A 144179-nucleotide genomic window follows, 5' to 3' on the forward strand; every position below is an offset into this window, starting at 1 on the left:
TTTTCATTCCCTGCCTCGCTGTCACCCAGCGGTACAGTAAAAGAGGGTGCCAATGGAGTATTTTCCTTTCTGGGATATCATTGGAATAGGCTTCTTTTGTATTCCTCACTTTCTTAGTCAATAAATTCTGAAGACAAAATGTTATCTGTGTGACTCTTCCTTTCTTTTTTCCCCACACACAACAGCTGTAGGGGAATTAACCTGGCTACTAGAGTGCTTCTTGTGTAGCCTTTTTAAGTGAAAAGGAAGAGGTCTATGAAAGCTGTTCTACATTGGGACCTTTTAGTGGAAAGACCATCATCAATTACAAAAGAAAAATGTGACTTCTAAAAAGATTCTTGGCCTTATCATCCCAATAGCAGAGAGCTTACATGGCCTAATTTTCACAGGTGCTGGATTTCCAGAGGTAGCTTCCACAGGCTTTCACTTAAATCTGGTGTGTTCAATGCCTCTGAAAATCAGGCTCCAAATTGTTCTTAGCGTAGAGAATTCCCAGACATGGCTGAATATCAGGATGTGTGACCCTTACAACATCATCTCCTGGTTCCATTGACCATATATTGAATTCTTTGTCCAGGAGCTGCTTTGTGATGAGACCCTTTTCCATCACCTCTCCTGAAAGGAAACTATCTCATACATTGACATTGTAACAGGAGCATTACTCTGTCAATACAATTGCCCTTGGGATGCCAACGGGAAGAATTAAAAAAAAAATCGTAAGAAGCTGTTACAATGTCAAGAGAAGACCATAATGCAGTTGCACTGACATCATCTATGCTTTGAATGAGCCATCACAATGTCAATCAAGTGTCTAATACCAAGAAAGCTTACAGTGTCAATGCAAGTGTTGTGCGAAAGTCAATGGAAGAGTTTCTATTAGTTTGGAATTTCTCTTTTTTTTGGATCCTTAAAGCTATTTTCACTTTATTTATTGATTTATTGATTTATTTATTGATTGATTGATTTTGCATATTCAGTAATGCACGTAAGAAATAGTGCTGCTGTTTGGTAATCTTCCTGTTTTCTGCATTAGAAGTGGTGTGAAAGTGAAAGACTTTTCTAAATCTACTTGCTGGTTCCTTTGGGAATAAGGACATTGTGAAGAGAGCTCTGATCTCTAAGTACACTAAGGCCCCTTTACACCACTCCGGCCATGTAAAGTATGAGGAAATGCCCCCCTAAGAATACACTCTGTGCAGGTCCCTACACTCCAGCTGGTACAAGGTTTCTATGCCAGCACTGCTCCTTCACATAGGGAGAAGACTACATGCAATGCACTATTCTCTGTTTTTCTGGACCCACAGGAAGCAGTGTGTAAGTTAAAGCACCCCCAAGGCTGCTCCAATTTACAACGAAGATCTGGAATGGTGCCAGATTGAAGTCACATTGGAATCACCTTTGTTCCCCAGTGTATTCCAACCCCAAACACATGGAAAGAATAACTTAGAATCAGACTCTAGGTCTCTTTTTTTCTTAAGGAGATGGAGTCATATTACTGTGTTTCTGAGCCTCTCTTAGCATGCTGCACCCAGTTCATAAATGTATTAGTGTGGAACTATCCAACTTCTCCTGTAATTTTGTAAACTACAGGAGGACATGTCAACAGATTTAAACCATCATCCACTGCTCCATTAAATCCCTCTACAGTTGAGTTATAATCCAGGGAATAAGATGTGGCAAGCATGGAATATCATTCCTCTCCCTGGTATAGCCACCGACTGTACCGAAAGAGAAGGAGGCAAAGCAAGATCGGGTTTTTGAAGATAATGCCAGCACATCAGGGCTAAGCAATAATGGAGACTGTATTCCTCATCCTTCTTCTCTTTAAGACGGCCTTAGGTGATACATCTTTTGGCACTGTCAGCCTAATCTAGGTCATTCCTATTGTCAGGCTCCTCAAATAGTACCTGTCCAATATTAAAATTTATGTCGGAAAAGCATTAATGTAAGCTTTTAATAAGATGAAGAATTTAGCAGTATGCTGTGATCTGGAGATGATATATTTTATACACAGCAGACATATTTAATTAGCTTTGCAATAGTCAAATTGGCTTGTGCGGTAGCTGAGACAGCCTGCCCCCCTTTCGTTTCCTCTCTCGTAATTATACACTGCAAATCGAGAGTACATATCAACTTTTCAGGGAGCTGAGCTGCCTTGCACAGACCTATGTATACATTACTGCTCAAATATAATTTAGTTTCTGGAAATTATGCTTGTTAAGTAAATAAAAGAGGGCTTGTGCTTTCCTAAAGTTTTTCTGTTGTTAAGTGACAATACATTGGGAAAGAGAGGGCCATGTATACTCATGTCCTTTTGCACAGCACAGTGGGGACAAGGAAGAATCTAATTGTACACAGATAGGGCTGTGAAGAGAGAAAGTGCCTGGCATGTAGTCCTGGGCCTTGCAGTCACCCATGGCTATTACATTGGAATTGAGCTCCGCATAGCAAAGAGGTTTTACTAGAGGAGTAGCCACAGGATCCACCTAATACTGTAGGAGCAATTTGGTTGCTCCACCTAACCTTGTGTGGTATTTGCATTGTAAGTAGCTTCCACTTTGAACACCGCTAACTCCTCCTTTGCAGCTTGCCCATACAATGGAGGGGAATGGATGTGAGCCAAGCAGGAGGGAGACAGACAGTGGCAGCATTGCTTATGGAGGTACATTACTGGGGAAGCCAAGGACAGCAATGAGGGAAGTCCCTGTGGAGCTTGAGGTTCAAAAGGCTTTCTCTGGGCTCTGTCCTGTACCCTTTGTATGCACAAAACTTTCACTGGTATCGATGGGAGTTTTGGATGTGGAAGAAGTCCAGGGTCAGCCCACCTATGTGATCTAAGCTACTTAAGAAGACCTGCCCATGTCTTTCTCCTGCTCATCAGAGTGGCCAGCCAGTCTCCTGGCGATTATGGACAGACCAGTGGCCTTTCAAAAGCTATGCACTTGCTTTCCCCTCCTGTTCATATGTATGTGGGAATGGGTAATTAAAGCAAAGAGAGACACTTAAATGACAAAACTTAAATTACACTTAAATAAAAAACATACAATTTGGAGCCACCGTTCTTAATTACCTGATAGTATTTGTGATGCTGGCAGATCAGGTGCCAGCTCATGCCTAGGCCTCACTGGACACTGACAAATTTGCAGAGCTGGAAACCAGTCTGGCTCACCTGTGTGTTAGTATTGTTAAAATAGGTATTAGATTTATAAAAATGGGTTTAGGCTTTATGAAATGCTTGTGAGCTGCTTCCTGCATTAATCTCACTTATGATATCTGTATCCCAGGTTATAAGGCAATATTTAAGTGTTTGCTCTGTAACTATGAAAGTGTTTGCTCTAAAACTGTAAACACCCACAGTCAGGAGAGAAGCATTATCAAGTGTGAAATGCTAGTTGACCACAAAAGGTGTCAACTCCTCTCCATCAAAAGAAGGCCCAGAGATACCAGACAAGCCAATGTGGAACATCAGTGGCCAACATACTTTGTTGATTGATCTCCCCACACCCATGAAGATGAGAGGTGCACAAACATTCATCCCATCAGCTTGAGCTCTGGGGGAAGGGAATAAAAATCCATGTCAAGAAGAAATGTTATCTCTGTGCTGCTTGGACTTCAGAAATAGGACAAGACTTCTAAGCATACACAAGGCATCCCTGGCTGTTTAGCTTGGGTTAGCTCTAAAGGACACATAGAGCTTGCACGTTAGCAGCTTCTATTACTTTTGGAAGCCTAAGACCGTAACTCGTGTGTGTATGTTTACCTCCTTTAACCTTGTAAATAACTCATTCTTTTTCCTTGTTCATAAACCTTTAGTTAATTTATTATAGGATTTACTACAAGTGTTGTCTGGTGAGAGATCAGGGTGTATTGGACCTGGGGTAAGTGACTGGTTCTTTGGGACTGGGAATAACCTGAATATTGTTGTGATTTTTGGTATAAGGGACCATCTATCACAAAGGCAAACTTGCCTAGGTGGTGAGATAGATTGTCCAAGGGGACTGCCTGTGACTCCATGTTAAGGCTGCTATAGTGCTTGAGGAGTTCACACTTGATATTTGGTTGGTGAAATCTAATTATAGAATACACAGACAATTTGGGGGTTGTGCCCTGTTTCTTAACAGTCTGCCCTGAGGTTGGCACTCGCAGGCGTGAGCCGCGCCAGACATCTTGACACTATGTCTGTCATTTTAAAATCCTGCATTGTCTAATCGTTCTCCATCAACCTTCATCTTTTTCTTTCTTTCTGTGACCAGAGTCTGTCACCAGCACCCACATTAAGTACTTCCCTACTCCCCAAACGCAGTGGGATCAAAGCCTTCATCCAGAAAAGCACTTAAGAACAAGGTTAACTTAATTCAATGGGAGCATTCACATGCTTAAAGTTAAGCTTGGGCTTTAGTATTTTTCTTGAGTAAGTCCCAGCCATAGACCAAATTGTAACTCAAGATTAAGAGGACTGCAGTGGGAGGGTTAGACTCTGATGCTCTAGTACCTGCTGCAACCTGGTTATAACCCTTCACTTCATTTGTCAGCTAATAGAAACACCTTGCCAATACCAGCACACCTCCTTGTGTTAGTGGATTATACTTCAAAGACTTACAGTATTCTGTGGGGTTGGGGGTGGGGAGTGCATTTACCATTTTTTATATGCCAGCACTGTTTAACTACCAATAATAAATAGAGAGCGGTATTTTTTATTGCCTAAAAATCAAACATTGGTAAAAAGAAGACATGCAATTGCTTTAGTTCTCCCATAATAATGATATATATGAGGTTAAATAGGTAAACAGGTTTTATAAATATAGCCTTTTGTGCCATTAACAATGTCTTTCCTGGCTAAAAGAATATAGGGAATCATCATAAACTGACTACGTTTAAATATCTTCTTTCCAAAAAACAATTCACTATTAATACGTTGTTGAGCAACAGGCATTTAAAGAAAGACATAACTATGGGATTAAACTGATAAATGTAAAATACTCTGTGTGCATTTAGATATGAAGATCGCATCAGGGGTAGAAAATTACAAAAATTTAAATACAGTAGGAGGTTGTTATGTAGGTAGTCTATAAAAAACAGGCAATTTGGAATTCCTCTAATGACCATAAACCCTAGATAGAGCTGCTAGTTCCTTTGATAAGACAGGTCTGTGGCTGAAAGTTTGATGTTTTAAACCCCCCAAAGGTGTCGGAGCTTTCTTTTCTAAAGGATTATATAAGATAAAAGCTTGCACTGTAACTCCCTATTTTAAGAAACAGAGTTGCTATGAAGTTGCTAATATGAAAGGCTAATATTGAGCATGCAGCACAAGTATCATTCCATTCACAAAACTAAGCACTAACATTTTTATACGGATTGAACAATTTCAGCTTTGTAGCAACCTCCAGATATATTTCACCTGGAGACCTTCCTAGCATTCACCTCTAAACTGGGGTGGCCAATACTATTCTGGTTATTATTCCATGTACCTTCTACTACAATCATCTCTACAACTGATGTTTCAACTCTTAGCAATAGGGATGGTCTAACGCTGTGACATTCTTAGATGTACCACCTTTCAGAGATGATTCACATCTTCATATCCCTCACCTATTCCTGGTGTAGTTGCCTATTTATTGTATTCAATAGAGTGCCTTCAATCCTGACATTTATGTGTTTCAGTAACAAAAGGTAAAACACATCAGTACATAGCCACTTGCAACAGGATGCATCAATGAAACTAAAACTGCTACCGGTGGCAAGATTACTCTGAAGGGCAGGCTGCTGAGCTGTTAGGAAGAAAACATGACTTGGACCATAACCAGAAACAAACATACACATAAACAAAACCAGTGAACTAAATGCTAAGCTAAACTTAAAAAAAAAAAAAAAAAAAAAAAGAGCCAGACCGTGTTGCTTGCTACTTTTCTTTGGCCTCGTTGGACCTCCGAAGGGTGAGCTCTCCAACGTGAAAGCTCTCCCATCAACCCTGGGAAGATCAGCCCCAGGACACAAAACATCTCAGCCAATCTTAAGTGTCCCAGCAGATCATAGATGATCTCTCAGATCATTCCTTCCCAGAGCATGAGTTACCTTGAATTGTACCCGGAAGCCAGTGCAGAATCTTGAACTCAGATTAGTAGTGTTGTGCTCCAGCTGGAACTTCAAGGTGGATTTCAAGGCTAGCCCTAAGAAGATGGTCTTAGAGTACTGTAACCGAAAATGCATGTGGCCAGAAATATGAAGGGACACTGTGTCATCTGAGAGTGGAGGAGCAGTAATGGATCCAATGGGACCCTGAGACTGTGGGCATGCATCTTCAGTAGATGGTGAGAATGCAATCCTGCCAACAGGCTTCAGTGCCAATGAATCTGTGTTGAACTGCAGTTAGTTTGCTTTCATCGAGATACTTGCCTCATTCAGACACTGGGGAGTCAAATCTACAGCTGGTGTAAATTAGTGTCGCTCCACAGGCTTCAATAAATCTTTGCCAATTTACACCAGCTGCAGACTTGGCTTTGGGAGAGTGAAGAGACTGTGGAATCTGAGATGGAGGAAAAAGAGAATGAGAACTGAGCATCATCTGGAAAATGATCACCTTACAGATTCTTCTAGCAGGAAGGGTGGCCAGCCATTTTACCTGGATACTTTCATCCTTATGGGATAATGGAAACACCACAGTGGACTCCATATAGTAGATTCTTCTCATAGATGGAGTGCTGAGGGTTTTTTTTCCCAATGTTTGTGTCACTGATATTTGTTTCCTGAGACGACTTTTGTCTGTATCTACAGGAACTTGCATAACAATTATGGTTAAGAGCTTCTGCTGTTGTACATCAGCGCAGCTTCATTGATATCTGGGCCCCAGTGGCATCAATAGTGCTATGTTGATTTACACCGGCTGAGAATCTGGTCCTAAAGCTCAAGCTTTGTTTTACTAAAGCATACTTGAGCTGTAAAATGAAGTAGAGACTAAGGAGATGATGACAGAAGGGGATAGCCTGCTCTGTAGTACCCTGTTCACCAAGATTATAAATGATATGGAAATGCAGTTGATGTTTTGCCTTTAAAATATTAGTTAAATCATTCTGTCAACACATATTTTTAATACATATTCTTCCTGTCAGATTTCACACTTAATCTTGGAATCTGTAGACAGCTCGAGCAATGCTTTCTGTGGATGCTTCTGCATCAGTGTCTCCTTTTCTGTTATGTGCCGCTTGCATCCTTTTAACCACAAGACGCTTGATAAATGATAGTGTCAAGCTTAAAACATTCATAATCAGGATTCTGATTTGAGACCAAGGAAACTACAGGCCAGGTGGTGCAGCACAAAAATCAAATGTTACAGTTTGTCATGCAAAACTCTGGTCCACTCTTCTAGAAATGGACTTTCCGGCACATTTGGTTGACCATCTCTCTGATAACAAAAAAGCAACAGCCAAAACAAGAGATGTCACAAAAGAAGTAAGAAAAGGCTGCATTCCCATTCTGCAGCTGTTCAAGATTTCAAAGATGGGCATTGCCTTGTATAGCTACAGTGATGGATTTCATTCTGGAAGAAGCACATTTCAGGTGCTGTTAATCCTGTCATTATCTCTGGGTCTGAAGAATTACTTTAAGTTAATAAGAGTCACTGAAACTATTCAGTTTGGAGAACAGGATCAGGAACATTACAATAGTGATGGTGCTTGGGTATCAACATATTCAAAGAACTATGTTCTTGGGAAACACATGACAGATCAAGCAAGAAAAGGTGGTCTGTCTCCTAGAGTCTGTGATGGTTAGTACAGAGGGGAGATGTGTCTGCTGTCTGAAAAAGACAAGACCCTGGCTATATTTATGGGAGTGAATTGAAAGGTGAAAGATACATCAAACAAAAATAAGCATAGCTTTGGTTGAAGTCTTCGGTCTCACTTTATATTTGTCAGTTTAATGGACTGCAGAATTTGGCTTACTATATGTACTGTATTTTCTCTACCAGATGGTTCTGAGATCATAGTTTAAAGAGATGATATGACTCTCCCATAAATGAAAGTCCCTATGTTTCTCTATGCTCATTAGTAATCTTAATATAAATATTCTGGGCTCGATTCACCACTACAATGCCCTATTGTAACTCCATGTTGGTGTAACTCCACTGAAACGTGATAGTGATACTTCAAGTTCCTTCAAAAGCTATTTTTGCACTTCCATGTACAAGTAGAGGGGCTGTTAATCCAGTTTTACATCAGGGTAACTCTTGGAGCTACACCACTGTGAAGCAATGGTAAATCAAGCCCTCTATTGTTAAAGGCAGGTGAGGAAATAGCACATAGAGCTATTTGAAGGAAATTGGAGCATCAAATACGTTGCAAAAGCACCAAATTTAGAGTGCTGTTCCCAGTTATCAAAAGAGTAAATGATGCACTATTCAAGGCAGGTTTGTTTGTTAAACTCTGTAGACTGAAGAAAAAAATGTTTACACAGCATATATGCTGATTTAGCAAAATAGGTTTTCATAGTAACACATCTCCATGTATATTTCACTTCATGCTAGAAAAGAAAATTTCTGAATGTTCATAAAATACTGTATTTAACTGTGTGTGATTATTTTTTGTCAAGCTGTGACTGGAATGTAGATGGGATTTCAAAGTAAAATCAGGTAACATTGTGATATTTATCCTGGGTCTGATTCCACCATCTTTACAATGGTTGAAATTCACTCCTGTGCAAATGGCCAGTATGAGACCTATGTACTGCTAAATCCTATGTACATTTACCAGATAAATCCAATTTAAACCTTCAAAAATGGAGCCTAAGTGAGATGTAAGTGGTACACAGGACTAGGGCTTGCTCTCTGCACAAGGATCTATTTCACCCTGTATGAGCAGCCCCATTGAAATTAATGGGACTACTTGCATAGTCATGTCATACTCAGTGTGAATAAGGACTGTAGACTAGGGCCCGGAATAAAAAACATAGCATGATTGATTTTTGTTCTTTGCTTTGATAAGAAGGGGAGACAATTTTTTCCCTAAAAAAGTTTGTTTTTTGGCAGTACACATTGATTATCCAGTAATCTTGTTGGAACAGGGCAATAAATTCAGAACTAGACTATTTTGGAAGTGTAGATTTAGGCTGAAATGCATTTTATGGGTGCACAACACCGGGAGCCTGTTGTTGCTTTACGGACCTTTGATTCGATAGGTTATTGATTTTTGGCTCCAGGGTATAAAGTTCATGTTCAAAAAATATCATGCTCACACTGAATGAAATATGGTCCAAAGCTTTAAAAATAGTAGGGGGCCACTGCTCGTAGCTCTGGTACTTCAAATGGAGTGGGGAGATATGCCTTATTGCCTTAGACCTCTGAAAGCAGTTATGTGTACTAAATACTGGAATAACTTGATACTTTAAAAGCCTATATGCTCATCCAAGTAAAATGGGTTTAGAAGGCTTCTGGGAGTTTCATTATTTTATGACCAAATCAATACCCAGATTTATGCCTTTTGGACACAGAAACTTGAATTTAATTGAGAAAATGGATCTAATGAGGATGGACATATTTTGTGCAGCAATACATTTTTTGAAAAAATTTACCATTTGAAAAATAAACCATTTAGTTTTGATAGTCAAATGGATTTAACTTTGGAAAAGAATGACCAATGTTAGAGAAAAAGAAAGACAGGGCTATGGGTCCTGATGGGAGTCTGAGATCCAAGAGAATTGTTGCTGCATTATTTTTATTCGTGAATCAAAGTTCCATTAATTATATAGAAAAGCATGTTATATTTCAGTGTATACAGCTCAGTCAATGGCATTAGTCTGAGTGTTACAACTAGTAAGCACAGAAAGAAATGCTGATTCAAATACAGCTTAAGTTTCTCTTACTTGCATGTACTATGAGGAATAGGAGGTATTGTGAGTTTGTTACAATCTTCTTACAATGGGCAATTGGTTATGTTGGTACAAAACAGACTCACAGGGCAACTATAAGAATTCATTTGAATAGATTTTACGCCCTCTGTGGAATAAAAAAAATTAACTCCCAGTTCAGCAAAGCAATTAGGCATGTGCTTAAGTTTATGCATGTGCTCAAGTCCCATGCTAAGCCTATAGGCAGAAACTCTTCATAATACATATGTCCTGTTCTTCTCCAGGCTCAATTTTAGCATATTGAAAGGCAGAGGAGAGCTGGGAGGAAAAGCTAACAAGTGTAGAAATGTAGATGGAGGGAAGGTATTTACAGTTCATTTCTTTCAAAAAATATTACTCCACTAGGGACATACACTTTTGCAGAAGGAAAATAATGGACTTCAAGAAGGCAGACTTTAGCAAATTCAGAGAATCCGTAGATAAGAGGCCATGGGAAGCAAGTCTAAGGGAAAAAAGTTAAGGAGAGCTGGCAGTTTTTAAAGAGACATTATTAAGGGCACAAGATCAGACTATCCCAATGCACAGGAAAGATCGGAAGTACAGTAAAAGACCACCCTGGCTTCACCAGGAGATCTTCAGTGACCTGAAACTCCAAAAAGAGACTTGCAAAAAGTGAAAACTAGTTAAAATCATGAAGGATGGACATAAAAAAAGCAACATAAGCATGGAGGGAAAAAATTAGAAAGGCCAAAGCCCAAAATGTCCCAAATAGCTAGGGACAGAAAGAACAACAAGAAGACATTTTACAAATACATTAGAAGCAAAAGGAAGACTGGGGGGGGGGGGGGCATGGTAGGCCTGTTACTCAATGAGAAGGGAAAGACAATAACAGAAAATGCAGCAATGGCCAAAGTGTTAAATACCCTTTTTGTTTCAGTTTTCCCCAAAAAGGTTAGCAGTGATCAGATAACTAACGGAATGTAAATGGGGTAGGACGTGAGGCTAAAATAGCGAAAGGATAAGTTAAGAATTACTTAGACAAGTTAGCAAAAAGAAAAGGAGTACTTGTGGCACCTTAGAGACTAACAAATTTATTTGAGCATAAGCTTTTGTGAGCTACAGCTCACTTCATTGGATGCTCAAATAAATTTGTTAGTCTCTAAGGTGCCACAAGTACTCCTTTTCTTTTTGCGAATACAGACTAACATGGCTGCAACTCTGAAATTAGACAAGTTAGATGTCTTCAAGTTGGCAGGGGCTTACGAAATACATCCTGGAATACTTAAGGATCTGTCTGAAGGGAATCTCTGAGCCACTAGCAATTATCTTTGAAAACTCGTGGAGGGCAGGAGAAATCCCATAGGACTGGAAAAGGGCAAATATAGTACCTATCTATAAAAAGGGGAATAAGGACAACCGGAAGGGAGGGGTGAGAGGAGGGGGACAATCAGCTTAACGTGCATTAAGATAATGAATCAAACAATCAATTTGTAAGCATTTAGCTAATATAGTGATAAGTAACAAGTCACATGGATTTGTCAAATCAAATCATGTCAAACCAACCTAATATCCTTCTTTGATAGGGTAACAACCGTTGTGGATAGGGAGAAAGCAGTAGAGTGATATAGCTCAACTTTAGTCAGGCTTTTGACATGGTCTCACATGACCTTCTCATAAACAAACTAGGGAAATATAGCCTAGATGAACCTATAGTACTATAAGACGGGTGCACAACTGGTTGGAAAACTGTACTCAGAGGGTAGTTTTGAATGGTTCACACTCAAGCATATTGGGTGGAGGTCCCACAGAGATCTGTTCTGGGTCTGTTCTATTAGATATCTTCATAAATGATTTGGATAATGGCATAGAGAATACACACAAAATTTATGGACAATATTAAGCTGGGAGGGGTTGCTAGCACTTTGGAGGACAGAATTAGAATTCAAAACAATCTTGACAAACTAGAGAAAAGGTTTGAAATAAATAGGATGAAATTCAATAGGGACAAATGCCATGTATTACACTTAGGATGGAATAATCAACTGTACAAATACAAAATGGGAAATAACTACCTAAGAAGGAGTACTGAAAAAAAGGGATATGGATATTATAGTGGATTACAAATTAAATATGAATCGACAATGTAATGCTGTTGCAAAAAAAGTGAACATTGTTTTAGGATATATTAGCAGGAGTAAGCAAGACATGAGAAGTAATTATTCCACTCCGCTCAGCATTAATAAGTAAGGCTAAGATTTAGTCATGGGTATTTTCAGTAAAAGTCATGGACAGGTTATGGGCAATAAACAAAAATTCATGGCCCATGACCTGCCCATGACTTTTACTATAAATATCCCTGACTAAATCTTAGCTGCTCCGGGCGTTCCAGGGTGCCACTGCTCTGGAGGGCCCTCGGGGCTGACGGCCGGCCCCTGCTCCAGAGGCAGGAGCTGACTGCCCCAGCCTCCTGCTGCTCTAAGGCTCCCGGGGGCCGCTGCTCTGACGGCCTCTTGGGCAGCTCCCGGGACTGCTGCTGCTCTCAGACTGTTGCTCCAGGGCCACCCCCGAGACCACTGCTTCACTGGCAGCCCCCTGGACCAGCCACACGGGGCCACCCGACCAGTAGCTGGTGCAGCTGGCCCCGAGGCTGCTCCAGCAGCAGCTGACCCAGGGCCACCCCAGCAGCTGTGGATGACACGGGAGGCAGTGGCTGTAGCTGTGGAAGTCATGCGCCTCCCCAAACAGCCAGGCGTGGCCCCGCCCCCTGCTTACCACCCCTTCCTGCATGTGGCTCCAGTCCTCCAGCCCCCAGTGCTCCTGCTGGGAAAGCTGGGGCTGTGTCTCTCCCGCCCTCTGGGGCTGGGGGCCGCCTTCCCAGAGCTCCAGGGCTGGGGGGCTGGGGCCATGCACCACCCGCCTTCCCAGTGCTCTGGGGCTGTGCACCCTCCCGGCACTCCTTTGGGGCTGGGGGACTAGCCTGGGGTGGGACTGGGTCGGGGGGGGGCGCTCTGGGCTCTGGCCGGGGTGGTGGTAGAAGGGGCAGGGCCTCAGGCAGAAGGGGCAGGGCTAGGGACTAGCCTCCCCCAGCCGGCGATTTACTCGCTGCCCATGAGTTTGTGGAATTTCTGTCATTTGGAAGTTTTTAAGAACAAGTTAGATAAACACCTTTGAGGGATGGTCTAGATAATATTTAGTCCTGCCTCAGTGCAGGGGACTGGACTAGATGACCTATTGAGATCCCTTCCAGCCCTAGGCTTCTATGATTTAGTGAGAATTCTTCAGGTATATAGTTGTCAAGAAATTATCATTTACTAAGATTATCGTATAGAGAGACAACATTATGACGGTATTTTACCCACTGAAATCAATGGGAGTTGTGTGTGAGGAAAAAAGGTAGGAGTTGTCCCTTTAACTACTGCAGATGATAACCATAAACAATAGTGATAGTCAATGATTTTTTATCTGTAGTTACACAGTGACAATAAACAATATCTGTGTCCGTATTATTCTCTAGCCACAGTCAATAGATTTTTATTTTCTCCTATTACCTTGAGCAGGAAACTTCTGCAAATAAAATCTCACATACCCTCCTTATTAAATGTAATTTAAATGAGAAATTTAGAAACACATGATGCCTTCTGTTACAGGAGGTAGGAAGGATGAGCCCATGGTTAAGGCACTGGGCTGGGAATCAGGAGATGTGGGTTTGCCACAGCCTTCCTGGGTAAGTCACTTGATTTCTCTGTGCTTCAGTCCCCCTCTGTATAATAATACTGCCCTTCTTCATGAGGGTGTTGGGAGAGTAAATTCAACAATGTGTGTGAGGGGCTCAGAATGTTTTGTTGATGGGGCCATATAAGTTCCAGACATGAGCCACTGAGCCAATGGTCTTGCCCAGCTGTAACTGAAAACCAAATGTAGTCCATGGAATATAGAGAGACACTTCATAAATAGGAGTCACATATTTCTCACTCACTATGAACTCTCTTGCACCCCGGTCAATTATTTCCCTTACAATGTGTGCCTGGAATGCTAATGAGCATTAATGGGATTTATGTATGTGCATGAAGACCCTATAATATTGGACAGAATGTGCTCCACCCCATATTAGCCCTGTGCTTGCATTCACTGTACGCTTGCATCTCCCGCTGAAGTTACTGGAAGCTTTAGATGCATGGGGAGTGCACAGTCCTCCCATAACAATAACATACAGTGCACAGGCTGCAGCGTGTAAAAATGGGGAGCACATCATGCCTGCTCTTGGGTTCATGCTTGGGGAAGCGTTGTGTAGGTTAAGCTGGCCATAGAGACAGTCCCAAATGTTCAGCTGCAGATACTTCTGTAAATAGCGGTCAATAAAAATAAATCTTGGGAATGAATAACTTCAGGCTGTGCGCTTTGTATCCATTGTCGCTTATCTGGGATGACAGAAATTCTGGAGCAAGTCCTGCTTGTTTTATTCACATAAGTGGAGTCCTATTGAAGTTAATGGGATGACCCTTAGGTAAAGTGAGCAGAGTTTCTGCATAATTTTGGCTGAAATATTTTTATAGGAACGGACCACTTTGTTCATCTAGTTTGACCTCCTGCATAACATAGGCTGCAGAACGGCACCCAGTGATCCTTGCATCAAGCTTCACATCTACTCCTGACTAATACCAGACGTGTAGGGTGCTTTACTGGGGAGTTAGTTGTATTTGATAAATAGATTGTTTTCTGTCAAATTATTGGTGCTTTTGTCCCACGAATCTTTGTAGTGTCTCGCTGTTCCTAATATTTCTTAGGATTCTGCTGCTTATAAACAATGGATATGATACAAATTGGTGGCTAATCTCTAAGAAAATTGCCAAATGTCCATAAAACAATTTGAAGTGCTGAAAATGGGAGCATTTTTGCATGTTGTTGTGACTTCAAAACTGATCTTATTTTTCTGGAATGTTTGCACTCAAATGTGCAGAGGAGGACAGACCAAAGTAGAGCCTAGATGTGGACCTTCACACCTCCTATGCATTGCAGAGTTTTGCTCTACAGGCACTCCATCCCTGGAAACATCGAGGAATGTTGTAGGAGGGAGCAGGAATGTAGCCAGTAGATCTGCAGTAACCCTCACATTAACATTTGTACACAGGACCTTTAGTTCAAAAGCCCAGGCTAAAGGAGCAATTCCATTAGGTGACAGTAGTAGCAGGCTGTTACCCTCTATTTTTGACTATCCGTTAGAAGGAAATGTGGCACACACTTCATAAGCTTGTTACCAGTACAGCCAACTCCGTGCATTCTCAAATCATGAGTCAAGCCCCTCCAGAAATCCTGGGATTAATTTAAAAATCCTGAGATTTTAAATAATAGTAAATTTGGAGTTCTGGGTTTGGAGCCTTTAGGGTTTACATTTTTAAGCTTTTCTCTTCAACCTTGAGGGCTGGAAATATATATTCTTTAAAAGAAAATATGAAAGCTAACATTCTCATGTAATAACATGACTCCAGGAGCTGAGGCTTTAGGAAAAACACCAAATACCACAATCATGAGACTTGCCAACACTGCAATGGATGAGCAGAGTGGCCACAAATCAGCCTGAGCTCTGCAGAGAACAGCTCTACAAAGTCTATTCATTTGACCTTTCCTCAGAGATGCAATCACTTAGAGCTAAATCCTCCTCCTATCTAGACTCGATTTAAAAAAATAATACTGCACTTTTATGCCAGGGCAGTCTGAGTTAGACTTTTGCCAAGTGAATTTTTGCAAGCATGTTTTTTTCTTTATTTTGTATATGAATGGGATCCACGTAAAATATTTTTTAATTCACTTCAGGCTAGATTAGTTACTGGGGGGAGGGCTGGGGGGAAGCTATTTTATTCTCCTTGTTGCTAGTTTATTTAATTAGTGTTCTGTTTTTAAAGTGGCAGGCTTAGCTTTGCCAAGTCTGGTTCTCTGACTCATGCTAGAATGGTTTTATGGTCCCCCCTGGAAGTAGGGAAGTTTTAAAAAAACCAACTAGCCCCTCAAAGCTTTATTTTTAAGTCCATGGACATATGTAGTCCATTCCATTAAATGAGTACAACTGCCAGATCCTACTGTTTATATACTCCTGTTCTATGAGGACCCTATTCAAAACCCATAGACGTCAATAGGCTTTGGATCAGACTTCTGTAGAGGGGGAAAATGTTCACTGAAGCACTTGGCTTGTTCATAAATATGTGCTCTTTTCTTTTTATCAGGGGCTTTTTATAGGAGCTACCTCTACTCATCCCTACTGCTAGAATGCCCTTTCTATAGATCAGAGAGCTGTCAGTAATAAGTGAGACAAATAAGCAGCCAAACCCTGTTTTTCTTACTCACAACAGTTGTCCTGTTGAACTTAATGGGTTGAGTTCAGATTTATCTCCAAGAGGGATACAAGGTTTTACTCACCTTGTAATTCTCTGCCCTTTTTCTTTCCTCTTCCCCATTCATTACACCCCTGGGAGCAACCTGGGAGACTACTGCTACATCTTTGATACACCTGAAATGAACACTGACCTCCATGGAGGACTGGGCTCTAAGCGGGTGCACAAACACTTGATATCATATGATGGCAACACCGACAACAACGTACAGCCGCCAGGATTGGTTAGCTCCCCTTGTATTTTTATCTGCATTAACTGCTCTTCGCTGGACCCTTCCTGTACCTGCATAAACGTGAGCAGATGACTGAAACTCATGGAGCCTGCCCTAACTACTGTTCAACATGAAACGGAGTAGAGGGCTTTGCACCTGAAACACACGTGTGCCCCAAGATTTATGCAGAAAGCTTGGGAGATTCATGGAGGCACCAAGTTGTGGCTTGGAGACCCTGGGACTCTATGCTGCCTGCCTTTGCAGATACCTCGCAGTTCACAGGACTTCCCCTGCCAGCAGTTGCCCCCCAAGCCTCCTTGTAAAGGAGATTAGGGGTTTCTGCCTGTGCCAAGCGTCTCCCTGTGGAAGTGAACAGTCAGTATAGCCCTTGTAAACAACCCACTGGTTTTTTTGGGAAGGGTCATGGAGGAATTATTATTATTTAATCTTTTATATGGTGACTGGAGACCCCAATTTTGATTGAGCTAGGTGCTCTGCAAATACTGAGGAAGACATGGCCCCTGCCTCAAAGTGCTTGTTAGAAATGGAGACCATGCACCCATCTTCCTTCCTGTGCATAGGTCCCCAGCCCTAGATAAGGCTCTCTGGAGCACCAAGGAACGGGGAGGATGGTGCCTTTACCCCCACTTTTCCATGCAGTCTGGGCAATCTGTGCATGGTGGGTGGGAAAGGAGTGAGCCCCTTCTCTGCTTTGGGATGACATGGCTGTTCTCACTCACTTTTTAATATAATTTTTTCTCATTTTGGTTATATCTGACTGTGGGTGGGTTTTTAAATACAAATGTGTATCGAAACATTAATAGTAATCTTGCATAGCTCCAATACCCCTGATAGGGACCCAGTCCTGTTCTTATCTCTGTCGGTAGTCAAATCTCCCTTTGGCTTTGGACAGAGTGGGCCTTTATGTGCTGATTTTCCTGTAAACCAGTTACTTGGACATCACGGTGTCAAATGTTACCAAATGCCCTTTTTGTTTGTAATTTAATTGTGGGCACAAAACGCTGGGTTCAGCAACCAAAGGTTTCTGGAGAATGTATCATTAGTAAATTCAATCAGCTTGTCTTCCTGGTACAGATGGCTTCAATTATGATGCCACCAAGGACGCTACATTTAGGAAGGGACCATGAAAGAACTTGGGCCCTCCAAGGCAGGTTGGGTGACTCTAGGCAGGTTGGTGCGTCACCTTTGCTCATCATGTTCTGGGATCAGGAAAGTAGTTTTTCCTAAACAGGCTGGGATGGGCAGTTCCCTTATGAAATTCTCCATCTGAGACCACAAATAAAGCGAGGGTTTGTCCTGCTTCCTGGAACTGTCTTACTGCATGAGCAAATCAGCATTTCTTCAGCTGTAACTTCATTCCTGGCAATATTGTTACATGACGTGCCCTGGCTGCCTGTCTCAGGGAGAATGAGAACACAGTCACCCTCATGTTTTCCATTGTTGAAATACTAGCATAAATCTTTCACTAATGCACTGCTGTCTTTTATTATAACAGTCACTGCAGCATAGAAAAATACGTCAAATCCCTCCTTGTTGGTACAGTCAGTTGTTGGCATAGCTCTGACATGTTGTTTCTTTCCTTAAAATGGCTTTGTACAGGGACAAAAAATGAATTACTAATCCTCTGGCAGCACCTATCCTGTTTTGACAAATCTGAGTCTTAACTGTTGTACATAGGAAGGTTCAAAATAGTGGGTCGAACAAAGTCGTTTTGACAAAATTCAGTCCACTAACAATCTCAGATCACTCTACTGGGACAAATTCTGCTCTCACTTCTGCCTGTGCTACTCCATTAGCAGCAAAGAGGTTGCACAGGAAGAAGTGAGCGATGTTGCACAGGAAGGAGTGAAGGAAGACAGAACTTGGACTGGGAGAAGTAAGCTCTCTTCAACCTGCACTGGTAACTCTGCCTGCCTTGAGACGCCACAGACCTAAATTATAGAACTGGGACCCTGTGACTCTTATCAAATCTATCTTTTGGGTAGGAGCAAGGGGATGTACTTATTGGTCAATGCTTCTCTCACCCCGGCACAGTGCCTTACGCCCACAGGGCTTTCACAAGGTGGCATATATTTAAAGGAGTCCGGAGGTTGTTCTAACTTGCGTCTGGAGCCAAAGCAGTCCCCAGCTTTCCCAGCACTTAGGTAAGCGCAAAGGGCCAGGTCCTCAATTGATGTAAATCAGCAGAGCTCCACTGATTTCAGTGAAGTTGCGCCAATTTGCCCCCAGTGAGGATCTGGCCCGCTGTGTTTAAATCAAAATTGGATGTCTTTCTACAAGACATACTCTAGCTGAATCCCGAGTCTTTGGGCTTCATGCAAGAAACACTGAGTGATATTCTATGGCCTGTGTAATGTAGGTCAGACTAGACCATCATGATGATTCCTTCTGCTCTTAAAATCAGTCACCTTTGCCCATCTTTCCTCCCTGTCCGATCCTGTGCTGAGCAGATCTTGCCCAGATCTGATGGTCAGAGCCACAGTTACTATTAAGCTTTGCGTTCTTAATTTTCTGCTTTCATTAGCATCACTTTCAAAAACTGAATGTTTACACTGTAAATTAAAAAAAAAAACTAAAAAAAAGAACTAAGTGACTAGGGTGAAGGGCAGTTAGGAAGAATTAAATGAATTTTAATACAAACAAATACCAAACAACCCAAAATATGGAACTAACAACTCATTTGCCCATCATCACCTTGACCACTGCACTTGAATCTTGCATCTCTTTCCCTGCCATATCATCTTTTTTTTTTGTCTTTCTGTGTTTTAAGATCCTCCGGATAGGGCCTATGTCTTTCTAGATGTCTGTATGGTACCTAGCAAAGTGTGGGTGCTCCTGTAATATAAATAATTTTTCTTTTGTTTCAAATATTCTTTGTCTCAACTCTCGGCAACATCAGCAACTCAGCCTGTCTCATTGCAATATAAAGTATGGCTGTCACAAAAGCACAAACTGCTTGAATGTGTGTTGCCAAGAACAACCTACAGAGAGAGGAAAATTGCAAATAAAACACACACACGTGAAAAAAAGAAGGATGACGGCCAAAGAGGTGCTGAGTTAAAATGTTCCTTTTTCATGTCAGGACAGGGCACATTTGTTTTTAGACCCTTAGGAATAGCTGGGATCACAGCAAAGGCGACCACTCAAACCTTCAGCCTCTTGTTTCTTCCACATTCAAGCTGCTTGCCCTCACCTTTCTACACAGCTCAGCCTCCGACTGGATCTCGGCTTGTTACCGTCTCTTTCTTATGTGCTGCGCGTGTCACTCCTCTAGTCTTCTTCTCCCAGTTATGACACCAGCCTTTTTATCATGCTGCCATCAGTGCCTAAAGCTGCCTCCCTCACCCCTCTTCACAAGCAATCTCACTCACCTCCTTTAAATCTCTTTAAAACTCACTCCTTCCAGCCAGCTTAGCATGTAAAGACAGGGCCACCCTTGGTGGCCACGCCCCAGGCTGCTGATGTTACCTACCACTGTGCAGAGGTCTGGAGAGGCAGGACGGTTGCTCCTTGGCCCCCTGGTCTGAGTTTTTCATCAGCCCTCTGCTTGTCTGGGGAGCAAAGACGAGTTTTCCCCCAGCCATCATCTGTGCTTCCTCTTACCTGGCTTCTGTTGTTCTCCAGCTCTGCATAGGTGTCCCAGGAAAAGACTCTGTTCTAGACACACAGTGAGAAACAGCAGCTGTTCTGCAACTGTAGCTGGCACAAAACCTTATGCTAGGCCTGGGGAAGAGCTTGCACACGAGCTCCCTCCAGAGCCGCGTATAAAGGCGATGTCATCACACCACTGCGAGATACAGGAAGTGCCAATAACCAGAATCAAAACAAGAATGCTGACTCTTCACAAAGTACTGCCCAAAGCACAGAGCAAACAAACTAAAATGCCAGCCATTTTTAATCCCTGATAGCTGCTTTCAAGTCACAGTCCCCGTAGCTGTTAGGGTTGCAACAACAGGAGAGACGAATATTTCAGAGAGAAGTGTGGCTGTCTTTTAAGTTGACAATGTTCCTTCAATGAATCCTCAGGACAGTTTTGCAAGGTAGGTATTAGTGCTATTTGCCAGAAAGGGAAACCGAGGCAGGGCTGTTAAGTGACTCGTCCTAGGCCGCAGATGGATTTGACGTCGGAGCCAGGATGAGGATCTTGGAGTCCCTGTTTCTTAGACTGATAGAGAGACTAAAACTTTAACTGAGCTTCAACCTGCCGAAGTTGTGTGCACGTAACCCAGAATTAACCAAGTCATAGGGACAGGGCAGCTCTGTTTTGGTCCTGACTCGTAGAGAGCTGACATCGGAGAAGGTGATAGCTGGCTTTGACTTCCAGGGTATATTCAGGGTAACATTCTGGTGCCCCTTGAAAGAGGTTGCCAATCATTTGGCATGGGTGCAAATAAGTATAAAATGTCCTATAAAGCAGAGCTCTCAGGCATTTCTTTCCCTTCCCACCCCGCCCCCCGCACCAAATATTTTATAGTCTTTGTGAGCCTATATAGATCCTGGGGTCTGGCAAGTGAGGCTGCAGATTGTAACAGCAGCCACAGGAGTGCAGCTGGCCTTTAAACTCTGCTTTATAGGAGGGAAACTCTCTGGTTCCATAAGGGGGGAGGGTATGATCTTTTGGTGCTTAATGGAACTAGAACAGGTTTGGTGTGGTGGGAGGGGAAGAATTCCAAGGCCATATTGGTCTATTAATTGTTTTCCAAATGCAAGTTAAGTCTTAAAGTTTTTGGCTGAATCACCTAGCTTTTCACAAGGTAATTAGTGAGGAGGGCACAAGATACAGATGCAGGGCAATCTAGTTCAACTTAAAAAATAAACTTAACATCAATCTGAGGCGTACTGGAGCACGGAGAGCCGTAAACATTGTTCTCAGCTATGTAGCGATCTCTTATTAAGGCTGCAGATGGATTTGGTGTTAGAACCACGATGAGAGGGGTCCCTGTTTCTTAGCCTACCCTCGGCTGCTGGGGCTTGACTCCAGACTTAACTGAAGTCCATATTGAATAACGCCTGTGGATCTAACCCTGCCCTAAGAAGCAAATGGTTCAGATCTGCAGAATGCAAGGGGCAAGGTCTAAAAACTTACCATATATCAAAAAGAATTAGAACCGAGATACCTTTTGAATGATTGCAAGGATGTTTTAAAATGATTTGTGTCTCCTGCTGTTCCTTCTCTCTCCTTTCTATAGACATGTCCATCCGGAATTCTGCCATGTCTTGCAATTAAGGCCCTGGGCTGGGACTCAGCAGCTTGGGGCTCAGTTCCTGGCTTATCCCAGATTCCTTTCTGATTTTGGGCAAGTACCTTAGAGCAGAGTTCTGAATCTCTCTGGGCACGTCTACACTTATCGGGGATTGAAGCTGCGGTGATCGATGCACCCGGGGTTGATTTAGCGGGTCTAGTGAAGACCTGCTAAATTGACCGCAGATCGACTCCACCGGAACAAGAAGCATAAGGTAAGTCAACGGGAGAGACACCCAACATGGTGCAGACACCGCAGTAAGTCGACCTGAGCTATATCGACTCCAGCTACTTGAATAACACAGCTGGAGTTGCGTAACTTTGGTCAATTTACCCCCATAGTGTAGACAAGGCCTTAGTCTCAGATTTTCATCTGTAATCTGAGAATAATAATACAGCCTTTGTCTATTTAGATGGTAAGTTCTTCAGGGCCGGGACAGTCTCTTCCTAGGTGTATGTACGCTGCCTAGCACAATAGGGCCCTGATCTCAGTTGGAGCCTCCAGATACTACTGCAATACCAATAATTAATAATAATAAAGCGGCTTCTTAAGGTTATCAAATGACCCTGATCTTGGCTCTGCCTGATTTCCACAGTTTCCTCATGCATAATTTTTATATGTGCCTTGGCCTCCAGTCATTTCTTACTCAAAAGGAAAAATATTTAGCTCTTTAGTAAGAAAATACATTTTTCTGGCCCGACTAGGCAATCAAGGTGAAGCATCAAAGGTTAATTTCTTTCCACCTGGAATATGTAAGGAGCAAGTTATATTTGACTTTACTGTGCCATGATAAACTTTGTGTAGGAAAACTTTTATAAAGGTAAAATACATTTTCCATGACTTAAACCTTTGTGGATCGGTGCTATGCTATGGGCAATTAGATTTAACATCTCTGGAAGCTCTGAAGGCATTTTAAAGGAATCAGTCTTTTGTTCCAACTCTAGCTCTCAAAGAGACTGAGACGTTTTTGGAATGAGTTTTGATGGACTTGTAGGAAAATGTATATAACTAAGAATTGGATTTATTCCTCTGGAATATTATGGATTATTTTTGATGTTGGAATTACACAAGTGTGCAGAGCTGCATACAATTGGCTTGATGTAGCTAAAAATATACCTTCTGCTTTCCAACTGGATGTTTCCAGTTTTCTCTCTCATATAATGACTTTATGGGTATTATGGGTTATAAACTATACAAAACTCTGAATTTTGTATTAAAAATGAGGGTTTGGAAATGGATTAATTGTTGGTTATTATATTTTTGAAAAGATTAATCTTGATGCGTGTCCCTGATTTTAAGCTCTACCGAAATGAAATATTTAGAAAACTTCTTTTAAAAACCGTAGCTAGATGTAAACTAGGAAATGATTGAGCAGGTCATAAAATAAGATAGTGAGAGAAGAAATTGAAAACTACAAGGGTTAGTGAATAGCACATATCGACAGAATAAGACGTGGCTTTGCAAATTCTTCTCCAGCATATAGCATTACATATTTGCCTCCAGTATAGCAGAAAACGGTGGATATTATACCACCAAGAGAATTCCTGGAAAATTAAAGATCACTTGCCATTTTTGTTACTGGCTAATAACAATTGATTTACATATGATATTACATACATTTACACATGTAAACACTCCTATCTATCGATCTACCTAAATGTGTTTGTGTGTGTGTATATATTTAGTAGAGCTGGCCAAAACTTGTTTAACTATTTTTTTTTTTGTCGAAATGTGGTGTTTTGGCAAAGGTGAAATATTGTGCAGAGGCATGTTGATTTTGACAAAGTTTTTGACAAGAAAGTTCCTGAGGTTCAGGGTGGACTGTCCAGTCACTTCCAGAGAGGGGGAGAGCAGAAGAGAAAACCTGACATTTTAAATCTGAAAAACAGATATTTTGATACAAGTGCATTTTGTGAAAACATTGGAAAGGTTTTGTTTCCATTCTAGTGCAGAAATAAAACAAATTTCAAAACCTGTAATTGTCATTCTCCAGCCAGCTATAATATTTAGAGGGAGTGAGTGTGTGTGTGTGTGTATAATTACTTTATTAACTGATAAGGAATACTAAAACTTTGGGGAGATAGATGATACCCATTTACTGGAATAAAGATGAACAAAGGATGTTCCTGTAAGTTAGCTGTGCACTTATTACATAGCTACAGCAGATACAGTATAAAATAGAAGCATTAGCAGTACATTTAAGCCAGGGAGTTGTAAATACTGTGCCAGATGAAACATATATTTTAACACTATAAAACTAAATTCTCAGCTGTCTTCTTACTCCTTTCTCTGTGCTCTGTCTTTTCTAAACAGGACATGTCACTTCAGTTGTATAATTTTATCATATTTATATTAGACTTAAATCTTGTCCTTTCTCAACTGTGCTGTGCTAATGGAAGCCATTCATGCTTTTTATATAGTTGATCTCATAAAATCTTCTCTCTTCTTTGCTGTTATTTTTATTTCATAGAAAAACATGGCAAAGCTGGCAATATACATTGTGTATACAGTTTAATGACACTGATGATCATTTTCTTGTGCACTCATATGATTCTTTTTCCTTTTGTGCCATGTTCGTTTTAGTATAATGCTGTCTGGGAATGAACATAACTATGTTTCAGTTGCAAGATTGTCTAAGACAGAAGCATAGTTTTTCAATATTATTTTGTCATTTACCACATTCTGTTCTGGCATGCCTTCCCTACAATGTCTGTGAACATCTTTTTTTTCTCCTTTCAGTTTTAGAAGGAGGCAGCATGATCCAGTGGGTAGTGAACTGGACTGGAAGTCAAAAGAAAAGGGTTCTATTCCCAGGCCTGGTGCCTCTGCAAATCACAATGACATCTGTGCCTCAGTTTCCCCATCTATAAAATTGGGATAATAATGGATGCTCAAACATTTTGAGACTGAGATGAATTCTGATGCATACATCCTAAATTATGTCCCCATTTCCCCCCAATCTATCCCATTGACTTTAGAGGGGAGGCAGAATTTGATCCCTAGATTTCGGAATTATTATTACCCTCATTTTAAAGTGGATATCAGACACCAACTGATGTTTCTGGAGAACAAAGCCCTTTATTAAGGGAGCTGATGCACCACAGGCATTGCTCTTTACATTATGCCTTGACCCAGGGCATAGAGGAGCTACCATAAGGGCCAGGAAGGGCTCTGTGTACACTCAATCCTTGGCATCATTGCTCGAGTTGCATGTTATATTGATGGAGCTTAAGATGTAGGCACATGCCCATTAGGAGTTGGCCTCGGTCCACAACTCATTTTATATAGGCCATGGAACACAGATCAGATGCCAATGTTTCTTACTCACACACAATATTTAGAAAATCCAGGTCAATATGGGGTTCGTTATTTTTTGCCTGTACTTGTTAGGCTGTACAATTTATATGCTGTATGCTAAAAGAGTGTGCAGTTTCTCAGTAGAAACCTTATTTTAAAACAACAAAACAGGAACGATATAATAATAATTAATAGTAATTTATCTATATTACAGCAGTGCCTAAGGATCCTAATCAGAGTCACACCACCAATTTACAGTTTGAAAGACATTGGTCATCCTGGTTAACCTGAGATAGTGTCAAAAGGTAAAAATCAGCCCCGGAGCTCTCAGAAGCTGGAGGATAATGAAGAGGGCTAATGCAGCCTGCTCTCCTCTTTATACCTGGCCATCTTCTTGGGTTGAGGACACTGGGTCCAGGGTTCCTCTCCTGCACATCTTGAGGGATTCAAATTGCCATGGAGAAGCAGACACCAGGCCTGTGGTCTGTGGGAACAGAACTTAGTTGCAGTGCAAAGCCTGGATTTCCATTATCGTTATTATTTATTTTATTGTTTAACGTTTATATTGCAGCAGCAGTGAGAGACCACACTGTTCTAGGACCTGTAAAAACATACAGTGAATGGCAATCTCTGCCTTTAAAGTGATTACAGCCTCATCCATGTTGTGCCCTATGAGCCTTCTGTGAAGTGCAAGGCCATTTTCTCTGGGGTGGGGGGGGGAGAGGAGGATGCAGAGGAATCTTCATGAGGAGACTCTCGGAAAGTTTGCAGTGGACGTTATCCTTTTCTGTAGGAGGGGAACAAGTGGCTTGTTGTGATTGGCTCTCTTCTCCACCCAATCTGTCAGTGTTTTGTGGATTAAAAATAAAGTTGCTGAAGAAAGGCAGAGTATCAGGGAGATGTTCCCATTTACAAAATGGTGATATTTTATTCCTTGTCTTAAAGAGTTGAGGTTTCACACATTGCAGAGCTGACATTCACTTTGGCAGCACAGCTGATTCTGACAGCATGGACCAATGATGCAGCCCAAATGCCTCCCACTTGAGTGAGTAGGCCTTTCTCTGAGGTAAACCAAAAATGCAGCTCGGAATTGCTTTGAGTACCTGTGCTTAACCTGTCTGAACACTGTCTGTCTAAGTCTGAATCTGATGAATGGATTTTGTCTGACTTGTGAAAGTCAGGTATGTGTGGGAATAAGATGGATCTCTAAATAGAAAAGCTAATTTCTGGAATATTTCAGGGGGAAAATTATTCTAGCCCACTTGCTCTGCTGTCTGATCTCAATGTGCTAAATAGTTCCTCTGTGTCATGAAAATGCAGTATGCTGTATTTTGCAATTAACCGTTTTATGAGGGAAGACATGAGCTGTTAGTCCTTTCGGTCATTAAGGTAATATAAGGATGAAGAACATTTTCCAGGGTGTCTTAGTTCATGCTGTAGGGCACAAAAATATCCATCTGCATTATAAAACAAGAAACCAAATAGCATGCACCCATAACCATTAGGTGAGGAGACACTTCTGTACTATTTAAAAGATCATCATCGATTGCTGCAGTGGTTCTCAACCTTTTCCATGTGGTGAACCCATGTAACAGTCGAAAGAAGTGCTGGGAGACCTGTCCCATCTAGTCATTGTTGTGGTTGTGACTCTCCTGGTCCTGTTCTTGCCATTTCTCCACTCCCCCTATGGATTCCGATATGAAGAAAAGCTGGCTTTGAAAGGTAATAGGAAAAATTCTACAAAGCCTTAGTCAAATAAACCCTGATCTTGCTAGGTGATGCACATGGACAGACCTCTTTGCTCCTGATGAATCTGACTGAGGCCAACTGTGCGAAGGTCCTCCTCTATGCATCACATTGCAGTGTCAGGGTCATGAGTAGCCTTCCTTACCTTTTCACATATGTGCATTGAAATCAATGAAACTATTTGCACGAATAAGGAAAGGACAACTAATGTGAATAAGGGTTTGACAGATGCAGACCTCTGTGTCCTGTTCTCCACACTGAAAATTTACTCCCCAGTAGGACATCTGGCACAGGCTAGACAATTTGGAAACACACATTTTAATCCTTAAACTGGCTAAAGTTGAGAAAAGCTTGACATTGTATGGCACGTAATACAACAAAGTGTAAACAGGCCTCTTCTACTCCAGCCCCCCAGCTCAACAAGAAGCACAGAAATCAGGTACAGTTGAGTCTAATGCACCTGTTCCCAAATGCAGTCTATTTTTATTATAATAAAAAGTGCTGAATTTGCAAAGGAGACTATATGGCCTTAAAATATTTATAAGAAGAGTATTACAGTCTAACATTTTTACTGTACAGTCTTTTTTACTAGAAAAGAAATACACCAGTAGTTGTTACATCTTTTTAAATCTCTTGTAAATTTCTGGGTTTCCGTGGTATAAATCAGGGTATGTCTATATTGTAATCCCAGGTGGTATCTGTACTGCCATGGGGTGTGATTGCAGCTCGAGTCGACATACCCAAGTTAGCTTTTGCTGGAGTGGAACCATGGGTAATTATTTTTGGAACTAGCCCAAGCTGAAGCATGTGCTACCAGAGTGTCACTGCTCTGGGATCTGAGCTAGCTAGATTAAAGCTAGCTAGGATATGTCTATTTGAGCTGCAGTTACGCCCCCTGTAGCACAAACGTACTGTCCATTATAGCTGCACTGCTTTCAATGGAATTATGTTGATTTGTACCCGATGAGGATCTGATCTTGTACACTTTCCATGAGGATGCCTCTTTTGGCCCCTATAGGCACTATATTTCTTCCGTACTGAAATCAGTGAGCTTGCTTGGAAATCTGTGAATGCACAAAGAAGGCAAATGCTGCCACAGAGCAGGCCAGCTTCAGTATGTAAACCTCCCACATGAACGAGCAACTTTTGTATTTTCCTTTTTGCTCAATGTGCAGATTCTCCGCCCCTTGGTAGCTGAATTTCCATCCTTTTGTTGTCACACGTGTAATGTACAATGTTCATTTCATTTTTATTAATCAGACCCATTATCAGAAAAGAAAAATACAGAGAGTGTTACAGATTGTAGTAAGTGCCTTCAAGTTGGATACTGTCATTTTTTATCTTTTGTGCATTTTTTAATCTTTTGTGCACTCATGTCTGTTTTCCCACACTGTTATTGCTTACAATATTCTGCTCTTTACAAAAAATCAGACAAACAAAAATTGGGAAAAAGCATTACTGGCTATCCGTAGGAAAATTCTCCTCTAGAAGTGTACATTCAATTTCTATTAATGCTAATTAGAATTAAGGAGCTCTTTCCTATAACTAATGAACAATAGGCATAACCTGATATTACATAATGGTAGGCACACATATTAATACACTGTTGAATTGCAGTACCCTGTTAAAATGCATCCTCTTCAAAATTCACTGGAGATTTTTTAGAGACCTTTATTGTAATTACATCTAGCATGGTTTCTAACTCACTTAATTTTCTTTCCTACCTAAACTGAGCATATAAGTGTATTTTAAGAGATTGTATAAATACATTTTTAATTATAAAATGATGTTATCGCATACATTATTAATAATACCCAACAATGTGTAATACATATTTTTGTATGAATCCATTAGGAAGATGACTTAATATATATCATTCCTAAAAGAATATCCTAATTTGTCTTATGTCTGTGGAGGGAGGGAAATCCATGTTGAATGCAATGGAGAGCTTTATAAAAGAGTGAGACTGACCCTGAGCAAAGCAATTAGCACAGCTGGTATTTAGGAATTTTGTTTTCATCTGTTGCAAAGTAGGAAACAGGGCTTCATTCTTTATTGGCTTCAGTGATTTGTGAAATCATACAAACAAAATTTTCATTGGTAATGCTATACAGTTCTTCCAAAGGGACATCAGAGAAAACACACAGCCCTGGTTAGCAAACACTCCAATTATTTTAAAAAATTGTATATCCTTTTTACTGTGTCAGTTTCCATTCAGATAGTTTATGGGAATTCTGTCAATTGTTTCCTATTAGCGATAACAGACTTCAGAAATCTCCAAGGCAAGTTCCAGACATTCACTGGTTTCGTGACAGGATTCAAAAATGCTGCAATCAATGTCACACTCACAGTTGCAGTCATTGTTGGAGTGGTTTTCACTGGAGGTATGGTGATATCTATAGGATGGACAGCACATATTTATCAACCAATTTTCACAGGTATTAGGCAGCATTATAAGAAAGTCCCAAAATTGGCAGAACAAGCAGGCCAGGATAAGTGATGCACATTCATCTAAGAAAAAAGAAAAAGAGTGAGATACAGGAAAGAGAGAGGGCTTGATTTACTATCGTAGTACTCCAAATTTAGGCAGCTGTGGAGACACAGAAGTCATTTAAATGAGACACAGAAGTCAGAGATCCCTGCAGACTACAAGCTAAGCTTAAAATATAATTTTGAAAAATTACAGCAGTAAAACATATTACATAAAATGATGTCCTGTGTTGTTTGGTCTGGACAGAAAACCCCCTCACCATGCTTTGGATGAAAGTATTCCATATGAGTGAAACTCACTTTTGTACAGAGGATGTAAGTAGTGCTGATGCCCTGGGCTGGCCCTCTGCATAGGCGTCAATTACACTCAGTGAGGATACTCTCCATTGTACTACATTATTACATAAACGTATCTCTAGTGTGATGCCAGTAATTCCACTCAAACACAGCATCTGCCATAGGCTATAGAATAGATTTTATTTTTCAGATAGGAATTTGTAATTCAATGTAGAAATCCTCAGTCCCAATCTTGCACCCCTTATGCAGGCAAAACTTCCAGTGGGGATTTTGGCTGCATGTAAAGATTTGAGGATTGGGCTCTTGCTGTTGAAATAATATTTTTATGGGCTGTCAGCCCATCAGAGCATTTTAGGGCCTGATCTGATGCTCACTAAAGCCAACAGGAAGAGTGCCACTGATTTCAGTGAGAGTTGGATCAAGCCCTTAAAGTCTGCTAAAAGCTTAGTTAATTAGTTGTTCAGCTGGAAAGGGTCAGTTAGGATGCATATGATGCTGTATAGCCGAATCACAGAATTAGACTTGGCAGATGGATGAGGATTTAGATGAATTTATGGGTGAGAGCAGAACTCACTTGTGGAGTGGTGTAAAACAGCACAGATTAATCACATGCTTCTAGTCTGATTTTTATAAGGAGTCTGATTTAATAGGTTCACAGATTCTAACAGCAGAAGGGACCATTGTGATCACCTAGTCTTACCTCCTGTATAAAACAGACCATAGAACTTCCCCAGAATAACTCCTAGAGCAGATCTTTTGGAAAAACATACAGTTTTGAGTTAACAATTGTCAGTGATGCAGACTCCAGTACAACCCTTGGCAAGTTGTTCCAATGGCTAATTACGCTTACCGTAAACAAAGTATGTCTTATTTCCAGTCTGAGTTTGTCTAGCTTCAACTTCCAGTGAAGTTCAGTGAATACTAGCTTGCAACACTTACCAAAAAGGGGGCGGAAAAGGAACAGTTCAGAGTAGAGTTAACACATTGCAGTTTGGTATTCTACGCTCTGCCCAGGGTCACAGTTCACCCTCTCTCTTAAATAGGCTTTTCACCTTCTAATTCACATGCTTGTTAATTTTTAAAAGGGGAAAAAATGTGGAAAAAGAGTATCAACTTGGAAAGGTACATTTTAAAGGGAAGTCGTTTTCTTTCCAGCATTGTGTAAGGGAGTCACTCTTACATATCAGCAAGCATCAGCCCCAGAAGGACCAGTTCATGACTAGAGTAATTGTCCTGTAATGTTGCAGGTGCTTTGGCAGCCACTTCATACTTACAGTATATATAACATGCCCCAGAAGGTTGTCTTAATGTGCTCACCCAGGCTTTGATTTCCCCGTGCTCGGCCCCTACAATTAGAGCCAGATTTTCCAAACAGCTCAGCTCCCATTTGTTAGTGTTGAAGCAAGATAAGGTGTTCAGAGGCAAATCTGAACTATTTGGAAATTGGCAGGAGATGCAGTTTGAAGTGTGGTGGATTCTGACAATGATTTGCCCTTCCTGTGCATTCACTTATTTCAGAAACCATAACATGACCTTTTCCCTTGGTCGTTCAGCTTTTTGTTTCTCTTTCTCTGTTGGTTGTTATCCCTAAGCTATACTTGTGGTGATATCATGTCAGAAGCCACACTTTACTGCACCTTGTAATGCCTATCAACAAAGGTTTTTGTCTTCCTTTTTTTCCCCCAGAAGGATCAACACCATTAATTATCAGGGCCCAAATCTTTTCAACTGTTGTTTTTTTTTTTCTTAAGGAAAATATGTTTCAATAGTGAGAATTGTTTTCACCGGTACTTTCAGGAAAAATATTGGATATTATCACATTTCTTGCTCTAGTATGACAAACTATCAGGTATCTTATTCAGCTGCATTTGTTCAGTTGTGGCATGAGATATATCATGTAACATAATGCAACATGACCAATGAAGTTAACTGAGAAGTTCATAGCCAGAAACTTTCCAGAAGAATTTTTTTAAAACTTCCTTGATGATAAAAAAAAAAAAATCACTCCAACTTCTTTATTTTTTTAAAAAAGTCTATTCAGCAGGTAGAATAAAGAATAAATAGCATGTGATTGAAATTCTTTCCGTAAGTAGCATAGCATTGGCAATGTTATCAATTTTAATACTTATTTCAATATGTCAAGATCTATTTAAGTTCAGACAAGCACAACTAACTTCCCAGTCAGTTCTGTAGAATGAGAATGACTAGATTTTGGTAATACTTAGTAAATTCATGCTTATATTTTTTTCTGAGTAAATGAACTGAAATAATTAGAAAATTGAAACATTTTATAAGGTAACACTGCTGCATTTAATTGTATGAAATTTACAGTGTAGAAAATGTAATCATTTTATCCAGTAGTCCATGGTGTAATTAAGACTATTCTTTTTAGGTGTCTTATATTTATGAAATTTCCCCCTTGCACCTTGATAAGATATATCAAATTCAAAATAATACAGCAATTAGGGATCTTTTCAGCTTTTTCTAAAATAAAAAAAATAAGATCCGTTTTCTAATAACACAGATTTTCCTGAATTTATTAACCTTAGTGGTGCTCACATAATCTTATGAGAAGAGATAATAGTTCTTAAGGGTCTACCCAGGAAAGGGACCACACAAAAAGCACTAGACTTTAATAATAAAGTAATGTTTCAGCACAAAGTCTGTGATGTGCAGTAAAGATGCTTTTAAATTCCCATCAGAGCACACACCATGAACTGTGCTAATGGATGTAACACATCTTGCAAAATCTGCATGTGTGAGGCTTTTTTGTCCTGTGTTAAGTGGTAATGTATATAAATAATAGATATTAGCAATTAAGCATCCATTCCTATGCATTCATTCATATATTTGAAAATAAATTAGCCACAAACTGCACAAAAGAAGATGCAATCTCCTGTTTTCTCTTCTGTTTTTCCTGCTCCTTTTGAAAGGCATTATTGCATTTATCTCAGTGAGAACAATGACCTCAGCTCTCAATTTCTACATTATTAGATTAATTACCACAAAATAACTATTTTTCATAGTGTTCCGGGTCTGCCTTTGCTCTACATTTTCTTGCTCTTCGTGGCTTGTGGGTGTCAATCCATCTTTAATTCATACTGCTGAGTCTCGGTATGGGCCTGATCCAAATCTCATTGAAGTCATGGGTGTCTTCTCCATTGACATCAGTGGACTATGGATCAGACTCTCCTAGAGCAGTTTCTGCAAAGTGAGCCAAATTCTTCTCTCAGTTATAGCCAGGTAACACAGCTGGCTTCACTGGCTTTAGCGTTTTTCCATGGCTGTATCAGAGAATAGGATTTGGCCATATGTGTGCCTAATAATCAGCTACAATAACTAGTCAGAATAGATTGAACGAAGTGTTCAGTGACAAACACAAATCTTGAGTTTCCTTGATTTTCTTGGCTTACATCCAATTCTTAACATTCTTAATTGAGCACAGATTGTTTTCGTTAATTTCCTTTGCTTTTCGTTTTTTAACTGTGTGAAATCTGTTATTTACTTCACATATGTACCACTCCTGTGTACCAGTAACAATTTATGAGACCAATCCTGTAATCACTACACAGGTAAAACACCCATTTGTGTTGGAACTGCTGGATCAGTCCCCCTTAATGGAATAACTACTTCACCTCTTTAAAGAAGATTGAATGCACTCTGATATCGCTAGAAGTATATGAAGCACTACAATTATTACAGAATCAGTGATACAATATATCATAATGGCTCCTTTGGAGCATTGTGGTTTATTGTGTTGATCTGTACTTAGTAGTTCTTAATTCAAGGATCATTAACATGATATAGCTGACATGTTTCAGCTATATTGAATAAAATCCTCTCCAATACTTTATTATAAAATGCCCACATAAGGAAATTTAGTCTATGGAACAAGAGCATCACAGATATTGCATTGGGATGTATCATGTCTATGAGAATATTTAGGGCTAGAACCTCAGCTGCTGTAAATCAGCGTAACTTCGTTGGCTTCAGTGTAGTTATGCTGGTTCACACAAGATGTAGTCTGTACTAAGTTACAGAACCTGGGTGTTCTGCTTTGGTGCATGGATACATGATGGATAGTGAAATTCTTATGAAAACCAAAGATTGTGTCAGCACATTAATGACTTGTGTAATAATGAATGAGAAGGAAATAACTTGTTTTGTTTATGTAAAAGAAAAACAACCCCAAATAATAGCCACATGCAAATTTTGGATTAGCAGCCAAATACATTTCCTTTTAGAAAGTGCAAACATTTCTTTGGGTCAGGGGTGTTCTCACAAAGTATGGAAAAGCCATGCAAGTTCTGTATTTTAACAGCCTTATACAGCATTTTGCTTTCAGGTTGGTAGAAAACAAATTTTTAAAAACCCTAGTCATGTGATGTACTGATATAACATTAGTATTTTGCATATATGGGGTCATATTGGCTAGCAGAGGCAGGCCAGAATCAAAAGCCTCAAGGCCATGCTTCACCTAGGTTCAGTAGCACATGCCTAAATTTAAGCACCTTGAAGTCAGTGGTGCTACTACCATGCTTAAAGTTAGGCAAATGTTTAAGTACCTTGTCGTATCAGGGCTTAAAAGCAGCATAAGCAGGATGCTGTATTCTGCATAAGTAGGGGCAGAATACGAAAAGGCCTCTTCAGTGTGGTCCTCTGTGAGTCTTTGCAGCAGGCTCACAGAGGCAGGATTAGGACTGGGTGGGGTAAAGGTAGATTTGTGGGTAATGGACCCACAACTATATGGATCCAGCAGGCAAGCCACTGTGCATAAGGGGTCGTCCGTGCTCATAGGTGCTGCTGTAGTAGCAATAACAATGCCATTCTGCTGCCTTGGAAGAAGGAGTCTGTTCCTCCAATGCCTACTAACCATCCTTATGCAAAGACTATTTCCTAAGATCCATGCACAGGTAGGTGACCAGACAGCAAATGTGAAAAATCGGGACGGGGGTGGGGTGTAATAGGAGCCTATATAAGAAAAAGACCCCAAAATCAGGACATCTGGTCACCCTATGCACAAGCACAGACATGTCCCCACTGGACTTAAATTCTCGTATTGTGGCCCACCAATAAGAACCCTCATGTCGTGGCCACTTTAAAGCAATCTTCTTTAGATTCCCAACTCCAGCGTAAACCATCTCTAGGACATCTCATGATTGCTTAGTTTAGATTCTTGAACTTCCTGTCCAATGTTTAAGCAGGTGTTTCAACTGAAATAGGGCATTCTTTAAACAGATATTATTTAGAAATCTGCTTACACTTAATCTGTTTTACAAAACATACCATCACTGTCTCTCTGATGAACTGATGCATCATTTTCGATGTAGGTGAATTGTGTCCTGCACTTCTCAAGGGAAGATAATGATGATGTACTAGAGTCTGACAATTTCTTCTCATTTTTGGTGTCCTTGGATGGAGCGTCTGTGATGCTGAATTCCGACACTGAACTCATAATACCTTTCATAGGTTTCTTGTCTTTATGTTTTTCACTTGTAAGCTGGTTATCTGGGGGAAGGAAATAAAAGGTCTACATGTAGTACTAAGCCAGTGGACCAAAGGAACGACATTTGCAGAATTTCCCAACCTGTGGGCCCAATCCTATAAACCCTTACTCCCCAGCCGTGGCCTTACTCATCATAGTTGTCCCAATGACTTAAATGGGACTATTTGCCTGAGATAAGTGTATTCAAAAAGTAAGGGTTTGCAGGCTTACAGTTAAAGGTATTCTCCTACACCCAGAGAATTCAGTGGAAAAACTACCATCGACTTCAATGGGGCATGATCAAACGAGGCTATACAGCAGAGACTTTAATTCAAATGGAACCAAATTGGAGTGGCATGCTAGCCATTGCTACTATAATTCTTGGTAGTAGACTAGGAGGCAAAAAAGTTATCTTACTATTTTTCAGTTGCATCACTGTTTTTTTAGATTGGCAGCCAGCTACATGATGTACAACTGCATGTAGGTGGTACCTGTGTGCAGGTGGGACAGCATGGATCACAATCCAGGGTTGTGAGTTCAATCCTTGAGGGGGCCATTTAGGGATCTGGGGCAAAAATTGGGGATTGGTCCTGCTTTGAGCAGTGGGTTGGACTAGATGATCTCCTGAGGTCCTTCCAACCCTGATATTCTATGATTCTATGATTGTTCTTTCGCAATGGCTCACAATTTTGTTGCAAAGAGAGCCAGATGGTCTCTGATTAGAACCCTTACACCTTGTTTCAGGACTTCATTTTCATTTGCGCTGTTGGCCTGGATGTCCTAGTTATAGTGACTAAAAGATAGTTTGATTCACATGCTATAGTAATGTGAGAGATGCAGCTTAAAAACCAGGGGGGAAATTATGACTTTCCAAATAGATCTTAATTTTAAGGACCAATTAGGGAATGGTTTAAGAGAATTTTGAGCTCAGTCTAACCTTGAGGAATCTCTCAAGCACTAGTAAACGTGCTCTCCAAAGTGACCGAGAGGCCAAGAAACATAACTAATAGCCAGTCTCACTGGTACTGGGATGATATAACCTCATCAACTCTTATCTCCAGTTGATTAACACTGGCACCTCACATCACACAGAGCCTTACTTTTTATCTAACCTAAATCTCATGATATGCTTCCTCTTAAGCTATATACAGAAAATCAATCTTTACAAACAGCTCAGTTTTGCAAACATTTAATTCTAAGAAGAGCCGTAAAGGTTTTCAAGAAGCGGGGCTGCCTTCTGTGGCAAGGACCCAGAAAGAGATCATGCATATCATTTCCCCCCCACATACTTTTGCTCCATACTGTATAATAAAGAGCAGCTAAGAAAAGGGTTGATAGCTAGAGAAACCTTGATGATTATAGAGATTGCAGTAGCTATTTACTTACAGAATTAATTAACAATCAGTTTAAATTATCACACATAGTCAGACTGCATGTAATTTAAATTGCCTGTACACAAAGTAATTTGCAGAGACCAAAAAGTTGGCTAGAGGTTAGTGAAGTATAAGAACATGGGGAGAATATAAAGTTGAAGTACGGGGCTGTATATTTTACTTTTTAACTTTGAGCCATTTTTTAAAGAGTTCTTTTTTTAAAAGAAGACAAGGGATGCTACGAAGAAATGCTGGAGTGAAAAATCCCTCCTGTGTCCACGTAGGCTTCTAAGGGAACAGAGCTATTGTTAGTAAAACTATTTTTATTATTCCTAGGGGGTGCACACTCCACAGCTTCTGTAGCTCCTGGCTTCCCTTCATTCCCCCCCCTCAAGTTTCCCGTATGCCACCCTCCCATCCCCCTCCATTTCAGGAACTTCCTGCAACTCCCTCCCATCGCCTCCCTGCCAGAGTTTCCATGTGCCCCTCATTGCCCCCTCCTGACATACCCAGGATCCCCTATTCTTCCCCCCATACCAGCTGCTCTGTGTGTACCCCATTCCCACTTCCCTCCATGCCATGGGCTCTATGTGCCCCCCTTTCCCCATGCCATGTTCCCCCAATCTCCCTCCCCTGAGAGGTTCTTTGTTCCCCTCATTCTCTCCTTCACCCGTTCCCGCGTCCCCCATTTTCCCCCATGACTTCATGTTAACCCCCATTCCCCTCTTTTCTGCTGTGCACCCCATTTCATCATGCTAGGCATCATAGAAACACAGAACAAAAAGACGCTCTCTGCTCCAAAGGGCTTACAATTCAAGCAAAAAACAAGAGACAACAGGTGAATACAGCCAGACAAAGGAGCAGAAGGAAACAATAAGGTAGTATTGATCAGCACACTAGAGAGTGCTCACAGCACACCCGCTGCTTAGCTGTTGTCAAGTTTTTTGTAGGCACCAGGACAAAAGAAAACTTTAAGGAGGGATTTGAGAAAGGACAATGAGATAGCTTTGCAGGTGTTTAGGGGGAGCTCCTCCCGAAGTGTGAGGGGCAGCACAGGGGAGGTCTTGTTTGAAAATGTAACAAGTGGGCAATGAAAGCTGCATCGTTGGCAGAGCAGAAGTGGGATTTTGCTAGTTTAATAATATATCCTTTCTGAAGGTAACTATCTCTTTCACATCAGCTGCATAAAATCAAACATATATTGATTCATTGTCCAGCCCGGCCAGCCCAGAATGCAATAAAATTGTCAATCTTGGAGTGTATTTACAAGTGCACGAACTGGCATTTTCCACCTTACATAGATGAGGGACTAATCACAAATTTCTCTGCCATTTGTATTTGATGACACTGTACTATGTAGCATCTCCAAGTAAGATAGGCTTAAGAAAAAAGAGGATGCACAAATAGAGGTATCAGATCTCTGGAAGAAGCAATTTACTTCGAACGTATTGGTAAACTTTTCTCTGGTACAGATTTTATTGCATAGTCCACACCATAGTTACCTGACAAAGCAAATAAAAGACGTTCACCTCAATATTAGATGATAAGTACCATACTAAGTACTCTCTGGTGTCCAGTGTGTTGACTTAAACTGGAGTTGCATGGGTGTATCTGAGGGCAGAATTTAGCTTTCTGTGAGTTAGACATGTTCTGAAATGTTAGAACATTTTTCAGGAAAGTGGAAATGTTACAGGCAAATATGGAAGTCTCTACATCAGCAGCCTGATTGTGCTTCCACAAAAGTTAAAGGCAACACTCCCATTGATTTGAATCAAACTTAGAATCAGTGACTTTTTCCCTCAGGTCATATTTTGTTTCAACTGATCTGTTAATCCCAGTTACAAGTAGTTCAAGAAGCAGGTTGGTTTACTACCATATACATCTTGTTCAAACTATAATGTAGGTATGCAGATATAGATATAGATTTGAAAATGTGGATGTAGGTACATATGCTTGTGTAGCTAGCTAGCTAGCTATCATTACATTATATTTGTATGAGTTGCTGATGATAGACCCACCTACAACTGAACAAATATTGACTCTCTTACATTAAAGTACATTTTGTTTCATTTGAATCTATGGCATCTTCTAAAACAAATTCTCACTTGAAATCCCAGTTTTCAAAAGAAGGCCTGTAATCAGACACCATCAATTTTTCCCCCCCAGTTGATGGGCATGACCAACTGCAGGCACAAGGGATAGAATTTAGATAACGACCTGATTTGTGGGTGTAAAAGACATTCACTGTCACAGGTCCCTCAGTCCCCAACCCTGCAAACAGATCCATATGGGCAGACCCCTCCATACCCACTCTGAGACCCAATGATTTCAGAATGTGCAGACCCAGGAGTCCATCCTATGCAGAGCTGCTTGCAAGACTGAGCCTAGTTAGAATTTTGATTTCTATCATTTGCACCAGCATTTGTTGGTGATCACAAACTAGTGTTTGACTGCAAATATAGAGGACAGGTTGAGGATTGGACCCTTTCAAAATTTGCTCCTAAAAACTGAGCAGGGTTTTACTTTTAATAACTAAACAAATATGTCAAGTGCTCACTTTGCCATGTTATGTAACAATGCAGTCACCCTCACAATACACTTATTCCTTCAATGGAACTAGACTGAAAAATCAGATGGAAATAGTCAATAAGTGCCAGTTTAACATTTATTGTATCCACTAGACGGCTAGTATTCATGCTTCAAGTCAAGTTTTATCCTTGAAGTGCTGTTGAAGAGAAATCAAAACTAGAAATATAAAGGCATAGATGCAACCTGAATTTCTCAGTACAACACTGTCAAACAAAAGAGTAACAAAAGATACCATGCAAGGACTCCTCTGTTTTTTGAAAAATAGTACATCTTTGAAAATACAGTACATTTTTGGGGTCAGACTCTTAGTTTGAAAATCTCCCCCTAAGTAATGTTATACTTGTCTTGTAAAGCTAGATCGAGTCATGGCACAATCACTGTAGCAAGCAACTTGCTATGACAAGCAGGATCCTTGCTTCCAGAAAACAGTGCAATAGGGGAGAATGCAGTGTACCGTTATAGGTCTCCATTTCATTTTTATGTAATTACCTTAAGTTCAGCTATGGGTCTATCTGCATTATGTCTTTTATCAATTTAATGTTTGCACAAAGTGTCTAAAGAAATAAAGATTATGCTAGACCAGCATAAAAAAGGTGTTAGCGTTTTTTTAATAGTTTGATACTATAATGGTCAGTAATAGGGTTAGTGCTTGGAAAAATAAATGAAGCCAAATAATCTTTAAAATATATTACGTACAGTGGATATTATTTATTATCAATTTGAAATGTGAATATAAAAAACCCCTTACAATTAGAGATTGGCAGGAGGTTCAAACCCCATTGTTACCTTCTAAATATGTGTGTAGCATAGCTATCATATACTCATATATGCCTGTGTTTTTAACAGTCAGATCGACTTCAACAAACTATCCACTGAAAAAAATCAAGGGGGAGAGGGGGAGAAATGCACCCTAATGAAGAAATCTCTGTCTACTCATATACCTCATCAGGTCAGTCTGTGCAGCCATATACTGTACCAGAAGCTTCAGAGGAAGGTGTTAACTGCCCCCACCACCAATGTACAATCTTGCAATAACATCCCTATGGAGCAAATTTCTTCCTAAGCCCAGGAAGTTAGTGGTTGGCCTAAGTCCTGACGCATAAGGGTTGAAATCTCTCATACATTTTTAATATTAAAGCTTATGTTATTTTTAATATCCCTATGAATGTCCAGTCCTTTTTAGAATCAGACTAAGATCTTTGCCTTAATATCATGTGGCAAAGAGTTCCACTGGTTAATTATGTATTATATGAAAAACTTTCCATCAATTTAAAAAATATTGCTTTTTAATTTTATCGAGAGTCACCATGTTCTTGTATCAGGAGAAAAGGTAAAAAGGGAATGCCTGGCTGATCTTCTTTATCCCATTATTTCATATACCTCTGTCATTCTGTCTGTCTAATTTATCATGCACCCATCACTGTAATAGCTATGTGCCATGTCCATTCAATCCCTTGATGAAGTAGGCAGGACTACATTGGACCGGAAGGAAAATACCTCTTGTATTTTTAATGTTTTGAACTCAGCTCATTTGGCTTGAATAGAATCACAGCAAAAGTAAAACCAAAAGCCAAGTTTTGTGTTGCCGTGTGAAAAGGTGGAACTTTCTAGCTCTTTTAACTGACTTCAGATGGGTCAGTTTTCCCACCAGCCTAACACACATGGTTTGTGTTGTGATGAAAGTGGGAGGTGAAATTTAGGCAGTAATTTTGTTCAGTGTCATACTGTTTTGAGGGCTGAATCTTACCTGGATGGTCAGCAGGGTTCAGAATTACAATGGGAAGAGCTTAGAGAGGGAGGGAACTTGTGCAGCTGTCTTGGTCGCGGAAAAAACGCAACACAGCACAGAGAGACACCATAATAAAATGTGGTTCCGCACATGAATCAGTCAAGTTGCTTAATGCCAATAGTTTATTCTGAAGGTTGTTATGTCAAGGTGGGAGGAAGCAAGTGTGGTTGTTGTGGGATTTTTAAAAGGAAAGTGCATCCTGTTTTGTTATCCTATTTTTCTGCTTTTCTTATTTGGAAAGGAAGCAAAACCAACCCCATAATAATAAGGAAAAGAATTCAAAATGAAGAGTGGGTACAGAGGATTGTAGGAAGCAGGCACGCCACTGCCTTACAGAGGTACAGGGAATTTGAAGACTGGGAAAGGAGGAGAGTCCACAGGATTACAATGAGAATATGGGAAGGCTATGGAGTCTTACCAAGAATCTAAACATCACACATCTCCAGTACCAAACGCTAGTGAACTTCATTTGAGGTTCTGAAACGTTCAGCAAAGAAGCCTTTAAGGGGAGATGGGGGAAGTCCTGAAATTCTGTCACCAAGCCCCCTGCCTCCATATCTTACCTGCTGTGGCAGGTCTTCTGGGGGTCTAGAGGAGCAGGCCCATTATCTCTGAAGTCTTTCAGGGGCCAGTCACTGCAGGGGCAGTTGTATGGAACTCCTCCCCTTCTGTGCTGGATGGGCATCATCTCCCCCAGTGCAGTCTAAAGGCTGGCTAGCAAGCAAACTCCCCCTCAGCAACAAGACCTTAGGTAAGGAGGTCCTGTTGTTATGGTCCTTTAAATCTCACAGTATTTTGGTGCATTAAGAACTCTGAAATTCCATATCTTGCACAAGATCATTCCCTGTTTACTCATTGCCACTGTGAATACTTTGAGGGAACACACCTTAACAGAACTGTTCTGATTAATTTCAAAGAAGGTGGGAGAGAGAGCTGCAACTGTTCTAAACCCATCTATTAGAGAAGAGTATATTCATGGCCATTTTTAGTGTCTCATGCCGACCATATTTTACTGGGCTCAGGCTTTAGGATACAAGGGATTTAGAAATGGCTTATTTTTGCAGCATGGAAGCAAGGCTGTAAATACATGTTGGGCTTCTCATGGCATCATGAAATTGTGCAAGCTCCTCTCTTCTGATTTATGATGATGGATTAGTAATTCACAGAAGCTTTCGGTTTACTGTTTTTTGCTGTTGGAAGGGCAAAGCTAATGGTGTGATCTCTGTAGGGGGGATTTTTGACCCCATCACATAAATTCTTAGTTCATGAATCAGTGACCCGATAGACTGTAAAGTCCTCTATTGACTCATTATAAGTCTATCACAGGGCTGGCCAAACATTTTGGCCCAGATCCTAAAGTCTGACAGGAATGCGTTGATTGACCACATCCCATCCAGTTCCATTAATACTACTTACAAATTATACCAGATATTATAAAAATTAATTAAGCCAATATATGGATGTAACTTTAACTGGTTTTGAAATAAGAAAAATATGCCCCCCCCACCAACATTTTTCCACCTTCAACATTTTTTATTCATTTTGAATTTTAATGTGATGAATGAAATTGAGGGTTTGGGATTTTTTTTTAATATTGAAATCTGTTCAATCAAAGGTTTAATTTACTTCCCTTGACCAACGTAGATTCAGGAAGCGAGAACAGCTGGGCATAGAAACAGGAGGGAGGCAAATGCAGAATGCAAAAAATGTGTGAGGAATAGATGGATATAGACAGAAAATAAAGAGGAAAGTCAACTGGGTTAGTACCAAAATACTTGTGCACCATGGGTCAGATGGATCGCTCTTTATAATATATCCTTTCCCCCTCTCCCTGGCCCTTATCTAGCAGAGGCTTATTATGCATGTGCTTAATTTTATGCAGTGTGATTTGATGACAAGGTCTTTGCAGGATCAGGCCTACCCCACTGCAAGGCAGAGGTCCCGAGCTTCTCCCCCGTCTGGTAGGTGGAGAATGGGGGTGGGGAGAAGGCTCTGTGAGCCACACTTCAATGGTAAAAGAGCCAAATATGGCTTGCGAGCCACAGTTTGGCCACCCCTGTCATATACCTTCATGGCTATCCATGCTATATGAATATTTATTCTGCTATCCTTACACTAATATTGACTTACTGCTATCCTGAAGTCAATGGGACTAATCAAGGAATAATGTACAATTCTCGGTGAGAAAAGGTGGCAGAATCTGGTCCAAAGAGTGAAATTCACCAATTGGCACACGATACTATGCAGGAGTCACAATGAGAGCTACGATACAACAGGGGGCTACTGCACTGTACTCCACACTAGCTCTGCCTATGCTGGCACGGTGGCATATACAGTTCCAGTGGGCAGAAGGAGCCAGTTAATAGGGGGTTTGGCAGGGCTGCCAAGCCAGTCCAGAGATTGGAACTAATAGTCTGGAAGGGGTTTCCTTGCACCTTGCTCTTGTATTGGGAATAGATTCTATGTCCCAGATTTTCAAAGTGATTCGTGATTTTGCGTGTCCAAAATGATACATCAAAGGGGTCTGATTTTCAGAAAGTGCTGTGCACCCATCCGCTGAGATTTCTCCAGCTAAGCACCCAAAATCACTACTCACTTCGAAAATCCTGGCCTATGTCCCTAACTCCATTAAATTGCCTGCACTTAGCCTATTTACTCTGGCTCTGTGCAGGCTTAAAGATGGAAGAGGTGAAGGTCAAATTCTGGTCATGTGTGCAACTCCCTTTGATGTAAATGGGAGCCATGTGCATATATCTAACCATAAAATTAGGCCCAAACTATCATTTTACAGCTGGCTCCCAGCTTCATGAATGCCAAGACAGTAAAAGGCTCCATCCGAGTGATCTGATCAACACTATATTTTTATTCTTAATTTAAGGCACACATGCAGTGGGAGCAGACTTTGTTTTCCTCACTCTCAAAATCACCCTCCTCCCCAGAGTTGATAACATCAGTATAAAATGTTGCTCTCATCCCACAAACGAGAGAGACAGCTGAAAATATATGTCAAATAAAATACACAACCTTATGTCTTTCTGACGCTTCAGTGGCTGTTTTTTAAAAATAGATTTGTTAATTTTGACTGAATAAAAGGTTCCTTTTAGGGATTTCAGTAGGTGACATGAAAAATGTTAATGCAAGTGATCAAGACAATGGAGGTTAAAACTGTTTTGAAAATATGTTTCTTTTATAGATCTCAGCTGTTGGAAGAGTTACAGAATAAATATATGGTAGTGCTGACATTCAGTGCTGTGCTGTTTCATCTTAGCAAAAGAGTTTTTTCATAAAGCAATTTCTTTTCAAGGAACATATTCTGCAACCAGTCTTAAAAAAAAAAAGAGAGAGAGAGAGAGAGAGTTTTCCCCCCTCCTAGTTTAATAAAATTAAAGTAATTTATGTCATATTGATATGTCGATATGTTTTTCAATAAACTTTTTCACAGCGTTTTTTTTAATTCTCTTCACTTTAAAAATTATAATTATACATCTTCCTCCCACTTTGAAAATGGCATAAGGTGCTCATTTGCAGAGTTCTACTGTTCAAATCTTCACTGAGAATAGAAATGTCATGACTCAGTTAACAATGCTTTATTATTCACATTGATCTCTTTTTGTAGTGTTCTTTATCTCAAAAACATTGTAAATTAGATATCTTCCTCCCACTCTTTTGTTCATTTGCAAATTTTTATTATTCTAGGTTAAGAAAGCAATGGAGTGTCAAGAGTCAGTGTATATTGTTTATGTTCCTTTTTTTGCTTTAAAATTACTTTTAACTATAAAAAGTAAGGCTGCTCAGCCTGAAAAAAAAGAAGCTGAATTTAAAGATGCTTTGAACCATGCTTGGAAGGAACAGTGTGTGTCTATTTTGTTTTCTTACACAAAAGAGAAATGTAGTTGTAACGGACCATGAAAGAAGTTTGACCAAGTTTTTTATAGAATATTTTTGGATGTGTTAATCCCAAAACACCCCTATTACATATACCTAGCTTATACAGTTCAGTTTTGAGGTGTAATTTGTCTTCAGAATAAAGATCTGGGCAAAACAGTCAAATGCATTTGCAGTGTGTGACTCTGACTACGTGCATGTGTGTATTCAGAGGGCCACATTTTGAAATGCTCAGCACTCACAATATGGGTCAGATTTTCAAAGTATTTAGTTCCCAGGCTTGCACCAAAATAAGTGATTTTGACCAGATATTCATGCAATCAGGGAAATGGCTCATGCAGACAGTCATTCAATTATGTATGCCAATTTGGGGGTGGGGTGGGGGTTGAAAGTACATCAGTGGTGATCATGTTTGAAAAGTTGGTTGTTTGAGTCCAACATTATGCAATCACATATACTTGGGCCTGAGCCACAGAGTTTTGTTTCTGGATCAGAACCTCTACACTGTGTGGAGGTTCTAGTCCAGAATTCTGGTTCAGGCCCATCTCCAATTCCTACCAGATTTCTTTTTGGTTTGCATTGTACATTTTGGTGGTTGTGGTGATGGCCTGAGGTTTCTGACTATAAGCTCTTCCTCATAACAATGTGTCTGGCCACCTCAAGACCCTCTCCGACCCTCTATTTTTGTACTTTATATTCTGTTTGGTTCAGCTGGTGGCAAGAAAATCTGGGTGAACTTTTCTATTTGCTAAGTCTTGAGAAGCAGATAAGCTCTTTGGGGCAGGGACAATCTTTCTATTCCATGTTTGTACAGGGCCTAGCACAATGGAGTCCTGGTCCCTGATTGGGGCTCCAGGTGCTACCATAGTACACAATAATAATAATTAATAATTAATTAAAACTATCTTGCTTGGTCTTTTGGGTAGGGATCTTGTTCTCCAATTTGTCTATTAAGCAACATCTATGTTTCTTTCAGTTTAAAAAATAAGCAAATAATTCTAATTTGGGGCTGGTGCAGAGAGCAGCAGGTCTTTGTGGCATTTCACCTTTGTGATAGCTAATCTTTTCTCCCCTGTTTTTAATTGATTCCCTCCTGTCTGTGGCCAAGGCACACTGGTATCATGCCATGACTCTTTCTGCACTTGAGAAAGTGAGAGTCCCCTTTCGGAGACTCCTAGAAGCTATGTCTCTGTTTCAGAGCCTGAAGTTAAGCTGCAGCTTGGATCTCCTAAATGGCAAAGCTGCTATGTTCTGGGCCGCAGTCCCACAGGGCTTTTGTAAAGAAGCTGTCCTGTTATTAGTTGTGGTTAGCGTTTTTTTTTTACAGTGCACTTTCCTGATCTTTTTGCCTCTAGGAATGATTGAACCAGTTCAGATCAAGTACGTATCAACCCGAGCCTTTGCCTGAAACCACAACACCATCCTCCCTCTTCTGAACAGAGAACTGAGGTTTTGGATTTATATTTATTCTTATTAATGGGGCGTGTTGTGGCCTATCCTGGGCACCAGCGCAGTGGAGAAAGAGGTCATGAAGCAGTCCTCACTCTCCAGACCTGGCTACCCATATTGTGGGCAGCAGCGTGGTCAAAACCACTATTACACCCGCACATAAGTGGGTCGGGGAGTGGGCTGGCAGGCACCGCCCCATAAATCTACCAGACAGCACCGCTACACCAGTATGCCAGGGGACATACACTGCACTGAATATAGGGCTGAGGCCAGGTCGGTCTCCTTTTTTGGAGCGGGGAAAACCAAGAGGTGGATTTGGAGTCACAGTATGCTTCCCTGGGTACTCCTGCAGTAGTGCAGCTATGTGCTGTCCCACACATGGAGCTTGTGGCAAAGCCACCAGGGAGCCGTTGTTGTTATTTATTACAGTTAAAGAATAATTGAAAATGTCTCATTCACAGTATTCTTCACTGCAGCTTGTGAAGCTTAAGAGTACGATGCATCTTTCTATCTGTATTGCTCAGCTTGTTTTGTTTTTAAAAAATCCTTTGAAATTGTAGCAATGCTGCAGAAGCAAAAGCTATGTTAATTCAGTTTTCCTGCATTCCTCTCAGGGTTCATTGTTCACCCCAAGTTAGACGATCTACCAATATGATCAAGTTTCCAAAATAAAATTTCTGATCAGAATAGAGGAGCCAAAAATGGACATTGTTTTATTAATACACTGACACTGTTACTAAGGGCAAGTCTCCACCATATAAACATAATCATAGAAATATCAGGTTGGAAGGGATCTTGAGTTGTCATCAGGTCCAGCCTCTCCTAGCTGCAGTAGGACCAAGTAAACCTAGACCATCCCACACAGGTGGTTGTCCAACCTGTTCTTAAAAACCTCCAATGATGAGGATTTCACAATCTTCCTCTGAAGCCTATTCTACATCTTAGATACCCATACAGAACAGAATCAGGCACACTCAAGTTTGTCAACATGCATCCCAGCATCGGTATTCCTTGTTCACTTATACTGATGCCACTCTTCCTCTGTCACCCTTAGGACTTGTTCACCATTTTATGGATGTATTATAAGACTATGTGTGAAAGATATAATCCAATCTGGAACCTAACTGTGAATCTAACCATGAACCGATGATCCACATGAGTAGATGCACTGAAGTCACCACTGAAGACTCATGTGAGTAACTCCTTCCCAGTGGGAGTAAGAAAGTCAGAGCCTGGACCTTGGAGATGAATATTTAGACATCAACTAAATGAAAGGGGTGCCACCACTTTTACACCAAAATCAGGCAAATATCCAGCCCTAAGTCTGGCATTAATCCTTTCAGAACAGGGCCCTTGGTTTATTCCTCTTTGAATCTATTCTGTATTCAAAGCAAGTACGTTTTTTCTGTCACTATACCACTATTGTTAACCACTATAAATGTATTAAAAACACAAGGGCATTTCAGTATGTGTATTGTGCATGAGAAATATTGTTACATGACAAGCTCCAATTGGCAAGTGAAAAGAGGTTTTATTGAAGGAAATAGCAGAAGCAAACAGTGAACTATGCAGAATAATGGTAATTGTTCCTTTAACATTGGCAGCACACGTTCACTTAATATGACTGCTCCTCTGTCTCTGCCTCATCCAGACCCAAAGGACCTGTTAGACAAGCAGGCAGCCACCTCTCTCTGGGATCAAGCTGTCAATGCAAACTTGCTTTCTTTCTATTTCTCTGAGCTAAGCTATACCCCCAGAGCTCCAGAAGCTTTTCCTGAGTGAAAGCTTTAAAAAAGCTCTATTCTAAATTACAGCACACGAGCTGTTCTCTTCAGACTGACAGAACAAAAGGGGGGAAAAATGCCAAAAGTGCAGTCTGAATTACTTCTTAGTTACACTGAATGATTTGCCTCATCGTGGTTTAGCGGCACAGATTAATGTCGTCTTGACCTTGCCCAACTAACCCTCAATGAGCTTCCTGCTAATTAGTTTCTGATCAAAGCAACTTCAATCAGTGGGGGCTGAGGGGAACAATAAAAAATGCAGCACAGAGCTATTGTATTCAGCTCAATTCAATGCAATATCAGGACATTCTGAGACCAATTCCAATGATTACTAGTATGGTTTGTTTATTGAGTGCCAGAAGTGTTCCTGATGCTTTACAAATATGTTAGATGATGTGGTCCTTGCTGTAAGCAGCTTGTTGTTATAACATCCCCAAATGTCCTTGGTGCGGAATCTTATAAGCTCACTATCTAATGCAGAAACACAGAGAAGGTCAGGTCAGGGGTGGGGTGGAGTGAGTCATGGCAGTGATCTTAAAGGCCTCAATAGCCAGCTTTGTCTGACGCATCTCATGCTGAAGGCTATTACAGAAGTAGAGGGATTGGATGGATAATTCCCAATCCTGCTGCTGCTGAATGGGGAGAGGATAAGCAGGCAGACATCCCACTCCTTCAAGGGGCCTTAAATTGGATTAAAGGGGTAGAGAGTCCCCTAAAGCAGCAAGAAGTGGCCAGATGTGAGGGGCGTTCTTTTGCAATCCTTTCCACTCCAGCAGATAAATAAAGGTAGGGCAGAGGTGAGATCTTTTGGGATAAGAGGTAGTTAAATTCTGATTTAAGCAAAAAAACAGCAAGATTCATTAGGCAGCCAGTGAGAGTTGCCCGGAAGTCTCAGCTTTGCATCAACCCAAAGTAAACTGCTGGGTTTCAGCAGCTGAAATTCTGCAAACTGAAACAAGCTGGTTTCATGCAGCTCACATTCTGATCCTTGTGGCTATTTATCAAACCATCTGTCAAAAGGTACCGTTGCAATATTCACAAGAGAAAGAGGGCTTAACCTCGGCATCCAAGCAAAGTGCCCAACTAAGGTAAAGTGGGTGAGATAATATCTTTTACTGGACCAACGGTCTAATAAAAGGTGTTATCTCACCTACCTTGTCTCTCTCATATCCTGGGACCAACATAGCTACAACAATATTGCAAACAACTGACATAAATACACTGTATGGTGGCCTATATACATTCCCCTCTTAGTTCTGAGTTGGATATATTATTTTACACATCTTAAACTGTTGCTGGTTCTAATAAATATGCACACACCTTCTAGAGATGGGCTGAAACCTGACTCAGATGACAGATCAATAAGTAAAGCCAAACGAGATGGAGACCAGGTTCCCTACGCAATACTAAATTATATAGAATTAAATTCTTTCTTCTGCATGACAGTTGCTATATAAATAGTTATAATTATCGTAACATCATTTAATATTCCTCACAGAAAGGGGTAGCTCAGATAGGTGGGGAAGCTTACCTGAGTCTCCAAGAGGCTGTAAGATAGGACTGGCCAATTCTGAAAAACAAGAATTAAACAAACAGCATCATGAGGCTGGATTTTGTAGCAGCACTAGTATGGCCTGGATATCAGTATTTTGGAAAACCAGTGTATGTATCCTAAAGCCCTGCTATTTTAATTGAAGAGACAGAGTCCTCTTTCGTACCCCTGGCATACCATATGGACAGAATTCCCATTGATCAGAATGTGCTCAATTGCTCTTTGTAGGCTGGTCCCAGAGCACTTTACCTACAGAGGGATCATTTCACCCACCAGTGGAAAACAAAGAGCTTTGTGGACGTGTTTAACCCCCCACACTACAACACTGTACAAAAATGTAGGCCAGGTCAGCAAGAGGAATATCTTTCTCAGTTGCACCTTTCGAGATGGAGTATAGCTAGGCAGAATGAAATGGTATGTGCCCAGGGCACCTGCTCTAATACTCTGCATATGCATTGGGATCGCAGGGAGCTGGAGAGAGGAACCGCCATGAGCAGCAGGTAAGGAATGAGTGTGAAAAGGTGACTTTCCTTCCTCAGTGACTCCAAGATGGTTTAAACAAGAGTGTCTCTAGCAAAGGATTACGTAGCGAAGTCCATTTCCAAATGGATACTGAGAGTTGTCTTAAAAGTATAATTGAGAATTATGATGTCTTAAACTCTGAAAGTTCCTCCTAGGTTAAATGAACCTGGGCTATTTATTCAATTTCTTTGTGTCCAAATTTATCTTCTGTAAACTGGGGACAATTCCTGTCTATAAAGTAACATTTTGGATATGCCAGTTCAGCTCCAGAAAGTTTAATCTGTGGTGAATTATGTGGCACATAATTAAATCTCTGTAGCTATTCAGTTTATGGCCACTAGTTAGCTCCAATAGCTAGGATAAACTTGACAGGCTCACAAATGTCTTTCCAGCCTGTAAGTTTCCTGTTTTTTTCCTCAGTCTCATTTCTACACTTGCCAATACTCCCCCTCTTGCTTCAGAGCATTAGTAATGCCAATAAAACTCAGTGTGCCCAGTATATTAGCTAAGTTGTTTCCATTTTAACCAGAGAAAAATCTATTTAATTTAGTGTATTTGGCATGAGGGAGTTGTATTTGTATCTGGGTTGGGCCACGATAAGCCAATTGTCTGTCGGCATTATGTTTAAATTTGCTTTTAGCAGAACATTTACTGGAATGTCCTGTTTGGAAAGTTGGTCTGAGCTTTGGTAATCTAATTTCAGTCTGGTGGGTGGCGAGGGAAATATGAACTATGGGAAACAAAATGTTACTGCCACATGTGCTGGATTGTGGTTTGGTAGCAGGAGCTGCCTGTAATCGAGTCGTCATCAAAGCATTTCTCAGGGGATGCAATATATATATATATATATATATATATATATATATATATATATATATATATATATCAGTTTTCAAAGAGTAAAGAAAGGTACAACAGTTATTGTGACATAGGTTTTCAGCATGTTTCTGATTATCCTCTTGGCTGGAGAGTTGGGATTTCTAATTGTAAGGTTAAGGAAGCCTTTTTAGCTATCTCTTGCCTCCTAATCCTACGCTAGACAGTATTGTTTTCTGTGCCTTTTGTCTTCTGCCGAAGGAGACAATCTCTGGCTCATGTGAACATCTTGTTAAAGTCTGTTGAGGCTTAGGGGGTGTGACAGTTTTCTTTCTGAGCCTTTTTATTGGGGATTTTTATGCCTGATTTTCTGGGAGGTCTTTGAAATGTCTTTTATGTGGCAATCATTTCCTTGTTTCTTTGTTGTCCCAAGGTGTTGAGGTTGTATTTTTCTCATCTGTTCCAGTTTATATTGCGTTCTGGTTGGTTGTAACACTTTGACTTGAAACACTGTGCTAGTCTAACATTCCACATCATTCTGAATCTCAGAAATGTTGCTAACCGCCTTCGTACTGTAGCAGAGCTGATTTTTGTTTCGAGAACATTGAGTTTTAAAATCACTGTTGTCACTTGAAGAAAAGATTGAGTGAAAAGTCTGAAATGTTATGAGAGGATGCCCACAAAAGACTACTGAAGAGAAGAAATACAAAGAAACCAGACAGATTTCCAAAACAGATCTGGGTCTGATTTTCAAGTAGGCCAGGTTTGCAAAAGTGCTCTGTATCCAATAACTCGCACTGGAAGTGTGATGCTTATGACCAACTTATCAAAAGACCTCAGCAAAAAAGTTGGTTGAAAAGTTTCTAATTTGACATTTTTCTTTGAAAACCAGAAACAAGTTTTTCACACACGTTTTCATGAAAAGTTGAGCCCATGTTTTGACTAGCTGTAGAGCTGGCCACAAAAATTCCAAAAAATTTCAATAAAAATGCACTTTTTGCTAAAATGGTCACATCTTCCCCCCCGCCCCCCAGATCCTCTCAGCATGAACCACATTTTTGAAAATTGGCCAATTAGTTTGATCTGAAATGACAGCTGAGCCCTTCTGAAAAATCTGGATCTGAATGCGGGAGCTGATGTTTGGAAAATCTTGCCAATAGGGCACTTACTGTGTAACCCCAGTTTGCAGCAGTGAGCACTTACTCATATTAGTAGTCGCAGAGCATTGCTTCTGGCTACAACCCCGCAAGCTACGAGGGATCCGTGCAGACTCCGGGGTCCATCCGTGCAGATTCAGGATCAGGGATTAAGTGCTCACTGACATGAGCCAGAGTTGCACACTCTAGTCGATAATGAAAATGTATACAATGCTTCTCTGGTTTTCATAATGGGAAAATGACTGCACCACTTCTGCCTCGCAAAAGAACCGGTTAAAAATCTTGGCTCCATTTAAGTTAATGGTGAAACTCCCATTGATTTCACTGGGGTCAAAATTTCAACTCAGATTTTTTCTATATAACTTACTGCAGAACTCCCATTGACTTCACTAGGAGCAGGATCAAATCCTTATTAATTGAAGAAGAAAGGGCCACCATTTAGCCACTGTCCTTTTGCTCTAGTAATTATCTGTACCTATTTTTGTCTCCCTTACAAGCAACTTGGCCCATGCAACACACTGTTTTCCCTCCCATGTTTCAATTTCAGCTTCCCCAATTTTTTTCAAGGTGTTATGCCTTAAATAATCTTGTTTCATTTTCCCTACTGCCTTTAAAACACTCTGTTCCAGATCTGATTTCATCTTAATTTATATTACCAACTGTGTGTGTTTTGTTAATGGGTTTTATATGCAGCATAATACATACTGGTATAGCACTGATGTTTATAAAAATCAAGTTTCATACCGTACTTATTTCTCTTTCGGTCATATAAAATGCTCAAACATGGCACTGTTGCAGATTAACAGTCATTTAAAAAATAGGCTTCATGTTTATATTTTTTCTCACCACCTTCATTACATCCACAAGTTAGTTACTTGGATTGGAGTAATGGAAATCTTGTGGGACCATCAAAAGGGCATTTATTTGCTACTGAAATATCAATTAAGATAACATGCAAACTAATACAGTAATCAAATAAACTTGATGGATAACAAACTTTTTTTAAAGCTGCACAGGCACTCTAACAAATCTATTTGATCAATATATGGGATGCAAAAAAGGGGAAGACAAGATTGACTGATGAATAAAATGAAACTGACACAAATAGGCTGACAGCCAGTTGTAAGTCTCTTTAGGGCAAATGCAATTAACTCAGAATAATAGACTCAAATTTGATGGTTAGAAATGCATTTTTATTAACAATCACAGCCTGAATCATTATGCACTCCTATGAATAAAACTGTACTTATTTTGCCTATGTGTATGTGTATATATGTATACGTACAAAAATAGACCTCACTGGGTGAGAGCATTGTTTTTGTGTGTCAGAGAGAATAACAGGATTTGATTTAAAATAGAAAAGCATAAACAACCATAAATCTAAATATTTAAAACCATGACATAAAATCAAGTATACTACTTTTAAACATAAAGGCAATAAGCACCGGTCTCAGGACTGCTGGTCCTTTTGGGATGTGAAATTGCAGTCAGGGATTTACAGATTTCTTTTTGAAGAAGAGAAGTCATTACTAAAAACATAAGCTCATTCTCTTTACTTTAATAGCTATTTTAAATCATTCATTTAGAAAATACATTAACAATCTATTGTATCAGCAATATGTTTCCATTGGCATTCAGTCTCCATGCTTTTTTATTTCAAATTATTTCATTAAAAGACTATTAGAATTAGCAAAATGATCCTACCAATTTCTGCAAATGCTACTCTTGAAAGGGCTATTTTCCTGATTATTAACAGGTATGAAGTATTAAAATTTTTAAGAGGAGGGGAGATACTCAATTGTTAATATGTCCTTTTTCTTTTGACCTTAATTACAGAGGTTGATTGCTATTTGTAAATTACTTTAAATATTATTAATCTAATTTAATTTCTGAATAAATATAATCTCTATTTTCGCATGGATCCCACAGGACACAGATATGAAAAGCGATACCTTGCAGATATGCCTGTAATGGCAAAGTGTCCTTTTTGTCAGAAATATACAATTTCTGTACCATTACAGAAATGTACAATATACAGTACCATTTAGTGCGTAGAATCTATAAATCATAGTAACAAGCATAGTGTAAAATGACTATACTACTGAGGAACCCACCCACAGTGCTTGAGGGTAAATCAATGTAAATATCATGACTGGGTGACAACAAGGAGTGCTAATAGAAAAAATAGTCATCACAAAAATTAATTTAGGTCACATGCTGTCCTCTGGTGTGTGGTGTGGGTGGGAGCAATGGAACAACGAATGGCCACGAAATCAACAGAAAGGGAAGTGACACATTCTCCACCCACCCACAGACTGTGGAAACCCTTCTGTACAAATGTCATGCAGCTGGTCAATGCAGTGCAGGTTTGTTGGGTTGGAGCCAGGGAGCAGCTGCGCACAATTTACTCTTCTTTAAAAGTGGCTTTCACCCTCCCCATTCCCAGGAGTGGGCAATGTACAGTTATACTGGGAGCCTGGGCGACATGACCTCTGGTAGGAAGAGGCCAGTGAGAACCACAGAGACCAGATTCTCCTGTAAATCCTTAGGTTCAGACAGGTTTTAAGGCTGCCATTTTACATGCCTCCTCCATATAGCCACAGACTTCTTTGCCCAGAGGGAAGAATTTCTCAGAAACTTCAAAAGGTTAATCTTCATGGATGGGGGGTTTTTTGAACACTTTTTCTCCTCCCATGATTTATGACAGGGATATTATGGCTGTCTATCCCAGGGTTTCTTATAACTTCTTCTGAAGCAACTGATACTGGCTATTGTCAGAGACTGGATGTTAGACTAGATGGACCACTAATCTGATCCTGTCTTGCAGTTCATGTGGCTATATCATCACCACATATTGTGTGCATATGTATGCAGATATCAATGATAGTGTGGGGTGGTAAAGCATAAAGTTGTTCTTTTCTGAAATGGAAGCTCTTAGAAGCTGTTCAGAGTTTGGAATATTAAGGAGTCCCTATGGAGACGGATTTGTGGGCACAGTTCAGGTGAAGTGGTCAAATTTGCACAATCCATACAATTTATGATGTGGCTCTTCAGCCTTACACACTTGATGATGATATCCATATAGCTGTCACTGGATGCTAGTGGAAAAAAATCTTACTTCTTGGCTGTGATGTCAACGGAATGCTGTATTTTGTGACTATAGCATAACTACTCTCAAATCATAGAAGGTTAGGGTTGGAAAGGGACCTCAGGAGGTCATCTAGTCCACCCCCCTGCTTGAAGCAGGACCAATCCCCAATTTTTCCCCAGATCCTTAAATGGCTCCCTCAAGGATTGAACTCACAACCCTGGGTTTAGCAGGCCAATGCTCAGACCACTGAGCTATCCCTCCCCCCATCATTTGTAAATGAGGGAAATGCCCTAAAACAACATACATGCAGGGCTTCAGGATGTAAATAAAGATAAAGGGCCAGATCCTCAACTGGTGCAAATGGGTGCCGCTCCTATTGATCTCAGCAGAGGTGAACCCATTTATACCTGCTGAGGATCTGGCACTATAGGCTTGCTCCTCCTTTCATTTCATTGATTTTATACCAGTGTGACTCCACTGATCTCCATGCAGTTATTCCTATCTACAATGGAGTAAGTAAGAGGAGAATCAGGCCCTGTATGCTGATTCTTCATGGATATCATCATCATCCCACAAAACAAGAATGATTCATTTTATTCACAAATGCCTCTGTGCTTGATACGGGTCACATTTAAACTGGTTTCACACCAACCTCACCCCATTGATTTCAATGTCACTCCTGAATTACATGGATAATGTGAGAGGAAAACTAGGCTCTTAAAATCATATCTTAAATAATGTGTCTCAATAATCTCTTAAAAATCATCTCTCTCCAAAAAAAATCAGCAAGCAAGAAGGAGGCTGTTTTTAAGTTCATGCTATTTTTTTCTTAACACAGTTGTCAGTAACAGCAATATACATCTTCGATAAGTGAGCATTTTCCACAATTTCTGTTCCCCTCATTCATTAAAAAACTGCGTTTAAGCTCAGAGCTTTGCTGGGTACATTCTCTGATGCCCTTGCAAGGGTTTAAAAGGGGACTGCTGGTGTGTAGGAATGCCAAGGCAACACCCTTTACACCCCAGTTGGGAGCCAAGTGTATAGATGGCACAGAAGTTTTTCTGGGAAGACAACTGTATGAAGGGGGAATCCTCATGTAATCTGTAAAGACTGCACAAAATAGCCAGACTGAATGGAGAATTTGGACCAAGGACTGAAGAGTCATCCTTTTAGATCATTTCAAGCACTTATTTCGTTCCTCTTCCTCTCACCGGTGAGGTCCAGGAAGCAATGGCTAATTGTCCTATGTTCAGAGCGATAAGGATTTATGCCAATAATACACCTTCCCCATCAGTTATCCCACCCCTTTCTCTGACTAGCATGCAGTGCGTGTGACTGTGAAGCAACAGACAGGCAAATTGGTCAAAAAGGCCATTTATAGTAGTAGCTTCTGTTTAAGAGGCGCATCGCTAATCAGATTCACTGAGTCTGAGTCAGCATCAGCCCCTAGGCTGGCTTCTACTAGCCATCATGTTGACTTAGTGCTACAGGCGTGAACTGGATGAGCCCGGATTTTGAATCCGAAGAACAATGCCAACAAGAATCTCAGTGGATGGAGTTGGAAAAGACCCCATGGGTCAATTAGCTAAATCCCTTGCATGGAGTGAAATTTTCCTGTAGGCTAATACCTTAGGTGTTTTCTCTAACCTCTTCTTAAACACTTCTTAGTGACAGTGCCTCAACCTCTTCTTTAGGCAGCTCATTCCATTGCCTAATAATCTTTGCTCTTAAGACATTGTTCTACCATCCAAGCTAAATTTTTCCTTTTCCTAAATAAGCAGCATGGCAGGTGTCCTGCTGTGCAAACAGAAAAAAACCTTAATATAGTTTTTGGGGGGAAACATGGGGGAGGGAGAAGGGACTGTGAAGCAGTAAAGTGAAGCCTGCCTGTTCCTGGATTTACTTATTTATTTTAAAATATTAAAGGGCTGAATTCTGTTCTCTCTCTCACATCTACCTAAATCTGGAGTAATGCATCAAGACACAAAGGGAGTTACTCTGGTTTCACACTGATGTAAACAAGATCTGAATTTGGCTCCAAGTTGCTGAGCTATGGTAGCTGTTTTATTTATATTAGGCAATGCAGTGGTAATAAAATAAGACTGAAATTACTTTAGTTATTAGACTAGCTCTAATAAGACAGTTCTGTAGGGTACTCAGTAGCTGGAACCCAAAAAACATCTAACATGCCCAGTATTATAGTACATAAATACCTCCAGCAACCAACTGATTGGTTTGATTTTCTAGTAAAATACAGTGACCTGGCATTGTATTAATAGACCCCATGATTGGAGCTCCAGGTGTCTACATACACATAGATGGAGGCAGTCCCAAAGAGCTTACAATCTAAATAGCCTATGGAGGTCTGAGGATTTTACACATGGGAACTGCAGCACAGAGAGATCAAATCATTTGTGCAAACTCACACAGGAAGTCAGTGGCAGAGCCATGAACTGCATGTTGCTCATCTGTCCTGTAGGCCAGCACCTTAACCACAAGCCATGATTCTCCAATATCACATAGTCTTGAAAATTATCATCATCCTACACTGGGTTTCCTGAAGTTATCATTTCACTTTTTTCCCTGATCGGAGAAGGGGCTATGGTTTTACATTTCCTATGTATGATTTATGTCTGAAAATGGTGGAAACTCATTTCATTATCTTCAGCAATAATACTAGCCTCTTACAAGCTATGCTGTCTATGGTGACACTGCATTCATGGTTTACTGAAGACCCTCACGAATCACCTTATCTTTCATTTCAGCCCCTTTTTAGTTTTGTTTTTATTTTTGCAGGTAAATATTTGCTTAATGACCAGTGACACTCCTGAAATTTCACTGAGAGAAGGTAAATTTGTGAAATTTCAGACTATACTCATTTAAAACAAAATCCCAATGAAATCACCAAGAAGCGAAATCACAAAATTCCATTAAAATCAAAACAAAATACAGCTATAAAATACTATTTTCCTGTATTAAAAAAAAAGGATAAAATTAGATAACTATTATTCTCTTGAAATTCACACTTGTCTACCTAGCTTCATAGATTTGTAAGGCCGGAAGAGACCACTTGATCATCTATCATGGCACAACACAAGCCACAGAATTTCACCCAGTAATTCTTTCAGTGAAGAGAATTCTTCTTCTTTACTACATAAGTGAACACTGTCAAATCCAAACAGACACTGTAAGGTCAATTTAGGCCCCAGATTTAGGGCTAGATCCTGCTCCCCTGGAAGTCAATAGTTTTGCCATTGATTTTGGTGGGAGCAGGATCAAGTCTTTTATTTTCAATTTGAGGCATATAGGTTGGAATTATGAAGAATGATTATTTAAAATAGCAATGATGTAATATCAGTGTCAATTCCATTATTTTAACAGATGTAAATTTGCTCTGCTCTTGAACTCTGGTGAATTGTAATGGCAATATTAAAGAGATACTATTAAGACTACTTAAAAGAACTATTTGTAAAAATTGTCTCAGATAAAAAAACAGTATAAATTGCTTTTTTATTCACTCTGTGCAATTATTTATTTGAATGGGTTTGTATATTATTACAAATTAATGGGAATAAGCAGCTAAAAGAGACATGCTAATAATGCTAGTTGACATTGGATACAGGAGAGCTTACACTGCCTCGAGGATGAAGATGGCCTTCCTCCAAAGCAACTGCTAGAATAATCTTAGCTGCAGAGCAAACACAGTGCGCAGCATTATGGATCGAGGATGTAGAAAGATGCTGTAACTGAAAATCAGCAGGTTAAGTATGTTTCACTGACGGGGCATATTTGTGTGCGTGTGTACCGCAAACGTCCTTTCTGCAAACAGTTACATGGTCCTTCCTGCCTGATGTTGAGTGCCCTGAGTTTTCCCAGCATTCAAAGTACGAGTGCTGAGCTTCTTGCAGGATTAGGCTCTTATTTTATATAGTTTTTTTTTAGGGAACCTGTATAACAAAATATTCAAGAGTTAAATAATAGAAAGAGAGAGAAACAAACAGTGAGAGGTATTAGCAAGGAGGAGAATGTGTAGCTACAGCACAGGTTGGAAATTGACTTTTCCTAACCTGTATACATCCCCTACCCAGAGAGGGCTGTATTTTCATCCAGTTCATGTTAAAATAACCAAACTTTCCTTCCTGAAAGCATTAAGGGCCTGATCCAAAGCCCATTGAAGTAAATAGGAGTCCTGACTGAGATATGAGACTGAGAATCAGGAAACCTAGAGTCTAATAATGCAGTACTGACACTGGGTCACTTTGGGCTCGATCCTGCTCCCATTGAAGCCAGTGGCAGTTTTAGCTCCTTGTGATGTTGGGCCACATTTTTCAAAAAAGGGCCAGTGATTTTGGGTGGCACAAGTTTTGGCTGACCAACTTAAAACATAGGGGGCCTAACTGTCATAGCGTTTACAACTCCAAATGAAGTCCATGAGAGATGCATCGGATGAAGTGAGCTGTAGCTCACGAAAGCTTATGCTTAAATAAATTGGTTAGTCTCCAAGGTGCTACTAGTACTCCTTTTCTTTTTCATGAGAGTTGCAATTCTCGACATCTCAGAAAATAAGGTGCAAGATGGGCACTCTAAAATGAGATAAATAAGATCAGTGGCCACTTTTCAATGTTTGCATTTCTGTGCTTCAGTCTCTCAACCTATAATATAGAGGTTATAGAAAGGATGAACCCAGTCTGCAAAGTTTTGATCTGAACTTCCTCAGGGTTCAAGAAGGTTCAGCTGTAAGGTTTGGCTTGGTCCATTATAGAAATAGGATCCAGCTGCAAAGTTCAGATCTGGTGCAGACCTTCACTCAAGTTTCCAAAGTTTTGGTTCAGGCCAACCTTCTTCACAAAGGTGTGAGGCTTAGCTTGTTAAAGTCAGCAAAGTGCATTGACCATATAGTGGAAGGTGTAAAGCATTATTAGTGTCATCTCACCTGTCTTATTGGGAAAGTCAATTGTTTAAAGTTCTCTATGCAGCGCTGTAAACTGTTCAGTCAGCAGAACTATGCAAAATTACTAGGTGTTCCCCCTCACTGAGTATTCATGGGCACAACCTGAGATTTTCTTTTTCACAATTACTCATGAATTTGATCGAAGCTGAAATGCGTCTATTTCCATTAGCAAAATGCGTCTATTTCCATCTCGTTTTTTGGTGCAGATAAAGTGAAATACCGCAAAGGGCAAAATCATGAATCCTCCAACACCTCTCCCCCCCCCCCGCCAATTTGCCCCTCAGGGTGTGAAGCAGCTTTTTTCATGGTAAAATGGCACTTTTACTTGTGTTAAATTGCCTCTCATCTTTGTAAAAGCCAGCAAAAAACCCAAGGAAGATAAAGGTATAGTTGAAATCAGCAGATATAAAATAATAAGTGTCCTTCCTCTAGTAATAGAACCCCACCTTGATTTAGTAAGTTGTCATTCCTGAACCCCAAGAACAGTTTATCTATTAAACTGGAACACCAAATGGCCAGTTGCTTCTAGTGCTTTTTTGTTCTTCAAGCTAATGGTCATGACTTCACCCTGATTTGATCTGACTGACCCAGAGCAGAGTGCTCAGTGATCTCAGCCTTTTTCTAACACATTTGGCTGGAGCAATCGGAACTCAGTCAGCACAAAGCTTTAACGGGGAGCCAAACCAAGCCTACCGGGCACAGAGCAATGAGCTTAGAAGGGCTCATTTGCCAGAATCCAAGCTTCTGATCTGCTGTTTTGCTCCTGTCTTAATGGTACAGTCTACACAGTGCTCTTGAGAATAATGAATGTATAATCCCATACGCCACAGTCCATTACCACACCATATTTGAAAAAGTTCCATTAACAAAACAAAATACACATAGGTAAAAATATCAATATGTCTCACTAAAGAGGAAAAATGGAAAATATGGCCAAGTCCTGGGCTGCTGGGCAAAGCCACAGTGGATTTATGCAGGTGGAGTCGCGGGGAGGACAGATTCGTACCTATCCCCTCAGAAAATCAGAGAGACAGTGCTAAGTAACATTGCACCTGGGCCACAGACTCTATTACAGCCTATTGGCAGAAATAATGCCCAGAGCCTTCCTCATCTTCCTATCCTATTTGGCCCAGATTCAGCAAAATACTTAAGCATGTGCCTAACTTTAAATGCACAAGTCCCAGTGAATTAAGCATCTTGCTGAATTGGGGCCTCTGTCATAAAACTCTGCTTAAAATCATATTCCATACTCATGTGGCCCTCCCACAATGCCTCTCTCAACACTCCTGCATCCAGTCACCATGGACCACCCGCCTTGTGGTGTGCTACAGGTAGTTGAATGTCTTGTGCTGACTCTTTTTCCTGCCACTGTAACAAAAATTCTGTATTTCCACTGCATTTGGGGCTTTGCATGTGGCAGTGGTGTGATGCAGCTTTGGTTCTAGGGATGAAATTCACCATTGTGCCTAGCACAGTGTCTTCAAAACAGAGCTTAAAATGGGCTTAAAAGTGTGGATTGGAGTTGTGTTGGTCCTCTGCACTGGGATGAGTTTCACCCTAAAAGAGATAATTGTGACTAATAGCTGAATACGAGCCAGTCTTCTGATCAACACACACACATCAAATCCATAAGATTAAATTCAAAGTTCCCAAGCTTTGAAACCTTCACAGAATTAAACTCTTCTCTTACCTCTTAACTTTGTAGTAACTTTTGAGATAGAAGAAGGGGTGATGAATCACTATTGGAAAGTGCTATTAAAAGTGACAGATAGGTGACACTGATATTACCATCTTCAAGAGGCAGCCTGTACTCCTCAGTCCTGAATTACTTATACCTCTGCTGACCAGCTTATTCCTGGGCACCGAACAGCAGTTGTTCAGTCTGTGGGCAGCGTTTGTAATGTGGATAAATGGTTACTAGGTACTCTGAGATATTTGCATGAACTCAGAGAGCATTAAAAAGGATCATACACCTTACTGTTATTTATGAATCAGTAAACTCTGTTTTAGCACTTCCCCTCCTCTTGGTCTTCCTGTGAGAAGTCTTGCCTCCTTCCCTGCACCTGTTCCACTCTCTTTCCAACCCTGAAATAAAATGAACTGAAACGTGGTGGTTTCAGCTGAGTTTCACTTTTTGTTTCTGGAGTTGTTTGAACTCAGGAGGCACAAATCCACAAAAAGTGATACTGGGCAGAAAACTACATCTTTCCCTCCAGATTCTACCAAGCTATATAGCTCTGCCAATGGGACCTAGTCCTTCAAAGCCTGTATTAACAGCACATTTCCAAGAGTAAGAGGTATGTTGGCTTCTTTTAAACTAGACATAAGGATGTACTTGGGAGTGATGCACCCTGCATCTGCTGTGCCTCACTCTCACTGAGTAAGAATCTTTCCCATGTCACCTCCAAACCAAGCCATCCTGGGAAGTGTTTTTCCCTGGATTGCCCTGAACCCACAATGAACTATTTTACCATCAGGCAAGCATCTGCCCTGGATCTTCTTACCACACAAGTCAGAGAAAGACTAAGTGAGATGGGGCAGCTAGATTGGTCTCCACTGTGATATTGTGTGTCAATAAGGGCCAATGTCAATTTCCCAGTGTAATTTATGGGACATGAAGTGTACTTGAGAGCTTATGCAGTTCAATTTTAACAATGAGGGTAACTAGCCCCTTGAACGGATTAACAAAGGACATGGTAAATTCTCTGTTTCTTGGAGTCTTTAAATCGGATGGGATGTCTTTCTAAAAGATATGCTGTAGTTCAACCTGCTCTTGTTAGACCAGATGCAGGAATTTCTGGATGAAGTCTATGTTCAGTAGGAGGTCAGACTAGATGAATATAATTGTCCCTTTAGGCCACGAAATCTGACTCTGTGAATGACGATGTTCAGAAGTGAAAAAATAAATGGATTAATCCTGGCTTCAGCTTGGTTCATTCTGCACAGACAACTGCAGCTTCAGTGAGGCTGAGAGAATTCCTGCTTTTCCAAGTGCATCACAGATAATGTGTTGCATCCAAGGGGACTGGTCCCCATGCATAGATTTGCCACTTCGGATCACTGAAGTGTTTACTGGGATAGAGAGGGACCCCAACCAGCACCTATCAGTGTGGTATTTAAGCTGAAATTCACCTCCATGCAGAGGGCCTTCATGAGGAAAAACCCAACAAAACAAGAAGGGGAGCCTAGAGAGGAATCTGCAATGACGGGCCTCCCCCGCCAGGACCTCTGGCCTGGTAAGGCTGTTGCTATGGTAACATGGGCTAGACCCAGACCCTTCAGGCTATGAGCTTCGCTGGGAGGCCCGTGGCTAGGGACTTAACACTTGCCCAGTTTGGAGGGCTGAGGAGACACTCTAGGCTGCTCCTCTAGATGGGGTCTCTATGATTAGAGCCCTCAAGGACTTTAGACTCTAAGTCTCCCCCTGAAGGTTTTAACCATAGAGTAGAGCTATGGCGACAGTGTACTGGAGCGGCCATTTCTCCCTGACCCCAGGGGCCTGCCAGCTATAGCTAGGAGCAATAGGCAGGACAGCTAGAGCCCCTAAGCAGCCAGGCCTAGGTACCCAGCTGGAGCTAGCAGCCCAGCCGGAGCTTCACCCAGCTGATTTCAGGAGCCAGCCTACCCTTCCACGCCCCAGCCCAGGGCAAGCAGCACCCCTAACAACCCCACCACAGGTCTTTTAGGACAAAGAGCAAACAGGGGCAGAGCCTCTAGGCACCACCCGAGTTACCAGGGCACCAGGCGAGTCAGCAGGAGCACAGCAATTCCTGTGTCCTTAAAGCTCATTCCAGGCTGCAGCCTCATCCATCTTACATTCTGGTAAGCAGGACATTTGCTGCCATCTGTGCAAACAGGCTGATGCGTGTTCAGCAAGCAAGTCATGTGAGTAAAATCTCCAGATTTCTGAAACTTCAGGCTTAACAAGGGTGCACACCTAACCTGGTTACACAGTGATCCAATCGTGTTAAGAAGCTATGCTACTGTCCCACGCTGTGGTGGTCTGTAGAAGTGCAGTAGTATGGCTGTTTTCCTTGTCAAAACTGGTTAGAGAAATTTTGCTAGAGTCACTGCAGTCATGCTAGCGACAGTTGTATTTGCAAGTCAGTTACAAGCACAGACCATGATACATATTTTCAAGATAGGTACTGAACTTCGAGCTGTAGTGTGGTCAGGGCTTCGAAGGCTAGAAATGACAAATGTAGATGGCTGAGACTGGGTCTGGTGGAGTTTCAATTAAATATGTAACAGCTTGTCTTATTCAGCTGCATAGGGCAGCATGGGAGAGTAAATCTCCCATCCTTTTGCTAGGCCTACTCAGTCCTGCTCTCAGGATAGTCCTCTCTTAAAAGCAAATTGGCAGAAAGTGGCTGGAGAGTGGTTGGTAGTTGTTGGACCCTTAGCTCTTCTTTCCCTTCTTGCTGGGCAGCTTAACTGGGCAGGTATCCGGGAGGAAATAAACTATACTCTTTCAGGGGTTGCAGTAGCATACTTTCCCTCGTGGAGCAAGAACAGCGCAGGGGAAGAGTGCCTCAGTGCAATGCTTGTGAGACAAAATGCCTCCTGGGGTTGAGCACTACCCCTTGCTCAGGGTTGGGCCTAAAAGCACAATCTAGCCCTAAGCATTTTCCAGAGCTGATGAAGTTATGTCACTATATCCAGCTAAACATCTCATTGTTGCGCTATCTAAACATTTCTGATTGTCTGAAAATTATACACAGATAAAAAAATTGGGGGAAATTGTGGCAGTTTATGTATAAAACTATCTTATTTAAAATCTAACTGAAATGATCTTAATGAGTTATGTTAGGTGAAATATTGGGTTTTCCTTTTTCTTTCTTTCTTTTCCTTGGCCTCACACAGGCATATTAATGATTATTTGTCAAAGTCACACTGTTTGCTTACAAGGTACGAAGGCTTTTTAGACACTATAATGACAGCTTTTGATTCACTTGATAATATTTAGAATAAGCCATAAAAGCCAATCTCTGAACGAACAGACCGTTTTTATTGGCTTTTAGTGCTATTACTGCTATCATAAGTGGTAAATTGGCCTAATGCAAGTAATACTGCTGTGTCATACTGTAAAACCGCTGCTTAGTTTTATATTTTATTTATTTTACATGAAAACATTTTAAGGCATGGAGACTATACTATCCTTTCATGACTACTGGCAGTTCCCTGCAGGCCAGGGCTGGAACAATGTGGAGAAGCTTGCACTGCTGCTTATGTTGTATCTCTTTTGTGCATAAATTCTCCTCTGGGTCAGTGCAGATCACATGGCTCAGGGCAAAGCATATGAGAGCCAGGGACAAAGCATTCTCATTTGAGGGGATCCAGCTGTGGAATGAACTTCCAGAGGAGATTAGACAAATCCAGAGTCTGAGCACCTTTAGGAAATGCTGCAAAGCCTTCCTATTTGATAAAACTTTATCACGATAAAGAGAGTGACATTCTCAACCACAACCAACTCACACTAGCCACTTAAAATCATCCCTACCTCAAGCAGATCTTTCTATAACCTGAAATAGAAAGACAGACTCCCTGAACTCCCCTAGGGACTTCACTATTGCTAATCTGTTTAACGCAGAAGATGCTCAGATACTATTGATAATGGCTAGCAATACATGGCTCCTAAAATCAGATACAATCCTTTTAATTATGGTGTTATAGAACAATTCTCAAAATATAAGAATGGACTGCATAAACAATGAAAAAGTATTGGTGATGATTGCAAATGCTAGTCAGAATCTGATGAAAAGAAAGATTCAGTTTGCAGGCGATATGTATGCAGTGTTGTTGAAGCCGTGTTGGTCCCAGGTATTAGAGAGATAAGGTGGGTGAGGTAATATCTTTTATTGGACCAACTTCTGTTGGTGAGAGAGACAAGTTTTCAAGCTACACAGAGCTCTTCCTCAGGTCTGGGAAAGGTACTCCAAGAGTCACAGCTAAATACAAGATGGAACAGATTGTTTAATATAGGCAGTTAGCACTTAGTCTATGGGACTGTCAAGGTTCCTTCCCCACTCTGAACTCTAGGGCACAGATGTGGGGACCTGCATGAAAACCTCCATGAAAAAAACATGAGAGTGTATCCTAGGCTTTTATGCAGCACCTATCCATTTGGTATTTAAGCCCTCTGTAGCTGAAATTCACCTCCATGCAGAGGGCCTTCACGGAGGTTTAAGTGGGAGTTAATTGATGCATGGACTTTGTGCTGGCTCTGAGCGCACAGAGGTAAATTTCACCAACTGGAATAATACTTGGAAAAACAGAGATGAGAAATACCAGTATGATTTTGCATTTGGCTTTGGAAAGTCTCATTGGGTATTTTTTTTTAGTTTGCAAAATAAGAGTGGTTGGAACCGGGGTTCTGTATCGGAATAACCAAAGGTTGGAAGATAAATGATTCTGCTTTGGGCCAAAGGGATATTCTGTTTTAAATTAAATGAAAGTATGCAGGTCCAAAATCTCCCCCACGTTGCACTGAAAATTCATTTTTAAAAACCCTACTCATTAGTTGTAAAGACTGAATAGCAATTAGCTGAAAAATATGCATGCAGCTAATGCAGTGATTGTGTGTAATGTAATTTACTTGTTTTATATATGCTACAGGAATAGGAAGGAGATTTGCAGATTCAAACTTTGGTTTTGGCATCCAAATGTCTGTGGGTTCCTGTAGGTTATGTGATCTTTTTTGCCCACACACATTGTCTGTTTTCCATTGGCATAAAGCTATTTGTTTTTGTTTTTCCTCTGTAACTGCTTTTCAATGTTTTGTTTGATCCAATACTTTTTATTTAGAACATTGCCTTCTATAAATTACCAAATAGACAGGACCTTTCTCACCTTAATTTTTATTCCTGATTGGTTTGCTTCAATGGGAAGAGATTAATAGGCCCTGTATTATTTTACTCTCTAGACCCTACTTACATGATGATATTGAAGCAGAGTACATATTTTCCTTTTCATTATGGATGCAGTGCTACTGCTAAATTGTGTACCCATCACATCTATTTAATCTCTAAAAACTTTAGAGAACTTGGCACCTGCATCTTCTGAGAATGTTGGAACAATATTTCCTTTCAAATTGCTTATGGGCATATTTCAGCAACGATGTAGGGAAGCTTAATTTGTGTTTGTAATCAGTTCAAAGATGCATCATCAGCACTGAAACATTTTTATTTGGCTGGAGGAGCTCAACAGAGAAGAATTCATCTACTTTTCTATCTCTGGAGCTTGTCAACATGTTCACGCAGAGGTTTTTTGTTACACAGATTTCTGGAGTGTGTCTATATAGAATGTGTGTGTAAGAATATATAACATTATCTTCTTAGACAGTGCAGTCATGGGTGCATTAAGAAGATAATAAACAATCTGTCTGAATTTATCATTTACCTAATTTTCTGCATTGTTTGTGTTCAGCGGGATTAAATCCAGAAACTAGAAGGGAAATTTAGAAACCTGAAGAGCTGCTGCCTTAAGTAGGGTGAAAATCATCTTGTGGAGAGGGCCAGCCAAAGCTTGCCCACCACTTAAGTGGTATTTAAGTCATGCATAGATCTTATGTTGGTCCTTTGCACGGGGATGAATTCCACCTGTAGTGAATTAAGGCCCGACTTTATTAAAAGAAAAATGGGAGACCTTTGAACCTCCGTAAAAACTGATCAGTGCCTCAGCTGCCATTTATTTTTCATTTTGAGGAATTCAATCGGGTCTTGTTACTTTAACTGTCACAGGGGCACTCCTCAGAATGATTGACTCTGCCTGATTCATTCTGCTTATCAATACATAACCTGGAAAAACTGAAAACAATTATCTGAAAATTGTAGCTGTGCAAAAAGAAACTTCTGAACTATGAAAAAAAATCTTAAATGGTAAAATACGTGCAGGCGTAGCACTGAAATACTTCCTGGCCAATGGATGAAAGTGTACTTCCATTTGAAAAGTTGCGTAGGTTACTTTGGAATGTATACATCTGAAGCCTGTTTATTTGCAGAAGGACTCTAAACTCATTCATGAAGTGGGGTCCAATACCTGGTACAGTAGTTCAGAGCAGGCTGCAGCTTGCTCTAACCTATGCTGGTATGATTGCCACCAACTTATTTATAACTCCCCTTCAGGCTGGGTGCAGCTGAGAATCTGGCCTATACAACAGATTATTTCTGATGGGTTATCTCTTAAGTAATAAAAAAGATTTCTAAATGACTTTTAGGAAAACCTCAGTGAGACATGGACAATTCTCACTAACAGGAGTGCAGACTGCTTTTTCACAGTAGTAAGCCTTCAGATACACACGCTGTATATGTGGCTTCATCAGGCCTTATCCTCCTCTGAGACCAGTATAAATCAAAAGCTACCCACTGAAGTCAGTGCAATTACCCCAGAGTACAACTGGTGTCAGTTATTATTTGTTTTTTGAGCCTTCAAAAATGTTTCCATTGGTTAAGGAAAATAACAGTATGCTTCCCTTTACCTTAGAAGAAAAGCAAACAGCTTACTTGAAATGATGGATGTACTAGAATCAAATACCAACAAATTCTTGTTAGAGAGAGGATTTATATTCAGGATCTTTAACAACTCTATTAAGAGTCTTCTGAAATACTCACCACTTTTATTGGTAGTAAACGTTCTTTATAATCCAGTATAGTTATTGTGCCTATTCACATACGTGCATCTTTCTGGCTTCTACAGGAGTACAACAGACCTGTTTTGCATTTAATAGGTCCTTAACCTAGGTGAGATGGTAAAATGCTTCGACTGAGCCACCTTGTGAATGGAATGTTTGCGACTGCTTCAGTAAAATCTTGGTCCAGCAGCTTGTAAGCACACTTGAGCCAAATTCTGCAGTCTTTAATTGTTGACACCCAAGAGGACTAAGGAAATGTGAGTTGGAGTCTATTCTGGATTGCACATCACCAGTTAAATTGTAGCTACGGTGCAGAATTCTGCCCTTGCTTATACTTGTGCCACCAAGGGCAAAGTTTAAAGACAATAAAGTTGCCCAGGCACAGCTGAGAGCAGAATTGGGCCTGCAGAATCTTTACTGATGCATGAGACAAAAAGAACATAGCCTATTTTCAGATCTTAGCTTGTTTACCAAAATGCTAGTTAGAAAAACTAGTTTTTCCTGGCAACTGAGCAAATTTGAATGGAAAGGAAATGAGACTTAACAGACATGGAACCATTTTTACAGTTGACTTTCAGAGTGGAAGTTTACTTTTAAATATCTTCCTATTGCTGGAGAATAGTGTGCCTTCTCGTTCAGATACTGTACATTCACACTATATGACTATCGTTGATTTTTTTTCATTTCCAAGGGGTCTGCAGTACAGAGATCAAGGACTACTCAGTTTATAAAACTGCCATTAGGAGCACTGAACTGGAATCATTTTACATTTCATATACTCCATTTCCATTGGAGGAGAGTCTTTAAATCTACTGTTTTACAACTTAAAGGAAGGGTTGTCTTAATTAGTTCATTTGGTCATAGTCCTGAAGCTGACATGGCACCTTCCAGGAATTCCAACCCTCTGGGATCAGTAGCATCAGTTTTTACGTCTTCTTTTTCTTGTCATTCCTAGCTGGACAGCATCAGCTAAGATTACAGCATTCATTGTGTAGTTATTTGGCTATTTTATTGGTTGCTGTATGAATAGGCCTGAAAGGTCCTACTTCACCAGCAGTCTTTTATAAAACTGTCCAAACCCATTACCATAATTCATGCTGGAAAGAGAGTGAAAACTTCTGGACCAAATCCCTGCCTTCAGCTTAATTTGGGAAGCCAGTTTATAGGTGTGAGAGCAGATTTGGGTCCACTGATTTCTGAATCTTTCAGGGTCCTAATCTGTTTAATTAACCTCCTGAATTTAGGATATGTCTACACCTCAAACTAAGGTGTGATTGTAGTGTGGGTAGGCATACCTGCGCTAGCTTTAATCTAGCTAGCATGGGTAACAACGGTAGAGACCTAGTATAAGCTCACTGGGGGTGCACTCAGATTGCTATTTGCAGTGAAGTTCATGTCACGACATCTTGACTCATATCGTTACCTCTGTTAGCTAGATTAAAGCTAGTGTGGGTATGCCTACCCACATCACAATCACACCTTAGTTTGCAGTGTAGCATAGCCTCCCATCAGGAGGTAAATTAAAGAGGTTTGGACTCTTTTAAAGAATTGGAAGTCAGTGGACCCAATTTATGCTTAGACCCCCTAAGTTATGGTAAGGGCTGCTTAAAACTCCAAGAACAGTCCAGAAAGCCATCTTATCTCTGCTCCAGGCTGATAATTCTGTGTTGTGCCATTAAGAGATGCAGCACAGAACCTCACCCCGTGGGACTATTTGTGGAGTAAGGTACTAGTTGGTGTGAATATCATCATTACAATCAGGTCCATAAAATAAGCAATACTCACTTTTATATGTACTGCCTTCTTTGGGAGTTAAATTTACTCCTGTGCAGAAGTCTTTATCTACTGCTTAAACCCTATTTTGTGGTTAAGCGCTGACACTGTTCTGACCCACTGCACAGGGCTCAATTTCACTCTAGGGTGAAGATCTATTGGTTAGAGCAGGGGATTAAAAGTCAGGACTAGAGATGTACACACTATTTGTAAGAAAATGAACCAAAAAAGAGCTTTTTTTTTTTTTTTTTGCCAAAATGCTGCTAATGTATAAGAACTTTAGAGTGGAAAGGGGCTATTTTGGGGAAAGGCTGGAGATTAGCATTTTTTCACACTTTTGGTGGAGGAGCAAGGAAGCCAGTTCATTCAGTTTTCATAGAAGTTACATTTGGAGGGGGATGCATGTGTGCAGAGCTGAGCTGACTGAAACAGTAGATCTTTGTGTGAAAATGTCACGGAACAAAATATGAATTTTACACAAATAAAATTGTTCTAGTGTCAGTTCCTGGGTTATAGTCCTTGCTCTAATCACTTTGGGTGAAACCGACTGCTGTGCTTCAGGCCAGCAGGAGGCCTATGCACCTCTTATGTCCCACAAGTCCCACTGAAGCCCTTACAACAGGCACATAAGTGATGCATAGACCTGTTCTGGCCCCTGGCACAGGGATCAGTTTCATCCTTACTACTTTAGGCAAGTATGTAATCTCTCTCTGCCTTAGTTTATCCATACAGATATAATTAACTCATGTTGTGAGACTAAATTTAGTGTTTGTACAGAACTCTGAGGACTTCTTTCCAGTTGGAACTTCAAACCAGATCTTCAGCTGGTGTAAATTGGTATATGTCTATTGACTCCCCTTTACCCCAGCTGAGGCTCTGACCGCTACTGTGTTACCACTACACCACTACAATGATGCAAGTGAGAGGTTGGGGGCTATTGCCCAGTTAGTTTCCGCCGTGCATTCACATTTTCAGAAGACCCTCTGTGATGCTCTAATATTGTCTTGATTTAAATTAAACATTTCAAGAGTGTTCAGTAGCTCTCAGTGTTGTTTCTTACCTGGGGTGTGATGGTCTGGTGGTTGCACATCTGGCTGGAGTGTGAAACCGGTGGGAACGATGGGTTACGACCGCTCAAAGGACATTTCTTTAACACTACCTGCAAGTTACATCAGTGTCTCTTTACTCATTCATATTTAGTATACTAATAAAATGATGATAATACTGATCCAAATTCTATGTTGGTATAACTGGACAAAACTCCACTTTAGAGGAGCTTGTATCCATTTATGCTAGCAGAGAGTTTGGCCTATCATATTTTTTAGAGAGAAGTGGGTAATTGATCCTATGCGGTAACATTCACTTGAGTTGAGATGTTTCATATATCTCTTCACTGTTTGACCTTGTGCAGTTTCACAGCCTCCAGTTTTACAATAGGACAAAATACATGGTTTCATTGTGAAAGCTGTTTGTGCTTCGGATATAGGTCCGCTCCTCCTTATTATCAGGCCTATTTCAGTAGAAAGTGAGCCAGTGTTTGCTTCACAAAACTGTCTGTGTACTTAGCAAAATTTTCCTCACAAATGGGCCCATTTTTGAGTACACAGTGAAATGCAACAATCCTTGAATTCTGAGTAGTTTTGCATTTAATTACCAGTATTTTATATACAGAAGGCCCTGATCTTGCAATCAGATCAACACAGATGGACCCACTGAGAGTCCCATTACCTTCAGTTTGCAGGAAATCTGATTATTTTTAGGTGCATTGACCAATCTCTGCAGTCCCAATCCAATTGGAATGAGTGACGGAGAGAGCAGTTCCAGTTATGCCTGTTCTGAGACCAGTTGGCAGCCTCATCGGATGGGAACAGCAATCAGAACAGCTCATTTGTGGGAATATGTGGGGCCAGATCCTGGCACCCCATTCCAGCTGTTTGGCACGGCATTGGGAGCACAAAGCAGCTCAAAAGCAACTCTGAAAGAGAGAGGGGCATCATGAGATGCCAAAAAGCCGACATACCAAACTCTACACACCCACTTCCAGCTCTCCAGTGAAGCGAATATATTGCGAATGGACTACTGGCAGGAAGAGTTGTGGTTGAAGTCTCCAGTGATCCCTAACTGGTGGAATGAGGCCATTACTGATGACTTAACTTACAGCAGCCCTTGCAGCAGTATTATGGTTCTAAACCTGTGGAGTCTCTCATATGGTAATCTAGTTCCAGGTCTACAAGTTTGACCCAAGAGGTATATAAATGTGCTAGGACCCTTTAACAGGCTAGCAAGACAGGGCCACTCATTTTCTAGTTTAATTCTCTATAATTATTCTATTTATTTGAATTACAATAGTGCCCACAACATGCTAGATACTATACAGACATAGGAAGAGACAGTTGGTGCTTTGAAGACTGGCTTGTAAGATGAGCAACCAACAAAGCGTGAGGGAAAGGGTTAATACGTATCAATACAGTCAGAGTTGTTACTGGTGAGCAAAGCTCTGCAGGTCTGCTGACTGTGTTTGTCAAATGAACATAATATATTTTTATAATGACATTAAGGCCCATTTGATGGCCCTCTTGTTTTTGTGGCCAGAAGTTTCACCCTCAGTATAGGGCTTTGACTCTTACCAATGCCGATGCTATAAGCCAGAGTCAAAAAGACTCCTGTTAGCAGTGCCATTCTTTGGAACTAATTTAATACTAAGGTCCTTTCAGCTAGTGCTGGCAAGGTGGAAGTTAAATATCCCTTCCAAAAGAGTAGAGAATAAATAAAGCTGATATTTGGGTCAACATTTCCTCTGTTAGTTAAACAGGTTCTAATATTCAAGGCCCATGAGTGCATAATGGGTCTCTCATTTGCATACAGAGTCACTGCACTACAATACATAACTTATTACTTTATAGAGCACTTTGGGAAACCTCGAGTATGACAGACACTATATAAAAATCAAATTCCATACTATATTTCTTATGCATATTTCTGCTACTATGTGGTTCATGATTGTTTTTTCAGAAGGAACAAATAATCAATACAAAACCATGAATAAAAATAACTTGTCTTTAAAAGTGAATGCTAAAAGAACATACAGCTTTTTACTCTGCCTAAAGAAAACTCATTGTTTATTGGGATGGCTGAAAGCTATGTTATTATTTTTAAAATGTTTAAACATAGAAGTCGAGCTACTGCTGGAGGCTGTTTGGTTTGCTCCTAGCTTGAAAACCAGAAGCGATACACAAGTATTTAAAATGTTTGCACACAAAAAATGTTGTAAAAATTATTAATAAAACATACAAAATCAATAGAAATAACGGAAAAATAAAAATGTCTATCTCTTCCAAGAAACTTCACAACCATTTATTAACTCAGTCACTGTGAAAAACTTTCAGGCCCAATTCTACTCTCTGTTGCATTTCACAATAAATTGTCATCAGTGGGTAGAATTTGGCTCTTAACCTCCAGAAGAGACTGATAACGTGAGAAAAATATTATTAATGCTAATGAAACATAGGACCCCGGCTCTACTTATCATTTCATCAATCAGGCATCCCTGAAACACACTCCTCAAGAGAATGAAGTAGATACATAATGATAGGGTGATCAGATGTCCCGATTTTATAGAGACAGTCCTGATTTTCTGGGGCTTTGTCTTAGGTAGGTGCCTATTACCCCCCACCCCCATCCCAATTTTTCACACTTGCTGTCTGGTCACCCTACATAATGAAACAGATTCATAGATTCCAAGGCCAGAAGGAACCATTGTAATCATCCAGTCGACCTATATAACACAGAACTTCCCCAAAATAATTCCTAGAGCATATCTTTTAGAAAAGAGCCAATCTGAATTTAAAAGTTGCCAGTGATGGAGCATCCACCCCGACCCTTGGTAAATCGGTCCAATGGTTAACTAATTTATGCATTATTTCCAGTCTGAATTTGTCTAGCTCCAGCTTCCAGCCATTGGATCTTGTTATAACTTTCTCTGCTAGATTGAAGAGCCTGTTCCCCATATAGGTACGTATAGACTGTAATCAATCACCTCTTAACCACTTTGTTAAGCTAAGAAAATAGAACTCCTTGAGTCCTATCATAAGACATGTTTTCTAATCCTTTAGTCATTCTCATAGACTTTAAGGTCAGAAGGGATCTTCATGATCATCTAGCCTGGCTTCCTGCACATTGTAGACCCCAGAACCTCATCCATCCACTCCTAAAATAGACTCCTAACCTCTGACTGACTTACTGACGTCCTCAAATCATGGTTTAAAGACTTCAAATTACAGAGAATTCACCATTTACACTAGTTTAAACCTGCATGTGACCTGTGCCCCATTCTGCAGAGGAAGGCGAAAAAACCCCAGGGTCTCTGCCAATCTTGCCCAGGGGGAAATTGCTTCCCGCCCCCAAGTATGGTGATCAATTAGACCCTGAGTGTGTGGGCAAGACCACCAGGCAGATACCTGGGAAAGAATTTGCTGTAATAGTTCTCGTGGCTCTTCTCTGAACTCTGTCCAATTTATCAAAATCCTTCTTGAATTGTGGACATCAGAACTGGACACAGGATTCCAGCAGTAGTCACAGAAGTTCCAAATAACCTATCTACTCCTACTGGAGATTTCCCAGTTTATGCGTCCAAACATCATATTAGCCTTTCTGGCCTCAACATTCCACTGGGAGCTCATGGTTAGCTGATTGTCCATCATGTCCCCCAAATCTTTTTCAGAGTAACTCTTCCCAGGACAGAGTCCATCACCCTGTAAGTATGAACTATATTCTTTGCTCCTAGATGTATATGTTTACATTCACCATATTAAACACATATTGTTTGCTTGCACCCTCCTTACCAAGCAATCCAGATCACTCTGCATGTTTTTGACCTATCCTCTTCATTATTGAACTCCCCCAATTTTTGTGTCATCTGCAAACTTTATCAATGATCACTTTGTTTTCTTTTAGGTCATTGATAAAAATGTTAAATAGCGTAGGACCAGGAACCAATCCCTGTGTGACCCATGAAGTGAGCTGTAGCTCACGAAAGCTCATGCTCAAATAAATTGGTTAGTCTCTAAGGTGCCACAAGTCCTCCTTTTCTTTTTGTGAATACAGACTAACACGGCTGTTACTCTGAAACTTGCTCGATGATGATTCCATTTATATAGTTGGAAGACCTATTGGTTAGCAAGTTTTTAATCCATTTACTTTGTGCTACATTCATTTTATATCATTCTAGTTTTTTAATCAAAGTGTCATGTTACACCAACCAAGTCAAATGCCTTTGAAGGAAGTCTAAGTACATTATTTCAACACCTTTATCAGCCAAACTTGTAATTGCTTCAAAAAAATACCAGGTTAATTTGACAAATACTGTTGATGAGAATCATCAGCCTATAATGCAAGGATCTAAGAGACACAATAAAGCTGAATCCTATTTGAACCCGTGCCGACAAATGGATATGACTAGGGTCAGGAGATCCAAGCTCCCCACCACCCCTCTGGGGTCTTTCTATGTTGTTAGGCTAGTCTCTTAACTTCCCTGTGCTTTAGTCTCCTATCAATAAAATGATGATAATGATTCACCTTCTGCATCATGTCAAATTGTGTGTTATGCTGGAATGGATTTGGTCTCATTCATGTAGTTTTGATGTTACAAGTGCCAGTGCAACACTGTCTTGTTGCATCAGAAACTTCTTTGGTTGTCTCTATCGGAACTATTGCCTTCTGTGAATCTCATCCTGCAAACCTTGCATACACAGAGTTTCCCCGACACTGGATTTGTGTACAGAAGGAAGGAAGTTGTTACTGTTCAACCAAAAAGAGAATCTATGTTGCCCAATCAGTTTTGCCCAATGCTATGATTTTCATGCCTTGGAAGTGCCACTTCTACAATGATCTTGTCAGCATATGGAGTGAAAAACAAGAAAAAAATAAAATCTTGTTCTGTTTAATTGCAGGGCGAATTACTCCCAATGACTAGACCTTACCACTCAGTTAACATACAGTAGGAATAACATAAATATAATAAAACACATTTTATAGATTACAATATAATCATTAATATAAATGAGCTCTTCATTCTTGCAAACCTATGCATCTAGTATTTCAAAATAACAGATCACTTCTTTTTACCCCTCCTAAAAATTGTTAGAATTAAAAAGTCATTTTATATAATACAAACCATAACACACTCTTGAGCATGGAGTATGTGAGAAATGCATTTCATAAATCTTGTAATGTTTTGCCTTAGAATCTCCACTCTTTAGTGCATATAGTTATCATATATACACTGTACGAAGTATTGTGAAATAACATACAGTGACTCTACTAGTCAAAGATAGTCTTCGTGTCTGCTTATATTTTGTAATTTGTTATGTATTAACCTGGAAGATCAATTTTTAGAGTGTAAAATATTGAAGAAACTTCCATCTTTATAATTGTAGCTATGTGCAATTATGAAATAAGTAACATAATCTTATATGTATTTTTCTTCTTAAATGCTTTTAAACAAATCTTGCACTTGAATAAAATCTGAATGCTTTTAATAATTATTAGCAATTTATTTCCTACAGAAAGAAAAGTTTTGCGGTCTCCTTCTGTGGTACTTCTCTTCACTTTTCTTAACATTTGTTCATCTTCCTTATATGCAAAAAGAAAACAATGCTAACAGATGGATATTGGAAGTAGATTATAATATTGTCTTTCCCTAACATAGATAATATAGGGCCAAACTCCAAGGTACGTACTTAATTGTTACCCAACTCTGTATAACCCGTACAAACTTTGATTCACTTAACTCGTAGTTTGACTTAGTAAAACCTTGGAAAGGAGCTTGGGGTTTGGTCCATAATGCTTTGTGGCTGTAGCAGGCTTATAATAATAATTACAAAATAATAATTATTAATAATAAATAAGAAAATAATTAATAAATAACAAAGCTTCCCCTATGATTGCAAGCTCATTTATATCAAGAAATCAAACCTTTGAGCAGCTCTAAATTCTGACAACTTAGGCCATCTGGAAGACTAAACAAAATTACTTGCATGTACTGGAGACTTCCAGCTAGAGGACTCTCGGGATGAAATCTGGGCCCTATTGAAGTTAATGGGAGTTTCATCCACGTTCTTTTGTCTTTATGCTGCAATCAGTTTTAATAAACCAAAAGAATTATATCTGAATATAAATAGAAATGTAATAAATAACAATGCAACCTACCTTCATTCAACCAAGGAATATTTTGCTTGTCATTTTGAAAGCTTTCAGTTGCTCTGATTTTTACCTTGTCTGTCTCGTCTTCTGACATCTATTTGGGAGAAAAGAATTTGGGGATGGCAAAAGTTCCTCTTTAAACCAAGGTTCCAAACAAAAAGTGTATTCTCTTCTTAGGTTGCTGATATCATGTAATGAACTATGAATACATATACTATTTTTTCTGATCCATGATATACTGTATAATCTCTCACACAATACACTAATATAGCATTTCTAAATCAATATTAAATGATTGCTGATTGTAGATGCAGTCTTCAGTAATGTGGTTATAAATTATATTATGAAATGCATTTATAATAAATTCTTAACATGGTGGTAATACAAGTACATTATAACACATATCATAGATCCACTATGGCTAAAAATATCCACACTGCCTATTTAATGCAGTTATAAAGAATGCTATCAAAGTAAGCTATAATTAAATAAATAATAATGAAGTATTTATAAAGGTAACTTTAGAAAAGTGTAACCAATAAAATCTTTACCAACACTTTCAGCAATTTATTTGCTCTAACGAGAATCATCCAACCCAAAGCATGTGAAGTTACAGTACCTGAGGGTATTATATATACAGTAACTATTAGACCATACATTGTAGTTTACTTCCATTGTTTGCTAGGAATAAAATTAGGCTGTCTAGTCTTCTTCTAACTGCTTTTTTATTCACTACGTCCAGTTGCTAAAGCATTTCAATATTTTTACCTGTATATTACAATCAGAAGAGGTAAAAGTAGTGGGGTTTGGAAGCAGTTCAGCAGTTCTTCCTGCAGCCTCCTTTGTTGTCTGTTGATGTCCAGCATTCCCTTACACAGACAAAACTGAAAGGATGAGCAATGCGCTCTCTTCCTCCCTGACGTGTGGTGCTGGATTTGTCTTGCTGCCAGAATCAGCCAATTTACTGCTGGGTTGGTTTTTGGGGTTTTTTTTTTCCATGCACTATCAAACGTGGAGCGTTGGGGGTGGGGGATGGCGGAGAACAACATCTCAGCCCTATCAGAGTGGCATAAAAACGTCATCTTTCCAAATCAAGAACAGTTTGGAAACACATTAGTGTTGCAGTTCATAACTCAGTGACTCTGTAAAAGAAGGGAAAAGAGCCGGGAAATTAATAGCGACAAATCAGGTAAACGTACCAGAATGTTTTGGCTAAATGCAAGTTAAAATAATAATGGATGTGTGCAAACTAGTCCAGAAGTGCCCCTTTAGGAAAGATCTAACCTAATCCTGTGAAGTGCCGTGCTCTTTCAAACTCCCAGTGAGTTTAGTGGGTCTTCTAGTCAAGGGTGCCAAAGGGAGCAGGCCTGGATTAAGTAGGATTTATTTATAATTATTAATTGTATTGCGGTAGTGCCTAAGGGCCTCAATCGGGGACAGTCCCTGTCCCAAAGAGCTTACAGTCAGCGCCTCATAGGTTCAGAGCTATTGTCTCTCTCTGGCCTGATCTTGTGAGGTGCTGTATGCTTTCATTAATGGGCTGTATAATGCTCTCATCAAAGTCATTGGCAAAACTCCCATTGACATTACTGGAAGCAGGATCAAGCCCAATGCTAGTGGGATTTGAGGGCTCAGAAGCCCACAAGATCTTGTATACAAAAAGATGTGTAATATGCAGCAAGAAAGAAAAAGCCACTCATTTTCAGGGCTGAATTTTGAAAATATTAATTATGGAATAAATTCAGAGTTATCCAGTTATCTTACCTTTCTGCAATATTTACAAAATTTCAAGCAGTATTTGTAACTAGATACCGTAATCCAAGATCCCAATGCTTAAGCGTGGCCAATAAATAATAACACATTCCCTTTGTTATGACAATATCTTCTTCTCCTCTCCCATCACATGTCATTCTTTCTCACAGGGAGAAAATATTGTTTCTTTCTCTTTTTAAATCTCCTGTCCAACATGACTGAGATTCTTCTACCGTCCTTAGCTAGTTGTGAAATGCAGGTTAGGCTCTTACTATATATCAGCATGATGCAAGGATGAGACTCACATTGGTTTAAAAAACATAATTTAAACAGGGTAATTTGGGAATAACTGCAACCACTGGTTGGGTGGCAGGGAGGTATAAAGGAGTATGTCCACACTGGCATTTTAATATCCTGGGTGGAACTTCAGGAGTGTTCTCACCCCCTGATTTTCCCCTTCAACACACACACATCTTTTTCATGTGGTTACACCTGTGACTTTGGGTGGGGAACAGAGGCAAGTGCTTGGAATCTACAAATAGTGGTGCTGATACAGCAATTGGATCCACATTGTTGCAGGCAGACTCCCGTGTCTGTGTAGAGTTCCACTGAAATCAATTAGACTTGCATAGGTCTGCCTACATAGATCTGATTGCAAAATCAGGGCCAGTGCTAGTGTTCTATCAGGAAGTACCATGTCAAATGAAGAGATTGGTTGATTTAAAATATATTAGAAACAGACCCATTTAGATGTATTCATTCAAGCCGTGCTTTTTTCCAGGGATTTTCTCAAAGTCCTTAAGCCAAAACAACCCCCAGAACTACCACACCTCAAAAGTGTTCCCAGGTAGGCGTTATCTTCTGGAATCCAAAAATATGTGTATTGTTGCCAGTCATCGACATTCCATTGGCAAATGTCTCCCCCGTAACCTGTAAGGATTCTGTTTGTCAAAAAAAGTTAAATAAATTGGGGCATGTATTCTATAACAGAAGAAAGAAAAGAGTCTCCTCTGATCTTTGCTATAGGATCCCTTTCAAAATAATAGCGCAATATACGTAGGACACAAAACTGACGTTATGGTTTAATATGTAGCAAAAGAAGGAACCTCCAAAGTGGTTCAGAAGAAGGTCAGAAGAATTTCCTGGTCAAAGTGGTCTCCATTGCTGACTTTCAATGAATGGTCCTAGTGTGTTTTCTATCCAGGAACATTAACTGAAAACTTTTATTATCCTGGTCAACTAGTTTTCAACTGAGACATGTTCCTGTGTGCTATTTTTGGCATCAATTAATTATTTTGGATGAATGCATCAATATTTTTATTTCCTAATCAGTCTTAAAATAGTTAGAGGAAAGGCCGGCTGTCATGCATTCTCAACAGTGTTAGGCTTTGAAGAGGAGAAAAAAATAACATTATGCAAGAAGATAGTTAATATATTGAGTAAACTTGTTTCTATTAAAATGCTAATTGAATTTTTAAAGCCATGGCCCATTTTAAGCAACCGAACTTTAGTTTATGGGTTGATAATTCATTTCATTTTTATTTTATAGGTTTTATTTTATAGCTATTAAATAGCTATGGGCCATCACTTGTTCCTTTTCTTCCAGATTATGAAATAGGGCATTTATATGGAGGATAAAAAATAATCATCATGCCAAAATAGATGTGATATCAATCTGTTGCCAGATAAATGTACTGCATCAAATGCTTGTTGAAATTTAGGCATATAAAAGAGTTTATTTTTCTGGTCTGTTCAACTAGGAATGCATTCAAGGACTTCATAGAAAAGGATCCTTTAATAGATTGTAGTATCCATCAAATCCAGAGAAAAAATTCATCTCAATCCCAGTCCTAGCAAATCTCCAAACTGTCAGGACTGCTTCACATGCTTAGTGTTAGGTCAAGAGTCCAGGACCATGTTCAGTCTCGGAATCTAAGTGAGGAATAAAGGTCTAAGATTCCTAGGTGTATCCAGATGGCAAAGAGGTCAACATTATATTTCTGTGTCTTAAGTGACTTTTATCTGAATATATGAAGTATATCCCTAGTGGTTTCATTTCCGAGAGAGGTCATGTAAATGATGACATTTGCATCAACAGCCACATGAAATGTCCAAAGCACAGCATTCGGTCAAGCAGTTATATTTCTCTTGTGCCTTATACTGACAGCATGTAGCCAGCTCAGTGTGTGCTGGCAAGCGGTGCTTTGTAGCTTTGGAAAATCCCATGCTACAGTAAATTTGCATGAGAAGTTCCATTCCTCTGCTACTTTTTTTCCATGATCATTTCCAATAATAATGTATAATGTGTCCTGTCAGAGTTAAGGACTCTCTTCTTAATCACACTTCTGTAGGTAGAATATTAAATTGTGGGCATATAAAAATGTACAGCCAAATTATCCTGGTGACTTCATGTACCGTGTGTGATCTTTTCAGCCACGCCATCCAGTCTTGTGAATGTTTCAAATGCAAAATAGCTTGTTTGTATGGACCTCCTCAAATTTGCGATATCAAACAAATGTTCTATATATTGCAACCACTCGAAGCAGTACAAAGAAAATAAGGACTTTGCAGAACTTCAGAAAGCTAATGAGAAGCAATCTTCTATACAGTAGAGTTTTGCAGAAACTCTGTGTACCACATTGAGAGCTGTGGAACTTTGTTTTACTTTGTTACTCACTGGCATAGCAGACTGGCGACGCGTGGTACTGTGTTTAAAGAGGGGGAAATGGGGAATAGACATTTGTAGGGGTTTGCAGTAGAAGTTTAGCCAGAGGTTACTAATGTCATAGAGGAAGCAGAGGAGAAAAATACCCCAAATGCTCCCATATTCCCACTGTAAAATTAAAAAGAAAAATACCAATTTCTACATGAACAGCTTGTTTACAGCAAGCTGGGATGTAAATCAACCCCGCACTAGCCTGCCGTGCACTGAGTGTCCGCGTGACACGCACTATCCATTCCTTAGTGCGCTTTGATCTGCTCCCATTTGAAGGTGGGTCATTATAACAGAGAACTGTTAGTGCATGTCAGTAGGGTCCACATGGACAGTTAGCGTGTAGCAGGTTAGTATGGGGTAGAGTCACACCCCAGCCTGATGCAAACTAAGCGTTTGTGTCCCAAGAGGCAACAGCAACTATGAGAGCAGAAGGTCTTTTCAAGTGCTAAGCCTTGTTTTCTTTGCCGCCAAGTCCTTTTCTCCTTTATTACTTGTCATTTGAACCACAGTAGTACTTAGAGGCACAAACTGAGATCAGGGCCCAACTGTGCTGGGTGTTGTAGTTACACAAGAGAGAGCTCCCTCTCCCAAACCGTGTGCAACCTGTATAGATGACAGACAAAGGGGGTAAGAGGAAAAACAGAGGCTTAGAAATGTGAAGCGATTTGCCCAAAGTCACACAGCAGATCAGTGGCCAAGATGGGAATGAAACTTAGGTGTCCTAACCCACAGTCCAGTGCACTACTGACCTGCAAACTCTGCCTGCCCTTTCAGGTGTTAGTTCTTCCTTGATCTCTCTGTTATCTGGCCTTCTCATTCTTCTCATTCTCTCCTAACATAGTCTATTTCAGCTACATTTTCCAGCCATCTCCTTCCTGGCTAGTTAACCTCAATGGGCTTCTCTTTACTGCAATGTTAGCTTGAGGTGTAACATGAGTGTTGCCCCCAATCCAACTTCTGTCCAAACACAAAAATCTCCAGCTTGAGTTAGGTGGCACTGTAAACCCAAGCTAACTGACCTATACAGGGGTATGGGTTGAAGCTGGAACATGGCTGTTCAAGTTAGCAATGCAGAGAGGATGCAGCTGTCTGTGATGTTAATCCAGTCAGTTTGAGTGGTGTTTTGCAGTGTGGCTGCTGTCACTCAAGCTCGACTCCCTCAAGAGGAATTAGCTGGAGTGTAGATAACTTGAGCCAACTCTGAAGTGAAGACATACCCTATGTCTTAGTTTCAATGAAAGCACTGTGTTTTTAAACTGGAAGAAAACCAGACTTAAGCATTTTCCCTCTCCCCTGACTTTTTGCACTTTTATGCAGTGATGAGCTGCCAAAAGCTGAAGAACCAGTTCCTTCAGTCGCTCCTGTTCTTCGGCGGCACTTCGGCGGCAGGTCCTGCAGTCGCTGAAGGACGTGCTGCCGAAGAGCCGGAGCCAGTGAAAGGCCTGCCGCCGAAGACCCGGAGCGCCGCCGGGTGAGTAAAAATTAAAAAAGGGAGCCTCCCCAGCTGAGAGCTCAGGTGGGCCGGACAGGATGGTCCTGCAGGCCGGACTTTACCCACCCCCTTTAACAACCGGTTCTAAACCGGCTTCAAAATTTAACAACAGGTTCGTGCGAACCGGTGCGAACCAGCTCCAGCTCACCACTGCTTTTATGTAAACTACTTTCCACCAGTCATCCTTAAAGAAACATGGCTTGATTGCAGAGTTACTGAGCTCCTACAACACCCGCTGAAGTTAACAGGAGCTGTGGGAATTCAGCACTTCCAAATATCAGGCCCAGTGTTTAAATGAAACTGAACTTCAAAAAGGGAAATAGTTTTCTGGTCCTTTTGGATCCCAGAATAGGTATTTATTCTAACATTTGATCAGCTATTCACAAATGATGCCTTTGTATCTTTAAAATGACTACAAACCAAATTTAAAACTGGAAGCTCTCATCTCTAATGTTATCTGCAGATAAGATAAAGCTTTGAAGCACTAACAGAGTCTAATTGGAACAGAATACCAATACAACCCCAAATTAATGGAAAGCACAAGAACTGGGGGGGGGGGTGGTCTGTAGCTTTAAACTAGGACCATTTATTCACAAATGTTATAGAATTTCATTTTAAAAAGTTCAGGTCATTCTCTGGAGCGTAGATGAAAGATCAGAATTTTCTGATTCAATGTATGATGCCGCATACTTCAAAAACAACCATGAGACATAAAAATACAATTAATACAAAACAAAATAATTTTACATAACTATCAGCGTTTGTCAAAAATAAAACCAGCTATAGCTGTATGGGAGAAAAAATGGTGCTGAATATATTTGTTACCAATTCTAGGTCTTTGACTTCCTATAGGTAGATAATGGAAGATGTCATCAGTTCTCAGAATGTTTCAGTGGTATCAAGGAGACTAAACTCTGCCTCATGGCCCCAGCCTAAAACTCTGTGGTTTGGCCACTTCTGGTCCCCCTGCCACAAGAGGTGTTCCAGGGGCAGGGAGCAGGTGTGTCAGGGCCAGGAGGGACTGGAACCAGAATATAATGCATTCTGGGGAGCCATTATACTTGGTTCAAGTTGGAGCAGTCCTGAGGGTGCTCTAACTTGCACTGGGGGCTGTGTCAGCCAGTGGTCCTTCCTATGAGCCTGCAGGCGTTCACAAAGATGGGTGACCAATGTCTGCATTTCTAACCCCAAATTGCATAAAGAACTGCTTTCTTCCTTTGGAAAAAGATGGCATTTATAGCTACATGTAAATATAAGCTTTCCCTTTGCTTTCTCTGTAATATAGACTATACTGAATAAAACAAAACAAAAAAACTCCACTTGTGTTAAAAGAACATTTAGATTGCAAAGTCAAGCACTTGAAAGTAGGAAATGCCAAAATTAGATTGCCCAGGCAACCTTATTTCTGCTCCCTGGTGCATATGCATTATACTACAGTCTTTAAATTATATGAGCAGCTATAGTTTTTTCCACAGGACTCCTGCCATATGCTGGGTTAAAGATGAGGGCCTGGTCTGACTCTATTCCACCCACTTCCAGAAAAGCTATTTGCTCCCAGTGCAGTGTGTGTGCTGCTGATGGGGGGAGGGATAGCTCAGTGGTTTGAGCATTTGCCCGCAAAACCAAGGGTTGTAAGTTCAATCCTTGAGGGGGCCATTTAGGGATCTGGGGCAAAAATTGGGGATTGGTCCTGCTTTGAGCAGGGGGTTGGACTAGGTGACCTCCTGAGGTCCCTTCCAACCATGATCTTCTATGATGCATTGATGGAGGCATAGGGCCAGTTCATGTTGAGTTATTATTTTGACATGCTGCCAATATTTTGCTGACCATGAAAGTGACAGAAGGGAATTATCAAAAGTTTATATCTCTGTCAAACCTGCATGGAAACTAATGGAACAAAGAAAGGCATTTCTCTGGCCCAAAGGTGTTCTCTCTGACAAATTTCAAAGGTCAGATGCAAACAATGGAGATGTTAGAACTTCTTGTAAAAGGTTGCTGGATCCACCCTACAAAGTTTTCTTTCTCTCTCTCACTATATTAGTTTGCACACATTGAACTTTATGCTGTATTTCAATATACTCAGTATATTTTTGAGTGTTTTTGCCTCTCTCCTTGGTGATGAGATTTTGTTTAAATGATACATGTGGTTTTATCAGACTTTAAGAAGGAAAACGTGATGTATGGCGGGGGAACTTTTGTTAAATCGGTGACAGCAAATTGCTTTTCTATCAAAGTTAAGGCATGTAACACACAAACTGTATACATCTGTGCACAAACAAAATGCTTATAGGGACTTAAAGATAGAATAGGGAACATTGTAACTTGCCATATGAAACATGGATTCATGTTCTGAATCAACACTGAAGTATTCAGAACACATATTAAAATGTTTTGAATGCACCCCACAGAACACACACACACAATACACAACCTTTTAAAGTATTGATTAGAACACATAGAAGTTTCAAGAAAGAAATATCTCAATAGTAATCTACATAAGAAGTAGAAGTAAAAAGTGTATGTAAGTAGCTAAGGTGGACAACTTAGGCATAGAAAATGTCCTCCTACTATGGGCTTGTCTATACTGCAAAGTTAACTCAAGTTATAACTTGAGTGTTGGCTCTAACCTGACTCCCATTCACATATGAAAACCTCTAACTTGAGTGTGGTGATGTTTTACATTTGAGCTGGTTGACATGTCAGTGGGTCAACTGGAGTGGTTCTAATGCTCAAACTACTGCTAGCTGCCTAGATGCAGCTAGAGTCTACTTGTGTGCTGCTAATCCCTTGATGCCTTCCCAAAACTCCCCCTGAAGCCTTTGTTCTGTTTATCTACCTACTCACTGGTTCTGGACCAGAAATTATATCCAGCCAGTATGAAAAGCCTGCTTTGGCCTGTGGCTCTCTATACCTGTAGAATTTTTATAGCAATATTGCGCTTGTCAGATCAAAGGGCATCTAGGAGAATGTCCTCCCATCATACAGCTAGCAGGCCTGAGGCTGACACCAAAGTTCTGGCGGGCCTGTGACATGACTCAGGCACATGGCAACAACTCAGCTGCACTGGCTTCCACTTCCCACAGAGCCTGCCGTGACAAAGCCTCCAGGCATGCAACATGACTCAGGTGACCCCCGGGCTCAGGCATTTCTCAAACCCCACCAGAGCTGCAAATCAGCCTGTGCAAAAGCACTAATTGGCCAAGAACCCGCCTGCTGCCTTGCAGTGTATCAGACTCTCAAAACTCCCAGCCTGCTCTTGACCCTGTTCCTATTCCTGCCCCAGCCTGGCTTGAGCCCTGTTCCAGTCTTGTCTTTGCCCTGCTCTGACCTTGTGTCAGCCTTGTTACTGACCTCAGACTCTGACTAACTGGCTTTGACCTGTATGTGGACCCTGGCTACGATACTGACTTGCTTTGTCCCTGGACTCTGACCACCCAGCTTTGACCCCTTGCATCTGGACTCCAGCGATGCTATTGATTCTGGCTTGACTATAGACCAGGGATCAGCAACCCTTGGCATGCGGCCCATCAGAGAAACCCGCTGGAGGGCTGGGACGGTTTGTTTTCCTGCAGTGTCCACAAGTTCAGCCAATCGCAGCTCCCAATGGCCGCGGTTCATCATTCCAGACCAATGGTGGCTGCAGGACGCGGCGTGGGCCAAGGGATGTGCTGGCCGCCGCTTCCTGCAGATTTCAGTTCTGACCCCAGCCTGTCTGTGGATCTCGATTCCAGCACCACCCTTGGCCCAGTCCCACCCCAATGTCTAGCTTTGACCTCTGCTTCAACCACTAGGCCTTACTACTAGGAGGCATTACTGACAATTGCCCTCTTCCGTGATCCCCAAAACCCTTCCTCCCCCTGGCAAGGGCAATGCAAGATTTTTTTATACATTTTAAACATGCAAGCATTGCTTTAATGCGGCACACACTGCCGCGTGTGTGAAAACCAAGAATTATTAATACAAGCCTAGCGTCCCTGAGAAGTCTGAAGCAGCTTTAGAACAGAGGAATGCAGAGATGGCAGAGAATGAATGCCAAGGTGATAAAAGTTGCAATTTTTCCTTTTGTGTGGTGCAGAAAATAGAAAGGAAGAAATATTATTTTTCTCTTGGGGGGGAGGGCGTGGAGAGGAATAATTATTTCATTGTTTTCAGGGCCATCTGCCCCAGTGCAGGCCAGGCACCCACCTAGGAGATCACTGACAATCAGCACCAGGGTCCAGAACTTCCGAAGCAGAAGGAAGAGGAGAAGGGATGATGTGTTGATGGCAATGCACTGGGATTTCATCAGTAGGTCAGACTGCCTCTTTGATCTGCAGAGGGAGATGATGGAGAAGAGAGGCAAAACAAAGCTGCAGTTGAGAAGATGCTGGAGGGGGAGCAGAGGATAGTTGCAAACTGCATTGCCCATGAGGGAGCAGGACCACCAGCAGCAAAGTGACCTGTTTTAGCACATGCTGAAACTGATGGCCAAAAGTTCCAAGACCAATCCAGGTCCGGCCCCAGCCAAGGTTCCACCCAAGCCTCCTATCATGGCATCCCCTCCATTCTACCACATCCTGAAACCAGTAACCTCGGGGTGGAACGTTAGCCAGTCCATGGATGGATTTGCACGTGGTCAACAGTACCCTATTCATTCCAACCCTGTGCAGTTGTGGTGGAGGGGTAGCAGCTACTCTAATGATGTCCACTTCCAGTACTGTGACATGGCATTGCACTGCCTGTGCACTTGCTAGAATTGCTCGGGAATTTATTGGCAACACGTTTTTCCCCTCAGAAATGCCAGTTCCTCACAACTAAAATTATTTGTAGGAAAGGGTCAGTTTTGATTAATTTTCCCATTCAAAAAAATTTTTGAAATAAGTTTCAAAATTGTCAAAAATACCATTTTAACATTATTTAAATAAGTTTTTTTCAGTTAGAAACAACTTTCATTTAAATTTTTAAGTTAATTTAAAATAGAAAAGTAAAAATAAATCTAGAAAGGTAAAAATAGAAATGAAACATTTCAAAATTATAAAAATGAAACGTTTGGTTGACCTGATCTAAACTGTTTTTCAGATTAGCAATTCATCAATATTTTTGAGATGGCTACTTTTCAGCCACAAGAACATGAATGGCATTATACATGCTGCAGTCCAAACAGGTTTGTGGGGAGTGCCATTTGGCCAAAGACACATCCCACCACTCTCCTGCACTTGCTTAGTGTATAATTAAACCTTTTTCTTACAGGGCTTCATGAACCAGGGGAGTGGCAATACGGGATGGCATCCTATGTCAGGGAAGGTATTCCAGTAACTCCAGTCTCATCATCAGCACCAAATGATGTCATCAAATGACAGGCTATATAAATGAAGCAAATGACTTATCAATATCTACAAAACTGCATCTGCCAACTGGCCAACTCTTGTCTTACCCATTGTGACAGACCCAGACCAGTGGGGTACAGGAGTCTGGTCCTATTGGGATCCAGGAAGTGGGCGGGCAAAGCTCACCCACTGCTAAAGGATCCCCCCCGCAGCCTCAGGGGGAGATCGACAAGACCTGGAAGCCATACAGGAGTCTGGTAGAAGGCAAATATACTGGCCATTGGATTAATAGTTTTCTGTTTCCTGAGTGACCAGAGCAAGGGCTGCCCTAGAGCAATCAGGAACTTGCTAGAACCAATTAAGACAGGCAAGCTAATTAAGACACCTGGAGCCAATTAAGAACTTACTAGAATCAATTATGGCAGGTGGGCTAATCAGGACACCTGGTTTAGAAAGGACCTCCCATCAGTTGGGGGGGGCATGCAAGGAGCAGGGAGTGAGAAGGTGTGCTGCTGGATGACTGAAGAGTACAAGCATGATCAGGCTTCAGGAGGAAGATCCTGCAGTGAGGATAAAGAAGGTACTGGGGGAAGACCATGGGGAAGTAGCCCAGGGAGTTGTAGCTGTCACACAGCTGTTAGAAGAAACACAGTAGACAGCTGGATCCACAGGGTCCTGGGCTGGAACCCGGAGTAGAGGGTGGGCCTGGGTTCCCCCCATCCCCCTTATTGGATACAAGAGGAGTTGACCTGGACTGTTAGTCCCACCAGAGGGGAAGGTCCCTGGCCTGTTCCCCGACCCACTAGGTGGACCAGCAGAAACTGCAGGGATTGTTCTCCTTCGTTTTCCCCATGCTGGCCAGTGATGAGGTTAGCTGAGTGAAAGGCAGGTTTGAGCCACTAGCAAAAATGGCCAAACTGAGGGCTGCTATGAACCTCTGAGGTGAGCAAAGCCGCCAATAAGTGCAGGACTCACCAAGGCAGAGGAGGAACTTTGGCACACCATCTTCTCAGGTCCTTCACTCTACTGTGGAGATTTTAATTCACACCATTCCCATTGGAGCTACCCGATGATGATGTGGATAGAGTAAGGCTAGAGGAGTGGATGTCGATGGTGGACCTGCAGCTTCTATATGACCATTAGCAGCCACCCACTTTCCATAGCAAAGGATGGACCTCACATTTTTTTCCCAACCTCACCTTTTCTACAACTGAACAACACCCTCCCATGGTTATCAAGCGTAAAGTGCTTGATATATTTCCTCAATCCCAGCATTGGTCATGCCTGATCACAACAGTCATGCACATTCCAATTACAAGCAGCCTCCACAAACCTCATTGGAATTTCCAGAAAGCAAGGTGGAATCTGTTCCTATCCATGTTGGGAGTCTCTTGTGGATAGAGGCTTGGAATCAGCTATTTGGAACAAAATTAGTGCCATCCACCAAACTTTTTGTGATAAAGTTCTAGCTCCTACAAAGAAATATATAACCTGGGGACTTATTTAATCAACAATTCATTCCTGTATCGTCATTGAGGCAACCAGACTATATCACAAATTTAAATCTGCCAAGAACTAACAGGAGGTTTTTGACAAAATTAGAGACCTTTCTTAACCTTCCAGACCAAACCAAGTAAGAGTGATTGAAAGAACCTGTTTACAAACTGAACTTCATGTATTCCAGTCACAAAGCCTGTCAAACTATTAAGAGATTGATCTGAAATTCTAGTCTGGGCAAAAGAGAGACCCATTCCCCATTCACAGAAAACTCCATCACATCCCAGGTGGTGCCAACAGCAGAGTGCCTAACCCAGACTAAGTTTTCAACCATGCAGTTAAAATGATGGTTGCTGAGAGACTGCAGGTTCCGAGTGTGGACACGAACCTGATGGCCCCTTTTACTAATTAAGAGCTCCATCTGGTTATACATCAGAATCAGCCTAACAAGATTCCTGGTCTATATAACATCCACAAGTGTGCCTCTCACTTTCGCCCAGTCACGGAAAGCTGGCTGCTTCAGTTTCTGATTTGTTATACCCAGGATTGCAGTATCGCAAAAGTGTGATGCAGAGCAAATGTCATAGGTTTTTCCCAAGCCAGAAAAAACACCGACTGACACAACCAATTTCTCCACAGTATGTTACCTATAAGCTGATAGACTAATCCTGTTGAGTTCTGGCTGGATTCAGGTGAGGATGATGCACCCAAGATCATGTACTGTGTCTGACTCAAGACCTAGAAAACACATTTGAGTCAGAAAAGAAAGTTAGTGCAGTTCTTATTGATCTAATGGAAGCCTATGACACTGCATGATATATTAGGCTGACTGCCAAACTGCTGCAAGTTATTCCTTGTAGGCAGTTGGTGCTTTTCATCCAAGAAATTATTAATAACTAACACTTCATCCTGCAAATTGGGGGGGGGGGGAATCAGTTGCCTTAAACATCTCTGCAGTGGCTTTCCACAAGGGCCAGTTTTGGCTCCCCTTTTCTTCAGCATATACACATAGCACCTTCCTGACATAAAGGCTGAGATGTGTGTGTATGCTGATATCTGTATTCCTGACACAGGAAATTACTTCCATAGGCTTGAAGGGAATCTCAGCCAAGACATGGATATTTTGACCTTTTACTTCCAGCAAAGGAGACTAATTTTCAAAGAAACCAAGACAGTGGCAACTATTTTCCATCTAAACAATCATTCTGCCAATCCGTGCATCTTCATCCATATACAAGAACCGCTACTGCCATTCCAATCAGTTGTCACATGCTTGGGAGTAAAACTCAACCTTAGTCTCACATGCTGACTTCACCTGAAACACCTGAAAATAAAGATCTTTCTGCATTGCCTTGATATGTAAATTAATCAGGAGCCTTCCAACCCTTTGGTCCTTTGTGCATCTGTATTGGCCCTGATGTTTACTCCAGCTGAATGCTGTTGTGCAGTTTGGAGTCCCAGCCACCATGCTCAGCTAAATTTGGTCATTCATATTACTAGTAGCTGCTTGACTAACCTCCAGTCTGTATGTGCTAGCACGCATAGTTCTGTCAGACCTTCAATGAGATGCCATTACAGTGACATCTGCCTGGAGGCTGTGACAGGTTAAACCCATTTATTGCATCTCCAGTTACTATGGCACACCACTGGCCCTTTAGCATGCATGGAGGATCAGCACCCACAGGGAACTGAAAACATTGTTCTTACAGAGTGGAAGCATCAGCGGGAAAGAGAGTCTAACCCATTAAGTAAATTCAGTAATCCATCACTGCACCTGCCTCTTTGTCCACTTCATTACAGATCTTGGGCCAGGCTCAACAGGCAACTCTCTATAAGGATTCTTGGGCCTTGAACCTGGGTGTGCAGGGCTCTGGATGAGTAGCACTTCCATGCTGCCATCAGGCAGCCTGGGCAGAGCTATGGTCAACACACCATACATCCTGGGATATCAGTCACTGTGGGAAGTGCTGCCCACAGTAGAGATAACTGGCAGCTCCTCCTGTGACCTCTGATTGCCACAAACTTATTATTTAAGCCTGGAAGGAGCACCAGGAAGTTATCTTTACAATAAGGCAGATCCCTGACCTGCTAAAACAGACCCTGCCTTGTTCCTGGTCCCTGCTTCCTCACCTTGTTGCCGGTCATCTCAGGTCTGCATGACAATGTAGTCCCACCATTCTGTGTTTGTGGTCTGATTCACAACCGCCAATCAGCATACAAATATTTCTCAGCTATGAAAGTCTGCCTGGGCTGTCTCCACTTCCGTGATGTCTAAATGCACCTGTATGATCTCCTAGATCAGTGATACTCAGACTGAGGCTCACAAGCCGCAAGTGGCTTGTCAATGTGACTCCTGCCGCTCTTTGCAGCACATGATATAAAAAAACTGTGTGATTTAATTATTAACCAATCTAAGTTATTAACCAGTCAGGATGCTTTTACTATGTTATTAACCTATTGTAGTTTATAAAATAACAATACTTGGTCAGTCTTCTGCTGTGAGAATAATATATATTATTATAGTATTATTATTTTATCAATTATAATATATATGTATATATTAAATAATAAATGGAACAATTTATTCACATTACTGTGGCTCCTTTGGATAATATTGATAGCTAATTAGGCTCCTGAACCACTGAGGTCTGAGTATCACTGTCCTAGATAAAACACATTGCCACCTTCTGACATAGGTTTCAGAGTAACAGCCGTGTTAGTCTGTATTCGCAAAAAGAAAAGGAGTACTTGTGGCACCTTAGAGACTAACCAATTTATTTGAGCATAAGCTTTCGTGAGCTACAGCTCACTTCATCGGATGCATACTGTGGAAACTGCAGAAGACATTATATACACAGAGAACATGAAACAATACCTCCTCCCACCCCACTCTCCTGCTGGTAATAGCTTATCTAAAGTGATCACTCTCCTTACAATGTGTATGATAATCAAGTTGAGCCATTTCCAGCACAAATCCAGGTTTTTTCACCCTCCCCCCCACCCCCCCCACACAAACTCACTCTCCTGCTGGTAATAGCCCATCCAAAGTGACCACTCTCTTTACAATGTGTATGAAAATCAAGGTGGGCCATTTCCAGCACAAATCCAGGTTTTCTCACTCCCCCACCCCCATACACACACAAACTCACTCTTCTGCTGGTAATAGCTCATCCAAAGTGACCACTCTCCCTACAATGTGCATGATAATCAAGGTGGGCCATTTCCAGCACAAATCCAGGTTTTCTCCCCTCCCCCGCCCCCCCACACAAACTCAAGTACTCCTTTTCTTCTGAGATAGGGTGACCAGATGTCCCGATTGTATAGGGACCACCCCGATTTTTGGATTTTTTAAAAAAATTATATAGGCTCCCATTACGCCCCTCTCCCATCCCTATTTTTCACAGTTGCTGTCTGGTCACCCTATTCTGAGAGCAAGAAGTCACTGCCAAAAGGACTCTTCTGCGTCTCATGCCCTGTATCTGCCTCCTGTTCCCAAAATGAGAATTCCATTAATGCCAACATTTGGTACAGGTCATCATTCTGAGCGGGATCTATGCCTTAGCACCAGAATGCAGGTTGCAAACACAAAATCGGAAGTAGTTGTACTATAATGAGCTGCTGGTCTAACACCATTTCTCTCGTGCCTAAAAAAGAAAGAGAACGTTTTCTGAAGTACCCTCTGAAAGATTTCAAAGAGCATCTCACACTCATGCAGTGCTAAAAAGCAAGGGATACGCCTCCCAGAAAGCTCAGCTCCTCACTTTGTTCAGCATGTGAGGATGCAGTAACTAGAATATGGCATGAGTTATCCTTTGCAGTGTGGATGCTCTCACTTGAGCTAGCCTAGTTTGAGTGGAGAAACTCAGCTGTAGAAACTCGAGTTAACTCTGCAGTGAAGACATACCCTTAATCCTGCATCTGGAAACTGCTTTCACTTTCACTGACCCTTAATCTGTACTATGTGTGCCTTATTACTGATGAAGGGGTAGGGCAAAGGCAAAATACGGCATTAAACAAAAATGCACTGGTCTGCACTGGGGTGGGGGTGGAGGGGTGAGCTAAGTTGGTCTAAGTTACAGAACTTCAGCTATGAAAATAGCGTAGCTGAAGTCGACGTACTTAGAGCTACTTACCGTGGTGTCTTCACTGCAGTAAGTCGACGGCTGATGCTCCCCTGTCGACTCCGCCTGTGCCTCTCGCTCCAGTGGAGTACCAGAGTCAACGGGAGAGTGCTTGGCGGTCAATTTATCGTGTCTTCACTAGATGCGATAAATCGACCCCTGCTGGATCAATCACTCCAGAGGTAAGTTTAGACATGCCAGTATGTTCTTTTATCTTATACTCATGAGATTCTCTGCTGTAGGTTTACACTGCTTCATGTTGTTTAATACACACAAATTTACAGTCCTCTCCTTTTCTTAACTGATTCTGGTAGAAGTCACGTTTACTTACGTAGAACTCTGCAGAGCAAGAACATTAAAAAGTGAATATATAACAATGTATAAATATATAACATTCTGAGTCCAATTTTACTCCATTAAAGTCAATGGCAAAACACCCATTGACTTCAAAAGGAGTAGGATTGGGCCCATTAACATATAAACAGTTGGTTTTGATGTCCATACAGCCAGAAATATATATTGAGTTATTAATACAAACTATTACAACCCAGCACAGTGAGCTTTAAAAAAATAAATATAAAGCCACTGCAGAGCTGAGTTCAATTAGCTCAACTCTGATCCCATTGAGTGTCAGAGGGAGAGTCACGGGTTTGCAGATTTCTTAATTCTGTTCAGCGAAGTAGCTCCCCATCCTGCTTCCCAGAAATCGTCATGATTATTCTTTGCCTTGATTATGACATTCAGCATATTACTGGCAAGTTCACTTTTATTCTCCTTTACCTTCTACACACTATTTATTTTCAGCCTCTCTCTCCTACTCACTGTGTGATTCCAGGCTGCTGCTGTTCTTATTTTACCTTTGCTGCAAACTGGTCAAATCTGATTTCACTGTATAGTAAATGAAGCTCCAAGCTTATTGTATTATTGCATGTGTTCTACTAAAGCTTACATAGACCTTAGCACATTGTGGGAACCTGGTAAGGGAGCTAGTGTTTACTATACCCCTGTTTTTCCAGCTTGCATTTAGGAATTCTTAGGCCCTGATCCTTAAAAGAGCTCCATGCAGGCAGACTTCATTGCAGGATTGGGGCCTAAATAACATTCTGCTCTACCATGCAGTTAATTATTCATGGTGCATATACTAACAATTTCAACAACAGAGGAAAACCCCAGTCAGTTCTGGAGTTTGCAAATATGCACTCAGTTTAAGTTTACGTCTTATGGCCTCTATCCTGCAAACACATGCTTAACTTTACTACCATGACTAGTCCCATTGAAAACCACTCTCTCCCAGCAGCTGGTTGGTATTAGAAATTTCACTGAATGGATAAAATGTAGCAATTTTTTGGTTCCTTCAGTGGTATCAAATAAATGAACCATCTACTTTCTTTTCTTAAGATTATCGTAGTAAAAAATTCCAATTGCCTAAATTTGCAGAAGACTATCACCTGTATAGACAATAGCACAAATCTGTATTGATCAAGTGCTGCTAAAGTATGGAATTTAAAAGAACAAACTATTACTTGTTCAAGATTTTAGAGTAAATCTCATGAAATCTGCTGCAGAGGCTTTGCAATTATTTTGTGTTGTGACAGACAATACAATATGCTTATATAGCACTTCATGGATCAGAAATCATATGTGAGGTGAATGATTTAAGTTGTATATTGGCAAGCTGGCAGGGTTGTAGTTGTGTGTAAATTATCATAATTTAAATCTCTAAAGGGCAGAAGGCTAGGTACAAAAAGTATATTAGAGATTGGTATGGAGTTGTACCGTTAAAGCACAGAAGGGATTAATACAGACCCAAAAGAGGCAGGAAGTGGACTGTCTGGTTAATTTCCTGTCAGCACTGTGTCTGTCCTGGCCCTGGTCCTGTGCAGAAGCATTCTAATTTGCACAGTCTGAATAAGTAGTGGGAAGATGATGTATAAGTGGTACCTGTGGGCCTAAGGATACCCTCCGTATTTGGAATACTTGAGACTCAATTGAACTAGCTCTTTCCTTAGATAGATCTTCTCAATATTGACCTTATTTTCAAATATTATCAAAATGGGAGAACATGAAGGTTTGTAGATCTGTGGTTAAAGCTCCTTCAAGAGTGTAGTTTGAAAGAAAAACTTGGATTTATCATTTTTATTCTTATATACTTAATTTTCTTTTTTTAAAGCAAATAATTTCTTTTGTGTCCCAGTATTCTAAGGAGTAAATACAGTATCAGCAGCTTGTTGATTCATTGTCTATTGCTTTTTCTCTCTGAAAATGTGGAAGCTGGAATGTTGCAATTCTGTTAAGTGCTTGTTTTCCCTGATAAATATTCTGCACTGTTGCTATATTTCAGTTGTTAGGTTTCTCAGGGGAAAAAAGCATAAAGAAAGAAAACGAATAAACAGCTCAAAGTCTTGAGTGTCCAAAATATTGTTATATCTTGCTTTTAATAATAGACAATTGAGAAGCTTTATTTGGGTACATTTAATCACATCTAAAGGTTTGTATACAAATCTATAGTCTGCCATTTTCTCTCTTTTCCCTCAAACATTTAGACAGCTGGTCTTTATGGTTTTCTTCATTTCTACCAAAAGAAGAAACTTAAGAGTTATTTAAAACTGCAGCAGGTCGCACCAAGGACGAGGCTGAAAGATGGCCTGCAAAGGAAACAAAAAATGAGCTTTGGCCATTTCCACTGCCTCTTTATAATGTACAAAGCCTGTAGGGTTTTTTTGTTTGTTAGTTTTTGCTGCTTGTAATTTACCTTGGGAAAATCAGGACTGTCTAACTGGTGTTGCATGGTTTTACTGTAGCACTCTTTTGAAGTCTCATGGGTTGTGGAACTTTTCTTAGCCTTAACTGGAAGGGCTGGAAATGTCGAATCTGACAAAAAAAATAATACAGAAACAGCTCTTCTCCCAATTGTTTATTGGGCAATTGGAATTACACAGAACTTAAAACAATTAGCCCAAGTCAAAGGGTTTTAAACAGTCAGACTAAATAGGTTCCTCTGTTACTTAGGACCCACTCTGAAAAACATTGAAGTCAGTGGAAAGAATCTCATTGACTTTCATGGACATTGGATCAAGCTCTCAAGCTGGTTTCATTTGTATGGCATCTCTTGTGTCAGAATCCATTCTGTTCTTCACTTGTCCATAGAATCAGGAAAAAACAGGGTAAACAAGACCTAAATTTCTAACATAAAAATCCAAGCTGGAAAAAAGCTTCACTCTTGCCTTTCCATTCACCCAAAACAAACCAACCAATCCCTGCAGAACATCTCCCTTCTCCTTCATTCCTCTCTCTCCCCTTCCTTTTGTCTCTTTTGGACCTGCCCTGAACCCCACTGAAGACTATGGGAATTTTTCATTTGACATCAGTGAGATGTGGCTGGGACCTTTAAAGGAACTCATTGGGCTGCCTAACCTATCTTATAATGTTTATTTTTTTTAATAGGTGGACAATTTTTAGGTATGCATCCAAGAATATCAGCTTAGCTTGCCTAGAAATCCTTAATAATTAATGGAAATTAGAGTTGAGACATATTGATGATTTACACTATCCACTCTCAAAGTTTTCCAGAGCAGCACTCTTAGTATCTAATTAACTTTACTACTCCTTTCACTGGACTGATTGATCAAGGACTTAACTGCAAGCCATATTTTCCAAGTGAATCCCAAGTGTCCTGTTTGTTCTTATGAGTTTTTTGCTTACAAAACAAAACAAAACAAAACAAAAAAAATACAAAACCAGCCAGTACAAGAGTAACTCCTTTAGCTTTTCACACCTTACGGCTGAAAAACCCAGATGTTAATTTGCATACAATTTTACATAGGATATGTTTAGCAGAGGAATTTTCCATATTCAGATATGCCATTATATGGTTTAGCCTGTGTTTTTCTCAAGAAAAATAGATCCAAAAGGACTCAACCATCGTTACCCAAACAACTTCTATGTCCCATTAAAATTCTATTTTCTCCAGTAGTGGTTCCTAATTGCAAGTGGCTAGAATCATTGCTTCTTTTACCTCTTGTGGTTACAGAAATTTGGTGTTAAAGCTATATTGTTAATATAAATGACTGGAAAGGATTTTGAGCCAAGGAGTAGGAACTATATCTTAATTTTATTGTGTTTTTACAGAGTCTTTTCTTTTTGCAATGCACAATAACCTCTATTCTATAATTATCTGATAGGCTAAAGGTAGCCATCCTCCTAAGTATATATTCAAATGCTTTCTTATATTCTAGTGAAGACAACTAGCAAATAAATACTAATATACAGCATTTTAAAATGAGTATTTTCCTAGCATATGTCTAATAAGCTCTAAGGCCTAGCCCAGCTTCCATTGTCATCACTTATAAAACTTCCCATTGACTTCAATAGTGCAGGATCAATCCTTTAATACTAACTGTAACCAAATTGTTTCTTCATATTGTATAACATTCTTCATATTGTATAACAATTTGGGTCTTCTTCAAGGACTTGTCTAGGTGTATATATATTCCATTGTTGGTGTGCATGTGCCCAGTGTACTTGGGCTCAGATTCTTTTGTCCAGCAGTGTCCATTAGGGGCCACGCCTGCACCCCAAGTGTCCTCGTGTCTCCAACTGAGAGAATAATGAGTGAGGCAATCTCAGCCACCCTGCAGTTGCTTCTCACTGCCCAGTCCTACGAGCTGGAACTTGCAGTGTCTTTGCTCATAGTGTGGCCTATTCTTTGTCAATAGGTAGGTAGTTAGCAGTTAGTCATTAGGTTTAGTGTTAGAGATTTTTGATAGCATTTCCTTTCTTCATTTAGAAGGAAATGTGCTTGTTTGTTTTCCCTGAGTTTTAGCACCAGTACCAGGATCAGTCATTATGACTGAACATAAGTCTACAGGCTTTAAAATTGCTCTTCATGCAAGACTTTAATGCTTCTGAATGATGGGCATCCCAGATGTGTACTGTGTCTGGTGAGGAGCATTACTGAGAGATGTGCCATCTGTAAATCTTTATATCAGAGAACCCGGAGAGCTAGGAAGTCTGGCTGAAAATGTTCCTTCTGGAGAAATCAATGCATCTCTCATTAGACTCTGGGATACCTTAGACAGAAAAGTCTGATCACTTGTCATCTAAAAGTTCTCCTGCTGGCTCCTCTGTGAATGGAGATGAAGTACCTGATCCTAAAGACAATCCTACTGAGTCACCAGAGGGAAGAGAACTAGGTCTCCTTTACCAGGTCCTTCCTCGAGGAGCCATAAATCCTGTAGAGCCTCAAATGAAAAGGGTAGCATAAAGATACCTCTGGTACCCAATCAGGCACCAGTCACTATGTCTCTAGACCAGCTCCCTCAGTACTGCATAAATTCTGTAGTACTGGCCTCCCAGTACTCCTGTTCCGGTATCTATGCCACCTACTCATCTGTTTTTTGGCACTAATGTATTTGGTACCAGAGTCCTATCTGGCATTGAAAGACCTACTGGTTCTTTGGTATTGGACTCCCCACAATTAGCAGTAGTGAATGTGCATTCTACAGTATTGACTGCTTACTCCTGCACTGCTATCAAGCATACCTGTGGTACCAAAGAGAGCACAGTGTGAGGGCACTCCCAGATTGCAGCTGGAACTGCGCTGCTCTACTGCCAGCTGAATAGATTGGTCATGGCTCTGATGAGTTGTCACAAGCAGAAGACAATCTATTCTGGCTCACATATCATTATCATCATCTCCAGGTGAGGCTGTGGTTCCTGCATCATCTGTCTAGAGCCCAGAGGATAAAATCTCTCAGGTTGCTGGACATCCTGCACACATCCAGAACAGGTTTTTTTGCAGTGCCCATCAGCAAGGGGCTTTTAGAGCTGGAAAAGTTGCTCTGGCAGATGCTTGCTTTTCTGGCACCAAGCTCAAAGAGAGCAGGCCATTGCTACCAAGTGCCTTCCAGGGCTTCAAACAATTTTTATTAGCATCCCACACCCAGGTCTTTAGTGCTCACTGAGGCGAATGAGAGGTCAAGACAGAGCCAACACAAAGCGACACCAAAAGACAAGGAACCCATAAAACTAGGTTGTCAGGAATTATGGGCTTGAGTTCCTCAGCAGGGCCTGGGGCTAGGAAGCCCAGCCCTCAGGCCAGTTAATGAGCCCAGCAAGGCTGTGACAGAATCGTCTGATTGGCCAGCCTGCCCGATTGGCTGCAAGGCGCCAACAGGTCCGTATTTAAGCTCATCTGCAGTGGCAGGTTGCCAGTCGCTCAACAGTTATGCTTACAGCTGAGGTCTCTCCTTTGGCTGCCTTGTTCCCAGTCTGGTTCCTGTCCTGTTCCAGCCCTGTTCATTTGCCCAGTTCCTGACTCGGAATCTGACCACTGGGCTGGCCTCTGGCTCTAATCACTAAGTCAAACCACGCACTTCCCAGTTCCTGACATAGATTTATTTGGCTGAAAACATTTATTCTACATCAAGGCTCCAAATAAGAATCACCAGTTAACAGGCCCTGTTGGCAAAATAGGATTATTTGAATTGCAACTCCCCAAGACAACAAGGAGGACTTTGAGTTGCTAATCACTGAATGTCAACTTGTGCATGCTATATCAGAAGTTGCAATCACTTCTAAATTTCAGACCAGTGAAAGAAGTACCTCAAGATCATGATGTGAGGAAAGGGGTTTTACTCATATTCTCTTATTCCCAAAAAGAAGGGGGGCTAGCTCCCTATTCTGGACCTGAGATAGCTGAACACCTTCATTCACAGGTGTAGGATGGTGACTCTGGCCTAGGTAATCCCAAGCTTAGGTCCACATGATGGACACACAGCCATAGTGATTCACCCCGCTCACAGAAGGTATCCAAGATTTCAAATGGGCAATTTCTGCTGTCTGTACAGGATTCTTCTTCAGGGTGAATCTGAACAAAGGACAGCTGAAAAGAGAACTCACCGCTTGTAAGGGAAGGGTAGCAATGTCAAAAAGCAAAAGGTCAGAGTTTAAAAAATATCAGGTAATTATTTTACATAATTATATATCAAACCAATCCTGTCTAATCCAAGACCATTCCACACTTGTGTTGAGAAAGGTAACCTCACCTTTGCAGACAACAGTGCTTTCCTTAGATAACAAGGATCTGCAGATAGGACGAGACACCATGAATGAATGAGAGTAGGACTTATTTTAAGGGCTCTATTGATGCTTTGGACATGAATATTGTAATGTATCTTGTAGGAGAAATTCACTGTTTTCACCTCCCTTTCCCGTATAATGTATTTTTGACCTTCACCTGCTTATTATGAAAATCCTGCTCCATGATGGGGTTCAGAATCAAGGGGGCAAGAAGGATGGTCTGAGTTCAAACAATAGGGGAAGAAATGCATAATAGTGAGAAAAAAACTTACATTTTCCCATAAGCTGCAGCATGTAAGATACTGCAGCCTCAGCTCTGCTGTATCTTATGCACAAACAAATTATGCATGAGTTTGCTCAAGGGACTACTCAGCTACTCAACAATAATGGGTAATTGCCCTAGCAAACTTATCCTCATATCACTCATACACACCAACACTTATACTAAAAAGAAAAGATGTGAAGAACAAATTTCAATATAAAACACATTATTAGTATGAAAATGACACACTTTCATTTAACCCTTTGTTGATAAAAGAACTTGCTGCAAATCTCTGTTTCCGGGAGTCGGGGGCTAGGAAATTTCAAACCTCAGTACCAGTATTTTCCCTTTGGAAGGCAAACTCAAGATTATTTTACTTGGCACATTCATTTGGAGCAAAGGCTTGTGGGTAGCTCATGACACACTGACAGAATGGCATAGAAATTTGGAACAAAGTCCCCATTTTCAATACAATCCAGCAGATTCATGCCATATGGAAATCCTGCTGTTTAATGTAATACCAGTAAAAGCCACATATTGCTAAATTCATCTTTCAAAGATTTTTGCAAAAGTTGCAGGAATAATATTATTTATGAATTTTTAACCTTTACTCAGACTCCAAGGCACTCAGAGCCAAATGCACATTTCATAACTGGAAATCAAACTGCTCCACACATTGTAGATGTTTTGATTACTCCAAGGCATCTAGAAAATACTCTAGGTGTCTTACTCTTTTTTGTTGTTGTTGTTGTTAAAAAAACATGCAAAATAACAGTAGGATCAGTGATTGGGCAAGAGGTAAGCAGTGACTACAATTCATTACCCTAACATATGTTGGAATTACTGTTAATTTGTCCTCTGCCTCTTTACTCTTAGTTTGTTTCATCCACTTATTTTCTTCTGTTGTAACCTTCTTATCTCTTTTGGAAGTTCTTTGGGGCAGGCACTGTCTGTGTAATAAGTGTTTATACAGTGCCTAGCATTGAACAATGATTGGAGCCTTTTGCCATTACTGTAATACAAATAAAAATAATATCCACCCAGAACATTATTTCCCCTACAATCTCTTGGGGAAAGCCCAAAACAATATATAAGCCTTGAAGCATGCTCTTAAGGACATGCTAAAACAGCAGACAACAAGAAACTACTGACAGCCATATAGCTGCCTTAATTCTACAGTCAGATACATTCAGGCAGCCCCTTCCACCCATGTGGATCCCCATTGTCTTCATTAGACTGCACATGGAAACAAGGATCTGCCTGATTGGAGGATCAGGGCCAAAGAATTTAAGGCCAGAAGGGACCACCACATCTACTCTGACTGCATATATACCACAGGCCACCAAAACGACCCAGCATCCTCACACTAAACCCAACAACTGAAATTAAACCAACGTTGATACAGCCCACAGGAGATGAGACCATTATGTGCAACTGGGAGAAAATAGGATGGACAAACGTGCTCCAGTGCCAGAGGCTTCTACAATGGCAGAGAAATGATTAAGTGAGACACACCCAGTTAATCCTGGCAAGTGACCCGCACCTAAACACTGCAGAGGAAGGTGAAACCCCCAAGGTCAATGCCACTCGGACCCAAGGGAAATTCCTTCCCAACTCCAGATATGACAATCAGTTAGACCCTGAACATGTGAGCAAGAAGCAGCCAGCCAAGCACCTGAGAGAATGCTCAGTGCCACCTCAGAACCCTGGCTCTCGCCATTCTGTGTCCTATCTCCAGCCGTGGCCACCCCGATGCTTCAGAGGAAAGAGATAAAAAAATAAATAAAATTCCAGAATACACTGAGGGGAGGAAAATCCCTTTCTGGTCCTGGGGGTGGCCAACTGGAACCCTGACACATGAACAAGAGAGGATTGCAGAGGCAGAGAACCAAGCCTTCCACTGTAGTATTTGTTACCCTTGGAGTGATTGAAACAGCTTCAGGAACTTCCCCATCCATCTCAATGGAGCATTTACTGTAAAGTTTAATAATGTATATGTCAACATTAACTATTTTGCTTCAGAGAGAAATGAGTGCTGATGGGCTCTCCTGCCACATTTCTAGTATATACATTAGCTGAGGCATCTGTAGTTCCTGTTGATGTACGACGTCCATTTTCACAGTATTTCCACCAGCTGGATACAGAGTCCCAGGAGAAGAGAGATTTCCATTGTAATTCAACCAAAAGAGTTTTTGTTCTGGTTTGAGTCAAGACTAACACTAGTTAAAGTGATTCAGTGACAAGCAAAATTTCTCCGATTCAGCCAAATTTGATATGCATTCTAGGAGCTAGTTTCAACTTTTCCCTAATCTATTTTGCTTACCAGTGCAGGTGTTGTGAATGGCATAAGACTTGTGATATCTGTAATCATGATTCATGGACAACTCTTGGATGCCTGCACACATCTGGCGTTGTGCTATTCCTCAGCGGAATACTGTACCCCTATGTGGTGTCGTTCACCTCACTCTAAATTGCTCAATGCAAGTTGAACTCAACCATGCCTATCAGCACAGGCACCCTGTGCCCCACTGCTATCCCCTTGCTACCAGTTCTGAGCAACATAGCCCCTCCATACATTCACTGTACAGAGTCTACAGCCAGAGTGGTGGAAAAACTACTTGCCTATCCAGGGTTTCCATTGTACATGGACATTTTAAGTCACCTCAGAGCATGCCTTACCTCAAGGCATCCATTGTGGCCTCAGCTGCCAGATTGGAATCTGTCAGCACCAACCCTGTGGTGCAGTGAGTGATAGGCTGAAGATGTTTGGCAGGATTTCCTTGTCACTGATCCGACCATTCAACCGCCAGGATTTGACCTGCCACCTCACTTTTGTACTCTGCTGAACAGGTTCCAAACTGGTCAAGGAATATGCACATCCGACCTGTACACATGGGGTCTGCACGACGACCCACTTGTCAATGTGGCCTCCATAAGTCAATGGCATATGTTGTCGACAAGTGTTAACAGACTAGATTTCATAGGACCCTTCATTCTACTGATGAAGCTGCTATCAGGTGGCTCGGCAAGAACTTTAAACGCTAGAAGAATGGACGACCTTTTTGGGTGACTCATTTGTTAATTTGGTAAAATCTCAGATATTTGCTTAACTCAGTTGTTGGCAGCCTTTTAAGAACAATGGTTCAATTCCAGAGTTGCAGTGAGAAAATTAAGCTCTCTCGCATTTTCAAAAGAAGCAAACTGGGTTTTATATCTCCTTAGGGAAATAACCAGCATAACACCAAACAGCCAAATGAAGGGAGGGACAATCCTTTGAATAACGTCATCACAGTCTGAGTAACTCGGATAAAAAACAAGCTTTGGATCTAGAAGCTTTCTCAGTTTGCCTAATGCATTTCCAGGAAGCCACATGTGTCTTTGTAGAAGGAGCTAGTAAAACTTTGTTTGAGGGCTGTGATGACATTTGTGTGTCTCTGTTATATTTATTACAGTGCAGAGTACTCATGTGTATCTGTCACATATTTTTCCTTGCAGGTATGTAGAGATTTAAGCAGGTGAAAATGTGTCCACAAAGGACCATAAAAGAGAAAAGGAGTTATAAGGTAATGCAACGAAGGTACTGATGCATGGTTATTGTAAGTAAAAATGGCTAGCATGGAGGCAGGAGGTATATAAATGACTGCGAGCCACTTTCAAATGCGTCTTTGTCTCTTGATCTTAGCAATATCCCTGAATATAATAAAATATTTTTACACTGTTTTGCCATTGTAACTCTTGCAAGTTAACAGCCATCTTAAAATAGGCTACAGGGTGCATGATAATTAATGTCCCCGTACCTTTGTATAAGTCTCAACAGCAGTAGGCCTTATCATTTTCCCTCATGGGACTTTTAGGGTGGGATTTTCCAAAGCCCTTATAATTGGTTTAATTTTGTTCCCATTGAAATGATTGGTAAGATTTCCGTGGGGTTCTGCGCAGACACAGAGGTCCGATTGTGTGAGTGAACTTGTAGGAGTGAGGCCATTGTTTGAACAAACAGTAGCACTGAGTGTTTCCCCACGTGTAAATCTAGGAATCTTTCTAATTTATTATTTTAAGAACACAAAAATGCATGATTTGAAAATTGTGAAATTCTATGTGTATGTTCTCTCCGGCAGTCATATGCCTGTTTACTCACAGATTCCTCCAATGTACATTTCCTCAGGCATTCATGTCTTCCAGACTCTACTTTTTCTCTCTCACTTATTTTTTAAACATAGTCCTTTGTGCTTTTCTTTACAGACGTGGTTGCACATTACCTTTCACTGGGCTTGGTTCCTTACTATTATTCTCTCCGCAAATACCTGTTGCCTGGCTGTCTTCCTCCCATGGTTAGGAGCATTTCTGACATAAACAACAAAACATCTTTCTCCGCAGCAAATGCCTGTTAGAGAGGTAGGAAATGGTTCTCCCATCCTAGAAGAATTTTTAAGATATTGAAATGTTTTCCTATCTCAAAAGTCAAAATCTGTTCAGCCCAAGTCCCCTATTGTGAATCTAGCCCCTGCTTTCTCTGTGCTTCAGCTCCCTGGCTGTCCCGGGGGGATAATAACTGTTCCTTCCTCCCACCCTCTCTGTGTCTCTTCTAGTTAGAATGTAGTCTCTTCAGGACAGGGACCATGTATTTGTACAGTGCTCAGTGCAGTGGGTTCCTGATCTCGATCAGGGCTTCTAGACAGTGTAATTAAAAAAAAAACCCATAAACATCTTTAGTCCTCTGGAAGAAAAGATCTACCTACTAAATGTGAGGAAAAACCGCCTGTCCCCTCGACTTGCATCATTGAGTGGTCTCTGTCATTGAACTCCCCTTTCCCTCTCTGTACAGAAAGATTATTATTTTTAAAAAATAAATAAAACAAACGTGTGGGGGGGTTGGTTTATCAAAGAGTTTGTAGTCCTGATTAGGAAATCTATTTAACCTGGTGTCAATTAGCCGCCTTGATGTGCAAATCTGTCTGAGTCCTGTGAGGGTGGGAAGGCAGCACCCCAGCTGAGCATTATACAAGAGCAGCTCCATTTAGAAAGAAGCATGGGGGAAAGCAAAGGCAAGCAGAACAGTCAAGAAGGAAATAGAAAGCCTCAGCTGAGGGTTAAAAAGAAAAACATACAGAGGTTGGTGCTGGGGTTTTCTTTTAATCATAGCTAGAAACTTTAATTTTGAGGCACAGCCATGGCAGCTTAAAAAAAATAAAATAAAGGGGTTGTGACTAGAGGGAGCATCCTTGGTGTTACTTCCACAGGGTTGCCAGGGCCGTTCTTAAAGTCCTGCCAATGGTTTCAAGTGGAACAGCTAATGTTTAAGTGGTCATATATAATTGTTTAATGTTCCAAGCACTTCAGGAGCAGGTTTTAAAAACTAGCCTTGAACTGATAATTACCATTGCTATAAAAGCATCCTTTGTATGTTGTTTACAGTTTTCTATAAAAAGTTAATATAGAAGGATGGGCCTGAATCAAAACCATGGGCCTGACTGTTATATTATGGCTTCTTCATACAGCATAAGTTAGTGGATCTCACCACCACAGAAGACCCTTGATTTAGGGGGAGTCCCCACATAGTTTAGAACAGCTTTGTAACTCTATAATTCAATGTAGTTATTCTACAAAGTTTGATCTCTAAAGCAGAATTTAAGGTTAAGTCTTCCTGGGATAAGGAGGAGGCACTCATTTGTGCCATGAAGCAGAATTCACTTGGAGCCAGGAAACTTGCTTGGTAGAACGAAAAGGCTGCTCCTTCCTCAAGGAGAAAGCTGATTGCTAGTCTAGGATAGCCATAAACCCAGACACCAGAAAAACTCGTTCCCTTGGGGAGCTGTGAACAAATTCAATATCTGCGTTCCAGTGAAATTAAGAGTATATGCAGAACTGGTGGAAATGCTGCAAGAATGGATGGGCAGGGGCCAGACTGAATAAAATTAAATATCAGGATGCTATCACAGGTCTGATTCTGATCGCACTTATGCTGATGTAAATTCCATCAAAGTCTGCTGGTGAGTGAGATTAGAATTGCATCCATGACCTCAGAGATATGAAAAAATGTTCTACACTGCTCACAAAACTGACAACCCATCCTCCCTCAACTGGTCTTTGGGATTGGTGAACAATTGCAAATCATGGTGAGGATGTAGTTAAGCTTGCTGCTTGTAGAAGTCATGATTTCCAAAGGTAACTAGTGATTTTGGTTGCTCAGCTTGAGACATTATAAAAGAGGCCTGATAATCAGAGGGTAGATGCTCAACATTTTATAAAAATTAGTCCCCTTTAATGTTTCATGCAAAGAAACCCAGGTTGACAAATATCTGTTTAATGTAAAGTAAGTTGGGAGGTAGGGAACTATTGCAGAATGTCCAGTGTAGTGTCTATCCCACATAAGCTTAAAATTCACATTCGCTTCATTAAAGAGACCCTTCCAGTCTTATCACTATAATTTTCTGGTTTGGGGCTAAATTGGCTGAGTTTTCCTTCGATCTGCTCAAAGAGAAAATTAAAATAACAGATCATCTAAATATTATACACATTTCCCATACTGATGGGTAAAATCTAGCTTTTTAAAATCCACTTTTATATGCATTTTAAAAAATTATTTGGGACCCAATCCCTGCAGGCACTTACACACATAAGTAACACTAATAGGACAATTCACATGTGTAAAGGTACTCATGTACAGTAGTGTTTGCAGGATTCAGGACTTAAATTCAAATAGAAGAAAAAGCATATTTAATTGACAATTCCTTTCTTGTTGCAAAAATTTGCTGTAAGATTTTTTTAAATCTGGAGATAACTGCTAGACAGGTCAATTTATTTCAACCTTTTATTTGAAGGTTTATTTATTTAAAACCTATTTATATTGGGGAATAAAGAGGGCGGGAAGGTTATACAAACATCAGTTGTTAACACTGAATCTGTGACTCTAGTTCTTAATATAGAAGTGTTTTATAAATACCTTGTCTGTTATCTTGGAAATACAGTGGACTCCTATTCAGGTTTAGACAGTAAGTTAAGTGTGTAGTGAGCTGGACTGCCAAAGCTACATTTGTCAAAAAAAGAGCATTAAGACATTAATTTGATTTGAAAAATATAAGGAAGCAACATCATAGCTTCTAGGCTTAAGAAGAAGTGATAATTCTTGCTTGACTGCCCTCTGCTGGAATTGCTGAATTATGCACTTAGTTCAAAAAAGACAAAGTGGGTATTCAAGGGGTTAGGGTTAGGGTTAGGTATAAAACACAGGGTGTTAAAGCTGAGCTACATACATTTAAATACAGTGGTGAAATGTTGATTTAATTAACCATGAAAAATAGCCAGCATCTGTGTGAGTCAAAGACAACAATTATACATAATGGACGAACTGAAAACAATTGACTTTTACTGAATGAAAGGACTTCTCTAATTAATCCAAAAGATATTCTTATCGCTAAATGATGTGGAGGGAGGGAAAAAAGCTCCAGATTAGATTTATCTACTGTACATAATATAGCTGAGGCAAGGAGACAGTTTTTGACTCAACACAGTAGAATTTCTGTTTGTAATTACGATTGAAATAATATAAGCATTGTGATTTTCCTAATTTGCAAATGATACCAAAATCTGTAGAAATAATAATGGGTCTATTGTGTGAAAGGGATACATGTTTTTCTACTTTTGTTTTTTTAACTGTGTCTGGTAAATGCACATTAGTCATATTTATCCCACTCATGAGAGAGCCTCTTCCTATAACTAACTGCAGATTAACCCCTTTGGAGTTTTCTTAAAGTGTCAGCACGCTGTCTCTTTTAGGAGGATGGCAGTATCTAAACCCATCTTATTACTGACTACTGTTTTCCCTTGATATTTGGAAGGTCCTGTGGAGTTAAAGAATAAATATGCATTGAAAAAGGAGCAGCAAAATTATCAGCATGTCCCCATTTGTGTCTGATAGTTCTTATTTTACACAAGGGAGTGCGAAGAGGTAGGGAAGAGGATTAAGAAAGTGGTTATGAGAAAAATAAGCAGGCATTAATGTCCCTTCACTTTTTTCCTTCTCCTGTGTTCTCCCAACTCCTCCTCTCCTTTCATTCCATTTTCTCTCTTTTTTTCCTCTTTCGTATTTCCCACCCCTGATAAGTAAAGTGATGGAACTATCACTCTTGCTGAACCTGAATGATCAGCATCCTTGGCCCCTAAAACTTCCTTCCTCTGTTACATTTACAATGGGAACATTATTAACTCCACAGAGGCCAAAGATGTAATCCAGAGTAACACCTCTATAGTCATCTGAGTTACTCTGAATTTCATGGGTGTAACCTGAGAGCAGAATAGGTCCACGATATCAAAAAGGAAGATATTGTATAAAAAAAAATCTACATGCTCTTAAGATGTCACACATCATCTATACTGTGTGTCTGTTCCGTGTCACAAGCGCATTTACATAGGCTGTCATGAATTTCAAATTGCACCTCAAATCAGTGCCAGTTTAAAATTACCTTCCAGCACAATGCCGCTTTGCGTTAAGAGTTAATCTTATAGGCCTTGCCACATCTGAAAATAGCATTGACCTTCCTATGTCACTTCTGGGTCATTATTTATAAAGCATTTACATATATTGCCCCCACGTTTGTAGAGTTGTGGCACAAGCAGCAGGCAACTGTTGTCTAGTGGCTACTCCTTAACCATTTTCTTAATGACACCAAAGTGAACAAAGCACTCGTAGGATAGATAGAAAAACACTGTTAGCGGCGAGGCTAATTGGAGTGAGATTTTTGAGTGCGGCGCGTTAGATACTTGCTTATGGTTCTGTTTTCCCAGGCCATTCATGGGTTAATTGTCAGAACAATCACATGGGGATTATACTCCAAGTGGTATAATGACTAGAGAAATTTAAGCAGACGCCTATCAACTGTGATATTGTATGCAATGGTGTTGTAGCCGTGTTGGTCCCAGGATATTAGAGAGACAAGGTGCATGAGGTAATATCTTTTATTGGTATAAAAAAGGTAAAAAAGACATTACCTCACCCACCTTGTCTCTCAACTGTAATGTTGTTGAAGTTATCTAATTGCATGTGTCTTGACTGTGGGAAATGACAGCTTGAGTTTGTCATTCTCAGGTTCAATGCAAACATAAAAGGCCAATTTCCTCCTTGTTGCAACTCCATTTATTTCATTGGAGTTGCACAAGGGATAAACTTGGACCAAACTGCTTAGGCTAAACAATTTCTCCTTGAACAGTTTTGGCATGACGGCTCATCTTGCTGTCTCTTGCATTTGATATTCAGTAATCCTTGCAGTTGTATATAGTTGAGTTACTGGAGATATCTACAGTTAAGAAAGGATGACACTAAAGAAACTCTGAGGAAACAAACTAGAGCATGACTCCCAGGGACAGCATTAGAGACTAAAAACTACATATTAAAACAGAATTAAACAAGCACTTCGGGTAGATGGGGGAGGAAGTGGTATATTACAGGATACAAACATCAGAGACATAGGTGCTGCATTCCCTCTTTCCTTCCCTTGCCATTTTCTTAGGGTCTATCTACAATCCAAAGAGTCAGGGAATCCAGTTGCAGCATGGTTACAATTTGTAGTGTAGACAGAATCTACGCCATGTTCCTTAATTTACTAATATTTACTTGTTTTTATTACTGAAGTGCCTAGAGACTCCAACCAAAATCAGGACCCCATTGTGCTAGGTACTATATCATAGAATCATAGAAAATTAGGGTTGGAAGAGACCACAGGAGGTCATCTAGTCCAACCCCCTGCTGAAAGCAGGACCAACCCCAACTAAATCATCCCACCCAGGGCTTTGTCAAGCCAGTCCTTAAAAACCTCTAAGGATGGAGATTCCACCACCTCCCTAGGTAACCCATTCCAGTGCTTCAGCACCCTCCTAGTGAAACAGTGTTTTCTAATATCTCCCCCACTGCAACTTGAGACCATTGCTTCTTGTTCTGTCATCTGCCACCACTTAGGACAGCCTAGCTCCATCCTCTTTGGAACCCCCCCTTCAGGTAGTTCAAGGCTGCTATCAAATCCCCCCTCACTCTTCTCTTCTGCAGACTAAATAAGCCCAGTTCCTTCAGCCTCTCCTCGTAAGTCATGTGCCCCAGTCCGCTCATTATTTTCGTTGCCTTCCACTGGACTCTCTCCAATTTGTCCACATCCTTTCTGTAGTGCGGTCCCAAAACTGGATGCAGTACTCCAGGTGTGGCCTCACGAGTGCTGAATAGAGGGGAATAATCACTTCCCTCTATCTGCTGGTAATGCAGCCCAATATGCTGTTAGCCTTCTTGGCAAATGTTGACTCATATCCAGATTCTCATCCACTGTAATCCCCACATCCTTTTCTGCTGAACTGCCACTTAGCCAGTCGGTCCCCAGCCTGTAGTAGTGCATGGGATTCTTCCGTTCTAAGTGCAGGACTCCACATTTGTCTTTGTTGAACCTCATCATATTTCTTTTGGCCCAATCCTCCAATTTGTCTAGGTCACTCTGGACCCTATCTCTACCTTCCAGCACATCTACCTCTCCCCCCAGCTTAGTGTCATCTGCGAACTTACTGAGGGTGCAGTCCCTGCCATCATCCAGATCATTAATGAAGATGTTGAACAAAACTGTCCCCAGGACCAACTCTTAGGGCACTCCGCTTGATACTGGCTGCCAACTAGACATTGAGCCGTGGATCACTACCCGTTGAGCCTGACAATCCAGCTAGCTTTCTATCCACCTTATAGTCTATTCATCCAATCTATACTTTTTTATTTTGCTGGCAAGAATACTATGGGAGACCATATCAAAATCTTTGCTAAAGTCAGGATATATCACGTTCACCTCTTTCCCCATATCCACAGAGCCAGTTTCTCATCATAGAAGGCAATCAGGTTGGTCAGGCATGACTTGCCCTTGGTGAAACTATGTTGACTGTTCCTCATCACCTTCCTCTCCTCCAAGTGCTTCAAAATGGATTCCTTGAGGATCTGCTTCATGATTTTTCCAGGGACTGAGGTGAGGCTGACCAGTCTGTAGTTCCCCAAAGTCAGCCATGCCCCAGAGAATTTATGATCTACATCAACAAGACCTTCTAAGTACGGAGAAACAGAGGCACAGAGAACTCTAGCAATTTGCAACAGAAGTAGAGCCAGGAACAGAATCCAGGCCACCCGAGTCCCAGTCACTCCCCTACAAATGGACCATACTGTTTTCTCCCAGGTACACATAGTTACATGTGTTCTAATTGGGCCCCCTGACTTGCTTAGTGTTGGAGATGGACCCTAATAGCCAGGAGATGGACCCTAAATTTCATAAAGTTGCACACATTGCAAAGCATAAGTTTCAGGTAATTTAAATCATAGAGCATATGTGCCATGGGTAAAGAGCTATTTGCCTTGGGTCTCCATCTCTGTCTAGCCTCACTGACCTACTGCACAGACCTGTGTCCTCAGGGATAGACTTCCAGAAAATATGGGAGATCTTCTAGGTCTGATGCCTGAATTTTTGCATGACCTAATGCATAAAGATGCTGGGATGCTTCAGACTGCAGAAAGTTTGAGACTTCTTGGGTGGGGTGGGGTGGGGTGGGGGGGTAGGAGCACAAGGGGGCATGACAGTATGGTGATGAGGACCATGTAAATACCTATGTAGACAGGAACTTTCCAAGCGGGAATAGGGGCCAGCAGGTATGTCCTGGATGCTAGTCAGGAATGGAGGGAGACACCTTGTTAAACTGTTGATGGATATTAGTTCAGAGAAGGGCGGTTCAGACTCCTGTAGGCAGCCAGCTAGCAGGCATGTGCTCTGGCCGTGATACGAAGTAGTCCTGTAAAGGCTCTGATTGGAGGGAGAGAGCATATGTGGAAACCCTACTTCTAACATCACAAAAGCTGGTGCTTGCATGCAGAAAGAAAATATTTTGGGGAGTACTTGGAAGCAGGTGAAAGCTCCCTAGCATCTGTCAGTTAATACAGGCTAGAGGCAAGCACATGACATGAATCCCAATATCTTGTGCGAGTGTGAAGGTTATGAAAATCTCTGTGAACATGCATGGACAATTTAGAATTGCGTGAGTCAGGACACACATGAATGTGCATTGCATGTACCTACCTGCAACCTACCAAAGGCTATATCAGCAATACCTCTGTGAATGAGTCAGCCTGTGTGTGTGTGTCTGAATAAAAATCTCATATATGAATGTGAAAATGCCTTGTGTGAAATGACATTATGGAAAAGAGGTCATTATGGAAAAGATACACACACTTACCTCTAGAACAGGTTATTGTGATGAAATTCAGCACTTTGGGCACTACTCTCACTTCACATGAATTTGCTGCAGGTAGAAACATCTTTAGGAGAGTACACAATTCTGTCTTTCTATATAAAAAACATATCCCTGGCCACTTACGCTCATCCAACACCATACAGAAATTTTGACCAGAACAGAGGTGTGATGGCTTGGCTAAAACCTATCTTGAATATTGGCCTTCTGTATACTTAATTCCTTCACCTGAAACTACAGGGGGAAATACCTTTTCTTTTTCTTCCACCTCCCAAAAGCTAGTGTACAGAGATGAAAACAGAAAGGCTGTTCTGTTCCACCCCCGAGGTGGCTGCAATCGGCGGTGCGTGAAGTAAAGCCTATATATAGTCAGTGAAGTGCCTTGGGGTAGCTCTGGATAAAAAGTGCTGTATAAATGTAAGGTATTATTATTATTAAGGTATTATTATTGTAACTGTGCTGCAAGTTACAACAAAGCTGTAAAAATTACCTTGGAGCACCTAATACTGGCACGGCTGCAATCTAAAGTTCTCTGGTTAATCAGAAGTGCCAGGTAAAATTAACACAGTATTGACAGAAAAACTAATCTGGGACATGTTTAGTCTCTTGATTTAGAATTCCTTAATGGAAAAGGCACTAATGACTGAACCAAATAAATTTGCACCCCTCTGGCATCCAGAGAAAGGAAAATCCTTTATAAAAATCAGCTGTGGTCACACTGAGTCTTAAACACTGTTCGGTTGACATCATGCTGATTTAATCAATCCTTCTCAGGTAACAAAAGGTAGAAACTGGAGAATAATATGCCTAATAATATATTTTAATCAAATACGTTTAATGGGAAACAAAAGTGATATGGAGGAGACCAAAACACGTCCTTACAGAGTGAAAAAAGCACTGAACATAACAAAATAAGTGTATAATTTCAAGCAATGCTTTTAAATGTGAACACCCTTACAATATGCTTCAAAGGGAAAGATGCTACTTGGCAGGAATGTGGAATCTCTGTGCAACACAGTGAAATTCTAGCTTCAGTCTGAGAAGTGATGGTAATAAGCGTACATATAAAGTGCAATTGAGATGTATACTTTAAGGTAGCAATGCTGCAAAGGGAATTTAGCAAAATGTTCTATTGATATGTGGCCAGAATAGCATCAATGCTGGTAGCCACCTAAAGGGATAATACTGTAGTGTTCACTATACCTGGAGGTAATGCAACTGTATGTGACTATGTGATTATTATTAAGACACTTACCTCTTTTGCAGCCACATATGCTTCTGTGTGCGGCTCGTTGCTGCTGATGGCTCCAAAACTAGAGCTAGTGAAAACTTTTCAAAAAATTTAGAGGAAAAGATTATTCTAATGTTTTGCTTTTTAAAAAAATTGGTTCTAACAGCCACATGACTGTGTTAATCTCCCTCTCTCCCAGGACTATATGTTCTTCAGAGCTAACATAAATAAAAAGTAATAATAATGAAAAACCCTATAAGCCAGATCCTCAACTGGTGTAAATCTGCATACACTGGTTAAGTCAGCTGAGGATCTGCTCCATAGTTTTTCTGAGAACAGTAATAAAAATGTCTCTGAATCCACACAGGGAGCAGATCTTTTGAGTAGGAAGGTGCCATTTTTACACAGTCACTGTTCAGACCATAAATAGAAAATATATTTTACAACTTGTTAAACCAAAAAATCCTCTAGTAGAACTTCACATTCTCTGACTTTTCAGATTCTCAGGCCTGCTATCCTGATTGCACATCTTCTAGTGGATGACATGTCATCAGCTAAAGATGGATTTTAAACACAAGTCTTGTCAAAAGTTTCATTTAACCTCTTCAATATTACAGGCTGCTGATGGTTTACATTTCTGACAGTAGAGGTAAATTAATCTCTGCCACGTGCTTGGAGTGGGGAGAAAGAAGAATTGAGAAGAATGAAGATGAGGTAAAATGGTAACCAGTGAAGATACCAACATTTTTTGCCGAGTGTTGAGGGGTGGGTGGGAATGTGGGTGTGTTTAATATAAAACATATCTACACATGTGTACACATTATTTCTTGTTATATACATGTATAAGTGTTTTCCATTGTATTGTGCAAACTTGACATTTGATGAGGAATAATATTTCCAGATGGGTTGGATATTGGAGAATAGGGAGTAGGTTAGGATTTGTCTAATGAAATGTTAATTTTTTGGCAGACAGAGGAGTTTGGGGGTAAATCAGTTAAGCCCAAAGATGATTAAAAAGGGATCTGTGAAACTTCGGAGCAGTAATTATTATTAATTGAGGCCGTCACCAGTTTATATGATAAAGGTAGTATGCACATTTAGTTGGACAATCAAATTTGCTGGGTTCTTCTTCCTCCTTTCAGGGGGATGTAATAAGTTAGGGAGGGGGATCTTGTTAGTAGCAACCCCAAAAGGCACAATACTGAAAAACATTGACACAGGGAACTTCAGCTATGAGACAGTTGATTTTTCAGTTGGGAGATGCTTTGGGAAGATATGGCATCTTGCCTTCTCCATGAGGACTTAGTAATAATTCTCACTATTCATGAACAGATGTCTTGGTTAGACTCCCTAGGTGTATTTGAATTCATTAAAGGACCTAGGGAATCAATATATTAATTCTAAATCATTACATATTATAGATTTTTTTTCTGGAAGAAGGGGAACATGGCTGGAGGAGGTTATAGCAGAGATGCTAAGTGATGCTCAAATAATACTGTCATGGCCTTTCCACTGTTAGGCTGTTCTGGTTGTTCTTTTTGTGTTCGCTATTCTAAAATATTTAGTGAAAGAGTGAAATGTAAGTTCTGTGAGTCTGTGGGCTCATTGACACACATAGCTGAGGGGTGGGGGAGAGGAGAGAGAGATATTTCTGAATGATAATGGGCCAGATCTTCAACTGGCATAAATAAGTGACTGATTTCAGTGGAATCTGGCCTGTTATGTTGAAGCACACTATAATTGACAACCCAAGTTATATTGCAAATGGAAGTCATCGGACAGGAAATATTAGTAAATGGTGACCTAAATGGATTGTTGGAATTGGACTGGCATGATCTCTCCCTAATTCTCAGTTGTCAGTATCTCCATATTTTAGCACTGGATGATAGTTATAGTCTTCCCTGTATATGTAACTGGTGGTTCCTAAGTGATTCCTTCTTTGCTGGCTCAGGTTCTGATTGGCTTGGAGATTTTGATTAGCAGGTGGTTGGGGAGAGGGAGGAATGGATATATGAAATCACGAATGACCAAAGGCATATCAGGTCCACGCGGCAAAACTCTGCTCCAGTAGTCTACTTCCTTAAAATGTGTGACTCTCCAATTCTTGTCAATGGGAGCTCAGGAGAAGAGTATTAATCATCGAATGTTTGTAAAATGCTTTGAATCCTCTGGAAGAGTTGGACTGGGCTTGAGAAATTCTAATTATTACTGTTTTTTTTTACTGAGATTAGTGGGGTTTCTTTCCCACTCTGTGTAAGGATATATATATTCATGAAAATGAGGGGAATGAGATTAGAAGGAAAGGGGGAAGGAAATAGTAGGGGGAGGAGAAATCAGCTCATTTCTCTTCTCTCTGCTAGTTCCTTTCCCCCTTTCCTTCTAATCTCATTCTCCACCTTTCTTTCTCCCTCCCCTTCTACTCTACTTGCAGATTCTCCTTTGCTCATTGTTCATTTTATCCAAGGTTTAATTAAGGCTAACAAAGGCCCAGATGACTTCTTCTCTGGTACCCTTGATGGACAATGTCTTTTATCCACTCTTGAGTCCTTGATCTTCCTCCAATTGGATGAACCCATCCTGGGGGCCTCCAGCCCCAGTTGGCTGTGCACTGCACTCAGATGCAGTCCTGCATCAAGGCACCTTCTCAGTTCAGTGTCAGGATCCAAGGATACTGGTTTAACCCACTTGCTAATCTTCTCCAGTTTATTTATATTCTCCTTTCCCTATCAGTTTTCTTTTTTCCTTAGGACCTTTTCTTATTCTTCCCGTGAGCATTCTATAATGGAATTAGATTGTGAACAAATTCTTCCCACTGCCAATACCATGGAAGCCATACCATAGAATCATAGAAGATTAGGGTTGGAAGAGACCTCAGGAGGTCATCTAGTCCAACCCTCTGCTCAAAGCAGAACCAACACCAACTAAATCATCCCAGCCAGGGCTTTGTCAGCCAGGCCTTAAAAACCTCTAAGGATGGAGGTTCCACCACCTCCCTAGGTAACCCATTCCAGTGCTTCACCACCCTCCTAGTGAAATAGTGTTTCCTAATATCCAACCTAGACCTCCCCCACTGCAACTTGAGACCATTGCTCCTTGTTCTGTCATCTGCCACCACTGAGAACAGCTGAGCTCCATCCTCTTTCGAACCCCGTTTCAGGTAGTTGAAGGCTATCAAATCCCCCCCCTCACTCTTCTCTTTTGCAGACTAAACAAGCCCAGTTCCCTCAGCCTTTCCTCATAAGTCATGTGCCCCAGCCCCCTGATCATTTTTATTGCTCTCCGCTGGACTCTCCAATTTGTCCACATCCTTTCCGTAGTGGGGGGCCCAAAACTGGACACAATACTCCAGATGTGGCCTCACCAGTGCCAAATAGAGCACATATGTGATGGGCAAGCAGGGAACATTAATCTGTGTGTTGGAATTTGTTCTATTTGCAGTACGTCTTGCAAGGTCCTGTTTAGCCATCTCTTATAGTATATATTACCAACACTGCAGTGATTAATCTCTTCAAGAAAAGAGAATCTGAATTTCTTGAGCTAAGCACCTGAAAAATCCCTCCAATCAGCCCAGATACTTTCTCACTTAATGTATGCATGGCCCAGTGCAGTATTTGAATTTTTTTAATTTTTTAAAATATTTTTTGGCACGGTTTCCAGAAGTACGGAGTTTTGAGACATATAAAAAGTGCTTGGGTGAGTATAATTTTTCAGGTTGGTGCCTGGCTTTCCCCCGCAAATTGTAGTGCAACATATGATTTAAGCCGGTTCTGATAATGTTTTTCAGTTACATTCATGTGTGATATTTGCAGTGAGTTTCTTGGAGTAATTGTAATTCAGAAGTTGTCTGTAGCCCTGTGATATGTGCATAATTGTCTCTGTCCACTGTAACCAACAGCACCCCTTGTCAGCAGGATTGATGGTGATGTTTTGGTTCCTTTTTTAATAATTAATTGCTGTTCCTTCTAATAACAGGGGATTGGAGTGGAGCTTTTGTTGTTCTAAATTTGAAATCTTAGGTCTGTAGAGATGTTTCCAGAAGGTATTTTCTTAAGTTTAACATGCACTCTAACCACAGGTGTTGTATCATCAAAGAAATAACCGATATGCTAATTTCAAAATAACAGGCCTGTTTATTGTTACAGTGCATCATCATCAAAGAAAACAACAACCACCTGTCTTTTGCTGTGTAATTAAATTGATGGGTCTTTATTCTGTGCTAAATGATATGGTAATATATGGATATGGGGAATAATAATAGGAATCATAGTTTTAAAAAACACTTTAGAGATTTTTTTAAAATGCTTTTAAAAACAGTCTGCAAAATTGGAGAGTTTTTAAAAATCCATCAATATTGATGTTCTCTTCTATATCAATGCTTGCTTTTTCTCTTTCCACCCCATATCAGAATCTCACCTTTCAGTAGCTTTGAAAGGCCATGTGTTTTTGTATTCTTTCTCTATGTGGTCTTCTGTGATCCTTTCTGTAACCCCCCCCCCCATATATGCTCCCCTTCATTGCCACCCTCAAAGGCTCATATTTCATTAACTCTTCCTCTGCCTCTCCAAGCAACGGCTAACTAAGAGTGACTCAGGGAACTTTTTTCTTCTCTTCCTCTTTCCCATTCCACCTCAGGGACTCCCTATGCTGCCCGTGTAATTCTCAGAGGTCCAGTTAGCCTGGAAGAGTGAGGCACCTCGATGCAGAACCTTGCATAACACAAAACTAACAATAGAGCGTGTCTTCTCAAACATCAAAACTTGCTCTCACTCTAAGAAAAATAACTTGGGAGACTGTGCAACAGCACCAATTGATGGTGCCTGCCATAACCATAGACTTTTAACTGAGAGCCCAAAATAGGAAACAATCAGCACTTTGGGAACTCATGAACAGCACGTTACATATATAACAAGTGTGTTTTCTCCATGCGTGTTCCATGTGGAGAGCAAGACTCTACACGTCTACTAGACCAGGTAGCTAAATCTCATTTAAATCATCCTCTTGGATGTCTTGCTGAGAAGTTCAATTTATCATGGCCACAACTCAATTCCTTGTCTTCCCTCCCAAAACCTTCTCATTCCCCTTTCTCTATCATTGTTAACAACACAGTCATTCTCCCTCTTACTCATGCCCGTAACTTGGGTATCAGCGTCTTCCTCCCCCTCTTTCTCTCCCTCTCCCTCTCCCTCTCTAGCAGCACACCTACAGGCTGTGTCTTCTTCCTCCAAAGCAAGATCCAGCCCTTTTTTTCAGTCCCTATTCCTAAAGCTCTCATCCAGGCCTTGATCACTTCCTATGTTGACCGGTGAGACCTTATCCTTTCTGGTCTTCATGAAATCCCCTTTCCACTCTCAGATCCATTTAATATATTGTTGCTATAATTATTTACGTAGCTGTTGTTCTGACTATGTCAGCCACCATGTTTATTTTAAGTCCTTCCACTGGCTCCATCTTCTCCACTTCTCATAAACTAGCTTTTTGCTTTCACCTTCACCTTCAAAGCCCTTTACAACTCTGACCCCACCTCCTTATCCATTCTGTCCTCCTTATCCCCTGTCTCCACTTCTCCATCCATAGTCTTCAGGCATTCTTCCCTTACATATGGAACTCACTCTCCAGCCCAATCCATAAAGCTACTACTCTGTTCTCCTTCAAATACCTCTTCAGGATCCTCTTCTACTGTGAGGGCTATGGGAAACTACTAGCAGATAATGTCAAGGTAGTGATTTCTGATCTTAAATAAATAAATATATTATATGAAGTGTAAATGACTCAAAATCATCTAGGTGTGTTCACACTGGGTCTATATAATGACCTGTCACTGTTACCCTCTATCTCCTTACCTATTATCTCCAGTTGCGTAGTTGCTACACCCACTTGTTGCATCTAGTGTTAAATTAGATTGTAAACTCTTTGAGGAAGGGATTGTCTCCTACTATGTGTTTGCACAGCATCCAGCATAACGGGCCCCCAATACTGATTGGGGCCTCTGGGAACTACTGGAATACAAATAATAATAACCTAAATCAGGCTGAAAGATTGCAAAAGCTGAGTTGTCACCCCAGGGACCTAAACCATGCAAAACTTGATAGTTTTGTTTGATTGTGACCAGTCCAAACCCTGGATTTTCAACTAAATCTCCTATTGAAACTTTGGGTGTATTTGAATTTGGATTTCAAAGCAAAACTCAGAAGGAGCAAAGAGAAATAAAACAATTCTTTATGAACTGCCTGTCTACTTATTTCCACCTCCAGCTTCCTGACATGAAGGCCAGAAGTTTTTGACATAAACAAAAATATGAAGGAAAAATGAAATGTTCACCATTGTTTTCTCTCCGTTTTTGACCAGTTCTATTACAAACTAAGGTCTACACTAACACTTAATTTAAAAATAAAGGAGCCTGTCTTGTTTTGCTACTCTAACAGTCAGAAGTGATAGTCTGGGATTCTAAACCCTACTCCACCCTGAATATTCAATAGTGCAGCAGGATAGGAGGAGAGAGAAATAGTTTTCCAGAGCAAACAGTCGGAGCTTGAGCCATAGAGCTCAGCAAAATTGATGCCTCAGATATTGCTAATTTCACAGAGGAAGGATCTTCAGACCATGACAGAAGCAATCTGAGGGCAGCTTCCACTGAATTGCACATACTATCCATATTTTCTGGATAAACAGAGGACTTCAATCGCCAGAAATGGTTGCAGCATCTTGGAGTTTTCCCTCCAATAATAATAATGATGATAAAACTGAAAAATAATGCTCACTGAACTTCTTTCCAACTCAAGGTCTAACCCAAGAAAAATAAGTTAAAGGAGCTAATGCCAACTTCTCCATTGAAGTCCCCATTTTGCAAAGCATTTTCTTTCCAAGGCTAAATTGAGGTCCCTTTTGCAATTCACAAGGCCAGTAAACATAGCAGTGCGGTTTTAGTCTGCAGGAGTGTGTCCATAGCAAGAAGAAATTACTCTTCACCTTCAATTCTTGTTTCTACAGTTTCATACTTTGGTGACTAATTTTTTTACTTATGTGCAAATCAGATCACTGCCTCCTGATTATGATCAATAACAAGTCAATCAGCTTTTGTGGAAGATTTTGGCACTTGTTTTCTTTTTGTGAAATCAACAAAGTTAGAGGAGAATTATAGATTTCCACTCAAGGCCTTCTGGGTCACTGTCCTTCTGTTCTTTTTAATTCTTCCTTACTGTGTTTTTAAGTACGGATTATACAGGCCAGCTCCTTTAGGCCCATTTGAAAATTGCAACCATACAGAAGTTAGGAATATTGAGTTATCTGAAAGTCTCTCTTTCTCCCTTCCTGCAAATACACAAGAGGGTATCCCTGCATTCCTGAAACATCTGCTTCCAGAATTCAGTGTCTTCTCATTTAGGCACATGTTCATGTGTGCTCCCTTTTATTGTCTCTGGTTCTTAAAGCAAGAAAAATGTGTCTGCCTGTAAGGGATGCTTTCTGGGTGACTGAATTCCTATGGGTAGTAGGTTGGTATCTTTGAAATGACAGTCATGGACTTATTATTCTGAGTGGAGTAGTTTGTTTTCAAGTTGAGCTGTTGAAGATTAATGAAGCATATGTTCTTTACTGTGCAGGTAGTTAAAAAGATGCATTTTCTTCAGTGGAGTTGTCTGAATGAATTAATGCCAACCAAGAGTACTTTCTGGGGATGTTGGTGGCTGTTCTATCTTTAGGCATTGTTTATGAAGTTGGCAGCGTGAAAGATAGAGTTGTTATAGCTTATTAGTTAATGTGTTTTAAACTGAACAATAAAATTATCTACTTGTGTGTACAGCAGGCAATATTGTAAATTGTCTTCTGTAAAACATAGGTTTGGGGATAGTCTACAGAAACTACCTTTGAGTAATGAATGTTGCAGTAAACCTGACACCCCCTTTTCCACATGCATGTGGACCACAAATTAGTTCAATTACTCTGCATAGGTTTGCTTAATATTTGATCATTGGTTTACACTGTAACAGATAACACTGTTGGTCAAAGTCTTTGGAATGTTGCAAGGATGGGTCTTTAATTTGTTCTGCAATTTCACCTCAGGGGTACAATCAATACTTGGTTGTGTTGTCAATACATTTTTGTAATCTTTTCAGTACTATTTCTATGCAAGTATTTTCCACTCCCCTGGACACATTACTTTCAGTCACCCATAGGTAGGCAGGCTCACCAATTGTAGGTCTGTAATTGAGAAGCTGGGAAGAAGTATGACAGTAGTCTCTAGCTGTTGAAAGCACAGGCCTAGGAATCTGGAGTAAAATCCTGGTCCCACTGATGTTAATGGCAAAACTCCCGATAATTTCAATGGGGCTAAGATTTCACCCTTGGCTACTATTTCAGGCTCTGCCAGAGATGTCCCATGTGCCACTGGGTAAGTTGTTTAACCCCTTATGCTTTGGTTTATCCATTTGTCAACTGCAGATAACAATAGCCACCTGTAAAGTGCTTTTTAGATTCTAGGACAAGACACTAATATGAGTGGAAAATATTATTTTTATCTATTTTGGAACATTATATTTTATCTATTTCCATTTGCAAGGCAAGTTGTTCATTACTTTGCAGACACTGCTTCTCTTTCAATCTCTCAATGACTCTATAGAAGGAGTAGGGTCAAGCCATTTTAATCAATTGTGTGATGAAAATGGTACTTAATTATCTTAGGGTTAGAGGCATTAAGGCCAGCTCAGTGGGACTGGTTGCGCTGGGCACATGTGTAAGTGTTTGCAGGATCATGGCCTAGATTTCACTTCACAATAGAGATGAGCAAATATTCCACAACGGATAATTTATTTGACAAATTTTTGCTCTTTTTCATCTTGTATTTATTAAAACTCATTGATTTTTTTTTAAACCGTGGACATTTCTGCAAATTCAAAAGCATTTTTGTTCCATTATTTTTGTAATTTTTTTCCTGAATTTCATGTGAGAAAAAATGTAAATGAAATAGTCATTGGAAACATTCAAAACTGAAATTTTTAATTTTGAAAAAAATCCACCCTGGAATTAAGCGGTCCAATCAAAATTGACAATGCAAGGCCTAAAAAATTGAAAACCAAAACCATATCCTCCAAACCGCAGTTAACAGAACTACCAACAGGCTAAATACTTTTCCTAATAATATAATATTTTTTTAAAAAATTGAAAGATTATCTTGAAAAAATTCTTTTCCAAAAGGTCAAAATTTTGACCCAAAAACATTTGTTTGAAAATGTTAACTTACTTTTATATTCAGGTATTTAAAAATAATGACAAATGTTTAGGCATGCAGATTGTGTGCAAACAGTTAATTGTAAATATTCATGATTTTTGTTATGTTGATTATTTACTTGTCACAGCAATGTTTGTGTTCATTGAGAGCTAATTTATTAACAAAGCCCTTGATTCCAGAAAGACATATGCATGTTAGACATTGAAGTCTTATGTTTAAGTTCCTGTGTAAGTCCTTGACACACCTTCCAAATGTCATGCACCTCATGCGACATTCACACACCACCCCTTGTGCATTGCTGCAGCTCAGCCTGAAGGTTGTGTGTCCAGCTGGGTTGTAGGGATGGCCTGCGACTGTGGCTCTTTACTCCCAGAGGCTGTTTTGACAACTGCTGAGCAGGCACACCAGTGACCTCTGTCTCACTGCTCCTCCAGCTGGCTCCTAGTGGGTTGAAAGCACCTGGAAGAGCAAGTAAGCTGTGGTGGTGGAAGCAGCAGCAGCAGCAGCAGAAAAAGGGAGGTGGCAGGAGAAACAGAACATGAGGGGCCCTATTCACTGAGCACCCCCTCTTGAACAGGTCCCAGCTGCCCACAGCTTCCACCCAGTCCTCAGCACCCACCCCCCATCTTCCTCTGTGGACCCCACTGCAAATTCAGCTGTCCCCAACGCCACTTCCCTCATTAGACTCCTACTCCATCTTTCCTCCCCTGGATACACCCCCAAACCCAGCTTCCCTTAGCAACCCCCAGCTTCTTCCTGACACTTCCACCCACCCAGTGCCTCTGGCAGCCCCAGCCACTCCCATATTCCACACACACCCCCCACAAACAGACCTGCCCTGGCTTCCCACTTCTCCCTATGTACCCTTTAACAATACACTGGCCAAGTTTTGTGCCACTCCATGTCCTTCCCCCACCATTCCTTGGGTATATTGACCTTAATTTTTATATGACCATAAACTTCCCTTTATTTGCCAGTATGCAAATTATGTACTTTTCGTATCTAGAAATGATTTGCATAAAATGTCATACATGGAGCCGCACAAAACTTGGGAGCTATGGTTTTTGCAGGATCAGGGCTCAACACACCATAGATAGCATAGTTAAGTATACACAGGTGGGCAGGAGGAATTCAAAACTCATAAGACACACCAAAACACCACGTAATTTTTTTTTAAAAAAACAAACTCATGATTTGGGGGCTGATCTCCTGATTTCTTGGGGTCTGATTCATGATTTTTGAATTTTGGTGGTCAGCAATACAGATTTAACAATTTGTTGCCAATATCAAGTTGATAATTTGCTTTTTGTGAGTAGTTGTACTAGTAAACCTGTGTGTTAGGATGTTCCTAGAGAGTGAACAGAAAAGGCTTGTAACCATAGTCAAATCAAAATCTACTTTCAAATTTAAATTTAAATGTATGCAATTTTTCAATTTGTTTTGCTCACAGTAAAGGGAGTTGCATGACTCCCAGCAAGAGAGGGAATATTCTGTTACAAAAGCTAAAATCATTGCCAGGACCTTCCCCAATCCAGACATAGTAGAACTCTTATATTGCTTACAACATGCTTTGTTGACATTCTGCTAACATTGCATGTATTGTATATTTTCTTTGCACATGTATAAATAGCATATGGAAAGAGGGACACTATTGAGGGAAAATACTAATTAAAATTAACAATAGAAAATGGAAGAGCTTATGTTTCTAAAATTTGAGGCTGGTTATTCAATAATAAAATAGCTCTGTCATTATTAGTTTGCAATCCCTCCTTTCCATTGTCTGCCACACGCAGTATTGTTACTCATGTCTCCTGTCTAAACGTGGTTTCACTCCAAAATTCTATATTGTTTGCTAGCCCCTTGTTACAAAAGCTCTCCAGCTCTGGAGTTTATCTGGCAAAGGAAAATAAGGAGAAAGCTTCTCTCTACATAAAATGAGGTTTTGAAGGAATAAAATGTATTCTATATTGGGTGCACTTTCATGGACTCCTGCTAAATATTCGCAAAAAGAAAAGGAGTACTTGTGGTACCTTAGAGACTAACCAATTTATTTGAGCATGAGCTTTCGTGAGCTACAGCTCACTTCATCCACTAAAGGCATCCGATGAAGTGAGCTGTAGCTCACAAAAGCTTATGCTCAAATAAATTGGTTAGTCTCTAAGGTGCCACAAGTATTTCTTTTCTTTTTGCGAATACAGGCTAACACGGCTGTTACTCTGAAACCTGCTAAATATTGTGTATTAGTGTCTGATAATCCTAGGAAAGCCAAAAGCTTGATCCAAACTTCTATTAATCATTAGTAAGTGGTGTATGCTTTATTTGATACATTGGTTAGGTGTGTGTTTGGTTAGCTTAAAGGGAAAATTTAATTGCCGGACAGGTGCCAAACCTAGTCACTTTATCTAGGCACATGGCAGTATTTCTGTGACTAAGGCAAGAAGAGTTTGGGCCTATATTAGTAACTATAATGAATACTTGTTGCCAACCTGTGGCATAGCAACAACAGTGCATAGGCCCGGGCTTAGGAAAAGCATTGGGTCTTCCGCTTTCAAGACTGGTGGAGATCTCAGGTGCATCATAGAGATCATATGAGTCTGATTTAGCTCCTTACCATACATAAGGGATAATGGGTGTTGGACCCTCCAGTTTTGGGACATAAGCTGATCTTGGCTGCTAGCAGGATCACAGGTAGCACCTGTGAGCAGGATAGGTGACCCCATAACTGCTGACTTCAGGATTATTTGTACCTTCCTCTGGTCACTGTTGGAGAAAGGATATTGGACTCAGTGGACTATTGGTCTAATTCAGTTTGGCAGTTCCTATGTTCCTAGGTATAATAGCTGCCCTCTTTTTTGTTTGTTTTTCTTTTAAACCTGCTCTGCACTTGATCTGCCCTTGACGCTTTCCGTGCCTTCTGTTACTCCTTTGCTCATCTAATACTCCTTTGCTCGTTCTTCCTCTGAAGACTGTTGCTACAAGAGCCTTCTCCTCTGCAGCTGGAATACTCTTCTTGCATCTTTCCACCTCATCATCTCACCATTCCGTTTCAGATCTGAGCTGCAAAATTGGGTCATATGAACTGTTAAAGACCCCAGTGCAACAGTGGGCTTGCCCTTTGAGACTCTCCCTGACCTCCCAGCTGTATCTAGCCTGGTTTGCAGGCTGGTTGTGGTGCCATGCCTGCTCCCCACCAGCAGGGACACATATTCCAATGCTGCGAGTGCAGGAACTGCAATTGTGAATTGCCCTTGCATTCAGGAGTTCTTAGCTTCCTTCCCTCACTGTTTGCCATCTTAGGGGCTAGTCACAGTCTGGCCCAGGCCTTTTAATATTTAAACATGAGGTCACACCAGCTTTTTGTGCTGGGGTTGCCTCATGCTATTACTTGTGTTTGCATTGTTCATCACTGTAGAGTGGTTTGTAGCAGTTTGAAAGACAATGAACAAAATCCAATGGGATTGTATTATCTTTGTTTCATTGCCATTACGGCCCGCAGCGGGCGTCCGACAATCCAACTCTATCAAAAGAGAGAAGGTGTGGAAGGTGTAGGAATCAAAGTGTGGGCACCAGGGACTGTAACAGGGGAAACAGAGAGAGGAAGAGAGCAAAATTCCCAGAAAAAAATGAAAAAAAGGACAAAGGTGGAACAGGAAAGAAAAGGCATGAGAAGCCATAAAAATCCAGTGCTGTCAGCTGAAAACTGGGGCGACCCCATTATATTAATGACAGGAAACTGTACCTCTATTGGCCTTCACTGACAAAGCTCCAAGCAGCTGCTGTGGAAGGAAGGTGACTGGAATGTGCGTGAAAATATCTAAGACACTGCATTTGTTTTGTAGAGAGAGAATTTAGGTGGGGAGTGAGGATTCATCTGTCATTATCATATCCTCTGTCAAATGTATGTTGCCCTTGGCAATGGGTGCACAGTTACTAATTTAATTTTTGTTGTTCAGCAGCTTTTTTTTTCTTCCTTGGTTCACTTAGCTGCTGTGATTAAAAAATAACTAGATTAGAAAATAAAATTTAAAAATACCTTTTGGTTCCTGGTGGCCCACATCAACTGGCACTTAAAATGTCAGTGCAAACAGATTGCTTGTTACTTGCTATACAGTTACATAAAGGCAGCAGGGAGGCGACCTAGCTCACTGTCTCTGTTCCAGATAGAGCGATATATCTGGTTTTGACAAAACCCTGTTTGGATTGTATGTCATAGCAGCCTCTGCCCAGCAAGGTGAGCCATGCTCCAGGAGTTGTAGCTCCTAGGAGAATTTTTCTGTATTTAAAACTGTATTGATCATTTAATATTCAAGATGAGGACACCAGACTTTCCTCCCCTGGAGTTATGTCTTGCGTTCATTACAGTTGCTATCACTCCTGGCCTTGCCACCACTAGCTTTAAGTCTGGTTCTGGTTTTGCTTCAGCATAAATCACAAGCGAACTCAACAATAACAATCTTACCTTTAAAGACCCCAAATATGAATCTTTGTGCATGAATTCTGTGCCCAAGTGATTCTCAATGCAGGATCAGGGCCATAAACTGCATGGCCATTTTATCATCAAGTTTCCCAAGACATATATATGCAGGAGTCACACAGCAGCCTGCAGGGTGATAGTGAGCGCACATCATTCTGCAGAACAGTGTGGCAAGGTGACATTTTTAACCAAGGATGCTGGGGCCAGTTTTTACCCTTTAAAAAAAAAACCAAAATGCAAGGGGATTTTTGACATCTGCACCAAGTTGTTTCTAAGGCCTGGTCCATACCTCAAAACTAGATTGGCCTAGCTAGATCACTCAGGGCTGTGAAAATTTTTTGCACCCTCTGCAATGTAGTTAGGTCAACCTAACCCCCGTTTCCCCCTGCAGAAGCAGTGAGGTCAACGGAAGAATTCTAGCTAACACTGCTCAGAGAGGTGGATTAACTGCATTGATGGAAAAACTTTTTTTGTTGATGTAGAACATGGGTCAGCAACCTTTGGCACCCAGCCCGTCAGGGTAACGCCGCTGGCGGGCCGCGCTGGGCCGGTTTGTTTATCTGGAGTGTCCGTAGGCACGGAGCCCTGCAGTTCATCGTTCCCGGGAAGCTGCACGGGCCGAGGGAGGTGCTAGCCACTGCTTCCCACAGTTCCCATTGGCTAGGAACAGCGAACCGTGGCTGGTGGGAGCTGCGGGGCTCCGTGCCTGCAGACGCTCCAGATAAACAAACTGTCCCAGCCCGCCAGCGGCATTACCCTGATGGGCCGGGTGCCAAAGGTTGCCGATCCCTGAAGTAGAAAGTGTCTTCACCACAGTGCTACAGCAGTACCATAGCTGTGCCTCTAGCTGCTGTAATGTAGACATGGCCTAAAGTCTCACCTGAAAGACCCCTGAAAAGTAAATTGCTTGGCGCTTACTTTATCTAATTTAGGGAAGAAGAGCTGATTTGACTTTGCTGAGATTTAATCCTATCACACCAGGGAGCCTTTGTATTTCCAACCCAGTGCTTAGCTCACTAAACCATCCCTTCCCTATAATTTCACTCGTGCAATATTACATAATAAAATGGACAAGCTAAGGCATTGGTGAACAAACAGTAACTCGTCCTAGGAGCATAAAAACCAGACAGGCTTTCACATAACTTTGCTTCTCTTCTTTGACTCAAAGGGATTTGAAATAAGCAGCGTGCGGTGTGATACAGAATTTTTCATGATCACAAGCCAAGTTTTGAAGACTGTAAAAACTACTGCAGGTTAAAAAATGCCATTGATCTGAAATAAGAGTTTCTGTAAACAGACTCACATCTCCCCAACCAGCACTGATTTCAAAATCTGTACCCACTCGGCTGGCATATGCTGAGTGGAAGACATTGATTTCATGAAAAATACTAGTTTTGCGCTCAGCGTGCCTTAGTTCTGCTCTCGTTCACCAGTGTAGTTCTATTGACTTCTGTGTCATTAATCCTGTTTAATAGCACTGCAACTGGCAAGGAAATCAGGCTCTGCAGGTGTTCGCTTCTTAAAAGAGAGATACTGCATAACCCAGTGGATTGGGGTACTGACCTGTGAGTCAAAAAAAACTGTGTTCTATTCCAAGTGTGAGCTTGGGATAGTAGTTGGGAGTTCTTAGCTTCCTTCTGTCACTGTTTGCCATCTTAGGGGCTAGTCACAGTCTGGCCCAGGCCTTTTAATATTTAAACATGGTTATCCCAGCTTTTTGTGCTGGGGTTGCCTCATGCTACTCCTTGTGTTTGCATTGTTCATCACTGTAGAGTGGTTTGGAGCAGTTTTAAAAACAATAGTGCTTTTTCAAGCCAACAGGTATAAGTGAAGGTGGCACACCCAGTGATCATTCACCACTGCTCATAACCTACATCTGCTCTGCCATTATTCACCTTTGGTTTGTATATATTTTTTTAGATTGCTAGTTGTTTGGGGCAATGGCTGTCTCTTTCCATTATAAGTATTTGTACAGTGCCTAGCACAATAGTACCTCAGTCTCAATGGGGGTCTCCAGATGCTACCGTAATATGAGTAATAATATTAGAGGCTGATTTTCAGAGGTGCTGAGCAGCATCTATTCCTGTTGATTGAAAATCAAGGCTGTCGTGGATTTGCATTTGGTTAAAATTAATTGATGGAATTAAACAGAGGAAAAATATTGTAAGTATAATACACTAATCATTAACTGTAGAAAGCACATATGGGTGTGCGATGCTGTTCAAAATAAAGCAACATTTTAAAAACAATTTTTTCTGTGCTTTCCGCTCATTTAGTATTTTAAAGACGTAATAAATAACACTGCTGGGTATGATTGTAATAACATGAACAATTCCTATGTATCTGAAGCGCTATTCGTTGGCCTCCTGCCTCTCATGATGACTATAAGTCATGCCATGAGCTAGTACTTGTACTGTATATAATTTCCAGTATCCATTGAGATCCAATCACTCCTCTGATAAAGTGATTTTCAGACTATATCAGCCGTGCTTACATAGCTGTTTGTGTATGTGTCTGTAATTTATCTGTTTGTTATAATTCTAATAAATGAAAAGATAGTGAAATGCTATTATAAAGCCCAGCATGGTAATCAGTTTGTTGTTATCACTGTTCATGAGAAGCATTTTAAAGTCTGCATTTCGCTTAGAGGTACACACTACATTTTCAGAGTTGCATGGGAGTTAACCATTGACTCTAATGAAGATGAGGGCCAGTAGAAGTGAAAGAGTTAGGCCATAATCCAGGAAAGCTCTTAAATGCATGTATAATTTCAAGCATGTGAGTTAACCTTTTATCGTCCGTGGGACTACTCACATGCACAAAATTAGTCAGGCCAATTGAGGAAACTGTTTAAAGGATTGGGGTCTTCACCTTGATCTCTAAAACCTTAAGTATCGTGAGTAAGGTGATCTTGATTTGGTTCAGAAGAGAAACAAACTTTCCGAATCTACATTAGCTTATATTAACGATAAGAAAAGACATTTTTGTTTTTAAATTATGCATACAAACCAAAGCAAATTAAAATGTAGACTAATATATAGTCGCAGGATAATGGACATATAACTATTTGTAGCAACTAAACCTTCCAGGAGAACAATCATAAAATTAATTTGATAGCTTACACAGTAATATCAATGGGACCAGTTCCTCAGTCAGTGGTCAAACAGGTTTCTAACACTGATGGGTATGAGCTAGGAAAAATATTGAACTTTCTTTCTCATTAGCCTTTTTTTTTATGAAATTGCCTCTTAATAATTTCCCTTCATGTCCAGTGCATAAAGGTATCTGTGTGTTTGAATTTAATTTATATCCCAATGATGTTTTATGCATTGTCTTTTCTGCATCTCATTACTGTCATTAATAAGCACACCAATACATCTTGTTACAAGGTTAATTGGGACAAATGTAAAATATGTCTCCCTTTATATTGTAAATATGATAATTCCTGGCAGTGCATTCCTCCTGGATGGACACAAAAGTTACCTGTTCCATTAGATAGCCTGCTTTCACTCAGCCACTACAGTATGTTGTAAATACAGCTGTATGGGAAATTGTCCATGCAGTACAATCTACATGAAATGCCTTTTTCATACAATGGGGTGAAATCAAACCCAGTGCAAAGACCTCTGTGCTGCTTCAGCCATATTTTGAAGGCTTATATAGGCCTAAGTTGTTACTAGTTCTTGTGCAGGCTCTCTGCTCAGGGATTAATTTCACCCTTTCTGAGTGAACATAAAAATCTCCTCTTCACAAGGTCCAGATTTGCACATTTTCATGAAGTAAAAAAGTAGTTTGCAAAAGTAGAAAGTGCTTTCAGTAGCATCCAGAACACAGCCAAGGATTCTTCCCTCAGGCCACTGACTGGATAAGAACCTCTCTACTCTGGGTGATCTCATCTCAAAATATGCCTGTCTGTTATCTTAACTTCAGACAGTGTAATCTGTGGTTGCATATTTTGACAGGCATGGGGAGCCCATCAACATGTGCTCTCTGTGGGACCGGGGTGAAAACTAGGGGAGTGTGGGCACATTTTGATGAGGTCTCCATAGCCATCAACAGGTGCCCTCCTGTAGATCTCAAGCTAACCCCCTATGTCATACAGCAGAGTCCAAAGTTTAGGTTCCATGGCGAACAGAAATGCCTGGGATCTGAATGAGAGGGGCTTTCTGGAGGCTTCACCCCATCTACCACAGTTCTGTCTCACATATTTTTGCAGAATCCCTGCACTGATTCAGTGTGCACAGAAGAAAAGGAAACACTCACTGAAATTTGAGGGCAAAGGGCAGGTTAAGGTCAGGGGCTTCACTGAGATGTCAGTTCCTCAATGCACATGTACACATGCCCACAAGATATGTTCACAGCAATTTGCACATGCTTCACAGCAAAAAGGTCACATTTTGATGCAGGGCACATTTCAGCATGACAGTTAATCTGTAAAGACATGGATCCATTAGCCTTACTTTCTAAATCCCAGGTACACTGCGCCAATAGGAGGAGATTTATTCCCTATCCTAGGATGAAATTCATCTCTAGCCAAGGACCTGCGCAAGGCCTATGTGCCACTTAAGACCTCCTTAGCCCCTCCAGACTAGAGCTTAAGCAGGACATAAGTGCTCTGCTGGGCTTGTACTGTTTTCTCTGCACAGAGTTGAATTTCATCCTATTTGCTTTAATTAGATGGCTCTGAACCAAATTCCCAGCTATGTACAACTCTGAGGTGTGGTTTGGAATCCAAAACTATGTCCAGATCCAAATTTAGCAAATGGCCCCAATCTTTATAATGAGCAGACTCCAGCCCTCATCCTGGCATTTTCAGTGTTTGGATCTAAACTCTGTGGCTTGAGTCCATCTCTAATTCAATCAAGTTTTTTTGGAGGACAGACCTGTGGCTTACTTGGAGTAAGAGATGGAGAAATAGTCTTCCAGAGCACTTGCTAAACGAGGCATTGGAATATAGGAGTGGGGATTTCAGTTCCCCGTTCAAGAAGCGATTCAACAGTAATCAACATTGGACAAGAAAGCTAGTCCATTTTCAATTTATTAAAGAACATTTTTAAAAATCCATTGCAGGGCATGCATTAGTAAAATAAGTCCAGTTATTTTCCCATGATGTAGAGTGCAAAGTCTCACATCCCCAAGCATCAACTAAGTAGCTTAAGAGATCTGAGTAGCTTAGCCCCACTTTAATTGGTACAATATTGTTACTACAAACAAGCCATATTAACGGCTATTGTCTGTGTACTAGACCCTAGGCAACAATTAATTTTGTGTGTCATGCCAACAAATATTTCATTTGGTTTCTGATATGTCATTGCCATTAGAACAACTTATGTAAATACAATATTCTAATAAAATACATAAATTAATAAAACCAGCAGCTGCTTAATATGAATTTGTGACAAGAAAAATAAAAGAAGCTATATATTCCAATATGCTCAACTGAATTTGCTCAGGGATTCTGCTAAACAGAAAGGACAATAATGCAAATTGAAATTTCTAGCTAGCCTAGGTGAATTTGGCATTATTGTCTGGATGATTTCTGGAACCATTTCATGCGATGTAAGCATGCCAAGGGCAGGTGGTGCTGTGGAGGCAAATCCTGTAAGGTGCTGAGTGAAGCCAGTCTTTCTGAGTGGGATTTGAGGGTCCCCAGAGCCCTTCAGGACCTGTTCAGCACCTTCTACAATTCAGTCCTAAATGCATCGTGCTCAGCTATTGATGTTCAACACTCCAACGCTATGGAGGTATAGCTTGGTTCAGAAAGGCAGCTGGCAGTTTCACGTGTGTAACATTTATGCTGATGTTCTTGTGAGGTTTCCACCACTTTCTGCCTCCAGTTCCAGACAGAAACTAGCAGTGAAGGAAAATGAAAATGAAACTAATTATTTTTCAGCTGACCTCTTTTGAATTTCAGCTCAGGTCATGTTAGGGTTTGGGTGAAATTTGGGGTTCATTTTTATTTTTTCTAATCTACTACCTACCTATCTAATCACCTACTTCAACTATCAGCCCCATTAGGAGGGGAGGGTGAGAACATAAGAATGGCCATACCGGGTCAGACCAATGGTCCATATAGCCCATTATCCCGTCTTCCGACAGTGACCAATGCTTCAGAGGGAATGAACAGAGCAGGTAATCATCAAGTGATCCATCCCGTCGCCCATTCACAGCTTCTGGCAAACAGAGGCTAGGGACACCATCCCTGCCCATCCTGGCTAATAGCTATTGATGGACCTATCTTCCATGAATTTATCTAGTTCTTTTTTTGATCCCTGTTATAGTCTCATTCAGCACTGATTTTTTCTTCTGCCTATCGTTAATGAGCTCTGGCTTGGATCGCATCCAATGCTCCTTGTCTGACAGTAGATATGTCTTGTGGGCCTCAAGGGTTGAAAAAGTGAGCAAAGGGGTCTTTTGAGTTCCAGTTGGTGCGATGGGTGAAGCACCACCGAGAAGGGTAAACAATTGTGAGTTAATTATCCTTTTTTAGTATGATGTGCAGGGTTTGTGAGCTGAGAGGGGTAGTTGCCTTACAGAGAAATTCTTGAGCTAGACTTTCAGGGTATGTCTGTCACAACAGGTCTAGATGAGGGAAAAACTGGAGATGTTTTTGCGTTAGTATTTGAAAGCCACATCATGATGCTGGCTATATTCTTATATTCGGGAAGTAAGGGGGAGTAAGGAGTCCCCTTAAAACTTTGCACGGGTCATTCACATTACTGGTAAAAGTGCCTGGCGGGGGATGGGTGCGTAGTGGGCAGGTAAGCACAAGAAGTGGGAAGACCCTGCTGCCGTCCCCTCAGTGAAGCTCAGCTAGTGCACAGGGGGAAGTAAGCTGTGCCAGAAAGAGGGCTGGCAAAACTTATTTCCTCCATGGAGCAAGAGCGGCAAGAGTACAGTCACAGTTCTGCTCCTGGGGCAGCATGGCCGCTCACGGCTTCCAACTCAGAGTGGGCTGCAGAGTGACAGTTCAGCCCTGAATAACTGAGTTTCTTAAACGAAGGCTCCCCCAGTGAGCTAGTACATAGCAGGAATGAGACACATCCTCTGCTCCCTGTTATACTCTTCATTACACTGGATGCTCATGGTAGCAGAGTGGTGAGCACATGAGGAGAGAGCCTGAGCAGGATCTGTGCCTACCTGATCAGATCAGTCACTGACTTTGGAGAATAATTCCCCTCTGGAGTCAATAGGAGTGGCTCATGTGGAGGACTTCTAGGGTCACTCCCCACATGAGTTTTGAGAAACAAAAAGAGAACCAGCTCTTATTATTTTATTGTTATTATTACCATTGTGTTTCGGAGCTCTAGTCCAGCGGAGGACCCCATTGTGCTACGTGCCATATAAGCATAGAACAAAAAGACGGTCCCCACCCTGAAGAGCTTCCAGCCTAAGTAAAAGACAAGAGACAACAGGTGGATACAGACAGCTAGATGGGAGTACCAGGAAATAATGAGACTATATTAGTCACTGTGACCGGGGTCCCGGGGAGCCACGCTGAAGTTACTCAATTAGGGTGAACTGCAAAGAACGGGGCAGACAATCCCCAAAGCTGGTGGATATTCCAATACTTAGATTTACCAAACCAGCACAAAACAGCATCTATAATACCTTACTGGTTGCCCAGAAGCCAACAACACAGTTCCCTTTATATCAGCCCAGCCTTAGGCCTCCAACAGTCAAATATGATGAGGATTACTGAAAATCTTATTCATCATATAAGAAAGTTCTACCAATCCCAAAGGTTTGGACACACTACCTCCCAGGCTAATGAATATTCCAGATCTTACCCAAATATATGCTTACAGCCAATTCTTATTAACTAAACTACAATTTATTAAAAAAGAAAAGAGAGAGAGGGTATTGGTTAAAAGATCAGCATACGTACAGACATGGGTACTGTTCTGAGATCAGATTTCATAGTAGAGATGGTGAGCTTTGTAGTTGCAAAGAGTTCTTTCAGAATTAGTCCATAGGTTATAGTCCGATGTTCATATACAGGGTATTCCAGATGGGACTGGAGATCTCAATCTTACCATATAAGCTTCCCCTGCATGAAGCATCAAGCAGATCTGAGATAAAAAGGATCAGGACCCAAGACATCTTTATACAGTTCCAGGCCTTCTTTTGAAAGCTCAGAATCCTTAGGCGACCAATAGGCAATCCTGGAGACTTTGAATTAGACCTATTTCCTAAGCATCACTGGTAATTAGCTATAGTGATTAACATAAGGCAATTGCCTGTTTTCCACCATTCACAGGTGATTTCCTATACATTTCAAAGGGAGATGAATACAGTGATATCACTATTTTTACAGTTCATTTAAATGTTAGGATCTCCTTTTGATCTCTGAATTAATAGACTACAGCATAGACAGGGACTGTTTGATTATATTGTTAACTTCTAACAATATTTACATAAACACACACAACCACAAATTTCTACCAAAATCTCTCTAAGAGTTGAATTTGGGTCATTTTTATCCTGCAGGATGCTTAACCCTTTCTGGCCATGCATCACAGTCAGAATGACAGACACTGGTATCAGTGGACCAGTGACCTAACTGTCATCAAGTTTTTTGTAGGCATTACAGCAAAGGAGAATTTTAAGGGAGTTTTTGAAGGAGGATAATGAGGTAGCTTTGTGGATATTTATAGGGAGCTCCTCCCATACATGGGGGACAGCATCGGAGAAAGTACAAAGGGGCTTGTTTGAAAATTAAACAAATGGGCAATGGAGGTTGGCATTATGGGTAGTCGGGGCTGTGGTCAACATTTCAATAATGAATGTGCTCTGATGGATCATGAGTGGCCTTTGAAACTGAAGACATGCAACTTATGACTGATGTTGTCTTTCAAGTCTGGGGAGGCTGGTTTTGGGTGGAATATGTGAATATTCATTTTCTTGAGAAGAAGAGATATTGTTAATACTTAGTGAAATCAGTAATCAAAGTGTCCTCTAACTCTAGAGTTTTCCGACATTATAATGAGGAATCATCTCGATGAGAATAATTCATAAAGTTTCTACCATGTGTGAAGAAGATAACAAAGCATAATTTAAAAACCCTGACATATTGGCTGTGAAGTCCATCAGTGTCTCTCTTTTGTCGAGTTATGAATTCCTTGATAGAATTTCCCTTACCCTAAAATACATATGAAGATTTGAAGATTTTAGCAAGCATGGTTGTCTCCTTGTATTCCTCTACTACTGTACTATAAAAATGAACTGTTCAAATGTGCTTAAAAAGCTGAAGCAAAATGAAATGGAATCCAGATTTTTGTCTCTGAATCATCCACTTGTAATATATGAAATACTGAACCCAAAGGGTCTCCAGTTAATACCAACCAAGTAGCCTAGCATCCTGTTCCAAACATCCCATTCCCTAGGAAGACACTAAATACTTTACACAAATAAAGTTCTATACTATATAAAGAATGCTTTTCTCATGAGAGTCAAAGTTTGAGATGAATCACCAGCTGTTCTTAACTCCTCCTTGTTCATTGCCATCCTTTGCTTCACAGTTGTTATCCATCACTGCAGATGCAATTCTCTCTTACGTGGTTTGTAAAATATTCGTTAGGCAGTGTGAATAACTAACATTTGAACTCCTTCTCAAACAAGTCAAGGCTACTTCATTGTGGCAAGTTGCATAATGAGCTGCAGGGATGGTGTGAATTCTGTTTCGTTGCTATTTCTTACATTAAGGACACTGACCGTTAGGGGGGATTGAGAGATCTCTGGACTAATGCATCTGGGACTTTTCTCAGCATTTTCCCTAGAAGAATGTTAGTTCATTAAGTTTAACATTTCAGTTCCAGAAGCCTTTCTCTATGAAATGGGGTATGCATGCATTGCACACAGTATAAAATAGGGTGTACATATCTCTTCCCTACCAGAAAGCATCTCATTCTGTTTTGAGATTGCTATCCAAACAAAAACAAGTATTGCAGGCCTAATCAGTGATGGTATTTTGATTTCCTTCTCAGCAATAAGTGCCATAAAACCACCAGCCAATCAGCAGGGGAAAAAAATAGAACATGTTCTCTGGGTCTATTTTTAAATGAAAGTAATTGGCATTTTCCCTTCTACTAACATGAGTTCCAGGTAAGCACAGTACAAATTGACCTTATCACACAATACTCTTTGGAAGAGGGGATTAAAACAGGGGACCAAACAGCTGTGATTTGTGCCCTATCTCCATCCCGTTTTCTCCTGGTGCAACATCTTGACTTGGCATGTTAAACAATAGCCTCTGCTTAGTCACCTAAACAAATACCATCTCCAGTGATTCAGCTAGCAGAAGGGCCTCAGGTTAGCTATGTTCCAGCAGAGGGCAGTGGTACACATATCAGTTATGTGCAACCTATCTAAAGATATTTCCTAACTAGCTCAAATACCAGCCCTTATTTGAGAATCTAAATATTCTAAATAATGCAGCATCCCTTCTCCGCAATCCCTCTCAGGCTTTTCTTCCCTGCCCGACTCCAGGATCCCACTTCCCCTCTACATGTTTGATGATCAAACTTTGTCTCCAGGGGTCTAAAGACCCCTGCTCAATGGAGCTTCTCCAGACAACTATCTTTAGGGGAGCCTGCTGAGGCTGTTGCCTCCTTAGATCTAGAAAAGGGACTTCAGGGTGTAGGGGGTGCCTTGAAGCAGTGAGACCCTATTACTGTAGCAACAATAGAAGGAAGGAAGGGGTTCTTTCCTGCTCCTGTGCCACTGCATAGACTGCATTGGCCTGAGACAACCCAGGTCCTTTGGCGATAGCAGCATAATGCTCTGCCTGAGGCCCTGAGCAGTAGGAATACCATGAAGAAGACTGGAGCGTCCCTGGCCCCAGGAAATCAGTGCAGTGTTGTAGGGGTCATTCTTGCTCTCTCTTTGACAGTATAGCCGGTGGGAGCTGTTTCTCTCTGCCCCACATCTTCTGGATTTGGGATAGGAGAGCACAGTTTTATCAGGTAATCTCTTCCAGGTGGCTTCTGATTGAATGGTCACTTGACCAAAAAGCTGGAGTGGAAAATAGGAGCAGTCCCCTGCCATGAAGATCTTTGCTGGCCCCTAGTCCATATTCCCACCTCTGCCAAAAAGACATCAAAGGTAATTCCCAGTGCCTCGAGTGAACAAGGTCTAGATCGGAAATGTCCAAATATCTGCATCTCATCCAATTGCTACATTATGTGTCCATCCTTAACATATACACTCACACACATGATGGACACCATCACCACAAGCTGCTACTCCACTGATTTTGAGCACATAGACCCATTCCCTCAATGTTGTATTTTATTAGTGGAGAATGTGAGTCACAGTCCTGTGCTTTTTTTGGAGCAGGGGCGAGGGGACTGTAGCTATCTAGGTACTTATTCTGTGCTTACCTTTGTGGCATCTGGGCACCAAGAAAAGAATAGTATACGGTTGTTTCAGTATGAGAAACCAGAACCTCTTGTGACTGCTGATCCCACACATCAGAGTCCTTAAAGTTCACTTTAAAATGTTGGAACTGATTCTCCCCTTACGTATATGCTGGTGCAAATCAGGAGTAACACCTACACCAGTGTAAAATGGGTGTAAGAAGAGAATGAGGCTGTTGATGATGTTTGTGTTTTCTTGTCAGTCTCAGAGGTACATTTCTGTTACTGAGGTTTCTTATCAGAAAAGCGTAATAGAAAGAGTATGTAAAACCGAGAACTCCAATCAAATGTCAGCGTTTCTTCTGATAACACTAGTTCAGTAACTAAAACAAGAAATATGCCTTGGTTATTGTCTCATTGCACTGAAACCATCCCCTCTGAACATCAGCACACCAGAGATCAAGACAAAGCTCCAAGAAGACAGGCTTCCTTAGTAACTAACATGTAAACCATGCTAGTGGGTGCTTTGCTCATTAAAGTAGAATGAAGAAGGCGGGGGAGGCTGCTGTTGTCCACCCAAGGAAACAGAAATAACAGTATGGTCTCTTTGCCCTACCAGAGCACAAGTCCATTTACATGAAACATTTTTGTCTTTTGGGACTCTCTTCTCCCTGTTGCTGTGAGACGGTCAATTTAAGTAGATAGCAGCAACATAGACACATTCTAAAGCATTTTGTACCCCGCCTTGGAAAAGCTCAAACCTTTTTGTTTTGTTTCTGTTGCATTTCCATTTGCAAACTCCATCCCCATCTAGAAAAGCTGTGGTTTTGCCCTTTCACGGTAGCATGTAGAAGAGTGGTGGCAGAGATTTGTGGCAATTTTGGCTGTAGGCAGATGTAGAAGAGGCCAGGGCCTGTTCTAGTTTCACCTGCAGAAATGTCCAAGGGTCTCTCCAGGGTCCTGTGCTTAGAGATCCTCAATAGTGTGTGTAATGACCTGACCCCTTTTGGTCTAAAAGCATGAGCTTCTACTGCTTGAGCTAAAGGGCCAAGTCCATTAGTAGAGCAGGGCTGAGAAAAGTAATTCTGTTTTCCAGGATTTTGCAATTTTGAAATTTTGAATTCGCTCCAGTTTAGAACCAAACAAAACTGTAGGAATTATTCATGAAAGGGAATGGGGCCATGGCTTCAAGGCAGCCTCCCAGGCTGGCTGCTCTGGAGCTATGGTCCCTGGAAGCCATGGGGCTCCTGACTCTGAGGCTGTCTGAACAGCAAGCTGCCCCGAAGCTGCCAGTGGAACTTTGTCAGAATTGAACTGTCCCTACAAAACATTTTGATTTTGATAAATTGGAAAATTCCAGCCAAAAATGTTTCTGGCAATTTTTCTAACAAGCTCTATCCATTAGCCTCATGGGAACAGACTTATAAACCTGTATATGTGGTTCAGCCACTAGAGGGAGACAAAGAGCCTCAGTGGGTAAGTGTGGTTCACTGGTCAGACCAAAAGGTCAAGGCATAGAAGCTGCAAGGAAGCTATCAGCTGCCACAGCTTTCCATAAGTTGGAGCAGCCTGTCCATGACCAAGCTTTGATGGACATATGGCCCTGGTTGCTCTGCCATAGACAAGAGCCCTTCCTACTGCTATGCATATTTCAACAATAAAAAATGTTGTGTATTTCACACAGTTCTCTTGCCTCTGCAGCAAGCTGAGTATCTGTTTAAACATTATAAAACAAACTGGGACTCATAATTTCATTCCATGACAACTTTCCAAGCAAAAGAACAAACTTTCCAGCAGAATGACTGTTGATTTATTCAGCACATATTAAAATATAGCAAGGTGCTTGTCTTCCTCGCCCATTCCATTACAATATTAGGATAAACTATATCATTTGTTAAGCCAAATCTTTCCTTATACTGATCATTTCAAACAGTACTGATCAGATCTCCTTACTGTCAAAAATATAGGAACATTATTGTTTATTAGCAATCTAAAGGGTGACAAATGTGAGCCAGTTTAGTGTTGCTTAAGAACAACGAAGCAACAAAGGCATCTGCATATCATTACCACAGAACAAGCTCAGCTATTCATTTAATATTTTATAATGTGTTGTATGTTTTGGTTTTCCCCCAACTGAAACACACGATATTGAAGTAGTCAGCATGAAATAAGTGGTTTCAAATATTTAGGGCTCCATTCTGCTACCATCATGCTGAGTAGTATCTTAAGCACCAATCCTTCAAACTAGTCTCTGAAAGTGGATTCCTGAGCCCACATGGAGCTCCACTGATTTCTGTGGTATCAGTGGGTAAGGTAATGCTCAGCATCAGTAAGGGAGGCAGAATTGGACCATCAGGCCATGAGCCTACCAAAGCTTAAGGATGTGGTTATTTCTACTCATGTGTGAAGTTACAGGCATAAATGTTTTCACAATTGGGGTCTGAGTGTCTATGCTTTGTCCTTTAAATGTTGTAAACCTAAAGTATTTTAACTGGCAAAACAGTAATTAGCATTATACAAATATCTGCACGTTTTGAATATAGTTATTATTTTATACTGATGTATTTATAAAACAAAGGTGTAATTTGAAAGGCTTGTTTTTACGAGCACTGATAATGTTTTATTGCACACATGATGTTAGATTGTATGGATTAAAACCATTACCGCAGAGTACTAGTGCAAATGTATAGTAAGGCAATTGAATTGACTATAGGCAAGGGATATTGCTAATGGAATTTGAATTTATGTGACAAGTTTGCAAACATGATATTGCACAATGTACAGCATGTGATAACACAAGATAATCCTTCATTTCTTGAGCATTTGGTTATATATAGTAGTTCCCCCTGTGAAGTTTATGTTGGTTGAAAGCATAAATTCTGCTGATGTATATACAGGTTTCTATTCCCAGCGGTGAATATTGTTACATTTAGAAAAGTGAAAAGATCAATGGCAATAAACTGAATATCAATTTAAATTTCACATTTAGCTAAATGTTTTAGAGTCTGTACAAAGTTTACAACAACAAGCATTGCTTCATGTTTAGAAAAGGTAAATGAACACAACTATTGTCTATACCAAAGTCTGTTTGCAGCAATATTTAATCATTTGCAGAACTTGTAAGTTGAAGGAGTCATATATGTAATGCAGTGTTATTCTGACACACCATTCTTTGCCCTGCCGGCAGATTGTTTTCTTGATCTATTGAAGGCATTATGGGATGACCAGTAATTAGCATTATAAGACTAACCGATGGTAATATTGTGAGCAGTCCAGGCTTTCTAAATTGCTAATTTACAATCCCATTTCAAAATAGCTGGCACTATAAAATCAGGTCACTATAGAGGCAGGAATCTATAAATATAGTGCCTATGTCATATCCCATCATCTCCAAAAGGATCATGCTCTCTGTCTGTTTAAAAGAGGTTTACATATTCCTTATAATACATGTATGATAAATTAAGCACTACTTTCTAGACCTCTTTAAATGGAATGCACTGAAAACGTAATAATGATATAATTAATTACAGTCATATTCTTGTAGAAAAATTACACCTTTTTCGATTAACATGAAATATAAGTGTCAAATCACTAATAAAATCCTGATCAATAAAACAATAATAACCATGTTGTTAAAAGCGGACCTAGAAAGGTGTTCATGGCAACATATTTTAGAGGTTAGAAACCCTTTTAAAATAAACGGATTTCATCTTTACACTATGTCATCTAAATCATTACAATGTTTGTGTATACAATTATCATCAGACGATAAATTGCAGCTATTGAATGGATTAAGTCTGAACTTTTTGACCTCATAAATCTGAGTTTGTCATAGCTTTAGAA

The 144179-nt window shown here is 40.7% G+C and overlaps 1 protein-coding gene across 1 annotated transcript; it reads right to left on the reverse strand.

The window, feature by feature from the left end:
* Positions 1-28992: 28992 nt before the first annotated feature.
* MDFIC2 (MyoD family inhibitor domain containing 2) lies at positions 28993-77667 on the reverse strand. The gene is made up of 4 exons (XM_074959672.1): positions 77580-77667; positions 49414-49452; positions 34815-35036; positions 28993-29252 (listed from the first exon to the last, which is right to left on the reverse strand). The coding sequence occupies exons 1-4, from the start codon at positions 77665-77667 to the stop codon at positions 28993-28995; spliced, it is 609 nt and encodes a 202-aa protein (XP_074815773.1).
* Between the last annotated feature and the right edge of the window lie 66512 nt (positions 77668-144179).

Source organism: Natator depressus, chromosome 7 (assembly GCF_965152275.1).
Source record: "Natator depressus isolate rNatDep1 chromosome 7, rNatDep2.hap1, whole genome shotgun sequence".
Taxonomy (NCBI): domain Eukaryota; kingdom Metazoa; phylum Chordata; order Testudines; family Cheloniidae; genus Natator; species Natator depressus.

What these genes read in the sequence shown, in the direction of transcription:
- MDFIC2 (XM_074959672.1), bottom strand. Translation starts at nt 77,667, where the DNA reads ATGTCAGAAGACGAGACAGACAAGGTAAAAATCAGAGCAACTGAAAGC. An exon ending in TATTCCTTGGTTGAATGAAG is followed by an intron (nt 49,453 to 77,579) that starts GTAGGTTGCATT and finishes CTTGTTTTTCAG; the next exon opens with AATTGGCCAGTCCTATCTTA. An exon ending in TCATCAGAGAGACAGTGATG is followed by an intron (nt 29,253 to 34,814) that starts GTATGTTTTGTA and finishes CTTTTTTCTTAG; the next exon opens with ATGAATGTGCATCACTTATC.